At 53.7% G+C, this 140,885-nt stretch overlaps 3 protein-coding genes across 4 annotated transcripts; all 3 read left to right on the top strand.

Annotated features, from left to right (window-relative positions):
- Positions 1 to 10,100: 10,100 nt before the first annotated feature.
- On the top strand, positions 10,101 to 43,699 carry LOC306653734 (protein-arginine deiminase type-2-like; the record flags this gene model as incomplete). Its single annotated transcript, XM_079126697.1, has 10 exons — positions 10,101 to 10,292; positions 23,884 to 24,067; positions 25,103 to 25,175; positions 30,857 to 30,918; positions 34,772 to 34,889; positions 35,261 to 35,386; positions 41,011 to 41,189; positions 42,205 to 42,308; positions 42,702 to 42,813; positions 43,562 to 43,699. Exons 1-10 carry the CDS (start codon positions 10,201 to 10,203, stop codon positions 43,697 to 43,699), a joined length of 1,188 nt encoding a protein of 395 aa, XP_078982823.1. The 5' UTR covers positions 10,101 to 10,200.
- Positions 43,700 to 50,151: 6,452 nt separating this feature from the next.
- On the top strand, positions 50,152 to 94,133 carry PADI2 (peptidyl arginine deiminase 2). The gene is given in 19 exon segments (XM_079118174.1): positions 50,152 to 50,344; positions 63,880 to 64,007; positions 64,010 to 64,062; positions 65,088 to 65,160; positions 70,846 to 70,910; positions 74,765 to 74,777; positions 74,780 to 74,881; positions 75,250 to 75,324; positions 75,327 to 75,374; positions 81,000 to 81,178; positions 82,194 to 82,297; positions 82,692 to 82,803; positions 83,552 to 83,659; positions 85,995 to 86,146; positions 87,646 to 87,790; positions 88,498 to 88,591; positions 91,174 to 91,259; positions 91,943 to 92,071; positions 92,722 to 94,133. Coding segments are annotated over 19 exon segments (1,992 nt in total). The 5' UTR covers positions 50,152 to 50,252; the 3' UTR covers positions 92,956 to 94,133.
- A 13,132-nt stretch (positions 94,134 to 107,265) lies between these two features.
- On the top strand, positions 107,266 to 139,730 carry SDHB (succinate dehydrogenase complex iron sulfur subunit B). Of its 2 annotated transcripts, XM_079100655.1 has the most exons (8): positions 107,394 to 107,566; positions 116,814 to 116,941; positions 130,650 to 130,735; positions 132,971 to 133,107; positions 134,215 to 134,331; positions 135,526 to 135,627; positions 137,239 to 137,361; positions 139,512 to 139,730. In XM_079100655.1, the coding sequence occupies exons 1-8, from the start codon at positions 107,495 to 107,497 to the stop codon at positions 139,587 to 139,589; spliced, it is 843 nt and encodes a 280-aa protein (XP_078956781.1). In that variant the 5' UTR covers positions 107,394 to 107,494; the 3' UTR covers positions 139,590 to 139,730. The 2 variants fall into 2 exon arrangements, with proteins under 2 accessions (XP_078956780.1, XP_078956781.1); XM_079100654.1 differs by lacking the exons at positions 116,814 to 116,941; positions 130,650 to 130,735 and having other exon boundaries at positions 107,266 to 107,566.
- The last annotated feature ends 1,155 nt before the right edge of the window (positions 139,731 to 140,885 follow it).

Raw genomic sequence — 140,885 nt, 5'->3', positions numbered from 1 at the left:
TCTGATCGATGGGTTCCAGGAGGGGGCTGGTGACAATCACCTCCCACTGGAGGAACCACCTTTACTAAGAGAAGGGCAGTTTGGGGAAAGCCTCTCCCCTTGCCTTAGGGAAGGAAGGGGAGGCTGAGGGGGGCGTGTCAGAGAGACCGTGGTTCCCAGAGGACCCCTTCAAAACGCCCAGCGAGCCAAGACACCGTATCTGGGGATTTCACTTTTCGAGCCTTAGCCTCTTCCAGAGGCAGCCGGAGAATTCCTCAGTCACATCCCCAGTGGTGGGGGACTCACCTGGGAAGAGCTGCCCCCGGTAGCACCCCACCCACGTTGGTCCCCAGAACAGGCGTCTTCTCGGGGCCTAAGTTCACTCACCCGCCTGTTCATCTAGAGAGCAGCTGCCAGGAGCCGGGCCTTCCCTGGCACCAGGAATACAGAGACGGGCTGAACCCACGAAGACTCACAGGGCAGCTGGGGAGGACACCAGGGTCCATCACGGACACACATAAGTAAGATTGCCACGCGGCCACCAGACACCGTGACAATGTGAATTTAGATAAACTATCAATGATTTTTTAGGCCCCCATGCTGTATTTGGGACCTGGGGAAATTACTAGCCGTTATCTGAAATTCAAGTGTAACTGGATGTCTCACATTTATTTGGCTATGTAAAGTATTTTCAGCTGGTAACAATCACCTGCGGAAGATAAGCCAGGCAAGGGAGCCTGGAGGGCAGGGAGGGTCTTCTTTAGCCCCGTGGTCCCAAGACAAGACCTGCACCAGCAGGAAGACCCCACCCCCCCTCCACCTGCACCCCAGCCCACCCGTCCCCAGCTCCCTAGGCTGCATCCTGGCTTCTTAGGTGGGCCCTTGTCCCTATAAAATCCTTAGAACTGTCCCCAGAAGCCAGACAAAATCCAGGAGGGGCTGGGGCTGTGGATCAGAAGTAGAGCACCTGCCTAGCACGTGTGAGGCACTGGGTTCGATTCTCAGCACCGCATATAAATAAAATAAAGGTCCATTGACAACTGAGAAAAATATTAAAAAAAAAAAATCCAGGGAGACTCAGCTGGTTGTCATTTAAACGCCTACAACAGGGTGGCCCCAACAGGTAGGAAATCTTTGAACAGAATTCAGAAGAGAATCAAGCAGGGAATCCATCCATTGAATCCACAGAAGAGGTAAAGCGACTTGAGAGCATCTCTTCACCCCACATCTGACTTTAGAAACAGGGAATTTACAGGGCGAACCCAGGGCACCTGGGCTATGTAACCACCCCCTTTATATTCTCTCTAAGTGACAAAAAAAACGGGACTCAATTCCCGTCAAGATCTTAGCCAAGATAGGGGACCTCAAAAGTTGCTTAGGAAGGTAAATCCAAAATATGTTTGGAGTGACGTCACTGCCTTAGCAGATTCGCGGGTTTTAAGAGAATCAACACAGAGTAATCACATATCTGTGGTAAGAAATACTAGATGCAAGGGCTGGGGATGTGGTCGGCGGTAGAGAGCTGCCCAGCATGCACAAGGCCCTGGGCTCAGTCCCCAGCAACATGAAAAATAAAATAGAAAATTAAAAACTAATGAATACAGGTTTAAAATCGTAGCTATTTATAATATATTTAAAAGAATATGGTCTATGGGACCAGCAGGCCATTCTTAAGATTTTAATTTGAAGTACATAGATGAATTCTTTTTAAATTTTTTTTTTCATACATGTATGTAGGGTGATAATGTCTGTCTCATTCTACCATCCTTCGCATCCCCACCACCCCATGCCTCCGCTCACTCCCATCTGCATAATCTAAACTTCCTTTGTTCTTCCCTACCCACCCCCCACTATGGATCAGCATCCACTTATCAGAGAAAACATTCGGCCTTTGGTTTCTTGGGATTGGCTTATTTTGATTAGCATGATATTCTCTAGTTCCATTCATTTACTGCAGACACCATAATTTCATTCTTCTTTAAGGCTGAGTAATATTCCACTGTGTATACGTACCACATTTTCTTTATCCATCATAGATGGATTCTTGATTGATTTGGAATTGTGATTTTTTTTTAAATCAAAATTGCGAACCTAAAAAGAAACTCAGAACGAGTCTGGGAATAGCAGGACACCCCAACTGGCTATGCATGGTGTGAAGGATAACAGTCATATCCAAGGGGCTTCTTAAAAACAAAGAGAAAGCCAGGTAAGCTGTTTTGTAACAAAGACCAGTGGTTACAGGGTCTCTCTGCAGGAGCTGGCTTAGCTCCTCAGTGGAAGACAGCGAGAGTGGGCGGTGTCCTTGCGCAAGCATACCGGAAATGCTGTTTTCTTAAGAATTTCCTGTTGCACAAAGCAGTTGGACATGCAGAAATTTCTTGTGATCAGGTCTGTGACTGCTGGCATGCTTTTGTTAGGGTTTGACATTAGTGACTCCACTTAGGGATCGTGGCTTTTACAAAAGCTTACAAAGTTTGCCAACAAGTATTAAAGATGCTCTAAGAACTGAAGTTCCCCATATTTATAACATAAGTTATTAGAGTTCTAAAAAATATTTAGATGCCTGAGAAAGTTTTATTAAGGCGGCTGAAGCATGTTAAAAAGAAACTGAACACAGTAATTGTATATATGTATATTAAATGTATAAATGCAATTTAAAAACTTAATGTTTCATTAACTGAGATCATAAATGGAACCAAAATTCAGTTTCATAAATTTAATGATTTTTAAAAGTCATTCTTACTGTTGTTACATTCATTAAAAATTGTTCTTTTTTTCTAAGCCCAGCACAGGAGCATGCACCTGTAGCCCCAGCTTCGCAGGAGGCTGAGGCAGGAGGCTCACTTGAGCCCAGGAGTTCAAGGCCAGACTGGGCAACAGAGCCTCATCTGAAAAAGAAAGAATATTCTAAGTATTTTAAAAATTTTTGTTGTGGTAGTAAAAAACATCTAACATAGAATTTACCACCTTAACCATTTTGAAGGGTGCTGTTCCGTAGGGTTAGATACATACACTTTATTGTATAACCAACCTCCAAAACTCTTTTCATCTCACAAATTAACCCGGTGCCCGTTACACAGCTCCTGGACCCCCTCACTCTTCAGCGCACGAATCCGACTCCTCTAGGTGCCCCGTGTAAGTGGGACTGTGCTGTGTTTGTTCCTAAAAGAGGATGTTTAACCTGAACTCCATACGGGGGCCGTTGAATATGAAACTATGGTAAATTGAAAGTTGATTTTTTTGAAAGCCAGAGGAAAGCGACAATCTGTTCCCAGCACAAAAGCCTCAGGCCTCAAGGGCACCAACAATGCTCACGACATTCACGGAGCAACAGCTGTAGAAATTAAAATCCTGTCGCCCACTGCCACCACGTGGTCTGGTAGACCAGACATCAGGATCTCCATTGAGAGGGTGGAGCCTGTTTCCAGACCCTGCCCACCAATAACTAGCAAAGCCACCTTCGCCACCACATTTTACAGGTGGGGAAACTGAGGCACAGAAAGATCCACGCGCGGCTGGATGCGAGTCCAGGAATGGGATGGTCTACCTGCCCCTTCTTTCTTCTTCCAGCCCCAAGAGGGGGAGCAGGCTCCTTGGGTCGGTGGCGCCCCCTGCTGGGATCCGGGCATAGGGCGCACCCCTGAGATTTCTCAGGGAAGGACAGAAAGGAAGCGCTTCCCACCGAGACCTCCAGGACCCGCCCCAGAAAGGCCTTCAGATCTCCACTCTGCCCCTAAGGCCAGTGTCGCTGTCCCATCTGGCCCTGGAGATTCTGCTCCCAGAATCCCCCCAGAATGCAGCGCTCTCCGGCCTGACACCCAAGAGCTCCGCGCTTAGCCCCAAGCTATTTTCTTGTCCTTGCCCACCGCTGCCCCCAACATGTCCCCCCCACCCCCCACGCCGCTGCGCTTCCATAGCTGCGCTAGGCCCCCCACCCCCACCCAGCCCCGCCTGTGGAAACCCTGCCCCTCCTGCTGGGGTGCATCCAAGGTCACCTCCTCCAGGAAGCCTTCCCCCTCTGTGGCTGGAAGTCACCCTTCCTCCTCTGCACACACCCGACCCCGCCCGACCCCGGCAGCATCTGCGTGCTTTGGCTGAGGTCTTCTGTACCTGGAGGCCGCAGGCCAGGGGTGCCGGGAGCTCCCCCACCCAGGTGCAGCCCTGGCCCCGCCCTGGAAGACAAATGCCCAGCTCCCTGGCCACGGCTGGGATAATTCTGAGGGTCAGGTTCCAGTCTCCCAGAGCCCCAGAGGGACCAGGCTCCAGCGCCCGCAGCAGCAAATTGCCAGAATCGCCCCGTTTATTGGCTCCCCAGCTTCCTCCGTCCGGGCTCCGAGCTCCGAGCTCCGGTGCTGGTCCCAGGTTGCTTCACAACCGAACGGCTTGTGCCCAATTCCAGTCTCCAGAGGCCTTGGGTGATGACCTTCAAAGCCACAGGCAAGTGCATCAAGCACTTTTCATGTGCCTGGCCCTTTATGTCGTTACCTTGTTTAAACTTCACAGTGACCTAGAAGGTTAGGTCCCATTTTGCAGAAGAAAAAACTAAGACTGAAGTAAGATGGATTGTCCAAGCCAGCAAGTGGCAGGGCTGGGATGTAAATCCAGCCGGGTGAGTCCAGAGATGGAGATTTTAACCACCTCATGTGTCTGGCAGAAGTAATCACAGCACCTGCCTCCTAGGTGGGATGTAAGTACCTGAGAGGTGGTTCTTCCATGCATGCTGTTGTCCTAGGTCCCTCCTCCTGGCCAGCCCAGTGCCTGTCTGGTGCTTAGGGCGGGTTTATTAGCCACTTATTAAAACAAACCAATAAGCTCACAGGACAAAGGCACTAAGGTACCAGGACAAGCCTCACAGATGAAGCACAATGGACCAGCCCTGCTACCAAAGGGCTGTGTGACCTTGGGCAGGTCACTGCTCCTCTCTGGGCATGTTCTCAAAATCTCACCTGCCCCTCTATCCAAGCAGGAGTTCCCACTCTCAGGAACTTGCCACCAGCTCCACGTGAATAGAGTCCCCGAATCCCGACCCCGACTACTCGGGGGAAAGAGAGTTCCCAAAGCTAAACGAAGGTATCCAGTGAGAGGGGCTGGACAGTGACAGGCAGCATCTTGATTTTCCAGTCAGTCCGGCTAGGATCCAGTCTGGTGAAAAAATCGGGACTTTCTTGTTTCTAAGATGGGGGTCTGGCGCCACCTGGTGGCCACCACCGCTCCCTCTCCACGCGTTCCGTTGTGCCTTTTCTGGCCACCGGTCCCTCCAGGACCTGAGGATTCCACTTTCAGGGGGGAGTCGGGGCTCAGCCGGGAGAGCTGGACACCAGCAAAGTGGCCACGGTCCTGCCTAAAGCTTAAGGGGCCTGACCAGCGCTTCCAGAAGAAATATAATGCAAGCCAGAAACGCCCACCTCCCATAGAATTTTAGATTTCTTTTAAAAATTCAAAGATATAAGTGAAATTAACTTGAAAATGTATTTTTATTTGGCCCAATATATCCGAGACATTACCATTTCAACGTGTAGTCATATTTGTTTGATTACATTCTAGGGCCGGGGTGTGACTCAGGGGTGGAACGCTGGCCTCCATCCTCAGCATGGCACAAAATAAATAACAATGAATAAAATGACCTTTTTTCCTACTAACTCTACACCTACGGTACCTCTCGGGGCAGACTGACACATTCCAGTGCCCGGCACACCCGGGGCAGGGTTCCGTGTTGGACTCCACGGGCCCAGGCAGCCCAGGCATCACAGGGCTGTCGCCGAGTCCCCCGCTTATCCAGGGTCCACCACTCCAGCTGGCTTCACCGAACAGAGGTAGAACTCGGGGCTGCAAGTCATTTTACCCTGTAAACTACAAAATGAGGATCATAAAAAATGCTTAGCTCTGGTGGTGGCAAGGATTCAGTGGAATAACCAAGGGATAGGCTGCCTGGCCTGGACTGCACGTACCAGGATGGTTCTGGACGATCTGGACGGAGCTGAAACGTCCCCATTGCCTGGTGACATTGTGGCCATGCTGACAACCCATCGTGTGACTGCCTATGGATGCAGAGTGCTCGGCCTGGTGCCTGAAAGGATAAAAACACTCTGCAGTGGTAACCCAGGCCTTAGGCTACCGTTCGGCCCAGCAGTGGTTCATTTTATGGGTAAATTTTGCTACGGTGCCCAGTCATCTGGCTAAACACTCATCTAAATGTTGCTATGAATTTTTTAGATGTGATTAACATGTAATTAATAGACTTTGAGTCAAGCAGATTACCCTCCAAAAAGGTGGGTGGGTCTCGTCTAATTGGCTGAAGGTCTGAAGAGCAAGTTCCGAGGTCTCCCAAAGAAGGAATTCGGCCTCAAGAATCCACCACAGTAGCCCTGCCTGGGTTTCCAGCCTTTGGATTTCAGACTCCGGACTACAACATCCTCTACCCCGATTTCTAGCCAGCTGCCCACCTGCTGTACAAATTTCAGACTTGCCAATCCTACAACCTTCTGAGTCAATTGACTAAAATAAAACCCTCTCTCTCACACTCCGGAGAGAAAAATGGATAGACAGACAGAGCCCTGGGTAGAGGATGACCCTGTGGAGCACAGGACAGGCACACCAGGGTATGAGAACAGTATCACACCCGCCCTCTCCTCCCTCTAGGTGAACCGTCCTGCAGGGCAGAAGTGGGGGCCAAGTGGGATGAATGCCCCCCTCCAGAGTCTCCTCCTTCACCAGCGGGCCACGAGGGAGTGGGACCAAGGGATGGCTTTGCTGGGGGAAAGGGGTCTGTGAGGGAGCATGGAAACGGCCCAGCACGGGGTGCTGCTGATGAGGCCAGCCCTGCCGTCCCGTAGTGTACTCAGGGGCAGGGGAGGTGCCCGCAGCCTGGCCATTTCCAGAATTCCTGTTGCCGTTGGCTCTTCACAGCAACCAGAGTGACTTTTCTAAAACCCACACCATGCCACATTCCAGAGTCCTCCTGTGGCTTCTCGACCTTAAGATAAAGCCCAAAGCCTTTCACACAACTCCCAAGGCTCTGTATACCCCAGCCACCGAGAGGCCACCTCTCACGTTGCAGAGACGTTGAAGCCATTTATAAAACAACGTAGACAGTCAAAGCCCCTTTTACAAAAGTTGGAAATAATTGTCTATATGCACCGAAAATAACTCCCAGCTATTGAGACCTGGGTCTGTGCCAGACCCTGATGTGCTGAGTGGGGAACAGAGCATCCTATTATTTTCTATAATCATGGAGGCTGCGTAATGCCAGTGTCTTCTTTGCAGAGGAAGAAACAGAGGTCCAGAGAAGTCTCTAGCTAGTGAGGGGCAGAGCCAGACCTGACCCCAGGGCTTCGAAGTCCAAAGGCCTGGCTCCTCTCTACCAGGCTCCTCTGTGCAAATTGGGGGTAAGAATAGTGCCCGCCTATTATTTGGTCCTTTAGGAATAAACGACTAAGATATGGGAAAGTGTCAGAACAGCCCCGGGCACAGCCCGAGGGCTCAGAAAGCGTGGTCACTAGCGGTATCACACCATCCTCAGGCAAGAAAGATCAGACTCACAAATGCACAGTGATCTCCTCTGGAGAGAAGTCCTGAGTGATCGTGATTATTTAATTTTTCTGCAATGGCAAGGTATTGCTGGTGTATTTCTTTCTCTTTAAACTCTTGCGCATACAATGACCTTGGTGAGCTGTGTGTTTGCAGTCACCACCAACCAGGCTCTCGCAGGCCTGGCACAGAGAGACCCCCCGGAAGGGATCATAGCAGGAAATGGTGCAGGAAAGCCCCCCTCCCCGCCCAGCCAGGGCATGCGTTGGGGCAGGTAGGGGTCTGTCCGGGGCAGGAACTGGCCTGAGCTAAGTCCCCTGTACTGGCACTACCCAAAAGGCACCATGAGATGCCTGGAGGCTCTTCCGGACCCCCAGGGAGAAGTGGGAGCAGCCGTGATGCCTGAGACCTCCGGCCCTGAATCCAGTGACAGCTGTGACCACTTCAGCTATTTTAAACCTTTGGGCACCAGGAAACTCCTGACCCATCAACCAGGCACTTGAGCCAACGTAGTAAGCCAGAGCCAGGGCAGGAGACCTGCACGTGGGTGGCCAGAGGAGGCTGGATTGTTTAAGGGGAGGGGGCTCACTTCCTGAGCACTCGCCTCGTGCTGGACTCTGACCATGTTCTCTGTGTATTAGCATCTCATTTAATACCACCCCCCATCATGCTGAGAATTATTTCACAGATGGGCAAATGGGGCTCTGAATGGAAGAGCCAACGGCCAGAGTCTGCACAAGAGTCAGGCTGGGAAGAGAACCTCTGCCCTCTCCCGCCTTACGCCAGCCCCTGGCCACAAGTTCCCATCCTGCTCGGCCACTCTCAGGAGCTGAGCGACTCAGCGGAATTCTTCACCTTCTTTGCATCTTTCTTCCAGCAAAGTGCCGGATTGCCAGGGGGTCTGATGTGCTATCCTAAGGCGTGCCGGGAACAGCACGGCCCCCAGAAAGGACGCAACAAGCACCCACTGTCATTTCTGCCCTGCTGGTCATCACGGCCTCTTGCTGATGTGATCGCCCCTGTTCTGTTCTGACCTGTCTGGGCCTCACTCAGTGGGGACCTGCAATGTCCTCCTCCAAGCCTGGGCCTCAGTTTCCCGGTGGGCTCGATGACAGAGGTGTTTGGTATCTGCCACACACAGGAAGGGCTCAAAGGAGACTCCCTGCAGAGGGGCGCCCAGACCCGAGGTCACCTTGGCAGGGCCTGGAAGTCAGCTTTTTTCCGGCTAGGCAGGTGCCACGCACAACCTGCCTCCTAATTGGAGGATGTACTCAGGGCCACAAGGGGCCAATCAGAAGTCCCCGGCATCTCCCTAGGGCTGCTGCTATGCCTTAGGGGGTGAAGGACCCCTGGCCAGGACTTAAGGCCTCCCTTCCCACCCACATTCCTCCCAAATCCGGGCTACGGGGCAGTTGGATTCTTCACCGCTGCTGATGTGGGCCTCCTTGGGGGGAAGGTTGGAATCAAAGGACTGGGCATAGCTCCCCTGGGGGCCTTCTGAGCCTCACCCTCCGTCCAGGCACACCCCTTCCTGGGACTCCGCGCCCATCAGCCCAGCTCCCTCCCAAACACACACCCCCTCCACACCCCCACACCCTCTCTCCCGCCCCATCCAGTCCCTGCCCTGGCCCCAGGAAAGACCCCTCCTCACACACTGCGGACCTATTTGAACAGCCCCAGGCTTGGGTCAGAGGGAAAGTGCCTGGGATGGGGTAGGGCGGTTTCAGTCCCCCACTGGATGTCACCCTGCACCTCGGCGGCCAAGGACACAGACTGACCTCTACAATAACATCCCTTCACTCAGGACAGAGCCGGAGCCCTAATCCTTGCCCCCTCCCTGTCTCTCAACTGGCACATCCTCTCAGTCACCAGGTGCCATCCAAATCTCAGTCCATAAACACTGGTCAGATCAATCCCCTCTTCTCCGGCCCTCTCACGCTCCCCCAGTCAGGGTCTTCATCCCCCCTCCGCAGCTCGGCCTCCTCGCCAGGGCTGCCGGGCGCAGCCAGGGGCAGCTGAGTGACCGAATGACCCATTGCACTCCTCGCGGAGGAAGCTGTTCCAAGCTCTCGCCCACCGATGCCCCGGCTTGGCATTCCGGTCCCGGTCAGCTGCCGGGTCTCCACGCCCACCCAGCTCCCTATAGCAACGTCGATCTGGCGGGGCGGGGGAGGTGCTGTCGGCTGCACGCGGCTCCCTCTCCTCCCCTGGAGTTTGCACACGACTCCTTCAGAGGGCTCAGACACCCCGTCCTCGGAGACGGCCCGGCTACCAGGCCAGGTTAGGGCACGCGCCCAGTGCCCGCTCCAGCTCCTGCCCCCGTCCCTTGGCAGCTCCACGCGTGCATTTTCTGCCCCGCTGGGGTGCGGGGCGGGGTGCTGGAGGGAAGACCGGGCTTGAAGATGAAAGAATGCCCAAACCAAACTTGGAAAGAAAGAAATTGGCGACTTGGGCCGGGGCGGGGGCGGGGCGAGCCGGGGAGGGCGGGGCCACGCTTGACCAACGGGCGCTCGGTCCACTGCGAGAGGCGCCCGGCAGGCCGCCCCGCCCACGCCCCGCCCACCGGCCGCAGAATAAGGTGGCTGGCTGGCCCGCGGCGGACGCAGGCGGCTGCGGCGGGCTCACCTGCGACAGGTGCTCACCTGCGACGGTACCACGCGCGCCGGCACGAGGCTGGACGCCGCGGGCGGGAAGATGCTGCGCGAGCGGACGGTGCGGCTGCAGTACGGGAGCCGCGTGGAGGCGGTGTACGTGCTGGGCACGCAGCTCTGGACCGACGTCTACAGGTGAGCCGGGTCCTGCGCCCGCCGGACCCCTCCGAGCGTCGCGGAGACCCTCCCGGACTCCGGGAGGCGGCAGGCCGACTCCCACCCCAGTTGCCCCTCAACATGGAGCCCCCAGGCACCCTAAGAACCTCACCCAGAAACCTGCCCACCACCGAACCTGGCGTCCACCACGCTGCAGTCCTGAGCGAGGCCCTCCCAGGCACCCTGCACCTGCCTCTGCTCCTCCCCGTCATGCCGGTCTCCCCACTGCCTGGCCCTCCCCAGCCCCTCTCCCCGCGACCTCAGCACCCTGAGCTTCGCCACCACCCACTCCCCTTTCACTTCCGCTCAGCCTCTCCTGACGCACAGCCCACCCCAGCCCAGCCTCTCCCCTGCTTCCCACCCGCAACTCAGCAGAACCTCCCTGGTGTTTGCTGGGGCTGGGAAGGACCAGAGGGGAGCTCTCTTGGCGAGGAATATGGCCCTGGGGGTTGTTCCGGCTCCGATTTCACCCTGTGGGGGCTGCGCCTGGTTGCCTGTGTCCAAGTACTGGCCACGATCTCCATGTCCCCAAGTGCCTTCCCTGATTTCACCTTGGGTTCAGGGAGAGACCACAGTCCACCTGCTGAATGCCTGGGACGCAGGGTGCAGAGGTGGGGTCTGCAGAAAGCACCCCAGATTCGGGATCCTGTTTCCTCCCCATCTCTCCGTCCACAAACTTGGTGAAGGATTTCTGAGACAGCAGGATGTGTGATAGAACCCCACCACTACCCACAGTTCCAAGAAAATGGTGAAGGGTGATGCTTCCCGTCCCCTAGTGTGCAGGATGGGGACTTGGCAATGTGGGGCAAGCCCCTTGCAGGATCACGCTGAGGTTTCATCTGCAACCCTCTATTCCAAGAATCTGAAATATTCACTGTGGCAGGCAGGGTCGGCACGCGGGACCTGGAGGTGGACCCTGTGCTGATGAGCTGGCTGGGTCCCCTACTCCCTGTTGTCATATTGCTTCCAAATCATTCAGATACCTGAAGCACCCCGCTTCTCCAAGGCAAAAGCCACCTCTCCAGGGGCAGTGGCACATGCCTATAATCCCAGGGGCTCCAGAGGCTGAGGCAGGAAAATCACAAGTTTGAAGCCAGCCTCAGCAACTTAGCAAGGCCCTAAGCAACTTAGCAAGACCCTGTCTCTAAATAAAATAAAAAAGCCAGGGATGTGGCTCAGTGGTTAAGCACCCCTGTTTTCAATCCTTGGTACAAAAAAAAAAAAAAAACACCCCAGCTGTGTGTCTCCCCACACACACTCCTCCCTGGCCCATTCTTCAGTTCCTATGGCCCTAGGAGCCCTGCCCACCTGCTCGGCCAGTCTCCTGCCATCTCCTCAGCACGCACTGGCCATACCAATGCCATCGAGCCCCACGGCTCCTCTCCACTCCTCCTCCCCTGGCCTCCTTCTGCCCTGCCTGGGCCTGGGCCTCCGTTGTCCCTTGTGTAAATCTCAGAGGTGGCCTGGGCTCTCTGAGGGTCATAGCACAGAGTGGAGTGTGGTCCAGGCAGCAGGGGCCGGGGCCTTCTCCACCCCCAGCTCAGCCCCAGGCACCGCCAGGGAGTGGGCTGGGAGCCAGGGCACTCAGGTCCCTAAGCCTCAGCTGTCACCATACTCGCCTGTTTGTTTGCTGGGGCACTTGGGTGCTGCCTGGAAGGCGGGCATGGTGCTTCCAGTGGGGGCTGGGGAGCAAAGCAGGGCCCCCTGCCCTCGCCCTGTCCTGGCAGAGAGAGACCCGGCCTGGTGGAGGCCAGGAATGGAGCAGGTGCCAACTCTGGCAGGGGACAGAGGTGGAACAAATACTCTGTCCTTCCTCAAGACACCAACCACACCCACAAAGACCCACACCCCCGGCTGCGCTGGGGTTTCCCCCGCCACCAAGAGAGGCTGTGTCCTCTAGACCAGCACCATCCAAAAGAAATGGAACGCGGGCCAGTTGTCGCTATAAATGTGCTAGGAGTCTACATTTTTTTAAAGTTCAAATAAGCAGGTGCAATTAATTCTCATAATGTATTTTATTTAATCCAATATAACCAAATATTGTCATTTCGATGTGTCACCGATATAAAGGTCACTGGTGAGATAGTTTACGTGTTTCTTGTGCTGGTTTTGAAGTGCAGCGTGGATGTTAGCTGACCGCACTTGTCAGTGTGGACCTGTCGTGTGGCAAGCGCTGGGCAGCCACGTATGCTGGTGGCCCTGGACAGCACCACTCTGGAGCAGCCCTGATGCCTCTGGGGCTGAATGATTCTGTCCAGGGGACTGTCCTGCACGGTGTAGGATATTTAGTGACATCCCTGGCCTCGACTTGCCAGATGCCAATAGCAGTCTCCTAACGGTGATACCCAAAGGTGTCTCCAGCCAATGCCAGCAGCCCCCTGGCCAGGGGCAGAATGACCACCAACTGCAAGTCACAGGTCTTGTGAAGGGAGCCCCCTGCCCAGCCTGGGCTGGACTGCTACACAGCTCTGGTGTCTCACAGCTGCAGCGACTGGGCTTCTGTGCTTAGGAACCCACGGTGGGTCTCGGAGGTGCTTCTTTGATGTCCCATTTTGTAGGTGAGGAAAGTGAGGCTCAGAGAGAAGTCACTTGCCCGGTGACACGTAGGACTCAGGTCCATGTCTGTCTGACTCAATGCATGCTCTGATCCTGCAGGCCATCCTGTGTGACGCTGTTACCAGCTAGCGGAACTGGATGACCCTGTCAGCCTGTGTCCCTTCCACCTCACCCTGGCCACAAGCCCCCCGACCCAAGGACTTTGCCCACCCACACCGGGCCCTCCACTTCCCACCAAGTCCTCCCCAGCCAGACATGGGTGCTGGCCCAAGACCCCCCAGGGATGTCCCAGGGCCTCCAGGTAGACCCCAAGGAGCAAGGCCTGGTGGACCCCAGGAGCAGCTTCCAGACCAGGCCTCCACAGCCCTTTCCCATGGGCTCTGGACTCCCTTTTGGGCCTCGTAGAAGCAGCCTCTTCCCTCCCTTTCCTCAAGGGCCCTGTGGTCCCGGTGGAACGGTCCAACCAGTCAGCGTTAGCCCTCCCTCCTCCCCCGGTGCAGGTGGTGCAGAGCGGAGGCTGCCCTTGGAGACCCAGAAGCTGGCAGGGCAGTGGAAAGAGGCAGGACTAGGTTCCTGTCCATGGGTGGCATGACCTTGAGCAAATTGCATTAGCTTTCTGAGCTTCCATTGAGCCAGTCGAGTGTCAACGAGAGAACACAAGGAAGGACTTTTTCCCAGTAGAGGCAGTAAACATGGTCATGGCCACTTTGCCCATACAGGCCACCACGGGAAGGCATGCTCTGGGCCACCTCTCTTCTCCCTGCAGGAATACTTACCTTGACCCAGCCACTTTGATTGATTGTTTAGTACTGGGAATTGAACCCAGGGGTTCTCTACAACTGAGCTACATCTCCAACACTTTTATTTTTATTTTGAGACAGGGTCTCATTAAGTTGCTGAGGCTGGCCTCAAACTTGCAATCCTCCTGCCTCAGCCTCCTGTGTCTGGGATTATAGGCACCATGCCTAGCCCCAGGCACATTCTGACTGCTAATCTCAAGCAAGTTACCAGTAGAGGCACACACACACAAAAAAAGTAAGACTTCTTTTCTAGAGAATGTACCTTGGGGCCGGTAAAGATACTCGCTGTTTCCTTCTGCTGTTGCCAATGTACTCATTGTAGTTGGAGGACAAATACACCTTGCCCAGCCTCCCCGCCATGGTCCCTGTACCTGGCAGCCAGCACTTCAGTGGGACTGGCTGGGGTTCCATCTGATTGGGACTTGAAGTCGAGCGGGGCACAGAGTGTGGTGTTCCCAGCCACGTCTGTGAGCACTGGAGACATGGACGCCAGGAGTCAGGAAGGCGGCCTTGGAGGACCGTAGCAGGGTGGCCATGCTCTGTAGTCCTCCCACTGACCCACAGACCAGGTCTTGGAGATGACTTTTCCTGTCCCTTCCTTGGTTTTTGATAGGGATTGCTGATAAAGCAGGTTTCCCTCTCTCTCTACTGGAGACATACCAGGATCCATACCTGAAGGCCAGCAGGAGCTTCGGGACAAAGATAAGCCATTGACGATTGTCCCCTGTCTCTGCAGCACAGCCTGCCTCAGGAGGAGCCTGTGAGGTGGCAGGCGGGATGGGTCCCCTCCCCTTCCCCATTTTCCCCAAGGCAGAGGCCGCCCAGCCATTGGTAGGGCTATGTGTCCATCACTGTCTGGCTGGAGACAGGAGGAGGGGCCAGGGCAGGAGCTCCCAGACAAGGCTGGGCAAGAGGGACAGATGGACGGACAGATGTGCATCCTGCCTCAGCCGTGGAACTGACTCCCTCCCCAGCCTCCCCTGTCTTGGTTAGCGTGAGTGCAGGGGGCTTGCTTGTAGACAGATCATGAGGCTGAGCGTGGTGGCCCACGCCTGTGATCCCAGTGACTCAGGAGGCTGGGGCAGGAGGATGGAAGCCTGGGCCACTTAGCAAAATCCTGTCTCAAAATAAAAACAAAGGACTGGGGATGTGGCCCAGTGCAGAGCCTTGTCTAGCACACACCAGGCCCTGGGTTCATCCCCAGCTCCAAAAAGAAAAAAAAAGGACCTTTAGGTCAAAGACAGAGGATCCGGCTTGCAGCAACAGCAGCTCGGGGTGCCATGGGCTGCCCGGCCTCACTGACCCCCCTCCCCCCATATTCCAGGCACATCCTCCATTCTGGCCACACTGGCTTTGTGGATGCTGTTAGGCCTCAGATACACCAAGCTCATTCCCACCTCAGGGCCCTTGCACCTGCTGTTCCTACTTCCTGGACACTCATGCCTGAACTTCCAGGCTAAGCTCAAGCGACTCCTCCACTCGGCATCCAGTGATACCCCCATGTCATCATGCCTCACCCTGCATCCTGGGTGCTCTTTACCTCACTGTCTTCTGCCCTCTTTGTAAATCTTATTATTTCCTTAACATGACTAACCCGTGTTTATTGAACACCTACTAGGCACCTCATAGCTTCTTCACACTGCACACTCATCTCCGTGTGTTTTAACATCCCAGCACTTAGGGTCAGTGCTGCCCGGCCACATCTTGCCCGCCATGTGCGAGGCCCGGGTTCAACCACCAGTAGTGCAAAAAATAAGAAAAAAATCTTAATTCACATGCATTTAAACTTCCACCTTCATGAGATGGGAATGATTAATGCCCCTGCTTTTGTATCTGGGGACAGTAAGCAGTGCCTGTCCAAGACGACCAGCTGGCCGTGGGCGAGGCAGGGCCCTGGCCCGGGCCCGGGCCGCTCTGCTTTCCTGGGACGCCTCCTCCTTGCCCACTCTCCTCTCCTGAGCCGTAAACGCTCTGGGTTGAGTGGATGACTGACTGGATGCGGCCCCTGGGTTACGTGGAGCCAATTGTGGGGCTGAGCTCCCCGCCCCTGTCTCCAGGGCCGGACACCATGGTGTGGGCCTGTGGAAGGTCAAGGGCATGTGGCCGAGCTTGGCTGGAGCAGCATTTTCTCCTGAGAGAATGACGGAGGGAGGAATTCAGGCCAGGTCAGGTGGCCCCATAAATCAGAACAACACCCAGAGCCCTCAACCCTAAACCAGAGGCCCTGCCAGGAGCCAGGGCTCCAGTTTCAGCCAGTGCCCGGGGTGGGAGAACCTGTCATCCTGTCTGCAAGCTACAGTCTCCTGCACCTCTCTTTGCTGACCAGAAGGCCCTGAGTTGGGATGGGATGGTGGTGGCAGGGGCCACCCCCCAGCTAGCCAGCCACACCTAAATTAAATTTATGGGGAGAACAGATTTGGGAGGCCACCCTCTCCACCCAGCCATGCCAGACCTGTGCCCAAGGCCTTTGAGGCCTGAATGTGCTTCTCAGTCGTTCACCTAAGAGCCTGAGACAGGGAGATGGCCTTGGGGTCACTGCTCTGGGGCTCTGACTCCCACCTACTTAATAAGCAGGGGCTCCAGAGGTCCCTAAGGCCTTTCCTCGTCCTCTGCTGAGCCAGGCACTACCCGCAGCCGCCTTCTGCCTGGGGCCTCTAACCTGTGGGTTCTTTGCAGGGGGAGCAGCCAGGCCTGGATTTCAGGGGGCTGCAGTGCACTGCACACTCTGCCACCACGTCCCTGGGATTGGTTTGGAGAAGGGCTTGTCCCCACGGACTTCCACATGCTCATCTGTAAAATGGGATGGCCTGGGTACAGGCCTCATGGAATTAGCCAAAGGGTGGGCCCTACCAAGGCTGAGTCCAGGGCCTGGTACGGCGCCAGGTACTCAGTGAGCAGTTATTAAGTATTAGTATTGGGCTCAGTATAATATTAAAACAAATCACGATAAGATGTGCTTCCTGCTCTCAAAGTGTTCCTAACACCCGTGGGGAAGATGCTGAACACTTGTTGGTGTCGCCTGAAGCACCAGCAAAACGGGGAGGGGTGAATCCTGGCTGATGGACTCAGGGAAGGCGTCCTGGACAAGGTGACAGCTCAGCTGGGTATGGAAAGATGGCGGGGCCAGAGTGCTCCAGGGGAGCGAAGGGCATCAGTCACTGACCCAGCGTATAAGACTAGAGCATCAATGACCTGAACCAGGGCTTCAAAGTCATTGCTCAAGTGTTGAACTTTGATCTGTAGGGAGTAGGGAGTCACTGAAGGTCTGTGAGGAAGAGAGTGACCATAGATGAGATCATTTCATCACCAAGGAGGCACCAGTGCCTAGTACGAAGGGCTGCTGAGGTCCCAGGTGGAGGAGGAGACTGACTGAGGCAGACGCCATGCTGGCCTCTGCTGATCCCTGCCCAGGGCAGCTGCCCGCCATCACCGTGCAGAGTCTTGGGTGTGAGACCTGAGTGGGGACCTTGCCTCCCTCCCTCTTTCTGTCCTCGAGGGTGCTCGCCCCAGGTTGCATGCCAGGCTGGCACCCAGGACTCCCCCTTCCAACTCCTCCAAAGACCCGAGGACAGGATGTCACACCCAGGCTGCCAGGAGCTGGGGTCACTGTGGGGAGGAGCCCCGGCTGGTGTTAACGAGGCCCAGGCCAGATGGACAAGCCGAGGGTGCCAGGTGCCAGCCAGGAGCCAGCGCGCCATGCCGTCAAGCCTGGGACCGAGGGAGCCTCCCAGCACCTCGAGGCCGAGCCAGGGACCTGCCCCCGACTGAGCCAAGACCAGAGGGGCTGGGTGGCTCCCCAGAGGCCGCAGCGCTTGAGGGGCTGGGCAGGTGTCCTTTCGTTAGGCACCAACCACCAGGCCATTTCCCTCCACGTCCATGGCCACCCTCTGGTCTCAAACCAACCTCACCACTCAGCTGGTGCCCACCGCAGTCGCCTGCCCCTGGTGAGCTTCTGCGGTGCTCAGATGGTCGGGCCTCCCAGGGACTCCCCTGGACTCCAGAGGCCTTTGCCTCTGTGCCCCAGTTTGAATCCCCAGGCCCACTTTTTGTGATGCCTGCCCCTCCAGCCCCCCAATTCCCCAATCTCTCCGCACCGTCTGGATTCTCCCTCCATGTGCCCCCACCTTGCTCCCAGATCCATCCCTGCTCACCTTGCAGTTTCTCCAACACGCCAGGCTGATGTCTGCCTTGGGCCATCGCCCAAGCCGCCCTCCTTGCCTGGGAGTCACCAGGCAGCTTAGTGCCTGGTTTTCCGGCCATTTGTCAGACCCGATGAATCAGGAAAGCAGGAGGTGGGCCCAGCAACCCGACTTTAAACAGGCCCCGCAGGTGAAGTTCATGCACATTCGAGTTCTTTAGACTATGAAGTTGAGACCCTAGCTCAAATGCCACTTCCTCAGGGACCCCTCCTTGAGCCCCAGACCGGGGCTCATGGCACCTCAATGATTGCATGATCTAAACTCTCTCATTCCCTGGAATATCAGTGCCACACATTCAGAGAACACGTTATCTTTTCCAACACGTCTACCCCCGGTGCCTAGATCTGTGCCTGGCACATAGTAAGTGTTCAATAATACACGTTTAGTGGACCAGTGGTGTGTGAGCACGCCCTCCCGCCCAGCCCTTCCTACAGCAGACATACAGACGCACCGTGTGCCTGGTCCAGCCAGGCGCTGAGACCAGATTAGAATAGGAGCCAGCTGCCCCTGGGGGAAATACACATGGGCACAATGGATCAAGCTGGGTCTCCAAGGAGAGATGGACATTTGCCAGGCACAGAGGTCAGGGGAGGGCATGTGGGGTAGAAGGAACAGCACTTGCAAAAATGCTTGATGAGACGGACTGAGGACGGGAATGGGCAGGTCACAGAATGAGAGTCCAATTGAGGCGGGGGGGGGGGGGCCTGGGTGCCACCTGATGAGCACCAGGCTGCAGGGTGTGGGTGGGCCCCGCAGCCCCCAAGTCCAAGCCAGTGGACACTGTTTAAACAGCCCCCTGGCCAGCCAAGAAGGGCAGGTTCCTTCATTCATTTTCTCCCAAAGCACGTGCTAAGCACAGCCGTCCCGGGTGCTGGGACTCGGGCAGGCCGGGTTCCAGGCCCTGGCAGCCTGTCCTTCCACCCTCGCTCTTAGGTCTCGTTGCGATGAGCAAAAGAGACGTCGTTATAACCACTCCCAGCCCTCCCCTTTCCCTGCAGCCTCGGGGGACCCTCCAGCTGCCCGAAGCCCCCGCTCCCTGGCTCTCGAGTTTCTGCAGGGGATTCTAAGAGGATCTTCCTGGAGAGGGAAGCGGCCAACAGGATCCACGGGGGACAAAGGTGCCTTTGTCCCTTCTGCCAGGGCCGCTCCAAGAATAGCTGTTTGCTCAGCTCCCAGCATGGCTGGTGCTGAGTCCAGGGAGGGTGTGGGGCTCTGGGGCTCTGATGTGGGCTGGGTGTTAACCCTCTGGACCCTCTGGGGCCTCCTCCAGTTTCTCACTGGCCCAGAGGGATGAAAGCGGCAGGAAGCATCATTAAAGTAGCTAAGGCAGGCTCCCGAGAGACCATCCCCTCCTCCGTCTGAGTAGAACTGTATGCAGATGAAATAACAGTGGCTCTGGGTAAAGGTGGGCGGGAATTCAGCACAAGCCCTCCCGCCACACCCCTTTGCCCCTCTGGCTCTGGTTGCATCCTCCCATTTAACACTCAGTGACATAGAGAGGGAAAGCCACTTGCGCTAGGCCACCCAGCAAGCTGATGTGCAAAGCTGGGATCTGCAGTGGAGGGAGGTGTCCCAGACCCACGCCTTTTTGCCAAAACCATCTTCCATCTGTGGCACCGTTAGCTCATTATTTTCTTTAAACTGCTCACCCTTTTCGTAATAGCTTTATTTTAAATGGAGGTCTCGTAGCAGCCCGTAATGGCGGGGCTTTATCAGGTGCCATAGAAAGAGACTTCAATAAACACACCAGTGGTCCTTCAGGCCCTCGTCCATTCCTCTACCGCCTCGGCGTCCACGCCCCGCAAAGGCTCGCCCTTAGCCTTCTCAGTCCTGCCCTCTCGGCTGCGTACCAGTGACATGCCCAGCTGTGCTGGGCTTCGAAGGATGAGGCTGGAGGAGGCTGGACCCTGCCGCAGGGAGGTGGCCCAGAGGAGGGCAGGTACCGCGGAGGGGCACCACGTGGCAACACCGTGAGGGAAAGGTGTCACCTGCCCTGCAGAGGACGGGCAGGAGGCCAGGCAGTCACCCGTGTCTTAGGGGCTGGCTGTAGGCCCTCAGAAGGGGAGGGGACACACTCCGGACCCCTCAGCAAGTCCGCGGCAGATCTAGACTCAAACACAGATCTTCCGCAGAGGTCCAGGGCCCTTGCCCGGACTCTGCCTCTCCTGACGATGGTGCAGATGGAGGGCGGCCACCGGTCAGTCCAGCATCCCCTGCTAGGCAGGGGACTCTAGAGGAAGCAGAGACGAGACAGAACGGAGTGCCCTCGAGCTCCTCTGCCAACACTGGGAACAGGCTGCCCAGCCTCGCCCACCGTCTCCTCAGTGCCCACGCCCAGTGGTCTCTGCCAGGCGCCCCTGCGGACGGTGGCCTGGTTCCGTCCTTCCAGGGGGTTTGTTCGGTGGGTCGTTTGGTTTCTGCTTTGCTGTGGACCGAGCCCGGGCCTTGTGGGCCACGGCAGCCCCGAACCGTGGCCTGGGTCAGAGGGACGCTGCCTGGCCGCCTCCACGGGCTCACGCTCATGGCCGTGACCCCAGGGCTCTAACCACTGGGCAGCAGGGCTGAGTGTCCAGATCCGCGCTTCCCGCGCCATCCCTGGACCAGCAGCACCAGTGGACCCTGGAAGCAGGCGGGAACACACACCCTCAGGCGCATCCCGATCTCCAGATCCGAACGTCTGGCGTGGGCCGAGGCCTCGGGGTGGCTGCGCTGGGCTCCGAGAGGCCCCTGCCTGAGCCTCTTGTTCCAGCCCGGCCCCTGCCAGCTGCCTCCACCTCACCCAGGGATGCCAGCCAGACTCTCCAGGGACGGGATCGGCACGTCCGCAGTGTCAAGAGGGGAAAATGCCCGAAGATCAGACCACGCTCCCCATGTTCTGATGCCCAGCCAGGGTTGCGACCCCAGAACCCGAGCACCGGTCCCCAAAGGGCAGACGCACCGCGCCCTCCTGCTTACATCTCGGTCTCAAGCCCCAGGCGAATCCCACCCAGAGCCCCCTGAGCCTTTCGGAATCTTCAGAGCAAGCGCGGGGCTTAGCAAAACCGCCGGCCGGGCGCCTGTCCTCCCCGTTACCTCCCCTAAGCCAGAGTCTTATCAGCTCGGGCGGCCATGACCCCCCCGGAGCGGAGAGCAGGAGTGTGAAGTCAGGGCGCCGGCCGGCTGTGACATGCAGAGGGCCCTCTGCCTTGCTCACCGGCCACCTTGTGACCTTGCCCTGGTGTGGCCTTCCTGTTGGGTGGGGGGACGTCGGTCCACAGCAGCCAGACCAAACCAGTTGGTTCTGCCTGAAGTCTTGATGCCTTTTCAAGAATTCCAAAAGCCACCCCCAAACTCAAGGAATGACTATCAGCAGGAGGAGAATTCCAGATCAAGGGATCTGTCAACTGGGCCTCCCCATCCTGCCCATTTAGAACCCGGATTCTGGGCTCCCTCCCTATGAGAACTCAGTGACAGACAGGGAGACAGAGTCCTAGGCCCAAGTCTGTCCTTGGAGCAAATTCCTCCCTCTGTCTGGATCTCATCACCTACCATGTGCTCCCAAGCACAGCACAGCTGGGAGTCTTCCTTAAGAATTCAGGTCCTGCTGGCTGTGGTGGTACACGCCTGTGAGCCCATCAACTGGGAGGCCCAGGAAGGAGGATGCAAGTTCAAGGCCAGCCTCAGCAACTTAGCGAGGTCCTGAGCAACTTTGTGAGACCCTGTCTCAAGATAAAAAATGACATCAGCTTAGAATCAGACTTCCTTACAAGACTCCTAAAGCGCCAGAAGTAAAATTAAGAATCAATAAATGGGATGGATTCAAACTCAAAGGCTTTTTCTCAGCAACAGAAATAATCAACGACGTGAAGAGAGAGCCTACAGAGTGGGAGAAAATCTTTACCACACACACTTCAGATAGAGCACTAATCTCCAGAATTTATAAAGGACTCAAAAAACTCAACACCGGAAATACAAATAACCCTATCAATAAATGGGCTAAGGAGCTGAACAGACACTTTGTAAGGAATCCCACGAAAACCACGGCGGACACGGGAAATCACATTAGGGAGTTTATTAAGCAAACAGTATCTCCCTGCAGGGTAAGAGAGAAAATGAGAGGGAAAGAAAGGGAAAGAGAAAGGGCGTGCGCAAGAAAGTGTGAAAGCCAGGAGAGAGAAAGTGAGTAGGAGAGAGAGAAAAATGAGAAAGATGGTGGGGTAGCTACATTAAAGCAGTTGAATCCCGCCGGGCTAACGGGACCGATATCGGAGGACACTTGCAAGCTGACTGATGAACCAACCAATAGCTAGCTAGGATGTTCACAGATTGACAAGTGGTTGGGAGGCGGGGAAAATGACCACACCTGATGGGCGGGGGAGCAGCTTTATACATTACATTCCCCCGTTTCTGTTTTTATAAGAAAATCTTTTGCTCTCCAGTTCTCTCCTTCCTGCCTAAGTGACTGGGGCTGGTTCTGCAGGTGAGATGTAAAAAGTCCATTCTCCAGGGGCAGTGTTCATCTTCCAGACTTCCAGAGGCAGATGGCGTTCATGGACTTCACACTTCACAGAAGTTCCACAAATGATCAACAGATATATGAAAAAATATTCAACATCTCTAGTAATAGAGAAATGCAAATCAAAACCACCCTAAGATTTTTTTCTAACCCCAATTAGAATGGCAATGATCAAGAACACGAGCAACAATAGGTGTTGGCGAGGATGTGGGGAAAAGGCACACTCAGACATTGTTGGTGGGACTGCAAATCGGTACAGCCACTCTGGAAAGCAGTGTGGAGAGTCCTTAGAAAACTTGGAATGGACCCACCAATTTGACCCAGCTATCCCACTCCTTGGCCTATACCCAAAGGACTTAAAATCAGCACACTCCAGTGACGCAGCCACATCAGTGTTTATAACAGCTCAATTCACAATAGCTAGATTGTGGAACCTGTTAGGCGTTAAAGGCACAGTTATGGTTCGTCACTAGCTCCCAGAAACGTTCCACAGATACAGGTCTCACACAAGGAACCTTTATTTTGCGCAGATGATTCACGTCTGCACAGGGGAAGGGGAAGAAAGAAAAGAGAAACATGGCGCAAAGTTTCTCTCAGACATAGGAATTTTGCGGGCTGAGAGGAACCAATCGCAGAGGAGAATTCTTACAGACTGACTGATGGACCAATCACATATTAGAACATAATGAGGGAGGCAGGAAGATTAGAGCAACGTAAGCCGAAAATTCCTGTAACATGAGAGGCAGGCAAACGCAGATTGACAGGTGGTGGGGGAAGCCAGATTCCTTACTGAACCAACCTAGATGCCCCTCAATAGATGAATAGATAAACTGTGATATAGATACACAATGGAATATTACTCAGTCATAAAGAAGAATAAAATTTTGGCATTTGCAGTTAAATGGATGGAGTTGGAGAATATCATGCTAAGTGAAATAAGCCAATCCCAACAAACCAAAGACCAAATGTTTTCTCTGATAAATGCTTATATATAATGGAGGGGCGGGAGTGTAAGGAAAGAATGGAGGAAAATTAGATTGTGTAGAGGGAAATGAGGGGTGGAGGGGCAGGGGGAAGGAAAGATGGTGGAATGAGACAAACATCATTACTCTATGTACATGTATGATCACACAAACGCTGTGACTCTACTACTTCATGTACAACCAGAGAAATGAAAAGCTGTTGTCCCATCTGTGTACAATGAATCCAAAAAAAATTCAAAAAGAGATAAAAAAAATGGAAAAGGGTTGGGATGTAGCTCAGTGGTTAAGCACCCCTGGGTTCAATCCCTGTACCAAAAAAAAAAAAAAAAAAGTCCAGGTCTCCAGGCCCCTACCTGCTAATCTGAATATTAGCAGGCTCCCCTTATGACTGAGTAACTGCCCTGTGACTGGGTCCTCTGAGTCCCCAGGCCAGACCAGGGAGAGACCTGGCAGCCCTACCCTCCAGGAGTCTGTTCCCGAAGCCCCTGTCGCACCTGCCCCAGGCGCCCCCTGACCCTCTGTCCTCTCTCCCTACAGTGCGGCCCCAGCCGGGGCCCAAACTTTCAGCCTGAAGCACTCGGAGGACGTGTGGGTGGAGGTGGTCCGTGATGGGGAGGCTGAGGAGGTGGCCACCAACGGCAAGCAGCGCTGGGCCCTCTCGCCCAGCACCACACTGCGGCTCACCATGAGCAAGGCCAGCACCGAGGCCAGCAACGACAAGGTATGCGCAGAGCGGGCAGGCAGGCGGGCAGGCAGGCTGGACGAGTCCATCCCAGAGACACAGAATGCCAGCCACCCGCGTCCTTGCCGGCCCGGGAGGCCACATCCAAAAGGCAGAAAGAAGGAGTGAACATGTTCAGAATAGACTTTGCTTAAGCCCACATGCCAAAATATCACTTCGAAGCCGGGCGTGGTGGCGCACACCTGTGATCCCAGCGCTTCAGGAGGCTGAGGCAGGAGGATCACAAGTTCAAAGCCAGCCTCAGCGAAAGCGAGGCGCTAAGCAACTCAGTGAGACCCTGTCTCTAAGTAGAATGTAACATAGGGCTGGGGTGTGGCTCAGTGGTCGAGTGCCCCTGAGTTCAATTCCCAGTCCCCCCCACAAAAGTCTCTTGACAGGTCATGAATATAAAAAATCAACAAGATGACATATTCTTTTCCCACAACAAACCTGCACCCACAGCGCACCTGAGTTCACACGAGTCACATTCCAGTGCTTGGCAGCCATGCAGCTGGTGGCCGTTGTATGGGGCAGCGCCCTGTTAGACCCTGGAACGACGTTGCCACAGAGGGTGGAGCGTGGGCTGCTGGGTGACAGGCCTCTCCGACGCTCAGAACCACAGAACCTCAGGGAGAAGCGACAGCACAGCCCCCTGGATCTCAGCCCGTGAAACGGGGTGCTGAGCGCTCGGGGAGTCTGCTCTCTGGATTCCCCCATTTCCAGCTTTACCAGATGCCGTGATGGCCGTCTCAGGCCTGTTCCCTCCCCACCCAGGAGCTTAGTGGGAGCTGCAGGCACAACATGGCAGATGTGGGGACCCCGCAGGTAGCAGGGTGTACAGGTGGGCAGGTGGCATCCTGGCTGCACTCTGAGCAGAGTCCCGGTCTAGTGCAGTCACCTGGGAGAGGCGGCTGAACAACCCCGGAGCGCCTCCTGGAGGAGGGTGCTGGGAGAGGGCGGGCGGTACCTCCAGCTTTCTCGCTTGTGACCTGTGGTCTCTGTCCTCCTCTCTACCCCCGTGCCCCTCCCTTCAAGGTCACCGTCAACTACTACGATGAGGAGGGCAACGCCCCCATCGACCAGGCTGGGCTCTTCCTCACGGCCATCGGTGAGTCAGCGGGGCTGGGGTCTCGGGCTGCTGCCCCCAGGGCCTGCCCGCTGCCCTGCCCCCCCTGCCCTGCCCCGCCGCATCGCGCTCTTATCAGCCCTGGCAGCTGCAGCCTCCTCTGAATAATGCAGAGCTGGGAGGGCGCGGCACCTGCCCTCCCCTGCTGCCCTGCCACCAGGGGCGCCTGCAGGAGGAGGCGTGCCCTGGTCTGCCAGGGACTCACCCAGCGTCGGGCCTCTTCCTAGGCTCTGTGGCTACACAGGAGAAAGGAAGGTCCCTCCCGCCCCTGGCTCTCTCCTGCAGCCTGGAAAAGAGCTCCCCACTGTCCTTGTCCTCTGCAAACCCAGTCCTGGGGCACAGAGCTACAGCCTTGGGTCCTCAGCTCACCTAGTCCAAGTCCTTCATTTGATGCACGGGATGCTGAGGCCCAGAGAGGTTGAAAACTCATTCAAAGTCACACAGCAACCAGGTGGTAGGTCGATTCTGGGATCAGGATGACTCCCCCACCCCAGGTTCTTTTCAGTGCACTACACTGCCCTGCCCTGGGTGCCAGGCCCACACGCCAGGGAGGGCAGCCAGCTATGTGCTGGGTGTGTTATAAAACAGTAGCGAAGGCTCCCGCCTGCGCACACCGACGCCGAGCCTAGGACTGTGCGGGTGCCTTTAGAAGCGGGAGCTCTGGGGCCAGTCGGGCTCCGAGCGGACTAGATATTTTAGCGCCGTGATTGTGATCGATTCTCTCTCCTCTCTTCCTTTTCGCGGGCCTGGGGATCAAATCCACAATCTTGTGCATGTTGGGCAGGTGCGCTGCTCCACCCCGAGCTGCACACGGCCCTTCCGTCTAGCCTTACGGTTGCAGGGACAGGCATGTTTCTTGTCCCTGTTTTACAGATGAGAAAATCAAGGCTCTGGAAAGGAAAAACTAACAAGAGGTTGCCGGGGGCTACAGATCTACACCTAGAAAGTGACTGGTGTGACTTAAGTCACCTGGGTTATGTCACATCCTTGGGGGTTGTGGAATCTCCCCTGCACCCCCGCCAGCCTCCTCTGTGCCCTCAGCCACAGAAACAGGCTCAGCGGCAGCGCCTTCCCGCTCCTCAGCCGACTCCGGAGTGGGCTTGGTTGCTGGTCAGACTGTCCCTCTTTCTGCATCTGAGGGGTGCCCAGCCCGGGCATGGGGACTTCGCTCGGGATGACCTCAGGGGGCCTTGGGAGATGAAACTAAAGACTCCCTGGTGTGCTGAGCCTGGCACGTGAGCACACCCTGCATGCACAGCCCCCAGGCCGTCTCGGATGACTGTCCCCAGGAAACCGAATCCCACAGAGACAGGGACACCTGAGGACAACGGCAGGAAAGGCAGGGGCCAGAGACCTGGCAGATGAAGGTGATCCTGGGGCTGCCTGTGCCGTTAAGACGTCCGCCAACGCGGGCAAACGGGAGGCAGCCAGCGCCAAGGAGGCAGGACGCGGCTGTCTTCACCAGAGACAAGCTGGTTCTCAGGGGACCTGCCCAGAGGGCACTCAGCTGCCCACGCCAGCCACGCCAAGGCTCTGAGCCTCTGTGCTCCCCCGACATTTGGGTATTTAACTGCCGTATCTTCCAGATTCCTAGGTTCCATGGGTCAGTAAAATGGCCCCCTTTGTGCCCCTAAGAAATTGAGAAACTTGACAACTTTGATGCATGACCAAAAAAATAGGGACAAAATATGACAATTGGCCATCGGCTCCCACTGACAACACCTGACAGGTGGGCAGATGTCCTCTCAGAAGAAAAGGCCGCATTGTGAAGATCGGCTTCGTGAAAACCTGCCCCTCTGAACGCGGGCTTCCTGATCCACCATGAAGTCTCTGGACACCGGACTGGCTTCCCGCGGAGGCGCCCATCCATCTGCTCCCCGCCCGGGCCTTCTCGCCCTCGGCCTCTACCCAGGAGCCTTGAGCCCCACATCCCAAGCAATCCATCGGGCCAATGCCTGGGAGGCAGGCCCACCCCGGACCACACTGCCCCTCAGGCCAGCTCCATCGCCATCCCAAGCCTCAGTTTCCTCCTGTGCCAGACGGCATGTGCGGGCTGTTCTTGCGCAGTGCTTCCAGGGAGTGCTTCACGGAGTGAGTGGCCCATGCGAAGGGCCCTTGCCAAGGCCCAGAGCAGGTGCTCAGCTGGTGCCCTCTGAGCCCCCTCCCTCCGGTGGCCACACTGACTCTGCCTGGGTAAAGATGAAACTCACTGTCCCGCAGTCTTTGCCCTGAAGACAAATACATGGTGCCCTTGGCCAAATCAGGCCCGAGTTCATCCCAGTCCTGCAAGGACTTGCTGTGTGACCTTGACGAGTAGCCCAGCTCCTCTGGGCTTCACTTTTCCAAGCTGTAGAGTGGAAATTAACCCCTGAGGACCTCACGACTCTCTCTGAGCTGATTTGCAAAGACTTCCTATTGGGGGAAAGCTGGAGGGGAGGGGTGTGGGGCAGGGGCTCCTGCCAGGTCCTGGCAGGCCGGGAACTGGTAGCCACCATCCCAGGTGCCCATCAGGCCCCCTGACCAGGGCCCTCTTGGCTGCGGGGGAGGGAGTCCTCGCTCCCCCTGTATCCCAAGTGGTCCCTAGGCACGAAGGCCAGCACCCGCCACTGTCCAGCAGGCGGCCAAAACACGGCTGAGGCCTCGTGTCTTGATTCTCAGGGCAGACTGCCTTGAACCCAATCCTAGTGACATTTCCCGTTAATCTGCCCCACACCCAGGCGCCACCTGACCCCATGGAGCTATTCAGAGGAGCTGAGGTAGGAGCCCGAGCCTCTGGGAAATGTCTGGAGCCCAGAGTCCCCAAAACAGGTGTCCTCGCCCTCCTCCCGCTGGGGAAGGCAGAGCCATCCCAGGAGGGCGGCGATCGGGGCAGGTCACGCCAGCCCGGTTGGCTGTCCCCGCAGGCTTCGGCCCTCTGGACTGGGTCGAATCGGACCTGGGGAGCCCGGCAGGGGAGCAGACCCAGGGGATGGCTTGCGACGTGGGGGACCTCGGGGAGGGCGGAGGGCAGAGAGGGCCACTGCAGTTGGCCGTAGGATCAGGGCGCGGGTCCCGAGAGAGAAATCCCAAAGCCCAGTGGGGGTGGGAGGAGGTGATAAGGGCCCAATTATGAAAGGCCTGAATTTCATAACAGGAAGGCAGCAAAGCTGTCTCAATTTAATAAAGCAAGAAATAGCAAGAAGCATTTTATTTTGTACTGGGAAGATGAGAAAAGGAACTAGGCAGGAAACTGATGTTTTTCCTCAGAAACTATTTAGTACAGTTTTGGGTTTTTGTTTGTTTGTTTGCACATGGTACAAATATTACATTGGAAGTTTTTTGTTTGTTTGTTTTTGTTTTTTGTTTGTTTGTTTTTGTTTTTTGGTGCAGGAGATCGAATCCAGGCACGGAGCCGCATCCTCACTCCTCTTGTTTTTCAGTCGCGGGCGGACACAATGCCTTTATTTTTTTGGTTTATTTTTACGTGGTGCTGAGGATCAAACCCAGTGCCTCACGCGTGGCAGGCTAGCGCTCCGCCACTGAGCCCAGCCCAGGCCTCCTCCCTTTTTGGTTTGTTTTGAGACAGGGTCTCGCTGCGTTGCTGAGGGCCTTACTAAGTCGCTGAGGCTGGACTCAGACTTGTAATCCTCCTGCCTCAGTCTCCCAAGTTGCTGGGATCACAGGCGGGCACCACTGTGCCTGACTAAATTGATAGAATTTTAAAAGTTAAGAAATTCAGACTGCAATAAAGCAACATAAACACCTCAGAATCCCTCTCCTACGAGCCGATGGACATCGCAAAGGGCTTCCATTTTACCTTGCCCTTGGAGACAAAGGCCACAGGGATGCCGGGTGGGGGACGTGCCTCTTTCCCTGGCCGTGACCTTCAGGGGAGTGAGTTGGGTCTTTGAAGGTGGACTTGGCTTTCGGAAACAGCCTGGGTCAGCCGGCGGTCAGTCAGAGGTCAGCCTAGATCAGTGGTGAGAACAGAACAGCACAGAATAGAGATCTGGAGGCAGAGGCCTGGGAGAGAACCTGGCTCTGACTCTGGGATCTTCAGGGGTCCCGTCCGTGCTGGGGGGCCTCGGTTTCCTCCTCTGTGAGGAAGTAGGGTGGGGACACCTCCCCAGGAGTGACCCGGAGGACAGCGTGCCGCGGAAAGAGTGTGCAGCTGGGTGGGAGAGGAGCGTGGCGGGCAGGAGCCAGGAGCAGCCCCCTTCCCACACCTGAGCCCCAGCCTCTTCAGGAGCAGCTGGCGCCCCCTGCCCTCTGCCCCCTGGCATCCTTATCCGGCACTAGCCTCCAGGATTGTCAGGCCAGCTTCTTGGCCTTGCTCTCCTGTGAAATGGGTCCAGTGACACTTCCCTCCCGGGACCGGAGGCTCCCTCAGAGCGAATCTGTGCCCAGTCGCCAGCGCCTGGCCCGGTGCCCAGTGCCCTGCACTCGTCCACGGTGGCCGGAGTGGAGAAGCAGCTCCCGCAGACTCCCAGGAGGCAGGACACGGCAGCCTCTTCCAGGGACCTCCCTGCCCCACCTTCTCGCCTGTTTCTACCCCAGGACAACCACGTTCAGGGTCAGGAGGCCGTGGGCACAGTGAGGACTAGGTGTGATCCATGGGCCCAGTTGGGCTGAGCCACCAAGGACATCTGCGCTCCTCCCACGCCAGGACCCTCCTCACACCCCCACCCAGGGAGAGGGCGTGCCTGCCCGGGGACTGACCAGGAGTGCGTCCGTCCCCCAGCCCTCCGACCAGTCAGGCGCGGCGTGCCCAGGCCCCCTCGGGCCACTGTGGAAGCAGCACCGCTCTTCCTGGGTGACGCCCTCGAAGCCGCCCCAGCAGCACCCACACCATTGGACAACATCTGCAGGCATTTTTGACTGCCACACTTAGGGAAGTTGTTGGCATCTAGCAGGTAGAAGGCAGGCTGCTTCCCGCACCCTACCATGCACAGGAAAGTCCCCACAGCAATTCTCTGGCTCAAATGACAGTAGTGCCTGCCATTGCAATTAGTGCAACCACTGTAACAGGAAAGGGCTCCCTGTTATAAGTGAGGAAATTGGAGCTCAGAGAGGTTGTCTAATCTGCCCAAAGTCACACAGCTCATAAGCAGAGAACCAGGGGTCTAAACCAACACTGTCTAATGCTAAACCTTCTCACTGCCCCACAGTCTCCACAAAGCCTGTGTCCATGGCAGGTCCAGGGAAGCTAAAGTTCCTTCCCCCAAGAGATGGGTGAAGCAGGGACCCTGTCCTGGGTCATCTAGCAGGAGCCCCGATCACAGGCACCCTCAGATCAAGGGGGCTTGAAGACATGGTTCCTCACCCAGAGGAAAACCCTCCATCCTTGGAGGTGAGATCTAGACTTCTGGGAGTTCTTGGAGAGGAGGACGTGTGTACAGATGCACACGCGCACACACAGATACACACCCAGATGGACTGGGAAAGACAGGGCCCCTGACCTGCAGCACCCCGAGGCTGTAAGCTGCCCGGTCCACAGTGTCTGCTGAGGTTCCCTGGTGGTGGTGGACATTAGCCAAGGGCTCAGAGAAGATGAGCTCGGCAAGGCCCCCCATCTCCAGCGCCCGAGCGCCTGGGAGAGTGGCGCCCTGGTCCCACAGGTCTCCCTCATGTCTGTGCCACCCTGCCTGGTGGACTCAGCAACTCACCATGTCTCTCCTCCCCAGAGATCTCCCTGGATGTGGATGCCGACCGGGATGGCGAGGTGGAGAAGAACAACCCAAAGAAGGTACCTAGCCGACCGTCAGGGTCGACAAGGCCCGACAAGGCCCGACCTGGGGCAGCTCGAGGGCAGAGCCCCAGACCAGACCCTGCAGGCAGCCACAAGACTCCCACCAGGCGCCCGACTCCCCGCAGAGCAGGAGACAGACGACAGGCTCCCAGACACACAGGCACCAGGGACAGCCCAGCCCACAGCAGAGCCCAGGTTCCCCATAGGATCCGCTGCAGAGCAGCCTCCTTCCCGAGCCTGGTTCCCCGGCCAGTTCACGGAGCCATGGGAGAGAATAACGTGCCTGAAACAGCACACACGGGGCATCTGCTGTTCTTCGGCCCATTCGTTATTTTAAAATCGAGGGGCAGGTGAGGCCCTCGCGATCCTAGGGCGGCACTGATCACGCTCTGTCCAAGGGGCGCCTGCTTCTACTCACGCGTCCCGTCTCCGTTTGTCCGCCAGTGGCTGGCTTACTTTCTTGCCTCCTGCTTCCTCCATTCCCCTTCTGCTTCCCACGGAGGACCATGTTCACGGGTGAGCGTGTGCCTCTTTCTGTCCTCGCGATTCCTGGGAAACGTGTGGCGTGCTTGGTGGGCCCGTGTTTGAACTTGGCCGACAGCAAGGTGTTCTTGCCCTGATTCCGTTTTGTGCTTCATCCTCAGCCCCGTCTTTAAGCTCCTTTGGTTTTCCATGGGTACGGCTAGGAGTTGCTTTTAACTAGTTTTCATCTGATGTCTCCTTTATCCTTTAGACTTTTGCCGTGGGCGCAATCTGACTTTTTCGGAGGCAGGGGTAGTGGGGATTGAACCCAGGGATGCTCACCACTGAGCCACACCCCCCAGTCATTTTTATTTTATTTATTTTTATGTTGAGAAAGGGTCTTGTTCAGTTGCCCGGGTGGACTCAAACCTGCAATCCTCCCAAGTCATTGGTGAAAGCAAAAATAGCAAAAACAGGACCTTCCTGGACGGCTCAACCACGCCTTTTAATAAGCGGTGGAGTTAAGCAGCACGGGCACATTTTCAGGCGAGAAAATGGCAACTGGTCACAACAGGGGCTTGATTTTTATAGGGTTTAGTGAGACTTGAATCCTAGTAGGAAGTGCCGGTTGGGCAGAGGGGGTGGGGCTTGTGAAAGGCCAGAGCCCACTGTTACTGCCTCCTTTCTCCCTGGGGGTTGCTATTGTCCACATCCTTCAATTGTGACTATGGGCATGCACCACCTGCCCAGCCAGCCACATGTGACTTTTATCCAAACCATCGGAAGTCTGGTTTAATCATAAATAGATGAAATCGATAATACTTATTCTTCAGGGGATTAAACTCAGGCTAAGCCCCTGCTCTGCCACTGAAGGACACCCATAGCTGGATGAGTACTTTAAAAAGTAAAATAAGCCGGCACACACCTGTAATCCCCGCTTCTTGGGAGGCCTAGGCAGGAGGATTACAAGTTCAAGGCCAGCCGCAGCAACCTAGTGAGATGCCGTCTCAAAATAAGAAAATTAAAAGGGGTGGGGATGTGGCTCAGTGGTAGAATGGCCCTGAGTTCAATTCCCAATACTGAAAATAGAAGGTAGCCCAGTGAGAAGTCTGGGGCCTAGCCTCTCTCCCCAGGCGCTCTGCAGATCGGGCAGGGAGCTCTGGCCTGTGGGAGCCCCTTCTTCCTTGTTCTTGGCTGGGCTCCTCAGCCCAGGTCGGCTCTGCACGAGCATTCTGTATCTGCAGCCGAGCCCTTGACGGCAAGCTCCACACAGGGCTGAGGCTCAGCAACACCAGGGAGAAAGACGCCCTCAGCCTCTCCCCGGGGGCTGAGCAGTCTTGGCAAAGTCACACAATCCCTTGGGCCTAAACCGGGCCAGCATTTCTACTCCTGGGTCAGCGAAGTTTCTACCTTTTCTTTGCTCATCCTGATACCGCCGTTGACCGGTGACGAGTTCTGCTCCTTCTAATGTTGAACACTAGAGAAGCAGCCAAGGCAAGCATAGTAAGCAGGTTCTATTTAAAGGTAATAATACAGACTTCTCCCGGCAGGAAGAAGGGGCCATGGCTGATGTTCTAAAGTCCCAATGGCACCCTACATCTTTTATAGGTTAAATTCTCTTTTGTTCTCCAGTTCCCTCCCCCCTTATCTCGCTCTCCTTCCTGCCTGCGTGACTAGGCCTGGTTTTGCATTAAGTGAGAAGCCATGGGCAAGGGGAGGGCCAAGGTGATTCAGGCAGGTAAGGGCCCAGGGGGCACCAATTAGCAGCTCCTTGCTTGCAGTCCTTGATAAAGGCAGGTAAATTTGGTGATCAATGGGCTCCGGAGAGCCTTGACATTCCATTCTTCCAGGGGCAGCTCCAACTTCCAGAGGCAGATGGCTTCATGGCTTCATTTCCTCGAATGGACCGATTCCCTATTTCTACACTAACTACCTGTCCTTCATACTGGCCTCAATCCCATAAACGTTGGTCGAGCATCTTTTATGTTCCAGGACTGGGTCAGACTCAGGGAATGCTCAAAGAACAAGAGAAACCCAGGGAAGACCTGCGTCCCATCAAGAACGACGTACACAACTGGGTCATAACAACCATCCTAAGTGCATGCCAAAGGCCGTGTGCGGGGTCATGTGTGTTAGCACAAAAAGACCAGGCAGGACGCAAACCTCACGGGTCACCTCAGCTGTTTATTGGGGGGGTGCAGGGATGAGATGGTGCCCATGAACCCACTTTCCTGGTGGAAAATGAGCCACCGAATTGAGCACGGGACTGGGTTTATACGGGTCATTTTGAGGGGTGGTCTAGGGAGCATATCAGTTCCCTTGGATACTCAGGAATTTGAGCTTTGGGGACAAGGTCTGTGGGCAGTGGCTGAAGAGGATTGACCTTGGAGGAGATGATCGCCTCCTAGAGACTTGAGGATGCCTGCAACCAGCATCTGGAAAACATTTGTCTTGGGAGATGAAATCCTCAATGCCCGGCCTTCATTTTTCAATTTCTCACTCTCCATAGCCATTAATATGTAAATCCAGGGAAGCTGCTCTGGTCTGGGGACCAGCCAGGCTTCCTGGAAGAAGGGCCAGCTGTGCTGAGACTAGAAGGGTGAATAGAGCTGACTGTCCAAAAAGGAGGGAAAGGAGGGCGTGGGTCCAGGCAGAGGACCAGGCGGGCAGAGGCCAGGAGCTGGGCACTTGGGGAGCAGAAGGGCAGCCAGTGGGTAGAACAGAGTGAGGGGGGACGAGGTGGGCGAGGGGCTGGAGGGCAGGCAGGTCCCCTGGGCCTCACAGGCCACAGCAGGGAACCAGCTTAACCCTGTGTCCACAGGGAGGGCTGAACATAGGAAAGTGCCCTGATGGGTCAGCTTTCCTTGTAGTCCTCTGGCTGGAGCGTGGAAAATGAGCAGCAGGAAGAAGCCAGGCGAGGAGGCGTAGGCCTGTGACCCCAGCACCTCAGCAAGCTAGGGCGGGAGTATCACGAGTTCCAGACTGGCCTGGGCAACTTAGTGAGACCCTGTCCTAACTGATACAAAAGGTCCAGGGATGTAGGTCAGTGGTAGCGTGTCCCTGGGTTCAATCGCAGTACCGAGGAAAAGAGGGTGAAGCACCCTGGGCTGGAGCCCTCAGGCCCCCTCCTCAGAACGTCTGCTCATTGCTCTGGCCTCCCCGGCTCCTCGCCACCAGGCACAGCCACCTGTCCCACATGTCTTGGATGCGCACGTGGGTCCTCTCAGGGCATCAGACTTGGAATCCACCTTTTCCAGGTGGCAGCTGACCCCCCTCTAGGTGGGGGCTGCTCTTTAGCCACGCCCTGGGCTTCTCTCAGGTGTCCCTCAGGGTCTGCACTGGGATAGAGAAGAGGAGGCTGACCTGCCTCCCTATCGCTTGCTTCCAGGCATCCTGGACCTGGGGCCCCGAAGGCCAGGGGGCCATACTGCTGGTGAACTGTGACCGAGACACACCCTGGCTGCCCAAGGAGGACAGCAACGACGAGAAGGTCTACAGCAAGGAAGGTGCCGGCAGGCCACCCTGGGGCCAGGGAGGCAGGGAAGCCCTCACGACCATCCGGGGCAGAGCCGCGGGCCGGAGGGCTGGACCTGGGCCTCCCGGGGATGAAGGACCCAAATGTCCACTTGTGCCTAAAGCAAAAGACAAAACAGTAAATACAGTTCACCTGGAACCATGTTTTTAAAAATTACACACAGGGGTGGGAAAAGGACCGACAGGAAATCCCCAAATGGTTCATGGGAGGTCACCTCTGGTGCTGAGGTGGCGACCAGCGTCTTCCTCTCCTTTCCGTGGTTCCCAGGATGCACAGCCGTGGTGAGCCGGCCCTTCTGCAGCTGGTCTCCTCACACTAACCTCCTGTGCCTCTGCCCCTCAGACCTTAAGGACATGTCCCAGATGATCCTGCGGACCAAGGGTCCCGACCGCCTGCCAGCTGGATACGAAATAGTCCTCTACATCTCCGTGTCGGACTCGGATAAAGTGGGCGTGTTCTACGTGGAGAGTGAGTGAGCCCGGCCCCGCCCTCTGAGGCCACCCCCCCCACACACCCGTGGCCCCTGCAGGTGCAGGTGACAGAGCATACACCTGGCCTCAGTACTTGGGGCCCGGAAGCACTATTGTCCATGGACTTGGGAGGCTCCCCTGACATACACCTGTCCCCCCACAGGAGGCTGTGGTGACCTGGGTCTATGTCCTTCTTCCTGATGGCCAGGGGAGACAGGGCTTTTAAGGTCTCCCTTCTCTGGAGTTCTGTCACCTTCAAGATGCCTGAGGCAAGGCGGGTGCCCCCTTCAGGTGGAATCTGGCATCTCCGCCTTTCTTCTTTTGCTACTGGTTATTGAACCCAGGGGTGCTTAACCACTGAGCCCACATCCCAGCCCTTTTTTTTTTTTTTTTTTTTTTAGGTGCTGGGGATTGAACCCAGGGCCTTGTGCTTGTGAGGCAGGCACTCTACCAACTGAGCTACCTCCCCAGCCCCCCCAGCCCTTTTTATTTTTTTATTTTGAGACAGGGTCTCACTAAGTTGCTGAGGCTGGCCTTGAACTTGTGATCCTCCTGCCTCAGCCTCCTGAGTCACTGGGGGCCATACTGCTGGTGAACTGTGCAGTGTTCACTGCATCCAGCCATCTCCAACTTGTAAAGCCCCCCTAAAGATGCTGTGGGCACCCTCCAGGAATTGACCCCTTGTTCTTCTCAATGGCGACAGAGTGTCCTGGGCCTCTGCTGTGCAGGGACGTGCTCTGCCCTGGAGCCAGTCCTTGGAGCCGCCTGCACTGTCTCACTTTCTATGAACATGCGTTGAGTCACCTCGGTGCCAGCGCCTGTCTCAGAGCCGAGATCCCTGCAATAAACACGACAGTCACACCCTGCCCTTGGAAAGCTGCCCGCCTAGCCAGGGGGACATAATAAATAGCACGGTTGGAAGAAATGAAATAGACGGAGTCCCAGAGCGTGGCGGGGCACAGGCCCCGCTGGCTGGGTGGTCTGGGGAGGCGGTGTTTGAGCTGAGGCTCAAATGAACAGCGAGGAGGCCACAGCCCTCTGAGAGGGGCCGGCTCTGCAGAGCTCCGAGAAGGGGGCCATTCTGAGCCTGGGAGGAGCAGAAAACCAGGCTGGGGGTGCAGGGATTCAAGTTGGGCAAGCTGGGCCAGGGACCAGGGGCCAGGGCGTGCAACAGGGCTTGGGTTTTGTCTGAGTGCAGTGGGAAGCCATTAGAGGGCTTAAGCAAGGGACAGTCAAGGTCTGATTTATGTATTTATAAGCCTCACAACAAAACAGCTTTGCAGTTGACCATGGCTTGGGAGCTGGCTAGGGGACTGGACCTTGGGCTAGCCCTGGGGCTAAGTCTAACGGGATCATTAGAAAGGCTGTTACCCTGGGGAGGGGGCTCCCCTCTGGGAGTGATTTAGCCAGGACGCCAGTAGACACTGGCCACCCCATGCCAGCCCCCTTCTGATCCACGCTGGGCCCTGGGCAGTGACCTCCAGCAGGTTGGAATGTCCCTGGAGTCAGGCTGGCTCCACTGCCCAGGGGGCCGGAGATGTTGATGTTTACGTGGTCCAGGCCAGAGTTGCCACGGCAGGAGGGGTACGGGCAGCACTGCAGTCTTGCCTTGACGAAGACCTGCGGCCGAGACAGGCAATGTCTGGGAATGGCCATCGAGGTCTCTGCCCTTGCCGAGGGGACGGACTGGACTCAGGTCTGGCTCCACATTCGCCTCCCCTCCCCCTCGCTTGCCATCCGAGATGGGTCCTGAGCAGGCAAGAAAAAAGAGGACAATGTTCCCGGAGACTGTGCCATCTGGGCTGCCCATCCCCAGGGAGGGCCACTAACTGAGACAGTGGCCACCCTCCCCGTCAGATGCCCATAAAACGTGGCCTCCAGATGAATACTTTGAGCCGAGAGGAAGAGAAATAGCTCATCCAGGGCCCCGTTTCCTTTTTCTTCCACGGGAACCTTTTCTGGATTTTGTCAAAATCTGCACCCAAGCCGGGCGTGGGGGTGCACACCCATAAAACTGGAGGGGCCGAGGCAGGAGGACAGCAAGTTCAAGACCAGACTAGGCGATTGAGTAAGACCCTGTCCCAAAATCAAAAATAAAAACAGGCTGGGGATCTAGCTCAGTGGTAAAGCACGCCCCCGTTCAAATCCCAGTACGGCAAAAGAAAAGAGAATATCTGAATGTGCCTGTGGTTTGAGAATGTGTGTGTTACACAGAGGTCACGTGGTCACCTGGGACCTGGCCGAGTATGTCCCATTCTCCTGAAGAGCAAGGAGCTGGGCTCAAGGGGGTCCTGGGAGGGAAATGCGGGGCCAGGGAGATCTGTTCACAAGCTGCACCCCGGGGTCCTCCTCTGCAGGGGAGCCCCTGCTGCCCCAAATGGCAGGGGGATAGAATGAGGACAATCAAGGTAGACCCTCTGCAGGAAATGGCTACAGAAGGCTCTCTGTAACAGCAGCTGTGCTTTTCTTGGAAATATATGATTTTTTTTTTTTTTTTTTTTTTTTTGTAGTGATTGGGTTGAGCTGAAGTCTTCAGTGCTCCTAGGAAGATTAGTGACTCAGGTTCTGCCCAAACCCCAAGAATTGGGGGCCGCACCTCTCCTACAGGGACACTTGACTGATTTGTTCCCCATTTTCCTAGGACTTCCCTTTTAGCACTGCAAGTCCCTCACTCAGGAAACTCCATGGGCCCTGGCAAACAACAGTTGCACCCTCTCAAGGAGTTGCCTGGGGGTGGCATCATTCCAAAGTGACTGGCAGGGTCACGCCAAACCATACCAACGTGGTGGCCAGCTGGGCCAATGCCTGTGGCCGAGGAGAGGTCAGGGTGGCCGGGGGGCCAGCCCAAGGTGCGAGGGGCTGCTCAGATGAGAGGCATTGTTGGTGCCTGCAGGGAGAGCACGCCATGCCAGGGTGGGGAGATCTGCACGTGCACGGGGAACGGGGGGACAGGCTCCTAGGGACAATGGCCGGGTTGTTCCATCAAGGAATCAATCTTCCTGGCACTGGCTTAGACTGCCAGAATGAGGCCCAGTTTAGAGACACATTGTGAGTCACAGGGCACAAGCCACATGGGACGGAGAAGCTGCCAGAGTTGTACCAGAATGTGCCCTCCCCGCAGACCCCTCCCCTGGCCAGATCCCTCTCTGTCCAAGGACCCTGGTGGAGACTTCGCTATCTGAGCCCCGGGACCACTTGGTACCTGCGACTCCTGCAAACAGGGCCTGGCTTCCAGGCCCCAGTCTCCTGAGCCTCAGCTCAAGTGTAGCCTGAGGCACGTGGGTCGGGGAGAGGCGGGAGGGAGGAGCGCAGTGTGCAGATCAATCGTGGGGACCCACTGGGGGAGGAAGCCCCGGGAGCACACTGCCGGTTCTGGGTCAGATGGACCTCTCCCTTCTGTGTGAGCTGTAGCGAGGTCCTTGGGACGGTCCTGGGTCTGTCTCCCCGTCACTTCTTGGACCTTCCCAAGGGGAGCGCAGGCGAGATGCTGCTTCTTTGGCCGGGGTGGGCTGCCTCGGCTGCCTCTCCAGTGCAGCGCCCGCAGGCCCCTGCCCGGCACCATGGTTACCTGGTTACCGAGGTGACTGAAGTGGCTGATGCTGTGCCATTTGCAATGACCCCCATGGCACGCGTGCTGTTGTTCCTGACAAGAGGACTCCCAGAGGTTTCCCTAACCCGTAGAGTCTGGGTGGCATCTGAACCAGGGCCCTCTCTGATTTTGGAATTTACGACTACTAGGGTAAACTACCCACCCCTGGTGACCTATGGCGGAGGCCTGGCTGGGCACTCTGTCCCACAGGGAGGAGCCTGGGCTGCGTGGTTCCTCCCTTCCGCTCACAGGTTCTGATCCTGACACATCTGTACCAGGCATGTTCTGGTTGCCCGTCCAACCCCTGGGTGACGGGTCATTACCGTTATCACTGTTGTTGTTGAAAGTACTAAGCTGAGCCTGACTCTGCCCCTCCAGCTCTGCAGGGCACAAAGAACCTCCTTCAAGAACTGTGTAGGGTCCTGCCTCCTTGGCTTTGCCCACGCAAGTATCTCCCCACACACCACAACTAACCCTGCCGCCCACAAGGGCGTCTCCAAAGCTGCCTTCCTCTGCTCAAATGCCCCCCACCCTGCTTCCCTCCCGCCCACCCAAGTAACCAGACCATCTCTCACCGCCTAGCTGCCGTGGCGACGCTTCCCACGTGCGCGGTCTGATCATGGGCTGAGCACTGCTTCTAGGCACAGATGCTGCGTGGTGACCATCCGCCTCCCCAAAGGTCCCAGCCCATGCCAGTCACAGAGTAGTAATGCAATTCCTGAGGACTGGGTGTGGCTCAGTGGTAGAGGGCTCGCCTAGCATGCAGGAGGCCCTGGGGGGCACCCCCAGCACTGGAATAAAAGAGCGGGGAGAGATGGCGCACACCTGTCATCCCAGCAGCTCGGGAGGCTGAGGCAGGAGAAGTGCAAGTTCAAAGCCAGCCGCAGCCACAGCAAGGTGCTAAGCAACTCAGTGAAACCCTGTCTCTAAAAAATACAAAATAGGGGCTGGGGTTGCGGCTCAGCGATAGAGTGTTTGCCTAGCACGTGTGAGGCACTGGGTTCGATTCTCGGCACCACATATAAATAAATGAAATAAAGGTCTATTAACACTAAAACAAATTTTAAAAAAATACAAAATAGGGCTGGGGATGTGACTCAGTGGTCGAGTGCCCCTGAGTTCAATCCCCACTACCCCATCCCCTGCAAAAAAAAAAAGATATCAATTCACGTGCCTGAATCACCTGAAAGTTCCCTCTTGGCCTCTCCTGTGGGGAGGGGTCTGGAAGCCCCTGGTTCATCCAGTAGACACTGATGAAGCACGAGCCAGGCGGAGTGGGCCCGGCAGTGCTGGCTGCCCCATACGATCGTGTACATCTAGAAAGACGGTAAAGGGCATCCGCCTTGGCAGCTGTGAACAGAGCCCCAGCTTGCGCTCTGGGGACCTGGGCGGGATTCCCACACGGGACACAAACCAAGACCTGCAGGAAGGAGGAACAAGTCCATTCCACTTAGAGCCACAGGACATGACGGCTGGCAGTCTCAGCGGGGCAGGAGCATTGGCCCAGCCTGCTTCCCTCCCAACCATGAAAATCCATGGCCAGAGACCAGGCACTGTGCCTCTTCACTCTAGCGTGGCTTCCGTGACACAGGGGAATGGTTGGTACGAACAGGCACATTGGTGTTTTCACAAAGGGGTTGGGGCTCAGGATTTAGTATTAGACGAGAATCGGAGTCCCAGCTGTCACCTACGAGAAGGCCTTGGACAAGCCACTTCTCTTTTTGAGACTTGGTCTCCTCATCTGTGAAATGGGAAACGGCATCCTTCACCCCACCCCAGCTGTGCGATCACCATCTGCTCTCATTTCACGCACACCATCCATGAGAGAACCACTCATCTGACAGATGAGGAGGCCGGAGGCCCGCCAGGGCATAGCAGTGCTGAGACGGTGACAGACCCTGTGGTCACGCTGGTGGCATCTGCTGCTGTGCTTTCTTCTGTGTCTGGAGGACAAGTCCCTGGTCCCTGTCCCCTTCAGTGACTCCGCCTCCTGCTGGCGGAGCTGGGGCCTGATGTCGGTCCTTCCCCTGCAGACCCGTTCTTCGGCCAGCGTTACATCCACATCCTGGGCCGGCGGAAGCTCTTCCACGTGGTCAAGTACACGGGCGGCTCCGCGGAGCTGCTGTTCTTCGTCGAAGGCCTCCGGTTCCCGGACGAGAGCTTCTCAGGCCTGGTGTCCATCCACGTCAGCCTGCTGGAGTACATGGCTGAGGTGAGGGCTCCAGGACCCCCAGAGGGGCTGCCCTGGGGCCAGAGGGTCACTCCCAGGAGCCCAGCCACGTTCCTCTGCCCTGGTCCAGGCCTAGAGCCACATATCCACAGGGTCCTGTGCGTGCTCTGGGCTCCTCGTCCTTGGTGCAATCCCAGGAATCCCCAGGGGGGGATTGCTGACCCTCCCCAGCCTGTGCCCTGGCCGCCCTGCTCCCCAGCAGTGTGGCCTGGTCCTGAGGCAGAGCCCCGCGGGCAGCCCGGGCTCTAACCAGGCCACACCTGTGAGTTCTGCCCACCTCCGACTGCAGGCCCTGTTCTGCCTGTGTTATGCCGGCTCCGACCATAGGCTCGACCTCAGATCCGGCCTCAGGTGGGGCCCTGCCCTGTGGTTAGCGTCTCGGGTATTTGCTTTGGTTTGCGGAAGCTGCAGGAGGAGGAGTGTGCCCGTCCCCTAGAGAAGCCCCTGGCCGAGGGCGCGGCCTGGGGACCAGAGCCTCAGCACAAGGACCTTTTACCCCAGCCCTCGCTCGGGAAAGGGGAGGCATCGGCTGCTCTGGCAGACACAGGAGCCCGTCCCTGTTTTACCCCTGCATCCCTCTGGGGCAGGACAGAAGGGATCCGCAGACAGCTGGGTCTGGCTGGGATATCAGAGGACACACTGGAGTCTGACTGCCCAGGTTTGAATCCTGGCTCAGCCACCTGAGACCCTGGGCAGGTGAACTAACCTCCTGTTCCTGAGTTTCCCCATCTGAAAAGTGAGAACTCCAGTAGCATCCACCCCTGCAGCTCTTGTAAGACAGAAATAAATTGTGCATGGGCACGGGGGCTGGCATACAGTAAGTGCTCAATAAATGTACCATCACTTTCAGTCTCACCCCTCTGGAAGGCTGGAGTGGAGAGACGCTGGGTTCAACCTTTGTGGTGCTGGGGCTCCACAAAGCACAGGGCCTCAACCTGCCAGCACACTCTCCCACTGAGCCCCATCCCAGCCCCCAGTGAGACTTCTCTCCCACCAGGGGATCCCCCTGACACCCATCTTCACGGACACCGTGACATTCCGGATTGCACCGTGGATCATGACCCCCAACATCCTGCCTCCCGTGTCGGTGTTTGTATGCTGGTAAGGGGCAGCCGCGGCCCAGCGCTGACCTTCAGGGTCAGGCAGGCCTGAGTGCGGGTCCTGGCTCTGCCGTCCCAGCTGCGTAACCTGGAGCCAGTCCCGGCCTCCGTGCCAGGCACAGCTCTCTTCTCAAGTCTGGGGAATCCGAGATGTAGGACTTGGGGCCGGGCGGGGGGGGGGGGGGGGGAGTCCCTTCCTCATTCTCTGTCCATGACCTTGAAGTTGATGGGTTGGCATGACCCTTGATGCTAGCCGCCTTTGTGAAGGTGACCATGAACCCAGATGTGGCCTCATCTGCCCAGCTCAGACCACAGGTCGGCTCTCGCCTGTCCACAGAGGGTGACCCTGTCCCCCTCACCCTTCCTCCGGCCTCCTCTTCCCCTCACCCCACAGCATGAAGGACAACTACCTATTCCTGAAGGAGGTGAAGAATCTGGTGGAGAAAACCAACTGCGAACTGAAGGTCTGCTTCCAGTACATGAACCGCGGCGACCGCTGGATTCAGGCAAGGAGCCCAGCTCGGGCTGGGAGGGACGTGCCCCAGGGTCGGGCCAGAGGAGCTGGCTGAGTGTCGAGCGGTGACCTGCATACGTGCACAGACATGCATGGATACGTCAGCTGGCTGCAGTGTGGCTTCTTGTGTAGCAGAGGGCCGTGACCCCACCTAGGTGTCCCTCCATGGGGCCTGGGCGACAGCATGCAGTGAAATCTAGGTGACACTAAAAAGAATGAGGCCAGTGGGTGACTATGGATACAGAACACACTTCACCCTGACCTGAAGGATGTAGCCATTTTGGGGTTGAAGCTGTGTGCACTGACGCACCCCTGTAATCCCAGTGACTCGGGAGGCTGAGGCAGGAGGATCGCGAGTTCAGAGCCAGCCTCAACAACTTAGCAAAGCCCTAAGCAACTCAGCGAGACCCTGTCTCAAAGTATAACAAAGAGGGCTGAGGCTGTGGCTCAGTGGACAAGCGCCCTGGGTCCAATCCCCAGTACCAGGAAAAAAGAAAAAGTAGGTCGACAGCAGTAAGAAATCTCTGTGCTATGCAGAGGCAGTCTGTGCAAAGAGGCGACCCCAGTTCACTTGTGGGGAGGAGACTGGGGACAGGGAGGCGGGGTTGAGGGAGTCACACTGCTGGCTCTGTGGCCCTCTGTTTTCTGAGATGGGCCCACGTGTGCAAATGCCGCATTCCCTGGCCAACTGATGTGCATCTCCTGGGCTTCACTGACTGCTCTCCTTGATGTCCCCACAGGACGAAATTGAGTTTGGCTATATCGAGGCCCCCCACAAAGGCTTCCTGTGGTGTCTTCTTCCAGCCCCAAGAGGGGGAGCAGGCTCCTTGGGTCGGTGGCGCCCCCTGCTGGGATCCGGGCATAGGGCGCACCCCTGAGATTTCTCAGGGAAGGACAGAAAGGAAGCGCTTCCCACCGAGACCTCCAGGACCCGCCCCAGAAAGGCCTTCAGATCTCCACTCTGCCCCTAAGGCCAGTGTCGCTGTCCCATCTGGCCCTGGAGATTCTGCTCCCAGAATCCCCCCAGAATGCAGCGCTCTCCGGCCTGACACCCAAGAGCTCCGCGCTTAGCCCCAAGCTATTTTCTTGTCCTTGCCCACCGCTGCCCCCAACATGTCCCCCCCCCCCCCCACGCCGCTGCGCTTCCATAGCTGCGCTAGGCCCCCCACCCCCACCCAGCCCCGCCTGTGGAAACCCTGCCCCTCCTGCTGGGGTGCATCCAAGGTCACCTCCTCCAGGAAGCCTTCCCCCTCTGTGGCTGGAAGTCACCCTTCCTCCTCTGCACACACCCGACCCCCGCCCGACCCCGGCAGCATCTGCGTGCTTTGGCTGAGGTCTTCTGTACCTGGAGGCCGCAGGCCAGGGGTGCCGGGAGCTCCCCCACCCAGGTGCAGCCCTGGCCCCGCCCTGGAAGACAAATGCCCAGCTCCTGGCCACGGCTGGGATAATTCTGAGGGTCAGGTTCCAGTCTCCCAGAGCCCCAGAGGGACCAGGCTCCAGCGCCCGCAGCAGCAAATTGCCAGAATCGCCCCGTTTATTGGCTCCCCAGCTTCCTCCGTCCGGGCTCCGAGCTCCGAGCTCCGGTGCTGGTCCCAGGTTGCTTCACAACCGAACGGCTTGTGCCCAATTCCAGTCTCCAGAGGCCTTGGGTGATGACCTTCAAAGCCACAGGCAAGTGCATCAAGCACTTTTCATGTGCCTGGCCCTTTATGTCGTTACCTTGTTTAAACTTCACAGTGACCTAGAAGGTTAGGTCCCATTTTGCAGAAGAAAAAACTAAGACTGAAGTAAGATGGATTGTCCAAGCCAGCAAGTGGCAGGGCTGGGATGTAAATCCAGCCGGGTGAGTCCAGAGATGGAGATTTTAACCACCTCATGTGTCTGGCAGAAGTAATCACAGCACCTGCCTCCTAGGTGGGATGTAAGTACCTGAGAGGTGGTTCTTCCATGCATGCTGTTGTCCTAGGTCCCTCCTCCTGGCCAGCCCAGTGCCTGTCTGGTGCTTAGGGCGGTTTATTAGCCACTTATTAAAACAAACCAATAAGCTCACAGGACAAAGGCACTAAGGTACCAGGACAAGCCTCACAGATGAAGCACAATGGACCAGCCCTGCTACCAAAGGGCTGTGTGACCTTGGGCAGGTCACTGCTCCTCTCTGGGCATGTTCTCAAAATCTCACCTGCCCCTCTATCCAAGCAGGAGTTCCCACTCTCAGGAACTTGCCACCAGCTCCACGTGAATAGAGTCCCCGAATCCCGACCCCGACTACTCGGGGGAAAGAGAGTTCCCAAAGCTAAACGAAGGTATCCAGTGAGAGGGGCTGGACAGTGACAGGCAGCATCTTGATTTTCCAGTCAGTCCGGCTAGGATCCAGTCTGGTGAAAAAATCGGGACTTTCTTGTTTCTAAGATGGGGGTCTGGCGCCACCTGGTGGCCACCACCGCTCCCTCTCCACGCGTTCCGTTGTGCCTTTTCTGGCCACCGGTCCCTCCAGGACCTGAGGATTCCACTTTCAGGGGGGAGTCGGGGCTCAGCCGGGAGAGCTGGACACCAGCAAAGTGGCCACGGTCCTGCCTAAAGCTTAAGGGGCCTGACCAGCGCTTCCAGAAGAAATATAATGCAAGCCAGAAACGCCCACCTCCCATAGAATTTTAGATTTCTTTTAAAAATTCAAAGATATAAGTGAAATTAACTTGAAAATGTATTTTTATTTGGCCCATATCCGAGACATTACCATTTCAACGTGTAGTCATATTTGTTTGATTACATTAGGGCCGGGTGTGACTCAGGGGTGGAACGCTGGCCTCCATCCTCAGCATGGCACAAAATAAATAACAATGAATAAAATGACCTTTTTTCCTACTAACTCTACACCTACGGTACCTCTCGGGGCAGACTGACACATTCCAGTGCCCGGCACACCGGGCGCAGGGTTCCGTGTTGGACTCCACGGGCCCAGGCAGCCCAGGCATCACAGGGCTGTCGCCGAGTCCCCCTTATCCAGGGTCCACCACTCCAGCTGGCTTCACCGAACAGAGGTAGAACTCGGGGCTGCAAGTCATTTTACCCTGTAAACTACAAAATGAGATCATAAAAAATGCTTAGCTCTGGTGGTGGCAAGGATTCAGTGGAATAACCAAGGGATAGGCTGCCTGGCCTGGACTGCACGTACCAGGATGGTTCTGGACGATCTGGACGGAGCTGAAACGTCCCCATTGCCTGGTGACATTGTGGCCATGCTGACAACCCATCGTGTGACTGCCTATGGATGCAGAGTGCTCGGCCTGGTGCCTGAAAGGATAAAAAACTCTGCAGTGGTAACCCAGGCCTTAGGCTACCGTTCGGCCCAGCAGTGGTTCATTTTATGGGTAAATTTTGCTACGGTGCCCAGTCATCTGGCTAAACACTCATCTAAATGTTGCTATGAATTTTTTAGATGTGATTAACATGTAATTAATAGACTTTGAGTCAAGCAGATTACCCTCCAAAAGGTGGTGGGTCTCGTCTAATTGGCTGAAGGTCTGAAGAGCAAGTTCCGAGGTCTCCCAAAGAAGGAATTCGGCCTCAAGAATCCACCACAGTAGCCCTGCCTGGGTTTCCAGCCTTTGGATTTCAGACTCCGGACTAACATCCTCTACCCCGATTTCTAGCCAGCTGCCCACCTGCTGTACAAATTTCAGACTTGCCAATCCTACAACCTTCTGAGTCAATTGACTAAAATAAAACCCTCTCTCTCACACTCCGGAGAGAAAAATGGATAGACAGACAGAGCCCTGGGTAGAGGATGACCCTGTGGAGCACACAGGCACACCAGGGTATGAGAACAGTATCACACCCGCCCTCTCCTCCCTCTAGGTGAACCGTCCTGCAGGGCAGAAGTGGGGGCCAAGTGGGATGAATGCCCCCCTCCAGAGTCTCCTCCTTCACCAGCGGGCCACGAGGGAGTGGGACCAAGGGATGGCTTTGCTGGGGGAAAGGGGTCTGTGAGGGAGCATGGAAACGGCCCAGCACGGGGTGCTGATGAGGCCAGCCCTGCCGTCCCGTAGTGTACTCAGGGCAGGGGAGGTGCCCGCAGCCTGGCCATTTCCAGAATTCCTGTTGCCGTTGGCTCTTCACAGCAACCAGAGTGACTTTTCTAAAACCCACACCATGCCACATTCCAGAGTCCTCCTGTGGCTTCTCGACCTTAAGATAAAGCCCAAAGCCTTTCACACAACTCCCAAGGCTCTGTATACCCCAGCCACCGAGAGGCCACCTCTCACGTTGCAGAGACGTTGAAGCCATTTATAAAACAACGTAGACAGTCAAAGCCCCTTTTACAAAAGTTGGAAATAATTGTCTATATGCACCGAAAATAACTCCCAGCTATTGAGACCTGGGTCTGTGCCAGACCCTGATGTGCTGAGTGGGGAACAGAGCATCCTATTATTTTCTATAATCATGGAGGCTGCGTAATGCCAGTGTCTTCTTTGCAGAGGAAGAAACAGAGGTCCAGAGAAGTCTCTAGCTAGTGAGGGGCAGAGCCAGACCTGACCCCAGGGCTTCGAAGTCCAAAGGCCTGGCTCCTCTCTACCAGGCTCCTCTGTGCAAATTGGGGGTAAGAATAGTGCCCGCCTATTATTTGGTCCTTTAGGAATAAACGACTAAGATATGGGAAAGTGTCAGAACAGCCCCGGGCACAGCCCGAGGGCTCAGAAAGCGTGGTCACTAGCGGTATCACACCATCCTCAGGCAAGAAAGATCAGACTCACAAATGCACAGTGATCTCCTCTGGAGAGAAGTCCTGAGTGATCGTGATTATTTAATTTTTCTGCAATGGCAAGGTATTGCTGGTGTATTTCTTTCTCTTTAAACTCTTGCGCATACAATGACCTTGGTGAGCTGTGTGTTTGCAGTCACCACCAACCAGGCTCTCGCAGGCCTGGCACAGAGAGACCCCCCGGAAGGGATCATAGCAGGAAATGGTGCAGGAAAGCCCCCCTCCCCGCCCAGCCAGGGCATGCGTTGGGGCAGGTAGGGGTCTGTCCGGGGCAGGAACTGGCCTGAGCTAAGTCCCCTGTACTGGCACTACCCAAAAGGCACCATGAGATGCCTGGAGGCTCTTCCGGACCCCCAGGGAGAAGTGGGAGCAGCCGTGATGCCTGAGACCTCCGGCCCTGAATCCAGTGACAGCTGTGACCACTTCAGCTATTTTAAACCTTTGGGCACCAGGAAACTCCTGACCCATCAACCAGGCACTTGAGCCAACGTAGTAAGCCAGAGCCAGGGCAGGAGACCTGCACGTGGGTGGCCAGAGGAGGCTGGATTGTTTAAGGGGAGGGGGCTCACTTCCTGAGCACTCGCCTCGTGCTGGACTCTGACCATGTTCTCTGTGTATTAGCATCTCATTTAATACCACCCCCCATCATGCTGAGAATTATTTCACAGATGGGCAAATGGGGCTCTGAATGGAAGAGCCAACGGCCAGAGTCTGCACAAGAGTCAGGCTGGGAAGAGAACCTCTGCCCTCTCCCGCCTTACGCCAGCCCCTGGCCACAAGTTCCCATCCTGCTCGGCCACTCTCAGGAGCTGAGCGACTCAGCGGAATTCTTCACCTTCTTTGCATCTTTCTTCCAGCAAAGTGCCGGATTGCCAGGGGGTCTGATGTGCTATCCTAAGGCGTGCCGGGAACAGCACGGCCCCCAGAAAGGACGCAACAAGCACCCACTGTCATTTCTGCCCTGCTGGTCATCACGGCCTCTTGCTGATGTGATCGCCCCTGTTCTGTTCTGACCTGTCTGGGCCTCACTCAGTGGGGACCTGCAATGTCCTCCTCCAAGCCTGGGCCTCAGTTTCCCGGTGGGCTCGATGACAGAGGTGTTTGGTATCTGCCACACACAGGAAGGGCTCAAAGGAGACTCCCTGCAGAGGGGCGCCCAGACCCGAGGTCACCTTGGCAGGGCCTGGAAGTCAGCTTTTTTCCGGCTAGGCAGGTGCCACGCACAACCTGCCTCCTAATTGGAGGATGTACTCAGGGCCACAAGGGGCCAATCAGAAGTCCCCGGCATCTCCCTAGGGCTGCTGCTATGCCTTAGGGGGTGAAGGACCCCTGGCCAGGACTTAAGGCCTCCCTTCCCACCCACATTCCTCCCAAATCCGGGCTACGGGGCAGTTGGATTCTTCACCGCTGCTGATGTGGGCCTCCTTGGGGGGAAGGTTGGAATCAAAGGACTGGGCATAGCTCCCCTGGGGGCCTTCTGAGCCTCACCCTCCGTCCAGGCACACCCCTTCCTGGGACTCCGCGCCCATCAGCCCAGCTCCCTCCCAAACACACACCCCCTCCACACCCCCACACCCTCTCTCCCGCCCCATCCAGTCCCTGCCCTGGCCCCAGGAAAGACCCCTCCTCACACACTGCGGACCTATTTGAACAGCCCCAGGCTTGGGTCAGAGGGAAAGTGCCTGGGATGGGGTAGGGCGGTTTCAGTCCCCCACTGGATGTCACCCTGCACCTCGGCGGCCAAGGACACAGACTGACCTCTACAATAACATCCCTTCACTCAGGACAGAGCCGGAGCCCTAATCCTTGCCCCCTCCCTGTCTCTCAACTGGCACATCCTCTCAGTCACCAGGTGCCATCCAAATCTCAGTCCATAAACACTGGTCAGATCAATCCCCTCTTCTCCGGCCCTCTCACGCTCCCCCAGTCAGGGTCTTCATCCCCCCTCCGCAGCTCGGCCTCCTCGCCAGGGCTGCCGGGCGCAGCCAGGGGCAGCTGAGTGACCGAATGACCCATTGCACTCCTCGCGGAGGAAGCTGTTCCAAGCTCTCGCCCACCGATGCCCCGGCTTGGCATTCCGGTCCCGTCAGCTGCCGGGTCTCCACGCCCACCCAGCTCCCTATAGCAACGTCGATCTGGCGGGGCGGGGGAGGTGCTGTCGGCTGCACGCGGCTCCCTCTCCCTCCCTGGAGTTTGCACACGACTCCTTCAGAGGGCTCAGACACCCCGTCCTCGGAGACGGCCCGGCTACCAGGCCAGGTTAGGGCACGCGCCCAGTGCCCGCTCCAGCTCCTGCCCCCGTCCCTTGGCAGCTCCACGCGTGCATTTTCTGCCCCGCTGGGGTGCGGGGCGGGGTGCTGGAGGGAAGACCGGGCTTGAAGATGAAAGAATGCCCAAACCAAACTTGGAAAGAAAGAAATTGGCGACTTGGGCCGGGGCGGGGCGGGGCGAGCCGGGGAGGGCGGGGCCACGCTTGACCAACGGGCGCTCGGTCCACTGCGAGAGGCGCCCGGCAGGCCGCCCCGCCCACGCCCCGCCCACCGGCCGCAGAATAAGGTGGCTGGCTGGCCCGCGGCGGACGCAGGCGGCTGCGGCGGGCTCACCTGCGACAGGTGCTCACCTGCGACGGTACCACGCGCGCCGGCACGAGGCTGGACGCCGCGGGCGGGAAGATGCTGCGCGAGCGGACGGTGCGGCTGCAGTACGGGAGCCGCGTGGAGGCGGTGTACGTGCTGGGCACGCAGCTCTGGACCGACGTCTACAGGTGAGCCGGGTCCTGCGCCCGCCGGACCCCTCCGAGCGTCGCGGAGACCCTCCCGGACTCCGGGAGGCGGCAGGCCGACTCCCACCCCAGTTGCCCCTCAACATGGAGCCCCCAGGCACCCTAAGAACCTCACCCAGAAACCTGCCCACCACCGAACCTGGCGTCCACCACGCTGCAGTCCTGAGCGAGGCCCTCCCAGGCACCCTGCACCTGCCTCTGCTCCTCCCCGTCATGCCGGTCTCCCCACTGCCTGGCCCTCCCCAGCCCCTCTCCCCGCGACCTCAGCACCCTGAGCTTCGCCACCACCCACTCCCCTTTCACTTCCGCTCAGCCTCTCCTGACGCACAGCCCACCCCAGCCCAGCCTCTCCCCTGCTTCCCACCCGCAACTCAGCAGAACCTCCCTGGTGTTTGCTGGGGCTGGGAAGGACCAGAGGGGAGCTCTCTTGGCGAGGAATATGGCCCTGGGGGTTGTTCCGGCTCCGATTTCACCCTGTGGGGGCTGCGCCTGGTTGCCTGTGTCCAAGTACTGGCCACGATCTCCATGTCCCCAAGTGCCTTCCCTGATTTCACCTTGGGTTCAGGGAGAGACCACAGTCCACCTGCTGAATGCCTGGGACGCAGGGTGCAGAGGTGGGGTCTGCAGAAAGCACCCCAGATTCGGGATCCTGTTTCCTCCCCATCTCTCCGTCCACAAACTTGGTGAAGGATTTCTGAGACAGCAGGATGTGTGATAGAACCCCACCACTACCCACAGTTCCAAGAAAATGGTGAAGGGTGATGCTTCCCGTCCCCTAGTGTGCAGGATGGGGACTTGGCAATGTGGGGCAAGCCCCTTGCAGGATCACGCTGAGGTTTCATCTGCAACCCTCTATTCCAAGAATCTGAAATATTCACTGTGGCAGGCAGGGTCGGCACGCGGGACCTGGAGGTGGACCCTGTGCTGATGAGCTGGCTGGGTCCCCTACTCCCTGTTGTCATATTGCTTCCAAATCATTCAGATACCTGAAGCACCCCGCTTCTCCAAGGCAAAAGCCACCTCTCCAGGGGCAGTGGCACATGCCTATAATCCCAGGGGCTCCAGAGGCTGAGGCAGGAAAATCACAAGTTTGAAGCCAGCCTCAGCAACTTAGCAAGGCCCTAAGCAACTTAGCAAGACCCTGTCTCTAAATAAAATAAAAAAGCCAGGGATGTGGCTCAGTTAAGCACCCCTGTTTTCAATCCTTGGTACAAAAAAAAAAAAAAAAACACCCCAGCTGTGTGTCTCCCCACACACACTCCTCCCTGGCCCATTCTTCAGTTCCTATGGCCCTAGGAGCCCTGCCCACCTGCTCGGCCAGTCTCCTGCCATCTCCTCAGCACGCACTGGCCATACCAATGCCATCGAGCCCCACGGCTCCTCTCCACTCCTCCTCCCCTGGCCTCCTTCTGCCCTGCCTGGGCCTGGGCCTCCGTTGTCCCTTGTGTAAATCTCAGAGGTGGCCTGGGCTCTCTGAGGGTCATAGCACAGAGTGGAGTGTGGTCCAGGCAGCAGGGGCCGGGGCCTTCTCCACCCCCAGCTCAGCCCCAGGCACCGCCAGGGAGTGGGCTGGGAGCCAGGGCACTCAGGTCCCTAAGCCTCAGCTGTCACCATACTCGCCTGTTTGTTTGCTGGGGCACTTGGGTGCTGCCTGGAAGGCGGGCATGGTGCTTCCAGTGGGGGCTGGGGAGCAAAGCAGGGCCCCCTGCCCTCGCCCTGTCCTGGCAGAGAGACCCGGCCTGGTGGAGGCCAGGAATGGAGCAGGTGCCAACTCTGGCAGGGGACAGAGGTGGAACAAATACTCTGTCCTTCCTCAAGACACCAACCACACCCACAAAGACCCACACCCCCGGCTGCGCTGGGGTTTCCCCCGCCACCAAGAGAGGCTGTGTCCTCTAGACCAGCACCATCCAAAAGAAATGGAACGCGGGCCAGTTGTCGCTATAAATGTGCTAGGAGTCTACATTTTTTTAAAGTTCAAATAAGCAGGTGCAATTTCTCATAATGTATTTTATTTAATCCAATATAACCAAATATTGTCATTTCGATGTGTCGATATAAAGGTCACTGGTGAGATAGTTTACGTGTTTCTTGTGCTGGTTTTGAAGTGCAGCGTGGATGTTAGCTGACCGCACTTGTCAGTGTGGACCTGTCGTGTGGCAAGCGCTGGGCAGCCACGTATGCTGGTGGCCCTGGACAGCACCACTCTGGAGCAGCCCTGATGCCTCTGGGGCTGAATGATTCTGTCCAGGGGACTGTCCTGCACGGTGTAGGATATTTAGTGACATCCCTGGCCTCGACTTGCCAGATGCCAATAGCAGTCTCCTAACGGTGATACCCAAAGGTGTCTCCAGCCAATGCCAGCAGCCCCCTGGCCAGGGGCAGAATGACCACCAACTGCAAGTCACAGGTCTTGTGAAGGGAGCCCCCTGCCCAGCCTGGGCTGGACTGCTACACAGCTCTGGTGTCTCACAGCTGCAGCGACTGGGCTTCTGTGCTTAGGAACCCACGGTGGGTCTCGGAGGTGCTTCTTTGATGTCCCATTTTGTAGGTGAGGAAAGTGAGGCTCAGAGAGAAGTCACTTGCCCGGTGACACGTAGGACTCAGGTCCATGTCTGTCTGACTCAATGCATGCTCTGATCCTGCAGGCCATCCTGTGTGACGCTGTTACCAGCTAGCGGAATGGATGACCCTGTCAGCCTGTGTCCCTTCCACCTCACCCTGGCCACAAGCCCCCCGACCCAAGGACTTTGCCCACCCACACCGGGCCCTCCACTTCCCACCAAGTCCTCCCCAGCCAGACATGGGTGCTGGCCCAAGACCCCCCAGGGATGTCCCAGGGCCTCCAGGTAGACCCCAAGGAGCAAGGCCTGGTGGACCCCAGGAGCAGCTTCCAGACCAGGCCTCCACAGCCCTTTCCCATGGGCTCTGGACTCCCTTTTGGGCCTCGTAGAAGCAGCCTCTTCCCTCCCTTTCCTCAAGGGCCCTGTGGTCCCGGTGGAACGGTCCAACCAGTCAGCGTTAGCCCTCCCTCCCCCGGTGCAGGTGGTGCAGAGCGGAGGCTGCCCTTGGAGACCCAGAAGCTGGCAGGGCAGTGGAAAGAGGCAGGACTAGGTTCCTGTCCATGGGTGGCATGACCTTGAGCAAATTGCATTAGCTTTCTGAGCTTCCATTGAGCCAGTCGAGTGTCAACGAGAGAACACAAGGAAGGACTTTTTCCCAGTAGAGGCAGTAAACATGGTCATGGCCACTTTGCCCATACAGGCCACCACGGGAAGGCATGCTCTGGGCCACCTCTCTTCTCCCTGCAGGAATACTTACCTTGACCCAGCCACTTTGATTGATTGTTTAGTACTGGGAATTGAACCCAGGGGTTCTCTACAACTGAGCTACATCTCCAACACTTTTATTTTTATTTTGAGACAGGGTCTCATTAAGTTGCTGAGGCTGGCCTCAAACTTGCAATCCTCCTGCCTCAGCCTCCTGTGTCTGGGATTATAGGCACCATGCCTAGCCCCAGGCACATTCTGACTGCTAATCTCAAGCAAGTTACCAGTAGAGGCACACACACACAAAAAAGTAAGACTTCTTTTCTAGAGAATGTACCTTGGGGCCGGTAAAGATACTCGCTGTTTCCTTCTGCTGTTGCCAATGTACTCATTGTAGTTGGAGGACAAATACACCTTGCCCAGCCTCCCCGCCATGGTCCCTGTACCTGGCAGCCAGCACTTCAGTGGGACTGGCTGGGGTTCCATCTGATTGGGACTTGAAGTCGAGCGGGGCACAGAGTGTGGTGTTCCCAGCCACGTCTGTGAGCACTGGAGACATGGACGCCAGGAGTCAGGAAGGCGGCCTTGGAGGACCGTAGCAGGGTGGCCATGCTCTGTAGTCCTCCCACTGACCCACAGACCAGGTCTTGGAGATGACTTTTCCTGTCCCTTCCTTGGTTTTTGATAGGGATTGCTGATAAAGCAGGTTTCTCTCTCTCTACTGGAGACATACCAGGATCCATACCTGAAGGCCAGCAGGAGCTTCGGGACAAAGATAAGCCATTGACGATTGTCCCCTGTCTCTGCAGCACAGCCTGCCTCAGGAGGAGCCTGTGAGGTGGCAGGCGGGATGGGTCCCCTCCCCTTCCCCATTTTCCCCAAGGCAGAGGCCGCCCAGCCATTGGTAGGGCTATGTGTCCATCACTGTCTGGGGAGACAGGAGGAGGGGCCAGGGCAGGAGCTCCCAGACAAGGCTGGGCAAGAGGGACAGATGGACGGACAGAGATGTGCATCCTGCCTCAGCCGTGGAACTGACTCCCTCCCCAGCCTCCCCTGTCTTGGTTAGCGTGAGTGCAGGGGGCTTGCTTGTAGACAGATCATGAGGCTGAGCGTGGTGGCCCACGCCTGTGATCCCAGTGACTCAGGAGGCTGGGGCAGGAGGATGGAAGCCTGGGCCACTTAGCAAAATCCTGTCTCAAAATAAAAACAAAGGACTGGGGATGTGGCCCAGTGCAGAGCCTTGTCTAGCACCAGGCCCTGGGTTCATCCCCAGCTCCAAAAAGAAAAAAAAAGGACCTTTAGGTCAAAGACAGAGGATCCGGCTTGCAGCAACAGCAGCTCGGGGTGCCATGGGCTGCCCGGCCTCACTGACCCCCCTCCCCCATATTCCAGGCACATCCTCCATTCTGGCCACACTGGCTTTGTGGATGCTGTTAGGCCTCAGATACACCAAGCTCATTCCCACCTCAGGGCCCTTGCACCTGCTGTTCCTACTTCCTGGACACTCATGCCTGAACTTCCAGGCTAAGCTCAAGCGACTCCTCCATCGGCATCCAGTGATACCCCCATGTCATCATGCCTCACCCTGCATCCTGGGTGCTCTTTACCTCACTGTCTTCTGCCCTCTTTGTAAATCTTATTATTTCCTTAACATGACTAACCCGTGTTTATTGAACACCTACTAGGCACCTCATAGCTTCACACTGCACACTCATCTCCGTGTGTTTTAACATCCCAGCACTTAGGGTCAGTGCTGCCCGGCCACATCTTGCCCGCCATGTGCGAGGCCCGGGTTCAACCACCAGTAGTGCAAAAAATAAGAAAAAAATCTTAATTCACATGCATTTAAACTTCCACCTTCATGAGATGGGAATGATTAATGCCCCTGCTTTTGTATCTGGGGACAGTAAGCAGTGCCTGTCCAAGACGACCAGCTGGCCGTGGGCGAGGCAGGGCCCTGGCCCGGGCCCGGGCCGCTCTGCTTTCCTGGGACGCCTCCTCCTTGCCCACTCTCCTCTCCTGAGCCGTAAACGCTCTGGGTTGAGTGGATGACTGACTGGTGCGGCCCCTGGGTTACGTGGAGCCAATTGTGGGGCTGAGCTCCCCGCCCCTGTCTCCAGGGCCGGACACCATGGTGTGGGCCTGTGGAAGGTCAAGGGCATGTGGCCGAGCTTGGCTGGAGCAGCATTTTCTCCTGAGAGAATGACGGAGGGAGGAATTCAGGCCAGGTCAGGTGGCCCCATAAATCAGAACAACACCCAGAGCCCTCAACCCTAAACCAGAGGCCCTGCCAGGAGCCAGGGCTCCAGTTTCAGCCAGTGCCCGGGGTGGGAGAACCTGTCATCCTGTCTGCAAGCTACAGTCTCCTGCACCTCTCTTTGCTGACCAGAAGGCCCTGAGTTGGGATGGGATGGTGGTGGCAGGGGCCACCCCCCAGCTAGCCAGCCACACCTAAATTAAATTTATGGGGAGAACAGATTTGGGAGGCCACCCTCTCCACCCAGCCATGCCAGACCTGTGCCCAAGGCCTTTGAGGCCTGAATGTGCTTCTCAGTCGTTCACCTAAGAGCCTGAGACAGGGAGATGGCCTTGGGGTCACTGCTCTGGGGCTCTGACTCCCACCTACTTAATAAGCAGGGGCTCCAGAGGTCCCTAAGGCCTTTCCTCGTCCTCTGCTGAGCCAGGCACTACCCGCAGCCGCCTTCTGCCTGGGGCCTCTAACCTGTGGGTTCTTTGCAGGGGGAGCAGCCAGGCCTGGATTTCAGGGGGCTGCAGTGCACTGCACACTCTGCCACCACGTCCCTGGGATTGGTTTGGAGAAGGGCTTGTCCCCACGGACTTCCACATGCTCATCTGTAAAATGGGATGGCCTGGGTACAGGCCTCATGGAATTAGCCAAAGGGTGGGCCCTACCAAGGCTGAGTCCAGGGCCTGGTACGGCGCCAGGTACTCAGTGAGCAGTTATTAAGTATTAGTATTGGGCTCAGTATAATATTAAAACAAATCACGATAAGATGTGCTTCCTGCTCTCAAAGTGTTCCTAACACCCGTGGGGAAGATGCTGAACACTTGTTGGTGTCGCCTGAAGCACCAGCAAAACGGGGAGGGGTGAATCCTGGCTGATGGACTCAGGGAAGGCGTCCTGGACAAGGTGACAGCTCAGCTGGGTATGGAAAGATGGCGGGGCCAGAGTGCTCCAGGGGAGCGAAGGGCATCAGTCACTGACCCAGCGTATAAGACTAGAGCATCAATGACCTGAACCAGGGCTTCAAAGTCATTGCTCAAGTGTTGAACTTTGATCTGTAGGGAGTAGGGAGTCACTGAAGGTCTGTGAGGAAGAGAGTGACCATAGATGAGATCATTTCATCACCAAGGAGGCACCAGTGCCTAGTACGAAGGGCTGCTGAGGTCCCAGGTGGAGGAGGAGACTGACTGAGGCAGACGCCATGCTGGCCTCTGCTGATCCCTGCCCAGGGCAGCCCGCCATCACCGTGCAGAGTCTTGGGTGTGAGACCTGAGTGGGGACCTTGCCTCCCTCCCTCTTTCTGTCCTCGAGGGTGCTCGCCCCAGGTTGCATGCCAGGCTGGCACCCAGGACTCCCCCTTCCAACTCCTCCAAAGACCCGAGGACAGGATGTCACACCCAGGCTGCCAGGAGCTGGGGTCACTGTGGGGAGGAGCCCCGGCTGGTGTTAACGAGGCCCAGGCCAGATGGACAAGCCGAGGGTGCCAGGTGCCAGCCAGGAGCCAGCGCGCCATGCCGTCAAGCCTGGGACCGAGGGAGCCTCCCAGCACCTCGAGGCCGAGCCAGGGACCTGCCCCCGACTGAGCCAAGACCAGAGGGGCTGGGTGGCTCCCCAGAGGCCGCAGCGCTTGAGGGGCTGGGCAGGTGTCCTTTCGTTAGGCACCAACCACCAGGCCATTTCCCTCCACGTCCATGGCCACCCTCTGGTCTCAAACCAACCTCACCACTCAGCTGGTGCCCACCGCAGTCGCCTGCCCCTGGTGAGCTTCTGCGGTGCTCAGATGGTCGGGCCTCCCAGGGACTCCCCTGGACTCCAGAGGCCTTTGCCTCTGTGCCCCAGTTTGAATCCCCAGGCCCACTTTTTGTGATGCCTGCCCCTCCAGCCCCCCAATTCCCCAATCTCTCCGCACCGTCTGGATTCTCCCTCCATGTGCCCCCACCTTGCTCCCAGATCCATCCCTGCTCACCTTGCAGTTTCTCCAACACGCCAGGCTGATGTCTGCCTTGGGCCATCGCCCAAGCCGCCCTCCTTGCCTGGGAGTCACCAGGCAGCTTAGTGCCTGGTTTTCCGGCCATTTGTCAGACCCGATGAATCAGGAAAGCAGGAGGTGGGCCCAGCAACCCGACTTTAAACAGGCCCCGCAGGTGAAGTTCATGCACATTCGAGTTCTTTAGACTATGAAGTTGAGACCCTAGCTCAAATGCCACTTCCTCAGGGACCCCTCCTTGAGCCCCAGACCGGGGCTCATGGCACCTCAATGATTGCATGATCTAAACTCTCTCATTCCCTGGAATATCAGTGCCACACATTCAGAGAACACGTTATCTTTTCCAACACGTCTACCCCCGGTGCCTAGATCTGTGCCTGGCACATAGTAAGTGTTCAATAAATACACGTTTAGTGGACCAGTGGTGTGTGAGCACGCCCTCCCGCCCAGCCCTTCCTACAGCAGACATACAGACGCACCGTGTGCCTGGTCCAGCCAGGCGCTGAGACCAGATTAGAATAGGAGCCAGCTGCCCCTGGGGGAAATACACATGGGCACAATGGATCAAGCTGGGTCTCCAAGGAGAGATGGACATTTGCCAGGCACAGAGGTCAGGGGAGGGCATGTGGGGTAGAAGGAACAGCACTTGCAAAAATGCTTGATGAGACGGACTGAGGACGGGAATGGGCAGGTCACAGAATGAGAGTCCAATTGAGGCGGGGGCGGGGGGCCTGGGTGCCACCTGATGAGCACCAGGCTGCAGGGTGTGGGTGGGCCCCGCAGCCCCCAAGTCCAAGCCAGTGGACACTGTTTAAACAGCCCCCTGGCCAGCCAAGAAGGGCAGGTTCCTTCATTCATTTTCTCCCAAAGCACGTGCTAAGCACAGCCGTCCCGGGTGCTGGGACTCGGGCAGGCCGGGTTCCAGGCCCTGGCAGCCTGTCCTTCCACCCTCGCTCTTAGGTCTCGTTGCGATGAGCAAAAGAGACGTCGTTATAACCACTCCCAGCCCTCCCCTTTCCCTGCAGCCTCGGGGGACCCTCCAGCTGCCCGAAGCCCCCGCTCCCTGGCTCTCGAGTTTCTGCAGGGGATTCTAAGAGGATCTTCCTGGAGAGGGAAGCGGCCAACAGGATCCACGGGGGACAAAGGTGCCTTTGTCCCTTCTGCCAGGGCCGCTCCAAGAATAGCTGTTTGCTCAGCTCCCAGCATGGCTGGTGCTGAGTCCAGGGAGGGTGTGGGGCTCTGGGGCTCTGATGTGGGCTGGGTGTTAACCCTCTGGACCCTCTGGGGCCTCCTCCAGTTTCTCACTGGCCCAGAGGGATGAAAGCGGCAGGAAGCATCATTAAAGTAGCTAAGGCAGGCTCCCGAGAGACCATCCCCTCCTCCGTCTGAGTAGAACTGTATGCAGATGAAATAACAGTGGCTCTGGGTAAAGGTGGGCGGGAATTCAGCACAAGCCCTCCCGCCACACCCCTTTGCCCCTCTGGCTCTGGTTGCATCCTCCCATTTAACACTCAGTGACATAGAGAGGGAAAGCCACTTGCGCTAGGCCACCCAGCAAGCTGATGTGCAAAGCTGGGATCTGCAGTGGAGGGAGGTGTCCCAGACCCACGCCTTTTTGCCAAAACCATCTTCCATCTGTGACACCGTTAGCTCATTATTTTCTTTAAACTGCTCACCCTTTTCGTAATAGCTTTATTTTAAATGGAGGTCTCGTAGCAGCCCGTAATGGCGGGGCTTTATCAGGTGCCATAGAAAGAGACTTCAATAAACACACCAGTGGTCCTTCAGGCCCTCGTCCATTCCTCTACCGCCTCGTCGGCGTCCACGCCCCCCAAAGGCTCGCCCTTAGCCTTCTCAGTCCTGCCCTCTCGGCTGCGTACCAGTGACATGCCCAGCTGTGCTGGGCTTCGAAGGATGAGGCTGGAGGAGGCTGGACCCTGCCGCAGGGAGGTGGCCCAGAGGAGGGCAGGTACCGTGGAGGGGCACCACGTGGCAACACCGTGAGGGAAAGGTGTCACCTGCCCTGCAGAGGACGGGCAGGAGGCCAGGCGGTCACCCGTGTCTTAGGGGCTGGCTGTAGGCCCTCAGAAGGGGAGGGGACACACTCCGGACCCTCAGCAAGTCCGCGGCAGATCTGACTCAAACACAGATCTTCCGCAGAGGTCCAGGGCCCTTGCTCGGACTCTGCCTCTCCTGACGATGGTGCAGATGGAGGGCGGCCACCGGTCAGTCCAGCCCCTGCTAGGCGGGGACTCTAGAGGAAGCAGAGACGAGACAGAACGGAGTGCCCTCGAGCTCCTCTGCCAACACTGGGAACTGCCCAGCCTCGCCCACCGTCTCCTCAGTGCCCACGCCCAGTGGTCTCTGCCAGGCGCCCCTGCGGACGGTGGCCTGGTTCCGTCCTTCCAGGGGGTTTGTTCGGTGGGTCGTTTGGTTTCTGCTTGCTGTGGACCGAGCCCGGGCCTTGTGGGCCACGGCAGCCCCGAACCGTGGCCTGGGTCAGAGGGACGCTGCCTGGCCGCCTCCACGGGCTCATGCTCATGGCCGTGACCCCAGGGCTCTAACCACTGGGCAGCAGGGCTGAGTGTCCAGATCCGCGCTTCCCGCGCCATCCCTGGACCAGCAGCACCAGTGGACCCTGGAAGCAGGCGGGAACACACACCCTCAGGCGCATCCCGATCTCCAGATCCGAACGTCTGGCGTGGGCCGAGGCCTCGGGGTGGCTGCGCTGGGCTCCGAGAGGCCCCTGCCTGAGCCTCTTTCCAGTCCGGCCCCTGCCAGCTGCCTCCACCTCACCCAGGGATGCCAGCCAGACTCTCCAGGGACGGGATCGGCACGTCCGCAGTGTCAAGAGGGGAAAATGCCCGAAGATCAGACCATGCTCCCCATGTTCTGATGCCCAGCCAGGGTTGCGACCCCAGAACCCGAGCACCGGTCCCCAAAGGGCAGACGCACCGCGCCCTCCTGCTTACATCTCGGTCTCAAGCCCCAGGCGAATCCCACCCAGAGCCCCCTGAGCCTTTCGGAATCTTCAGAGCAAGCGCGGGGCTTAGCAAAACCGCCGGCCGGGCGCCTGTCCTCCCCGTTACCTCCCCTAAGCCAGAGTCTTATCAGCTCGGGCGGCCATGACCCCCCCGGAGCGGAGAGCAGGAGTGTGAAGTCAGGGCGCCGGCCGGCTGTGACATGCAGAGGGCCCTCTGCCTTGCTCACCGGCCACCTTGTGACCTTGCCCTGGTGTGGCCTTCCTGTTGGGTGGGGGGACGTCGGTCCACACAGCCAGACCAAACAAGTTGGTTCTGCCTGAAGTCTTGATGCCTTTTCAAGAATTCCAAAAGCCACCCCCAAACTCAAGGAATGACTATCAGCAGGAGGAGAATTCCAGATCAAGGGATCTGTCAACTGGGCCTCCCCATCCTGCCCATTTAGAACCCGGATTCTGGGCTCCCTCCCTATGAGAACTCAGTGACAGACAGGGAGACAGAGTCCTAGGCCCAAGTCTGTCCTTGGAGCAAATTCCTCCCTCTGTCTGGATCTCATCACCTACCATGTGCTCCCAAGCACAGCACAGCTGGGAGTCTTCCTTAAGAATTCAGGTCCTGCTGGCTGTGGTGGTACACGCCTGTGAGCCCATCAACTGGGAGGCCCAGGAAGGAGGATGCAAGTTCAAGGCCAGCCTCAGCAACTTAGCGAGGTCCTGAGCAACTTTGTGAGACCCTGTCTCAAGATAAAAAAATGACATCAGCTTAGAATCAGACTTCCTTACAAGACTCCTAAAGCGCCAGAAGTAAAATTAAGAATCAATAAATGGGATGGATTCAAACTCAAAGGCTTTTTCTCAGCAACAGAAATAATCAACGACGTGAAGAGAGAGCCTACAGAGTGGGAGAAAATCTTTACCACACACACTTCAGATAGAGCACTAATCTCCAGAATTTATAAAGGACTCAAAAAACTCAACACCGGAAATACAAATAACCCTATCAATAAATGGGCTAAGGAGCTGAACAGACACTTTGTAAGGAATCCCACGAAAACCACGGCGGACACGGGAAATCACATTAGGGAGTTTATTAAGCAAACAGTATCTCCCTGCAGGGTAAGAGAGAAAATGAGAGGGAAAGAAAGGGAAAGAGAAAGGGCGTGCGCAAGAAAGTGTGAAAGCAGGAGAGAGAAAGTGAGTAGGAGAGAGAAAAATGAGAAAGATGGTGGGGTAGCTACATTAAAGCAGTTGAATCCCGCCGGGCTAACGGGACCGATATCGGAGGACACTTGCAAGCTGACTGATGAACCAACCAATAGCTAGCTAGGATGTTCACAGATTGACAAGTGGTTGGGAGGCGGGGAAAATGACCACACCTGACGGGCGGGGGAGCAGCTTTATACATTACATTCCCCCGTTTCTGTTTTTATAAGAAAATCTTTTGCTCTCCAGTTCTCTCCTTCCTGCCTAAGTGACTGGGGCTGGTTCTGCAGGTGAGATGTAAAAAGTCCATTCTCCAGGGGCAGTGTTCATTTTCCAGACTTCCAGAGGCAGATGGCGTTCATGGACTTCACACTTCACAGAAGTTCCACAAATGATCAACAGATATATGAAAAAATATTCAACATCTCTAGTAATAGAGAAATGCGAATCAAAACCACCCTAAGATTTTTTTCTAACCCCAATAAGAATGGCAATGATCAAGAACACGAGCAACAATAGGTGTTGGCGAGGATGTGGGGAAAAGGCACACTCAGACATTGTTGGTGGGACTGCAAATCGGTACAGCCACTCTGGAAAGCAGTGTGGAGAGTCCTTAGAAAACTTGGAATGGACCCACCAATTTGACCCAGCTATCCCACTCCTTGGCCTATACCCAAAGGACTTAAAATCAGCACACTCCAGTGACGCAGCCACATCAGTGTTTATAACAGCTCAATTCACAATAGCTAGATTGTGGAACCTGTTAGGCGTTAAAGGCACAGTTATGGTTCGTCACTAGCTCCCAGAAACGTCCACAGATACAGGTCTCACACAAGGAACCTTTATTTTGCGCAGATGATTCACGTCTGCACAGGGGAAGGGGAAGAAAGAAAAGAGAAACATGGCGCAAAGTTTCTCTCAGACATAGGAATTTTGCGGGCTGAGAGGAACCAATCGCAGAGGAGAATTCTTACAGACTGACTGATGGACCAATGACATATTAGAACATAATGGGAGGCAGGAAGATTAGAGCAACGTAAGCCGAAAATTCCTGTAACATGAGAGGCAGGCAAACGCAGATTGACAGGTGGTGGGGGAAGCCAGATTCCTTACTGAACCAACCTAGATGCCCCTCAATAGATGAATAGATAAACTGTGATAGATATACACAATGGAATATTACTCAGTCATAAAGAAGAATAAAATTTTGGCATTTGCAGTTAAATGGATGGAGTTGGAGAATATCATGCTAAGTGAAATAAGCCAATCCCAACAAACCAAAGACCAAATGTTTTCTCTATAAATGCTTATATATAATGGAGGGGCGGGAGTGTAAGGAAAGAATGGAGGAAAATTAGATTGTGTAGAGGGAAATGAGGGGTGGAGGGGCAGGGGGAAGGAAAGATGGTGGAATGAGACAAACATCATTACTCTATGTACATGTATGATCACACAAACGCTGTGACTCTACTACTTCATGTACAACCAGAGAAATGAAAAGCTGTTGTCCCATCTGTGTACAATGAATCCAAAAAAATTCAAAAAGATAAAAAATGGAAAGGGTTGGGATGTAGCTCAGTGGTTAAGCACCCCTGGGTTCAATCCCTGTACAAAAAAAAAAAAAAAAAGTCCAGGTCTCCAGGCCCCTACCTGCTAATCTGAATATTAGCAGGCTCCCCTTATGACTGAGTAACTGCCCTGTGACTGGGTCCTCTGAGTCCCCAGGCCAGACCAGGGAGAGACCTGGCAGCCCTACCCTCCAGGAGTCTGCTCCCGAAGCCCCGTCGCACCTGCCCCAGGCGCCCCCTGACCCTCTGTCCTCTCTCCCTACAGTGCGGCCCCAGCCGGGGCCCAAACTTTCAGCCTGAAGCACTCGGAGGACGTGTGGGTGGAGGTGGTCCGTGACGGGGAGGCTGAGGAGGTGGCCACCAACGGCAAGCAGCGCTGGGCCCTCTCGCCCAGCCCACACTGCGGCTCACCATGAGCAAGGCCAGCACCGAGGCCAGCAACGACAAGGTATGCGCAGGGCGGGCAGGCAGGCGGGCAGGCAGGCTGGACGAGTCCATCCCAGAGTCACAGAATGCCAGCCACCCGCGTCCTTGCCGGCCCGGAGGCCACATCCAAAAGGCAGAAAGAAGGAGTGAACATGTTCAGAATAGACTTTGCTTAAGCCCACATGCCAAAATATCACTTCGAAGCCGGGCGTGGTGGCGCACACCTGTGATCCCAGCGCTTCAGGAGCTGAGGCAGGAGGATCGCAAGTTCAAAGCCAGCCTCAGCGAAAGCGAGGCGCTAAGCAACTCAGTGAGACCCTGTCTCTAAGTAGAATGTAACATAGGGCTGGGGTGTGGCTCAGAGGTCGAGTGCCCCTGAGTTCAATTCCCAGTCCCCCCCACAAAAGTCTCTTGACAGGTCATGAATATAAAAAATCAACAAGATGACATATTCTTTTCCACAACAAACCTGCACCCACAGCGCACCTGAGTTCACACGTCACATTCCAGTGCTTGGCAGCCATGCAGCTGGTGGCCGTTGTATGGGGCAGCACCCTGTTAGACCCTGGAACGACGTTGCCACAGAGGGTGGAGCGTGGGCTGCTGGGTGACAGGCCTCTCCGACGCTCAGAACCACAGAACCTCAGGGAGAAGCGACAGCACAGCCCCTGGATCTCAGCCCGTGAAACGGGGTGCTGAGCGCTCGGGGAGTCTGCTCTCTGGATTCCCCCATTTCCAGCTTTACCAGATGCCGTGATGGCCGTCTCAGGCCTGTCCCTCCCCCCAGGAGCTTAGTGGGAGCTGCAGGCACAACATGGATGTGGGGACCCCGCAGGTAGCAGGGTGTACAGGTGGGCAGGTGGCATCCTGGCTGCACTCTGAGCAGAGTCCCGGTCTAGTGCAGTCACCTGGGAGAGGCGGCTGAACAACCCCGGAGCGCCTCCTGGAGGAGGGTGCTGGGAGAGGGCGGGCGGTACCTCCAGCTTTCTCGCTTGTGACCTGTGGTCTCTGTCCTCCTCTCTACTACCCCGTGCCCCTCCCTTCAAGGTCACCGTCAACTACTACGATGAGGAGGGCAACGCCCCCATCGACCAGGCTGGGCTCTTCCTCACGGCCATCGGTGAGTCAGCGGGGCTGGGGTCTCGGGCTGCTGCCCCCAGGGCCTGCCCGCTGCCCTGCCCCCCCTGCCCTGCCCCGCCGCATCGCGCTCTTATCAGCCCTGGCAGCTGCAGCCTCCTCTGAATAATGCAGAGCTGGGAGGGCGCGGCACCTGCCCTCCCCTGCTGCCCTGCCACCAGGGGCGCCTGCAGGAGGAGGCGTGCCCTGGTCTGCCAGGGACTCACCCAGCGTCGGGCCTCTTCCTAGGCTCTGTGGCTACACAGGAGAAAGGAAGGTCCCTCCCGCCCCTGGCTCTCTCCTGCAGCCTGGAAAAGAGCTCCCCACTGTCCTTGTCCTCTGCAAACCCAGTCCTGGGGCACAGAGCTACAGCCTTGGGTCCTCAGCTCACCTAGTCCAAGTCCTTCATTTGATGCACGGGATGCTGAGGCCCAGAGAGGTTGAAAACTCATTCAAAGTCACACAGCAACCAGGTGGTAGGTCGATTCTGGGATCAGGATGACTCCCCCACCCCAGGTTCTTTTCAGTGCACTACACTGCCCTGCCCTGGGTGCCAGGCCCACACGCCAGGGAGGGCAGCCAGCTATGTGCTGGGTGTGTTATAAAACAGTAGCGAAGGCTCCCGCCTGCGCACACCGACGCCGAAGCCTAGGACTGTGCGGGTGCCTTTAGAAGCGGGAGCTCTGGGGCCAGTCGGGCTCCGAGCGGACTAGATATTTTAGCGCCGTGATTGTGATCGATTCTCTCTCCTCTCTTCCTTTTCGCGGGCCTGGGGATCAAATCCACAATCTTGTGCATGTTGGGCAGGTGCGCTGCTCCACCCCGAGCTGCACACGGCCCTTCCGTCTAGCCTTACGGTTGCAGGGACAGGCATGTTTCTTGTCCCTGTTTTACAGATGAGAAAATCAAGGCTCTGGAAAGGAAAAACTAACAAGAGGTTGCCGGGGGCTACAGATCTACACCTAGAAAGTGACTGGTGTGACTTAAGTCACCTGGGTTATGTCACATCCTTGGGGGTTGTGGAATCTCCCCTGCACCCCCGCCAGCCTCCTCTGTGCCCTCAGCCACAGAAACAGGCTCAGCGGCAGCGCCTTCCCGCTCCTCAGCCGACTCCGGAGTGGGCTTGGTTGCTGGTCAGACTGTCCCTCTTTCTGCATCTGAGGGGTGCCCAGCCCGGGCATGGGGACTTCGCTCGGGATGACCTCAGGGGGCCTTGGGAGATGAAACTAAAGACTCCCTGGTGTGCTGAGCCTGGCACGTGAGCACACCCTGCATGCACAGCCCCCAGGCCGTCTCGGATGACTGTCCCCAGGAAACCGAATCCCACAGAGACAGGGACACCTGAGGACAACGGCAGGAAAGGCAGGGGCCAGAGACCTGGCAGATGAAGGTGATCCTGGGGCTGCCTGTGCCGTTAAGACGTCCGCCAACGCGGGCAAACGGGAGGCAGCCAGCGCCAAGGAGGCAGGACGCGGCTGTCTTCACCAGAGACAAGCTGGTTCTCAGGGGACCTGCCCAGAGGGCACTCAGCTGCCCACGCCAGCCACGCCAAGGCTCTGAGCCTCTGTGCTCCCCCGACATTTGGGTATTTAACTGCCGTATCTTCCAGATTCCTAGGTTCCATGGGTCAGTAAAATGGCCCCCTTTGTGCCCCTAAGAAATTTGAGAAACTTGACAACTTTGATGCATGACCAAAAAAATAGGGACAAAATATGACAATTGGCCATCGGCTCCCACTGACAACACCTGACAGGTGGGCAGATGTCCTCTCAGAAGAAAAGGCCGCATTGTGAAGATCGGCTTCGTGAAAACCTGCCCCTCTGAACGCGGGCTTCCTGATCCACCATGAAGTCTCTGGACACCGGACTGGCTTCCCGCGGAGGCGCCCATCCATCTGCTCCCCGCCCGGGCCTTCTCGCCCTCGGCCTCTACCCAGGAGCCTTGAGCCCCACATCCCAAGCAATCCATCGGGCCAATGCCTGGGAGGCAGGCCCACCCCGGACCACACTGCCCCTCAGGCCAGCTCCATCGCCATCCCAAGCCTCAGTTTCCTCCTGTGCCAGACGGCATGTGCGGGCTGTTCTTGCGCAGTGCTTCCAGGGAGTGCTTCACGGAGTGAGTGGCCCATGCGAAGGGCCCTTGCCAAGGCCCAGAGCAGGTGCTCAGCTGGTGCCCTCTGAGCCCCCTCCCTCGGTGGCCACACTGACTCTGCCTGGGTAAAGATGAAACTCACTGTCCCGCAGTCTTTGCCCTGAAGACAAATACATGGTGCCCTTGGCCAAATCAGGCCCGAGTTCATCCCAGTCCTGCAAGGACTTGCTGTGTGACCTTGACGAGTAGCCCAGCTCCTCTGGGCTTCACTTTTTCCAAGCTGTAGAGTGGAAATTAACCCCTGAGGACCTCACGACTCTCTCTGAGCTGATTTGCAAAGACTTCCTATTGGGGGAAAGCTGGAGGGGAGGGGTGTGGGGCAGGGGCTCCTGCCAGGTCCTGGCAGGCCGGGAACTGGTAGCCACCATCCCAGGTGCCCATCAGGCCCCCTGACCAGGGCCCTCTTGGCTGCGGGGGAGGGAGTCCTCGCTCCCCCTGTATCCCAAGTGGTCCCTAGGCACGAAGGCCAGCACCCGCCACTGTCCAGCAGGCGGCCAAAACACGGCTGAGGCCTCGTGTCTTGATTCTCAGGGCAGACTGCCTTGAACCCAATCCTAGTGACATTTCCCGTTAATCTGCCCCACACCCAGGCGCCACCTGACCCCATGGAGCTATTCAGAGGAGCTGAGGTAGGAGCCCGAGCCTCTGGGAAATGTCTGGAGCCCAGAGTCCCCAAAACAGGTGTCCTCGCCCTCCTCCCGCTGGGGAAGGCAGAGCCATCCCAGGAGGGCGGCGATCGGGGCAGGTCACGCCAGCCCGGTTGGCTGTCCCCGCAGGCTTCGGCCCTCTGGACTGGGTCGAATCGGACCTGGGGAGCCCGGCAGGGGAGCAGACCCAGGGGATGGCTTGCGACGTGGGGGACCTCGGGGAGGGCGGAGGGCAGAGAGGGCCACTGCAGTTGGCCGTAGGATCAGGGCGCGGGTCCCGAGAGAAATCCCAAAGCCCAGTGGGGGTGGGAGGAGGTGATAAGGGCCCAATTATGAAAGGCCTGAATTTCATAACAGGAAGGCAGCAAAGCTGTCTCAATTTAATAAAGCAAGAAATAGCAAGAAGCATTTTATTTTGTACTGGGAAGATGAGAAAAGGAAACTAGGCAGGAAACTGATGTTTTTCCTCAGAAACTATTTAGTACAGTTTTGGGTTTTTGTTTGTTTGTTTGCACATGGTACAAATATTACATTGGAAGGTTTTTGTTTGTTTGTTTTTTGTTTTTTGTTTGTTTTGTTTTTGTTTTTTGGTGCAGGAGGATCGAATCCAGGCACGGAGCCGCATCCTCACTTCCTCTTGTTTTTCAGTCGCGGGCGGACACAATGCCTTATTTTTTTGGTTATTTTTACGTGGTGCTGAGGATCAAACCCAGTGCCTCACGGTGGCAGGCTAGCGCTCCGCCACTGAGCCCAGCCCAGGCCTCCTCCCTTTTTGGTTTGTTTTGAGACAGGGTCTCGCTGCGTTGCTGAGGGCCTTACTAAGTCGCTGAGGCTGGACTCAGACTTGTAATCCTCCTGCCTCAGTCCTCCCAAGTTGCTGGGATCACAGGCGGGCACCACTGTGCCTGACTAAATTGATAGAATTTTAAAAGTTAAGAAATTCAGACTGCAATAAAGCAACATAAACACCTCAGAATCCCTCTCCTACGAGCCGATGGACATCGCAAAGGGCTTCCATTTTACCTTGCCCTTGGAGACAAAGGCCACAGGGATGCCGGGGTGGGGGACGTGCCTCTTTCCCTGGCCGTGACCTTCAGGGGCAGTGAGTTGGGTCTTTGAAGGTGGACTTGGCTTTCGGAAACAGCCTGGGTCAGCCGGCGGTCAGTCAGAGGTCCGCCTAGATCAGTGGCTGAGAACAGAACAGCACAGAATAGAGATCTGGAGGCAGAGGCCTGGGAGAGAACCTGGCTCTGACTCTGGGATCTTCAGGGGTCCCGTCCGTGCTGGGGGCCTCGGTTTCCTCCTCTGTGAGGAAGTAGGGTGGGGGACACCTCCCCAGGAGTGACCCGGAGGACAGCGTGCCGCGGAAGAGTGTGCAGCTGGGGTGGAGAGAGGAGCGTGGCTGGGGCAGGAGGCCAGGAGCAGCCCCCTTCCCACCACTGAGCCCCAGCCTCTTCAGGAGCAGCTGGCGCCCCCTGCCCTCTGCCCCCTGGCTCCTTATCGGCACTAGCCTCCAGGATTGTCAGCCAGCTTCTTGGCCTTGCTCTCCTGTGAAGTGGTCCAGTGACACTTCCCTCCCGGGACCGGAGGCTCCCTCAGAGCGAATCTGTGCCCAGTCGCCAGCGCCTGGCCCGGTGCCCAGTGCCCTGCACTCGTCCACGGTGGCGGAGTGGAGAAAGCAGCTCCCGCAGACTCCCAGGAGGCAGGACACGGCAGCCTCTTCCAGGGACCTCCCTGCCCCACCTTCTCGCCTGTTCTACCCCAGGGACCACCACGTTCAGGGTCAGGAGGCGTGGGCACAGTGAGGACTAGGTGTGATCCATGGGCCCAGTTGGGCTGAGCACCAAGGACATCTGCGCTCCTCCCACGCCAGGACCCTCCTCACACCCCCACCCAGGGAGGAGGGCGTGCCTGCCCGGGGACTGACCAGGAGTGCGTCCGTCCCCCAGCCCTCCGACCAGTCAGGCGCGGCGTGCCCAGGCCCCCTCGGGCCACTGTGGAAGCAGCACCGCTCTTCCTGGGTGACGGCCCTCGAAGCCGCCCCAGCAGCACCCACACCATGGACAACACTGCAGGCATTTTTGACTGCCACACTTAGGGAAGTTGTTGGCATCTAGCAGTAGAAGGCAGGCTGCTTCCCGACCCTTACCATGCACAGGAAAGTCCCCACAGCAATTATCTGGCTCAAATGACAGTAGCCTGCCTGCCATTGCAATTAGTGCAACCACTGTCACAGGAAAGGGCTCCCTTTATAAGTGAGGAAATTGGAGCTCAGAGAGGTTGTCTAATTCTGCCAAAGTCACACAGCTCATAAGCAGAACCAGGGGTCTAAACCAACACTGTCTAATGCTAAACCTTCTCACTGCCCCCACAGTCTCCACAAAGCCTGTGTCCATGGCAGGTCCAGGGAAGCTAAGTTCCTTCCCCCAAGAGATGGGTGAAGCAGGGACCCTGTCCTGGTCATCTAGCAGGAGCCCCGATCACAGGCACCCTCAGATCAAGGGGGGCTTGAAGACATGGTTCCCTCACCCAGAGGAAAAACCTCCATCCTTGGAGGTGAGATCTAGACTTCTGGGAGTTCTTGGAGAGGAGGACGTGTGTACAGATGCACAGCGCACACACAGATACACACCCAGAGGACTGGGAAAGACAGGGCCCCTGACCTGCAGCACCCCGAGGCTGTAAGCTGCCCGGTCCACAGTGTCTGCTGAGGTTCCCTGGTGGTGTGGACATTAGCCAAGGGCTTCAGAGAAGATTGGAGCTCGGCAAGGCCCCCCATCTCCAGCGCCCGAGCGCCCTGGGAGAGTGGCGCCCTGGTCCCACAGGTCTCCCTCATGTCTGTGCCACCCTGCCTGGTGGACTCAGCAACTCACCATGTCTCTCCTCCCCAGAGATCTCCCTGGATGTGGATGCCGACCGGGATGGCGAGGGTGGAGAAAGAACAAACCCAAAGAAGGTACCTAGCCGACCGTCAGGGTCGACAAGGCCCGACAAGGCCCGACCTGGGGCAGCTCGAGGGCAGAGCCCCAGACCAGACCCTGCAGGCCGCCACAAGACTCCCACCAGGCGCCCGACTCCCCGCAGAGCAGGAGACAGACGACAGGCTCCCAGACACACAGGCACCAGGGACAGCCCAGCCCACAGCAGAGCCCAGGTTCCCCATAGGATCCGCTGCAGAGCAGCCTCCTTCCCGAAGCCTGGTTCCCCGGCCAGTTCACGGAGCCATGGGAGAGAATAACGTGCCTTGAAACAGCACACACGGGGCATCTGCTGTTCTTCGGCCCATTCGTTATTTTAAAATCGAGGGGCAGGTGAGGCCCTCGCGATCCTAGGGCGGCACTGATCACGCTCTGTCCAAGGGGCGCCTGCTTCTACTCACGCGTCCCGTCTCCGTTTGTCCGCCAGTGGCTGGCTTACTTTCTTGCCTCCTGCTTCCTCCATTCCCCTTCTGCTTCCCACGGAGGACCATGTTCACGGGTGAGCGTGTGCCTCTTTCTGTCCTCGCGATTCCTGGGAAACGTGTGGCGTGCTTGGTGGGCCCGTGTTTGAACTTGGCCGACAGCAAGGTGTTCTTGCCCTGATTCCGTTTTGTGCTTCATCCTCAGCCCCGTCTTTAAGCTCCTTTGGTTTTCCATGGGTACGGCTAGGAGTTGCTTTTAACTAGTTTTCATCTGATGTCTCCTTTATCCTTTAGACTTTTGCCGTGGGCGCAATCTGACTTTTTCGGAGGCAGGGGTAGTGGGATTGAACCCAGGGATGCTCACCACTGAGCCACACCCCCCAGTCATTTTATTTTATTTATTTTTATGTTGAGAAAGGGTCTTGTTCAGTTGCCCGGGTGGACTCAAACCTGCAATCCTCCCAAGTCATTGGTGGAAAGCAAAAATAGCAAAAAACAGGACCTTCCGGGACGGCTCAACCACGCCTTTTAATAAGCGGTGGAGTTAAGCAGCCACGGGCACATTTCAGGCGAGAAAATGGCAACTGGTCACAACAGGGGCTTGATTTTTATAGGGTTTAGTGAGGACTTGAATCCTAGTAGGAAGTGCCGGTTGGGCAGAGGGGTGTGGCTTGTGAAAGGCCAGAGCCCACTGTTACTTGCCTCCTTTCTCCCTGGGGGTTGCTATTGTCCACATCCTTCAATTGTGACTATGGGCATGCACCACCTGCCCAGCCAGCCACATGGGACTTTTATTCCAAACCACGGAAGTCTGGTTTAATCTAATAGATGAAATCGATAATACTTATTCTTTCAGGGGATTAAACTCAGGCTAAGCCCCTGCTCTGCCACTGAAGGACACCCATAGCTGGATGAGTACTTTAAAAAGTAAAATTAAGCCGGCACACACCTGTAATCCCCGCTTCTTGGGAGGCCTAGGCAGGAGGATTACAAGTTCAAGGCCAGCCGCAGCAACCTAGTGAGATGCCGTCTCAAAATAAGAAAATTAAAAGGGGTGGGGATGTGGCTCAGTGGTAGAATGGCCCTGAGTTCAATTCCCAATACTGAAAATAGAGGTAGCCAGTGAGAAGTCTGGGCCTAGCCTCTCTCCCCAGGCGCTCTGCAGATCGGGCAGGGAGCTCTGGCCTGTGGGAGCCCCTTCTTCCTTGTTCTTGGCTGGGCTCCTCAGCCCAGGTCGGCTCTGCACGAGCATTCTGTATCTGCAGCCGAGCCCTTGACGGCAAGCTCCACACAGGGCTGAGGCTCAGCAACACCAGGGAGAAAGACGCCCTCAGCCTCTCCCCGGGGGCTGAGCAGTCTTGGCAAAGGTCACACAATCCCTTGGGCCTAAACCGGGCCAGCATTCTACTCCTGGGTCAGCGAAGTTTCTACCTTTTCTTTGCTCATCCTGATACCGCCGTTGACCGGTGACGAGTTCTGCTCCTTCTAATGTTGAACACTAGAGAAGCAGCCAAGGCAAGCATAGTAAGCAGGTTCTATTTAAAGGTATAATACAGACTTCTCCCGGCAGGAAGAAGGGGCCATGGCTGATGTTCTAAAGTCCCAATGGCACCCTACATCTTTTTATAGGTTTAAATTCTCTTTTGCTTCTCCAGTTCCCTCCCCCCTTATCTCGCTCTCCTTCCTGCCTGCGTGACTAGGCCTGGTTTTGCATTAAGTGAGAAGCCATGGGCAAGGGGAGGGCCAAGGTGATTCAGGCAGGTAAGGGCCCAGGGGGCACCAATTAGCAGCTCCTTGCTTGCAGTCCTTGATAAAGGCAGGTAATTTGGTGATCAATGGGCTCCGGAGAGCCTTGACATTCCATTCTTCCAGGGGCAGCTCCAACTTCCAGAGGCAGATGGCTTCATGGCTTCATTTCCTCGAATGGACCGATTCCCTATTTCTACACTAACTACCTGTCCTTCATACTGGCCTCAATCCCATAAACGTTGGTCGAGCATCTTTTATGTTCCAGGACTGGGTCAGACTCAGGGAATGCTCAAAGAACAAGAGAAACCCAGGGAAGACCTGCGTCCCATCAAGAACGACGTACACAACTGGGTCATAACAACCATCCTAGTGCATGCCAAAGGCCGTGTGCGGGGTATGTGTGTTAGCACAAAAAGGACCAGGCAGGACGCAAACCTCACGGGTCACCTCAGCTGTTTATTGGGGGGGTGCAGGGATGAGATGGCTGCCCATGAACCCACTTTCCTTGGGGAAAATGAGCCACCGAATTGAGCACGGACTGGTTTATACGGGTCATTTTGAGGGGTGGTCTAGGGAGCATATCAGTTCCCTTGGATACTCAGGAATTTGGAGCTTTGGGGACAAGGGTCTGTGGCATGGCTGAAGAGGATTGACCTTGGAGGAGATGATCGCCTCCTAGAGACTTGAGGATGCCTGCAACCAGCATCTGGAAAACATTTGTCTTGGGAGATGAAATCCTCAATGCCCGGCCTTCATTTTTCAATTTCTCACTCTCCATAGCCATTAATATGTAAATCCAGGGAAGCTGCTCTGGTCTGGGGACCAGCCAGGCTTCCTGGAAGAAGTGCCAGCTGTGCTGAGACTAGAAGGGTGAATAGAGCTGACTGTCAAAAAGGAGGGAAAGAGGGCGTGGGTCCAGGCAGAGGACCAGGCGGGCAGAGGCCAGGAGCTGGGCACTTGGGGAGCAGAAGGGCAGCCAGTGGGGTAGAACAGAGTGAGGGGGGACGAGGTGGGCGAGGGGCTGGAGGGGCAGGCAGGTCCCCTGGGCCTCACCAGGCCACAGCAGGAAACCAGCTTAACCCTGTGTCCACAGGGAGGGCTGAACATAGGAAAGTGCCCTGATGGGTCAGCTTTCCTTGTAGTCCTCTGGCTGGAGCGTGGAAAATGAGCAGCAGGAAGAAGCCAGGCGAGGAGGCGTAGGCCTGTGACCCCAGCACCTCAGCAAGCTAGGGCGGGAGTATCACGAGTTCCAGACTGGCCTGGGCAACTTAGTGAGACCCTGTCCTAACTGATACAAAAGGTCCAGGGATGTAGGTCAGTGGTAGCGTGTCCCTGGGTTCAATCGCAGTACCGAGGAAAAGAGGGTGAAGCACCCTGGGCTGGAGCCCTCAGGCCCCCTCCTCAGAACGTCTGCTCATTGCTCTGGCCTCCCCGGCTCCTCGCCACCAGGCACAGCCACCTGTCCCACATGTCTTGGATGCGCACGTGGGTCCTCTCAGGGCATCAGACTTGGAATCCACCTTTTCCAGGTGGCAGCTGACCCCCCCTCTAGGTGGGGGCTGCTCTTAGCCACGCCCTGGGCTTCTCTCAGGTGTCCCTCAGGGTCCTGCACTGGGATAGAGAAGAGGAGGCTGACCTGCCTCCCTATCGCTTGCTTCCAGGCATCCTGGACCTGGGCCCCGAAGGCCAGGGGGCCATACTGCTGGTGAACTGTGACCGAGACACACCCTGGCTGCCCAAGGAGGACAGCAACGACGAGAAGGTCTACAGCAAGGAAGGTGCCGGCAGGCCACCCTGGGGCAGGGAGGCAGGGAAGCCCTCACGACCATCCGGGGCAGAGCCGCGGGCCGGAGGGCTGGACCTGGCCTCCCGGGGATGAAGGACCCAAATGTCCACTTGTGCCTAAAGCAAAAGACAAAACAGTAATACAGTTCACCTGGAACCATGTTTTTAAAAATTACACACAGGGGTGGGAAAAGGACCGACAGGAAATCCCCAAATGGTTCATGGGAGGTCACCTCTGGTGCTGAGGTGGCGACCAGCGTCTTCCTCTCCTTTCCGTGGTTCCCAGGATGCACAGCCGTGGTGAGCCGGCCCTTCTGCAGCTGGTCTCCTCACACTAACCTCCTGTGCCTCTGCCCCTCAGACCTTAAGGACATGTCCCAGATGATCCTGCGGACCAAGGGTCCCGACCGCCTGCCAGCTGGATACGAAATAGTCCTCACATCTCCGTGTCGGACTCGGATAAAGTGGGCGTGTTCTACGTGGAGAGTGAGTGAGCCCGGCCCCGCCCTCTGAGGCCACCCCCCCCACACACCCGTGGCCCCTGCAGGTGCAGGTGACAGAGCATACACCTGGCCTCAGTACTTGGGGCCCGGAAGCACTATTGTCCATGGACTTGGGAGGCTCCCCTGACATACACCTGTCCCCCCACAGGAGGCTGTGGTGACCTGGGTCTATGTCCTTCTTCCTGATGGCCAGGGGAGACAGGGCTTTTAAGGTCTCCCTTCTCTGGAGTTCTGTCACCTTCAAGATGCCTGAGGCAAGGCGGGTGCCCCCTTCAGGTGGAATCTGGCATCTCCGCCTTTCTTCTTTTGCTACTGGTTATTGAACCCAGGGGTGCTTAACCACTGAGCCACATCCCCAGCCCTTTTTTTTTTTTTTTTTTTTTTAGGTGCTGGGGATTGAACCCAGGGCCTTGTGCTTGTGAGGCAGGCACTCTACCAACTGAGCTACCTCCCCAGCCCCCCCAGCCCTTTTTATTTTTTTATTTTGAGACAGGGTCTCACTAAGTTGCTGAGGCTGGCCTTGAACTTGTGATCCTCCTGCCTCAGCCTCCTGAGTCACTGGGGGCCATACTGCTGGTGAACTGTGCAGTGTTCACTGCATCCAGCCATCTCCAACTTGTAAAGCCCCCCTAAAGATGCTGTGGGCACCCTCCAGGAATTGACCCCTTGTTCTTCTCAATGGCGACAGAGTGTCCTGGGCCTCTGCTGTGCAGGGACGTGCTCTGCCCTGGAGCCAGTCCTTGGAGCCGCCTGCACTGTCTCACTTTCTATGAACATGCGTTGAGTCACCTCGGTGCCAGCGCCTGTCTCAGAGCCGAGATCCCTGCAATAAACACGACAGTCACACCCTGCCCTTGGAAAGCTGCCCGCCTAGCCAGGGGGACATAATAAATAGCACGGTTGGAAGAAATGAAATAGACGGAGTCCCAGAGCGTGGCGGGGCACAGGCCCCGCTGGCTGGGTGGTCTGGGGAGGCGGTGTTTGAGCTGAGGCTCAAATGAACAGCGAGGAGGCCACAGCCCTCTGAGAGGGGCCGGCTCTGCAGAGCTCCGAGAAGGGGGCCATTCTGAGCCTGGGAGGAGCAGAAAACCAGGCTGGGGGTGCAGGGATTCAAGTTGGGCAAGCTGGGCCAGGGACCAGGGCCAGGGCGTGCAACAGGGCTTGGGTTTTGTTCTGAGTGCAGTGGGAAGCCATTAGAGGGCTTAAGCAAGGGACAGTCAAGGTCTGATTTATGTATTTATAAGCCTCACAACAAAACAGCTTTGCAGTTGACCATGGCTTGGGAGCTGGCTAGGGGACTGGACCTTGGGCTAGCCCTGGGGCTAAGTCTAACGGGATCATTAGAAAGGCTGTTACCCTGGGGAGGGGGCTCCCCTCTGGGAGTGATTTAGCCAGGACGCCAGTAGACACTGGCCACCCCATGCCAGCCCCCTTCTGATCCACGCTGGGCCCTGGGCAGTGACCTCCAGCAGGTTGGAATGTCCCTGGAGTCAGGCTGGCTCCACTGCCCCAGGGGGCCGGAGATGTTGATGTTTACGTGGTCCAGGCCAGAGTTGCCACGGCAGGAGGGGTACGGGCAGCACTGCAGTCTTGGCCTTGACGAAGACCTGCGGCCGAGACAGGCAATGTCTGGGAATGGCCTCGAGGTCTCTGCCCTTGCCGAGGGGGACGGACTGGACTCAGGTCTGGCTCCACATTCGCCTCCCTCCCCCTCGCTTGCCATCCGAGATGGGTCCTGAGCAGGCAAGAAAAAAGAGGACAATGTTCCCGGAGACTGTGCCATCTGGGCTGCCCATCCCCAGGGAGGGCCACTAACTGAGACAGTGGCCACCCTCCCCGTCAGATGCCCATAAAACGTGGCCTCCAGATGAATACTTTGAGCCGAGAGGAAGAGAAATAGCTCATCCAGGGCCCCGTTTCCTTTTTCTTCCACGGGAACCTTTTCTGGATTTTGTCAAAATCTGCACCCAAGCCGGGCGTGGGGGTGCACACCCATAAAACTGGAGGGGCCGAGGCAGGAGGACAGCAAGTTCAAGACCAGACTAGGCGATTGAGTAAGACCCTGTCCCAAATCAAAAATAAAAACAGGCTGGGGATCTAGCTCAGTGGTAAAGCACGCCCCCGTTCAAATCCCAGTACGGCAAAAGAAAAGAGAATATCTGAATGTGCCTGTGGTTGAGAATGTGTGTGTTACACAGAGGTCACGTGGTCACCTGGGACCTGGCCGAGTATGTCCCATTCTCCTGAAGAGCAAGGAGCTGGGCTCAAGGGGTCCTGGGAGGGAACTGCGGGGCCAGGGAGATCTGTTCACAGCTGCACCCCGGGGTCCTCCTCTGCAGGGGAGCCCCTGCTGCCCCAAATGGCAGGGGGATAGAATGAGGAACAAGTCAGACCCTCTGCAGGAAATGGCTACAGAAGGCTCTCTGTAAACAGCAGCTGTGCTTTTCTTGGAAATATTATGATTTTTTTTTTTTTTTTTTTTTTTTTTGTAGTGATTGGGTTGAGCTGAAGTCTTCAGTGCTCCTAGGAAGATTAGTGACTCAGGTTCTGCCCAAACCCCAAGAATTGGGGGCCGCACCTCTTCCTACAGGGACACTGTGACTGATTTGTCCCCATTTTCCTAGGACTTCCCTTTTAGCACTGCAAGTCCCTCAACTCAGGAAACTCCATGGGCCCTGGCAAAACAACAGTTGTCACCCTCTCAAGGAGTTGCCTGGGGGTGGCATCATTCCAAAGTGACTGGCAGGGTCACGCCAAACCATACCACGTGGTGGCCAGCTGGGCCAATGCCTGTGGCCGAGGAGAGGTCAGGGTGGCCGGGGGGCCAGCCCAAGGTGCGAGGGCTGCTCAGATGAGAGGCATTGTTGGTGCCTGCAGGGAGAGCCAGCCATGCCAGGGTGGGGAGATCTGCACCGTGCACGGGGAACGGGGGACAGGCTCCTAGGGACAATGGCCGGGTTGTTCCCATCAAGGAATCAATCTTCCTGGCACTGGCTTAGACTGCCAGAATGAGGCCCAGTTTAGAGACACATTGTGAGTCACAGGGCACAAGCCACATGGGACGGAGAAGCTGCCAGAGTTGTACCAGAATGTGCCCTCCCCGCAGACCCCTCCCCTGGCCAGATCACTCTCTGTCCAAGACCCTGGTGGAGCCTTCGCTATCTGAGCCCCGGGACACTTGGTACCTGCGACTCCTGCAAACAGGGCCTGGCTTCCAGGCCCCAGTCTCCTGAGCCTCAGCTCAAGTGTAGCCTGAGGCACGTGGGTCGGGGAGAGGCGGAGGGAGGAGCGCAGTGTGCAGATCAATCGTGGGGACCCACTGGGGGAGGAGCCCCGGGAGCACACTGCCGGTTCTGGGTCAGATGGACCTCTCCTTCTGTGTTGAGCTGTAGCGAGGTCCTTGGGACGTCCTGGGTCTGTCTCCCCGTCACTTCTTGGACCTTCCCAAGGGAGCGCAGGCGAGATGCTGCTTCTTTGGCCGGGGTGGGCTGCCTCGGCTGCCTCTCCAGTGCAGCGCCCGCAGGCCCCTGCCCGGCACCCATGGTTACCTGGTTACCGAGGTGACTGAAGTGGCTGATGCTGTGCCATTTGCAATGACCCCATGGCACGCGTGCTGTTGTTCCCTGACAAGAGGACTCCCAGAGGTTTCCTAACCCGTAGAGTCTGGGTGGCATCTGAACCAGGGCCTCTCTGATTTTGGAATTTACGACTACTAGGGTAACTACCCACCCCTGGTGACCTATGGCGGAGGCCTGGCTGGGCACTCTGTCCCACAGGGAGGAGCCTGGGCTGCGTGGTTCCTCCCTTCCGCTCACAGGTTCTGATCCTGACACATCTGTACCAGGCATGTTCTGGTTGCCCGTCCCAACCCCTGGGTGACGGGTCATTAACCGTTATCACTGTTGTTGTTGAAAGTACTAAGCTGAGCCTGACTCTGCCCCTCCAGCTCTGCAGGGCACAAAGAACCTCCTTCAAGAACTGTGTAGGGTCCTGCCTCCTTGGCTTTGCCCACGCAAGTATCTCCCCACACACCCCACAACTAACCCTGCCGCCCACAAGGGCGTCTCCAAAGCTGCCTTCCTCTGCTCAAATGCCCCCCACCCTGCTTCCCTCCCGCCCACCCAAGTAACCAGACCATCTCTCACCGCCTAGCTGCCGTGGCGACGCTTCCCACGTGCGCGGTCTGATCATGGGCTGAGCACTGCTTCTAGGCACAGATGCTGCGTGGTGACCATCCGCCTCCCCAAAGGTCCCAGCCCATGCCAGTCACAGAGTAGTAATGCAATTCCTGAGGACTGGGTGTGGCTCAGTGGTAGAGGGCTCGCCTAGCATGCAGGAGGCCCTGGGGGGCACCCCCAGCACTGGAATAAAAGAGCGGGGAGAGATGGCGCACACCTGTCATCCCAGCAGCTCGGGAGGCTGAGGCAGGAGAAGTGCAAGTTCAAAGCCAGCCGCAGCCACAGCAAGGTGCTAAGCAACTCAGTGAAACCCTGTCTCTAAATAAAATACAAAATAGGGGCTGGGGTTGCGGCTCAGCGATAGAGTGTTTGCCTAGCACGTGTGAGGCACTGGGTTCGATTCTCGGCACCACATATAAATAAATGAAATAAAGGTCTATTAACACTAAAACAAATTTTAAAAAAATACAAAATAGGGCTGGGGATGTGACTCAGTGGTCGAGTGCCCCTGAGTTCAATCCCCACTACCCCATCCCCTGCGAAAAAAAAAAAGATATCAATTCACGTGCCTGAATCAACCTGAAAGTTCCCTCTTGGCCTCTCCTGTGGGGAGGGGTCTGGAAGCCCCTGGTTCATCCAGTAGACACTGATGAAGCACGAGCCAGGCGGAGTGGGCCCGGCAGTGCTGGCTGCCCCATACGATCGTGTACATCTAGAAAGACGGTAAAGGGCATCCGCCTTGGCAGCTGTGAACAGAGCCCCAGCTTGCGCTCTGGGGACCTGGGCGGGATTCCCACACGGGACACAAACCAAGACCTGCAGGAAGGAGGAACAAGTCCATTCCACTTAGAGCCACAGGACATGACGGCTGGCAGTCTCAGCGGGGCAGGAGCATTGGCCCAGCCTGCTTCCCTCCCAACCATGAAAATCCATGGCCAGAGACCAGGCACTGTGCCTCTTCACTCTAGCGTGGCTTCCGTGACACAGGGGAATGGTTGGTACGAACAGGCACATTGGTGTTTTCACAAAGGGGTTGGGGCTCAGGATTTAGTATTAGACGAGAATCGGAGTCCCAGCTGTCACCTACGAGAAGGCCTTGGACAAGCCACTTCTCTTTTTTGAGACTTGGTCTCCTCATCTGTGAAATGGGAAACGGCATCCTTCACCCCACCCCAGCTGTGCGATCACCATCTGCTCTCATTTCACGCACACCATCCATGAGAGAACCACTCATCTGACAGATGAGGAGGCCGGAGGCCCGCCAGGGCATAGCAGTGCTGAGACGGTGACAGACCCTGTGGTCACGCTGGTGGCATCTGCTGCTGTGCTTTCTTCTGTGTCTGGAGGACAAGTCCCTGGTCCCTGTCCCCTTCAGTGACTCCGCCTCCTGCTGGCGGAGCTGGGGCCTGATGTCGGTCCTTCCCCTGCAGACCCGTTCTTCGGCCAGCGTTACATCCACATCCTGGGCCGGCGGAAGCTCTTCCACGTGGTCAAGTACACGGGCGGCTCCGCGGAGCTGCTGTTCTTCGTCGAAGGCCTCCGGTTCCCGGACGAGAGCTTCTCAGGCCTGGTGTCCATCCACGTCAGCCTGCTGGAGTACATGGCTGAGGTGAGGGCTCCAGGACCCCCAGAGGGGCTGCCCTGGGGCCAGAGGGTCACTCCCAGGAGCCCAGCCACGTTCCTCTGCCCTGGTCCAGGCCTAGAGCCACATATCCACAGGGTCCTGTGCGTGCTCTGGGCTCCTCGTCCTTGGTGCAATCCCAGGAATCCCCAGGGGGGGATTGCTGACCCTCCCCAGCCTGTGCCCTGGCCGCCCTGCTCCCCAGCAGTGTGGCCTGGTCCTGAGGCAGAGCCCCGCGGGCAGCCCGGGCTCTAACCAGGCCACACCTGTGAGTTCTGCCCACCTCCGACTGCAGGCCCTGTTCTGCCTGTGTTATGCCGGCTCCGACCATAGGCTCGACCTCAGATCCGGCCTCAGGTGGGGCCCTGCCCTGTGGTTAGCGTCTCGGGTATTTGCTTTGGTTTGCGGAAGCTGCAGGAGGAGGAGTGTGCCCGTCCCCTAGAGAAGCCCCTGGCCGAGGGCGCGGCCTGGGGACCAGAGCCTCAGCACAAGGACCTTTTACCCCAGCCCTCGCTCGGGAAAGGGGAGGCATCGGCTGCTCTGGCAGACACAGGAGCCCGTCCCTGTTTTACCCCTGCATCCCTCTGGGGCAGGACAGAAGGGATCCGCAGACAGCTGGGTCTGGCTGGGATATCAGAGGACACACTGGAGTCTGACTGCCCAGGTTTGAATCCTGGCTCAGCCACCTGAGACCCTGGGCAGGTGAACTAACCTCCTGTTCCTGAGTTTCCCCATCTGAAAAGTGAGAACTCCAGTAGCATCCACCCCTGCAGCTCTTGTAAGACAGAAATAAATTGTGCATGGGCACGGGGGCTGGCATACAGTAAGTGCTCAATAAATGTACCATCACTTTCAGTCTCACCCCTCTGGAAGGCTGGAGTGGAGAGACGCTGGGTTCAACCTTTGTGGTGCTGGGGCTCCACAAAGCACAGGGCCTCAACCTGCCAGCACACTCTCCCACTGAGCCCCATCCCAGCCCCCAGTGAGACTTCTCTCCCACCAGGGGATCCCCCTGACACCCATCTTCACGGACACCGTGACATTCCGGATTGCACCGTGGATCATGACCCCCAACATCCTGCCTCCCGTGTCGGTGTTTGTATGCTGGTAAGGGGCAGCCGCGGCCCAGCGCTGACCTTCAGGGTCAGGCAGGCCTGAGTGCGGGTCCTGGCTCTGCCGTCCCAGCTGCGTAACCTGGAGCCAGTCCCGGCCTCCGTGCCAGGCACAGCTCTCTTCTCAAGTCTGGGGAATCCGAGATGTAGGACTTGGGGCCGGGCGGGGGCGGGGGGGGGGGGAGTCCCTTCCTCATTCTCTGTCCATGACCTTGAAGTTGATGGGTTGGCATGACCCTTGATGCTAGCCGCCTTTGTGAAGGTGACCATGAACCCAGATGTGGCCTCATCTGCCCAGCTCAGACCACAGGTCGGCTCTCGCCTGTCCACAGAGGGTGACCCTGTCCCCCTCACCCTTCCTCCGGCCTCCTCTTCCCCTCACCCCACAGCATGAAGGACAACTACCTATTCCTGAAGGAGGTGAAGAATCTGGTGGAGAAAACCAACTGCGAACTGAAGGTCTGCTTCCAGTACATGAACCGCGGCGACCGCTGGATTCAGGCAAGGAGCCCAGCTCGGGCTGGGAGGGACGTGCCCCAGGGTCGGGCCAGAGGAGCTGGCTGAGTGTCGAGCGGTGACCTGCATACGTGCACAGACATGCATGGATACGTCAGCTGGCTGCAGTGTGGCTTCTTGTGTAGCAGAGGGCCGTGACCCCACCTAGGTGTCCCTCCATGGGGCCTGGGCGACAGCATGCAGTGAAATCTAGGTGACACTAAAAAGAATGAGGCCAGTGGGTGACTATGGATACAGAACACACTTCACCCTGACCTGAAGGATGTAGCCATTTTGGGGTTGAAGCTGTGTGCACTGACGCACCCCTGTAATCCCAGTGACTCGGGAGGCTGAGGCAGGAGGATCGCGAGTTCAGAGCCAGCCTCAACAACTTAGCAAAGCCCTAAGCAACTCAGCGAGACCCTGTCTCAAAGTATAACAAAGAGGGCTGAGGCTGTGGCTCAGTGGACAAGCGCCCTGGGTCCAATCCCCAGTACCAGGAAAAAAGAAAAAGTAGGTCGACAGCAGTAAGAAATCTCTGTGCTATGCAGAGGCAGTCTGTGCAAAGAGGCGACCCCAGTTCACTTGTGGGGAGGAGACTGGGGACAGGGAGGCGGGGTTGAGGGAGTCACACTGCTGGCTCTGTGGCCCTCTGTTTTCTGAGATGGGCCCACGTGTGCAAATGCCGCATTCCCTGGCCAACTGATGTGCATCTCCTGGGCTTCACTGACTGCTCTCCTTGATGTCCCCACAGGACGAAATTGAGTTTGGCTATATCGAGGCCCCCCACAAAGGCTTCCCTGTGGTGCTGGACTCCCCCCGGGACGGGAACCTGAAGGACTTCCCAGTGAAGCAGCTCCTGGTGAGAGGTGGACGGCCCCCTGGGGGCTGCTGCTAGGGACCCTCAGGAAACAGCGATCAGTAGAGCCGGGCGCCCTGACTCACTGGTCTGCAGCCTGGGACCTGTCTTCTCACCTGCAGCAGGGGTCAGCTGGGAGAGTGGCCACTGTCACTGAAGTGTTCTCCAAACAGGGCCCACTTCCTGCAGGAAATGGGAACGGTGGGAGACAGGGGAGACCCAGTTCAGAGGCCCTGGCCTCTGCGGCTGCCTCACCTCAACTTAGAGCATATTAAGTTTCACAGAAGAAAAATACAGTTACGCAGTTGTCAGAAAGCATGGCTCTGACTCCAGAGCTCAGCAGGGCCTCGAGGCTTGGTCTTCAGCACAGGTGGGTTTTATTTAACACAGTCTGACTCCTCCGAGACCATTTTCACGCCCCTTTTCTGCCCTCGGCCACCACCATGGTGTGAGGGCAGAGAGAACTGAAGTCAGTCTCCCTGCCAGATGTCAGGCAGCTCAGAGACGACCCTGTGCCGGACTCCTACCCGCTCCCTGAGAACACCCACCCCTGGAGTCCCCGAGAGGGGAGAGGACAGAGCCAAGGGTGTGAGCCCAGCTCTTGATGCCCGAGTACCCTGGCCTTGCGCAGCGGTCCCTTAGCAAAGTGAGACCTTGGACAAGCAACTTAACCTCCAGGAGCCTCAGTTTACTCCTCTGTAAAAGGGGGAGAGAATTGGTGTTGGTCTCACAGGACTGTTGTGACAATCAAAGACATGCACAAGGCATCAGTACGTCCCCAACACAATGACCATCCTTAGCCATTGCTACGGTTTTTATCCCGTAGCCCTGGACACTGCCCATGTCCCCCAGCACTGCGGGGCGTAAAGTCAGATGACCACCAGCAGGGTGGCCACAGCATGGGAGGCTTGACCTGCCCCGGCTCTGCCCTGGTCTCCAGCTGCCTCCAGTGTTCCCAAGGCCCCGGGCTGCACTGTCCTGGAGGCCAGCCAGGCCTGGCTTTGTGCTGCGAGCTGACCCACCTGCAGGTGCTTTGAAGCTCCGCCTGCAGCCTCCAGCAACCCCAGCCAGCACCGCCGCCAGCTGGGGCAACTGCAGCCACCCGCCCCTGTGGCAGGCTGTCTCAGCTGGGCCAGCACAAGCCTCCCATTCCAACTTGTTTTTAAGGGGATTTTTGTCAGACGAGCTTAGTCCCAACCCCAGTGCCAGTTCCCAAACAAGATCCCTACATTATTACCCAAAAAAATCATGAAAGGAACCTTAAAATTCAAGGCATCAGTGGAGTTATATTTTGTGTCCCAACCCCTGTTTATTGGCACTCCATGCTAGGAAGGATTCTGAGGCTACTCTGGGCCCAGTGGTCAAGCATGATTGTGGGGGACGGGTTGGGATGGTGTGTATGTTACATTCCTGCCAATTCTGCATGTATCGGTCAGCTTTTACTAGCTAAGGTGCAGTAACAAGCAACCCCCAAATCTTAGTGGCTGACAGCAGAGGTTTGCTTCTTACTCGCACTCCATGTTGATGGCTAGTGGGTCGTCTGTGGCTCCTTCCTCATCCTACAGCCTCAGTCCACCTCATTCTAGATCATTCTAGAGTCTTGGCCCACCTCATTCTGGAGCATTCTAGAACCTCTTCTTGCTTCATTCTGGGGCGCTCTAGAGCCTCGGCCTGCTTCATTCTAGAGCATTCTAGAGCCTCGGCCTGCATCATCTAGTGTCTCAGCCCTCCACATTCTAGAGCATTCTAGAACCTCAGTCTGTTTCGTTCTAGAATCCAGAGTCACAGCCTTAGTCCGAGAAATGCCATTCTGCCAGCACATGAAGAAGAAGGTGGACAGACACGCACAGAGACTCTTGTGGCTTCTGCTCACAGTTGACATGCATCCCTTCTGCTTGTATTTTATTAGCTAAAGCAAGTCACGTGACCCTGACCCTAGCCAGGATGCAAGATTCTCTTACTGGGAAGGGGACAGAGAATCCCTGGGAATAATGATTCAGTCTCCCTGCTGCCTCAGGCCACCTACCTCTACCCCTTCTATAGATGGGGAAACTGAGGGTCTGGAAGGCCTAATCCCAGGACACCTCCGCGCATCTGTTGGAAAGAGGCACAGAGACCCAGATGCGCACCCTCCTCTCCCACGTGTGCACATCAGCATGCTCGCCCGCTCAGCCTCCCCTGCTCTTTGGTGGAAGTAGGATGTCGCTGGGCGGCCCTGCTGGAAGCCACGGGCCACAGCACCGGACCCTGGGTGGTGAGGGAGCCGTTGACAGAGGGAGGCTGCTGGGGCTGAGGCCCGCCTGCGGGAGGCTTACGGCAGGTGTCACCCTCTACCCAGGGCCCAGATTTCGGCTACGTGACCCGGGAGCCCCTCTTCGAGCCTGTCACCAGTCTGGATTCCTTTGGGAACCTGGAGGTCAGCCCCCCAGTGACTGTGAACGGCAAGTCATACCCCCTCGGACGGATCCTCATCGGCAGCAGCTTTCCTCTGTAAGAGAAACCAGGGGGAGCTGGGGCGGCGGCCGTGGGGGCGCCCGATCCCGCTTTGGGGCGGCCTGGTGGCTCCTGCTTGGTGTCAGTGCCTGGGAGAGTCCCCTGCTGTGCTCTGTTAGTGTGCAGTCACGCCCGGAAAGAAGACAAGCTAGCCTCCACGCCTCAGTGTGAATTAGGACCTACTGCACACAATGGCTCTCTTCCCCAAAGGTGAGGGTGCGTGACGAGGTTGTCACCCAGATGGGGAAGGAGTGGAGGAGGCCAGTGAAGAGACACTGATGGAGGTTGAATAGGAACACGTCGGTCAATCCTCAGGGCTCCCCATGCACGAGAGACATGAGAAGACAGCCCTGACCCCAGAAGCATGAGTCACTGGCTCCTTGGCCAGTGCCCGCTGCCCCACTCCCTGCCCCGCCTCCAGCAACGGAAAGGCAAGCTCTTGATCAGGACGGTGGCCAGGGAGAGAGAACTTGGGTTCTCACGTCACAAAAGGGCTGCCAGGAATCCGCATGTGTGGGACCAGCCACGATCTGGACACCAAGTCCCTCTGAGCTACATGGGATGCTGTGGCTCCTGCGGGACAGGCAGTGACCGTGTGCCCACCCTCCTCCTCTTGCCCCTCCATTCAGTGGTCACTTGTCCATTCAGCAACTGTTTTCTGAGCACCAGCCAAGTGCCAAGCCCTATCCCTGCCCTCAAGGAGACAGACAAGGTCACAGACATGCAAATAGGAATAGTGAGAGGAGGAGGGGAAGGGAAATGGGGCCCAAGGAGGACCCCTAAGTCCCCGGGATCTTTGAGGGGGGCTCCTTAAACACACAGCCAACGGGGTGCCAGGCACTGTCCCAGGCTCTTATAAAAATCAAATAGAGTGGGATGTTAAGGGGTTCCAGCACAGGCGAGGGGGAGCAGGCGTGGAGCTGAGGAGGAGGCAGCCAGGGAAGATTGCGGTGGAGGAAGCAGATGGCCAACGATCCAGGAGGGCCCGGCAGGAGCCAGGTCAGACCCACCCTAAGGACCGAGGGTCATAGTCTAAGGGTGTGGGGAGATTGAAGACCTCGGGGAGTCTAGAAGTCAGGAAGGGCTTCCTGGAGGAGGTGTCTCTTGAAGCAATTAAAGAGAAAGTGAACAGAAGTTAGTTTCCCTCAGAAGCAGTGGGCTAGGACAGATTCGGAAGCCATCCCACCTCCCAGTCCCCTCCAGCAGCCCAGGCCGGACTCCCGAGCACAGAAGCTGGCCTTCCCCTGCTCACTGGCCCCTCGGGGGCTGAAGGCCCAGTTCCGCCCTCACCCAGGTGGCAGCTGAGGCTAATATGCCCCTCCTTCGCCCTGGGCTCAGACGCTTGTCTGCCTGCACCAGGGTCTCAGCCCTGTGGCTCAGGCTCCTGCCTGACACCTCATGACACCACGCTGGGTCCAGCGGGGTCCCAGAGGCCCTCTGCAGTGGAAGACAAGGGGCAGCCTTCTGAGGGGTGCCTCCTCTCAACCCTACCCCAGGTCCGGCGGGCGGCGGATGACCAAGGTGGTGCGCGACTTCCTGCAGGCCCAGCAGGTGCAGGCGCCCGTTGAACTCTACTCAGACTGGCTGACTGTGGGCCATGTGGATGAGTTCATGACCTTCATCCCCATCCCAGGCACGAAGGTGAGCCAATTCCCCAAGACTGAATAGGAAAGGAGAGTAGAGGACCCTAGTACTACTGGCCCTTGCTGGCAGAGGGCAGGGTCTAAAGGAAACAGCATGGAGGAAGAAGGAAGTAGGCTGAAATTGGTTGGTATGTTGTAGCTGTGGCAGGTAAATTTTAACCCAAGGAACCCAAAATATTGGCATTTCAACATGTAATCAATACAAAAATTATTAATTCATCATTTTCCATTCTTTGTTCATATTGTCTTCATAATCTGGTATTTTATTCATATACCACATCTCAAGTCAAGATTAGCCACAGTTCCAGTGTTTAATATCAGGACACTAGGTGGCTACTGTATCGGCCATACCATGCTAGAGAGCCACGCAGTGTGGGTCTGTGGTCTGGGTAAAGGTTCTTCCATTTCATGAAGTGAAAGGAATGGCCGCCACTTCATGCCCAGGACATTCTGTGCAGATGGTATGGCCCTGTGGCAGCTTGTAGAAGTTCTTCCACTCTGTCCAAGGCCATCTTGGACTCTGACCTTTGACCCGATGATATTGTCAAAATGGACGAAGGGTACAAAGCCCACCTGAGCAGCCAGGGCAGCCCAGCGTCGGGGTGGGAGGGGATGTGCAGAGGGGGCTCTGGGTCCTCGGGCCAGGACTCCTCCTGCTCCTTGGCCACCTTCCCTGCTGACACTGTGCCACGCAATGTCGTGCAGGAGTTCCGGTTGCTCATGGCCAGCACCTCAGCCTGCTACAAGCTCTTCCGGGAGAAGCAGAAGGAGGGCCACGGGGAGGCCATCATGTTCAAAGGTGAGTGGCCATGGGGTCTGGCAAACACTGGGAAAAGGGAGCCCCAGAGAGACCCTCAGGGAATGGACCCGTACACACGCTGTCCCTGTGTGCCCAGCTCCGCTTCCCTGGGCAGATGGCCCACCCAGGGTGTAGGAGGCACCATGGTGGGGACAGCCCTGGCCTCTCGTCTCCCTTGCTGTGACCAGGCGGACGTGGAGCCATCCACTGCCGCTTACTGTCATCAAGAGCCCAGAGTGTCCCTTCAGCACCCTGCGTATGCTTTACATGGTCAAGACCAGCGGAGAGTTAAGGGCCCCAAAGCCAGCTCGCTCTGTGCACTCGGAGAGCTGGTGCTTTAGAAAGAGTGAGAGGAAGACAGACCCCATGCCTCAGTCCAGGAAGTCAAAGGGCTTTGGCAGACAGACGCGCGGTCAGGCATCGTCCCCGCGGGCGCGGGTGAGAAATGGTCTGCTGAATGTAGGCAGCCACGTAACTGGGACAGTCGTAGACAGGGATGAGGTTTGCATTTAAATTAATCATGGAAAAAGTCGGAAAGCTGATCAGGTGCAGACGACCAGCCAGGTTAGAGAGGACAGGACAAGTTCTATTGCTTTTTTGTTGTTGTTTTTATTGTGGCAAAATGCACACTACCTATTTATCATTTTAGCAATTTCTAAGTACACAAGTCAGAGACATTAATACATTTAGAGCTGGGCTCAGTAAGACACACCTGTAACCCCAACTTCTTGGGAAGCTGAGGCAAGAGGATGGTAAATTCAAGGCCGGCCTCCACAATTTGGTGAGACCCTGTCTCACATTAAAGACCAGGATGCCGCTCAGTGGCAGAGTGCTTGCCTCGCATGTGCAAAGCCTTGGGTTCAATCCTCAGTACTGCAAAAAAAAAAGGAAATCAAAGTAAAAGATGAAAAGGGCCGGAATGTGGCTCAGTGGGAGAACACCCCTGGCTCACCCCCAGTGCCATAAAAATAACAATAGCGGTCACAATGTGGAATGACCATCACCACCGCCCACATCCACTGTTTCTGAAGTTACTTTTTGCCCCATTCAGTCCTGATATCCCTTACACCCAAAGGTCTGTCCCCAAGGCTGGTCAGCAGTTATACCACCGTCCTCCACATCCAAAGACAGTGGCCCTGCCCTGCCTTGCCTTTGAGAACAGACAGGACCAGTCTGAGACGCTGCCTTTTTGTGATTCCCGCCAATGGGAAGTTTCTTCTTGGATTGGCATATGTGAGTCTCGACTTTCTGGAGACTTCCGTTCTATATTAAACGTGCCCCAAAGCTACCCATAGATACAAACCCACTACTATTTTTATGCTAATAAGGGTGAGCAGTGGGTGGAAGCAGCTCAGGCACAGGGTCCGACAGCCCCGTCTCTTTATTTCTGGGGGGTTGCTGGGAACAGAACCAGGCCCACACACAGAGCGCTCTGCCACTGAGCTGCACCTTGGGGACCTCCCTACCACGTCCCGTGTGGAAGAGAAAAGGGTTAACTGCCAGAGGAGGATGTTGGCAGTTTTTCTGTTACCCAAAAAACTTATCTACTCAATAAACACACGAGAGCCAATGTTTTTTTAAGGGAGAGGGGGCGTGACGGATCTGGCCACACCAGCTCTGGCCTCTTACAACAACTCGCCCAACTCTCCTTTATTTATAATATAAGGTAAAGGGGGACAAGGACCAGGAGGAGCTGCTTCTGTGACGGACAGGATAGGGTGGAGTTAGGGGCGCCATCTTCTTAGGGGGAAAATTCCAGAAGGAGACAGGGAACCACTCCCACGCAGCGCCACTTGCTTCCCGGCAGTTCCTAGAAGCCAGGCCTCTGCTTCCTATAGCTCGGCCTAGTCTGATTCTGCTACATAAGGACGGCTTCCCCCACTGAACCCTGGCCCAGCCGCGATCTCTTTGCTGCCGTCAAGCTACAAGTCTGGGAAGTGCCAGGGACCAGCCAGCTCTTGCTAGACCAGGCAAAGGTGAAATACAATAGGTGCAGAGCACAGGCTCTGGAATCAGACTGCCCGACGTAGCTCAGCCGCTCACTGCAGCAAGACCTTGGGTATGTCACGTAGCCTCCCTGTGCCTCAGTCTCCTCGCTTCCACGGTAGCAGCGACGAGTGAGTCAGTCCACACAGAACTTTCAGAAGATGGCCTGCCACACCACAGGTGCTCCGTCAGTGTAGGTCATGGTCAATCGGCTAAAGCCACAGGGCCGTCCTGTGGAGCAGGAGGAGAGGTAGGCCTCTCCAGGGCAGGCGGCGAGCATAAGGCGGGCCTGAACAGGGGGAGAGTGGTTTCTGCATCTGCCACACTCAACCTGGTGCTGCCGGCCCCTAGGAGCACCCCACCCCCGGCCAGACAGAGAGCAGGGCTGCCGCTTCTCTCCTGGCTCAGGTGACAAGACCGACCCAGGAGAAAGGAGTGCGCCCCGTTCTCCCCAGGCAGAGGGGCCTGACTTCCCTGGCATTGCCCGCCTGGCCCCCAGCCTGGCCCTGCCCCCTTCCTCCATTCCAGTCCAGCAGTTAGCTAGACAGAGCCCCCGCCTGGGCGTCTGAGGCCTGACTGCCCCCCGTCGCCCACAGGCTTGGGTGGTATGAGCAGCAAGCGGATCACCATCAACAAGATCCTGTCCAATGAGAGTCTGGTGCAGGAGAACCTGTACTTCCAGGTGAGGGCGGGCAGGGCCCCGGGGAGGATCTGGACGTCCACCCTCACACCTCAGGGCTTCTGCAGAGGACGCCAAGGACTCAGGTCCCAGACCCCAAGCGCTTCAGCACCAGAAGGGCCTCAGGGGAGCAGGGGTGAGGTGGACACGGGGAAACCATAGAAGGCCTCCCTGGCTGTTTGAAAGTTGCCTTGGTTCTAATTTCCCCTCTGTGACCGTTTCTTGGTATCAGTGGTCAATCTGTGGCCACTGCTTTTGGCAGTAGGATCCTGGGCAATTCGCTAAGGACTCTCTGCCTTTGGTTCCCTCGTGTCTGCCTCCTGGGTTGGAGCTAAAGTAGCTGGCCTCTGGCAAGTGCTTGGGACTGTTACCCCTAGTGTCCACTCTTACCTCCTGAGGTGGCCTGAGGGGGCCCCAGAGTTACTGTGTGGGGAGCGCTTAGGCTGGGGCCTGGCTCACAGTAGGTGCTCATAAGTGAGAGTTGCTGGTATTATTTCTGGAACCTTCCTCTGAGTTGCTACATCCTCACCACTGTCGCTGAGCCCTGGTGGAGGGGCAGTGGGAGATGTGGTGCGGTGTCAACTAAGTGCAGGAAGCCCCTCTGCAGTGCCAAGGCCCTTGGCCCGATGCTGCAGACAAGGTGACAGGTGTGTCCCTTGCCTGCATGTCCTGCTGTCCCCACCCAGCGCTGCCTAGACTGGAATCGTGACATCCTCAAGAAGGAGCTGGGACTGACGGAGCAGGACATCATCGACCTGCCTGCTCTGTTCAAGATGGATGAGGACCGCCAGGCCAGAGCCTTCTTCCCAAATATGGTGAGACCCCAGACCCTAACCCTCACCCCACGCCCAGTGGGAGGCAGCCAGACCCGGAAGGAGCCCTGACAGAAGCTATTTAATCAGGAGGCCCAGATCAGTCCCGGGTGAGCTGCTGTGTGACCTCACCCAAGGCACTTGCCCTCTCTGAGGTCCTCGGTTCCCTCCTGGGGGTGATGTGCTTGTCCTAGCTGCCTCACTGGGGTACCGAGCGTCCTATACCTCGTCAGATAGGAAAGTGCTTTCCTAATGTAAAAAGTCCTCTATGTACAGGAGGGAGTCTTGTTACCATAGAGGGGAGTTTCTGTGAGGTAGAAAGCAATTTGATCAACACACACACACGAATGCACGGATAAGCCCACGAGTGTAGTATCCATGTTTGTTCTGATGTGTGTGTTGCATGTACACCCATGTGAACACACATGAACACACACACGTGCACACTTTTGCACACACATACATACACAGCAGGTTGTCTGGTTTTCCACTTCAGCCCTGCCATTTATGAGTTGCTTGGCCCCCTCTGTGCCTCAGTTTCCCCATCTGTAAAGAGGGGTTCGTTCTAGTACCTTCTTCATCGGATTGGGGAAGGAGGCTTAGCTCAGGGCAGAGATGTAGCCGGTGCCCACTAAGTGACTAACCCTGGGCAGGTGAACATGATCGTGCTGGACAAGGACCTGGGCATCCCCAAGCCGTTCGGGCCCCAGGTGGAGGAGGAGTGCTGCCTGGAGACGCACGTGCGCGCCCTGCTGGAGCCCCTGGGCCTCACCTGCACCTTCATCGACGACATCTCCGCCTACCACAAGTTCCTGGGCGAGGTCCACTGCGGCACCAACGTCCGCAGGAAGCCCTTCGCCTTCAAGTGGTGGCACATGGTGCCCTGACCCGAGGGGGCCCCAGAGCGTCCCTCCTCCCGGAGTCCTCCAGGCCGCTCGCACCCCGCAGGCCCTTCCCCTGCCTGACCTGACTGGGTGGCCCCCCTGGGAGACCCACGGGGAGCAGGGTGGGATTTGGGGTACCTGTGCCTTGCCCTCCCTGGGAAGGGCCTCGGTGTCCACTGAAGTCACCCCCAGTGGCTTCACCTTGGTCCCACCTGAAAGTAGCTGGGCATTTGACCACGCTCTCTGGAGGCCTGGCGTGAGAAACAGAACACCCCCAAAAAAACCATCCCCAAGAATTCTTAGTCTCGGTTTCAAATTGGAAGGAGAGTCTGGGCTCACGGGCTCTTCCAGCAGCCAAGCCCCGAAGTTCAAGGTGGAGCACATGGAAGGGCACCCCAGGCCCCAGATCAACCTGGGACCGCACCCTTATTTCAAATTCACCTCCCTCGGGGTCTCCAGGTGGCCACCTCCCGTCCATTCCTTACCACCTCTCGGCCCTCTTGGCTTTCTCTCTGCAATGCAGACGCCAGAGCCCTCCCTGCTCCCTGAGGGCCCAGGAATGTAGCCCAGAACCTTCCCTGGACACCGATCTTATCATAGCTGGTTTCTCCACTTGCTCCTCTTGCTCCCCAGGGGACTGGGCTCCCTCTTCCCAGACCAGCATCCCTGAGCCTGAGTTCGGCGTCTGAAGGTGCCCAGTCAACTCTCCCCACCTTCTCCTGCCTGGTCCTCGAGTCTCTTCAGTCTCCAACCTCCCTCCCCCCACCAACCTACTACTGTCAACTAGATGCCGGCTTCTTTACCACCAGCCAGATTCAGACCTTCCCTAGGGCGTGAGAAACAATTCACCCCTCCTCCTAGACCCCAGACCCAACACAGAAGGACCCTGGCCTCACCTCCAGCACAAACAGCCCATTCTAGGTCAGCCGCTGGCCTTCAAAGTGGATAGATTATCTCTCTGAAATTCACCCGTGTGTTTGCCAAAGACTCACCCAGTGAGATAAATCCCAATAAATTCCCTGCCTCCAATGAAAAGAGTTAACTTCAGCTTTAAAAAAGCTCCTTTAGAACCAGGAGCATAAGTAAATTATAATTTCATTTTGAAGGTTTAAAAAAAAAAAAAAGAACTATTTTGTAATCAATGAACATGTTGTTCATAAATCTGTGTTCTTGGGGAACAGGATTTTCACTTGGGATTATTTCATTCAACCACTCACTAAGCACTGGTTGCATGGTCACTGAGCTCAGGCACAGTGCCAGGCTCTGAGAACAGCAAAGTGGGCATGGAACCAGTCAGGCCCCAAGGCAAAGAACCTAGGTTGCAATGCCCAGGCTCGGGCTGGGGATGTAACTCGGCGTAGAGCACCAGCCCAGCACGTGCAAGACTCGGTTCCATCCCCAGCACTGCCCGAAGTAAAAATTGTAAAAATTAAAAATAAATTAAAAAATAATGAATGGCCAGCCTTTAACCCTTCCGGTGATGTGCTCTTTAGAGATGCCCCTTTATTCAGGAAATGCTCAGGGCACAAATCTTCCTCAAAGTCACTGACTCCATGAAATTGAGGTGGGGGGTCATCTTCAAACAGGTCCCTTTCCAATCCAGCTGGGCCAGTACCACCTCTCAGAACAGACCCTAGAGCCTCAGAAGCTGTTGTCCCCACTCTGGGGACAGTGGCTCCTGCTGGATCTTCTCTCCAACACCAAAACCGAAAACACAAGTGCCTATCGGAGGGTTGCGTCTGGAGACTTGGTCATGTGTGTGCGTTTGGTTAATGTGGGTTTGTGGGCTTTCTTTTATTTTTATCTAGTCTACATTAAGGGGAAGTGAGCACCTACCACGTGCAGCCTGTGTGTCTTTGTAGATTGTCCTAAAGCTCCCCCCATCCTAAGTCAGTGACCTCTGAAGTTTCTGGAACCCCCAGCACTCAGACACTGTCCTGTCCCAGCTCACTTGCCCACCCAGTGTGGCTACCCTCGACTGGACATACCCCGTGACCTCAGCCCTCTTCCCCACCCCCACCTCCTATAAATGTCGGCCTAGAACACACTTCTGTGTTGCACAACCCAGCCAAGTTCCTGTTTCGATCTGGATTTTGAAATATGCTGTGTAAGATGGCAAGGGGGTGTCATGAAGACGGCCAGGGCTGGGCACAAGTTCAACTTTCTAGAAGAGGCCACGAGGGAGATGGAAAGGTGTTTGCAGAAGAGTGTGACTAAGAGCGATAAATAAACGGTCCGAGGGGAAATCCTGAGGCTCTGCGCGTGCGGTTCTTTGCGGCTTCCTAGACGTGGCCCTGAGTGATGCAGACTTCGTGGGCCCATCTGGCCCTGAAGCTCCTGCTGTTCTGCACACAAGGTCCAGGCTCCCTGCAAGGGTGTCCCAAGCATCTGGAATCCCATGTATACTCAGTGTCTGCATGTCACATGGCCACGTCCCAGGGTCAAGACCAACCCATAGCAAGGTCACTGTGCATTTCCAGAGGGGTTTTCCAGAAGCAGACTCTGAGATGAGCATTTGGGAAGAAGTGGTTTATTTAAGAACGTGTCCCCAGGAGAAGCCAGTAAGGAAATTGGGCGAGTAGGACGGGGAAGGAGAAGCAGAACAATGGGTGACTTCAGGTGCTGCCTCAGCCTGATCCCTGAAGAGCTGGAGCAGACAAGGCACCCGGAGGCCAAGTTCAGCACATCTGCACCAGGCAGTCTGGGCCCTGGGGCCTCTGGCTCTCTGAAGGGGCGTGGCCACCATAGCCCACAGGGAACCATCTAGAGAAGATCGTGTCTGCAGATAGGAACTAGTCACTGCGGCTGGAGATGGACTCACAGAAGCAAAACTGGTGTGGGCAGGGCACAAACCATGTCCACTACTCGGGGTTACTCCATGTTCTTACACAGGAATCATTAAATGCAGGTTTTGTGATTTGACCCATCATATGGTGATCCAGACAACACAGCCGCCATCTACCAGGGTCTCGGTGAACAAATCCCTGAGACCCTACCGTAGAGCCACCAGTTGGCTGCTGGGCCTCCTAAGCTCCTTGGGATACACCTGGGCCCCTCTCACTCCTCGGGCCTATCTTGGGTTTCTGGACTGATGTGTTTAAGGGGCCAACACCAAAAGGAAATCACTGGTTCTTTTACTTTCAGGGTTAACCCAGGGTTCAGCCCTACGAGATCATTCTCCCCTCCCTGCTTCTATTTAAATTAATACATAATAATGGCGCATATTTACAGTACAGAATGATATGTATATACAACGTATAATGATCAAATCAAGGTAATTAGTATTTCCATCTCCTTAAACATCAATCATCTCTTTGTATCAGAAGTCTTCAAACTTCTCTCTTTTCGTTCTTTATAAAATGCATGACCCTGTACGGTGGCGTGCACCTCTAATCCCAGCGACTCCAGAGGTTGAAGCAGGAAGATCACAAGTTTGAGGCCAGCCTCAGCAACTTAGCAAGACCCTATCTCAAAATAGAAACAAGAAGGGTTGGGGATGTAGCTTAGTGGTAAAGTGCCCCTAGGGTCAATCCCCAGTACCAAAATTAATAAAAAATAAAATATGTGATACATTTTTATAAACTATAGCCATCCTACTGTACTGCAGAACACTAGAATTTATTCCCTTATCACGACATAGTCTGGTATTCATTTTACAGCTTCTATCTCCACCCCGCCCCACACCAACCCCTGCCTTTTTATACCCAATAAGGTGGTTCAAGGCACAGCAAGCCTGATGGTCTTTAATAGTTTCCTGATCCTCCCATTTCTGAAACTCCTCAAGGGATGTTGGTGTGTTCAACAAGTTTATCCTGGTACTATTTTCACATCTTGGCCACTCCCTTACCTCAAGATTGCTGAAGATCACTCTAAGACAAAGAATAGCACTTTCCAATAAAATATAATGCAAGCCACATATGTAACTTTAAATTCCCTAATAGGCACATTAAAAAAAAAAAGTTCAAATCAAATAAACTTAATTTTGTTAATATATTTTCTTAAACCCAATATATCCAAATTATCATTTTGACATTAAAAGTTTTAAATTTTTAATGAGGCTTTCGCATTCTCTTTTTTTTTTGTAATAAATCCTTGAAAACTGATGTATGTGCTATACTTATATCAATCTCTCTGAACTAGTCACATTTTAAATGCTCAATAACCACAAGTATCTACTGTATTGGAAGGCATAGTTCTAGAAACTTCTCTGCCAGACTGAACCCCAATGATGGAAACAGGCACCTTCCTTCAATCCCCAGAGTCCAGCTAGTCTGGCTGCAAGGATTGATAAAATTTTATTATTATAATACTAAAACAAAGAAGATAAAATAGATACCAACCCCTGCTGGCCCTTGCATGCATAAGGTTCCCCTTCCAAAAAGTCCTCTTGCCTAAGTGAAGGTGCCACCACCATGTTACCAGGGTCAGCCTCTCTCCCAGCAAAGGGAGTACCTTTGGGCAGGCCCCGCCCCTGCCACTGTCAATATGCGAACGCCCACAGAAAGGGAAAACATAAGTCCCTCACGTCTGCCCTCTCTCCCCTCTCTGGTCCCCTGGGTTCATCCTGATTCTGCACCTTAAAGCCTAAGGTGGTCTTGCCATCCCAGGTACGAGGAGCCAAGGACCTCTGCTCTCAACTTCTTCATTCCAGGGGGGATCCGGGCCACACCTGGTTTTGGCATAGCCAAAAACCTGTGAAAGTGCCCCCTGGCAAAAAGCAGCCAGGCTGGTTCTGCCTCCCCAGCAGGGCGCCTCCCCAGCAGAGCTCCCGCAGGCTTCGAGCCCAAGGGCCGAGGGCAGAGTTACTGGTAACTAAATATAGTGAGGCACCCAACGGAGGCAGATGGGATTTCTCCCCAGCTGGGAGGCTAGGACCCAGCCATGCCAGTCAGAAGCGCCACTCCGTGCACGTCTCCAGCCTGGCTGAGGTGAGCAATTTGCGTTCTCACCTGGGCTTCACCCCAGATCTTCCCACTGCAGTCAGGGGGCTCCTGTCAGCCCCGTTTGCTTTTGTGAGAGGGGTCCTCACTGTGCCACCCAGGCTGGCCTCGAACGTCATTGTCCTGCCTCAGCCTCCTGAGCAGCTGGGGCTCTCTGCACACACCACCGCATGCAGCTCAGCCCTGATCTTTGAGAAACGAGGGTCTCCCCTGGAAACAAACTGCCAGATTGGGTCAAGCTGGCTTCTGCCTCGGTTCGCACCCTCCGCAAGCTCAGGCCCACCCCATCACAGTCCTGGTTACCCACACCCCCCGAGATGGCTCTGCAGTGACTTCGGCCAGCATGCCCTATGGGCTCCCCTGCTACCCAAGTGTTGAAGGGACACGTCCACCTCTCCAAGGAGTGTTTTGTTTTCCTCCTGCTGGCAATTCCTGGCACATGGCCAGGGCCCAGCAAATATGTTGAGTGACAGAATTAAATATCTGTTCACCCAGCGAATGGAAACAGAAAACTCAGTCCACCCATTGTGCCTTCCTGATTTTTTTTTTTTTTTCCTTTTCAATACTGGGGCTCAAACCCAGGGCCTTGTGCACCTGGGCAAGGTGCTACCACTGAGCTACACCCAGCCCCAACCATTCCCTAAACACTGCACACCTGCCAGGTTGAACCAGATGGAGAGCCACTGGAGAGGTCAAAAGAGTCCAACAGAGGAGATTTCATATGGTTGGACCCAGTATTTAACATTCACTATCTCTTCTAATTCATGAGACAAAGCTGTGGGGTTATGGCCCGGTTTTATAGACGGGGAAAATGGGATTCTGGGGGAGGAGGGCACACAGCCCAAAATAATGGAACCAGGACTCAATTAGGGTTTGGCTCCAGAGCCCACTGCCTGAGCTCTGCCCACAATCAACAAGTGCTCATTCTTCCATTCACAAATGTTGCCCGCAGCACCAGCCAGCCCTTTTTTGGCATGCTGGGTATCCCAGTAGAACCTCACCAGTAAGAAAACCCTGTTACCTGTAAGCAAAATGTCTGGAGATGGTAGGATTCCTACAGACCCTTGGAGAGCCCAGAACAAAGCAGCCTCATCTCGCCAGCAGGTGCCAACTCTGGTTTTCCACTCAGAGCAAGATGTCATCTCTGGGTCATGAAAAGCACACAACATATATCTACCCACCAAACCATTTCTGTTAACATCTGCTAAGCAGCCTGTGGCAGGCTCACCTGGGTCCCCTAAGCTTGTCTTGCTTCCCTCCCCACCTGCAATGGGAGGTTTTCTGCCAAGTCCCCTCATCTGCCTAAAGTCCCACCACGTAAAGAAGACGCAGTGGCTTCTGGCCCGCTCCCTGGGCTTTCAGCAACTACACTCATGTCACAGGAAGACTGAAGTCTGTCAATACACTTGGACAGACTGGGCTCACACCACATCCCCTATTTCAGTCCGCAAAGAATCATTCACAAACCACTCCATCCTGGGGGCCGGTGGACTTTGTCCCGAGCCATTTGTGTGTGTTCTCCAAACCCATTGAATTCCCCTAAAATTCATTCGCTATCCCCCTAAAAATTACCTGCACTCCCCAGTCTCCCCTCCCCTATGGAAAAGGGATGCATAAACTTCCAGATCCTGTTGGGCTGTTGGGTAATTACACTGGGTGATGGCCTCTTCGCACATGATAAATTTGTGCCTTTTCTCCAACCAATCTGTCTTTGTCAGTCCATTTCAGGGGACTTTCAGAGGGGGAAAGGGAAGTCTGCCTTTCCTCTGACAATAGATAGCAGTCACACTGAGAGCACTAGGATCTAGCACAGGGAGTCCCCCGGAGGTTGGGGTAGCTGCAGTCACATGATCCGAGCTGCATTTTAGAAAGCAAGCAGTGACACCTATTTCTTTATCGTGATTAAGCTTACAGAAAAAAAAAAAAAAAAAAAAAAAACCCTTTTAAGAAACTGCTGAGGAATGATCAAACCACGGCACCTCCTTCTATTTAAATATTTTGTAGCACATAACGTGAAATAGTCTGCGGGCATTGACATCAGAAGACCTCCGCCACACAGCACTGGATGGAAAAGTGACAGGTAGCCATTTGTACGGGGTAAAGAACAGCATGCAAAGCCATGGCTTTCTATAGACACATACATATGTATGTACATGCAGCAAAGGAAAAGTTCTGGAAGCTTTAGGAGGCAGAGAGGTGGAGTGAGCCCACAAAACTGACAATAGCAATCACCTCTGGGAAGGAAGGGTGACGGAGGGCATTTAAACTTTATCTCTGTTGCTTGAATGTTTTACATAGTGAGAATTTAATTACATAGGTATTTTTGAACAAATTTTAAGCTGCCTGAAATCCTTGACATCTTATTTATGCTGAAGTCTTCCCACCCTGATTAGCATAATCCATCCCCCAGTGATGCAGGGTTCTCTTTGACCTCCTTTGGGTTTCCCACGGCTGGGTTTCCCACCACCAGTTTAAGATGGGTGGCTCCTCACAGGCACTAATTCATTTAATCCTCCTCCCCACAAGCAGACTGATTCCCCTACCCTGTTTTACACAACAGGAAAACTAATGCATAGAGAGGTTAAGTAACTTACTCAAGGTCACAGAGTAAATGGCTGATAGAACAGGATTTGAACCCCAAAGACCTGCACACTTAACCACTCCACCTCTCTGCCTCCTCAAAGGTGGAGTAGCCGTTAATATTCTGCATCTCTGTTTTTCTCAGCCAGCTGACATCCAGCCACCACAAATGAATATTCACCTCAATCCTTTTCTGCATTTCATTTGCATGATTGTCTCTGATTAAAAAAAAAAAAGAAAACGAGGTTCAAAATACAGCTGGAAAGGGAGTCTTATAGTGCGCGATATACTGTTTACGAAATGCATACCCACACAGACCCACAGGACCAAAATTAACTGCTAATTTGACAGTATGCCGGGGCTGTAGCAGGTGGGCAAGAGACGAAGGTTGGCAGGCAGTGATCTCTGAGTGTGAGTGTGTGTGTGTGTGTGTGTGTGTGTGTGTGTGTGTGTGTGTGGCTTCAGGGCTCAGCAGCAGAACAGTCCCCAGAAGGCTCTGGGCCACTTGCTAAGTCCCAGCAGCTGAGATGACTTCAGCTGTGTGAAATGCAGCCCCAGCTGGAGTGGGGGTGGCTGGTGACTTTTCGCTGTGGGAGTTCCATAGAGACTGCTCATGAAATCGGAGAAGATGTAGCATATGATTGCCTCCATCCCCCTCAAAGAGAATATTTTGAGAACTCTAATTATATGGTGAGGTTTGCATGGGATGAAGAAAGAGGGTTTAGATAAGTCCTTTCTGGGAGCAGGTTGGAAGGGCCGCTAGGGATCCCTGGGCCGTGCCATGGGGCAGGGGCACCCCCTGCAGGTGGACTGCAGTGTCTGCAACACTGTGTTCCCTCCAGTTGGTGCATGTCCACAGCCCAGCCCCCAACCCAGAGAAGATGTTGACCTACTAGCTGTGTGACCTGGGGTGATGTGTCGACCCTCTCTGAGGCTCAGTTGTCGTTACCATAAATGAAGAGCGCTAATCCCTACCTCCTGGGTTACTGTAACCATTAGAGACACCACAGACACGCATAGGATTCTGTGTAGGGTCTGATACACAGTAAGCCCTCCAAATGTGGCTGCCATCATAGCTGGGGCCACAGCCCGTCTTCTCCATTACCAGCATCAGGAACAGCAGTAAAAGATGTCGCCCCAAGACCTGGAAGGGAGAGGGCTTCTCTGAGAACGAGGTCAGGCTGGGTTGGGGTGGGGCAAGAGATCTGGGCCAGGTGACATTCGATTCACCAACTCCAATTCTGGGAGACAGTTTTTGCCTCTGCTCTCCAGAGCCCTCACGCCACCTGGTCACACTGCACCCTAGAAGGAAAATGTCCCAGAGAGCTGGGATGGACGTGGAAGAGCCCAGGTGTTTGCGAATCTTCCTGCAGGACCAGGCCTGCTGACCCCCTGCAGGTCAGAGGACCAGGCCTGAAGGAGGCCTGGGCTGGGGGAGGGAGGTGATCGATCACCCCGTCCCCCGCTCTATCCTCCATCCCTGTTCACCAGGTTCCCTCCCTTCTTCTGCTCTGGTGCCCAAAAATGCACCCGACTCCCCTGATGTACCTGGAAAGAACTTTCATGCTGATACCTTCAGGGAAACAAAGAGGAGTTGGTAAGACTAAGGATAAGGGAAGCGGTTCAGAAAATAGTCACAGTAAGAGTAGTCTGCGGTCTGCACCCCAGAGAAAAGCCACTCCCAATCTGGCTGACTCAGCCCTCCTGCTTTTCTTGGAGAATACCGTTGTCTTGTTTTGTTTTGTACAGTACTGGAGACTGAACCCCGGGCACTTTACCACTGAGCTACAGCCCCAGCCTTATGTTGTTGTGGTTTAAATATTTTTTAGATGTTGATAGGCATCTATCATTTTATTTTATTCTATCGTTTATTTTATTCATTTATTTATGTGTGGTGCTGAGGATCCAACCCAGTGCCTCACACATGCTAGGCAAGCGTTCTACCCCTGAGCCACAACCCCAGCCCATCCCAGCCCCTTTGACCTTTTTATTTTGAGACAGGGTTTTGCTAAGTTGCTAAGCTGACCTTGAACTTGTGATCCTCCTGCCTCTGCCTGCTGAATCCTGAATACCTAAAATTACAGGTGTGCACCACCATGCCCAGCTAAGAACACCGTCTTTACTTAAAATGTTGCTATTGGAGTGGTCATGAATTTTTTTGCCTTTTTAAAAAAAAAAATATTGTATTAAAATATTATTTGTCTTGATTGCCAAGTTTTGGGGGCCTCTTCAGTTTGATGCGCCTGGTGAATGCCTCCCTCGCCTCACCCATGTCTCACCCTGAGAATGGGAGCTGTCTGAGTCTTCACTCCTCTGCTCGCCCCCACCTGCCCCAGTCTCCTCCTACAAGAAACAGGCTTAGCTCGTTCTCTGTTTTACTCCTTCATTCAACCACCCAACATTGACTGCGTATCTACTGGGTGCCAGGTCCCAACGCAGGCATTTTGGAAATAAGAATGAATTGTTCATGCATCAAATCTTTATTGGCCACCTGCTATGTGCCAACCACTGAGTCGGCCTCTAGGGCATAGTAGTGAACAAGACAGACAACAGTTTTGCCCTGGCATGGGAGATGCTAACAATAAATATATTCATAAAAAATTCAGAATAAGCTGGCATGGTGGCGCACACCTGTAATTCCAGGTATACTTGGGAGGCTGAGGCAGGAGGATTGAAAGCTCAAGACCAGCCTGAGCAACTTAGCAAGACCCTGCCTCAAAATAAGAATAAAGAATTTGGGGTATAACTTGGTAGTAGAGCACCTGCTGAGCATGTGCAAGGCCCTGGATTCAAATCCCAGTACCAGGGGGGAAAAAAATCAGCAGGAAGTGGTGGCCTACACCTGGGATTCCAGCAACTCCGGTGGCTGAGGCAGGAGGATCCTAAGTTCAAAGCCAGCCTCAGCAACTTAGCGAGGCCCTAAGCAACTTAGGGAGACCCTGCCTCAAAGTAAAAACAAACAAACAAACAAAAAAAAGTGCCTCTGGGTTCAATCCCCTGTACAAATTTAAAAAAAAAAAATCCAAAGAGACTTGCAGATGGCAATAAATTCAGCAAATAAAATAGTGTGACTGGGCCAAGTCCTCCGACTGCCCCCAGTGGGGAAAAAGACACACATGAGCAGGTAATTGTTAAACCAGGTACGAACTGCATCAATGGCCTCTACAGAGCTATTTTATTAGGGGTGGTCAAGGAGTGATTTTCTAAGGGAGAAAACTGGAGCTCAGTCTTCAAAGATGACAAAGTGGTCATGTGAAGGTGGGGCACAGGACACCCCTGAGGCCAGACACTGGAGTGGGCAAGGGCATGGGGGTGAGGGACGAGGAAGGGAGCAGAGCGGGTGTCACCACAGCACAGATCCCCACAGGGGCCCCTGGGTGCCTGGAGGCCTCGGAGGACATGGTGGCAGTTGGTGGTTGGCGGGATGTGGAGGGAGATAGGAATCAAGATGACACGGGGCTCTGAGCTCGAGAGTGGGTGGTGGCAGCCCTGAGGAGCACAGAATTGTAAACTGCTCAGGTGGTGTGCACGCTCGGGACAGGCGGAGTGTGAAGGGCCACAGGACACCCAGAGAGAGATGGCCAGGGACTGCCGGAAAAAGGACAGGATCCGCCTGAGAGATGCAAGAGAGCAGTGGCTGGTGATTAAAGGCAAATGACACCTTAAATTACTGATGAGAAGGCTCCAGAATCCCACCTCAAGGAGTGATTGGATTTGGAGCGAAAGGGGTTTGTCTAGGAGGAAAATAAATCTCCCAGGCAATAAAATCATCGGGCCTTTCCCCCTAAATCTAACTCCCCTTAACCCTCTGGCTGGAGGAAAATCCTTTAGGTTGTCCTAAATCACAACACACTCGAATAGAGTTGATTGTGTAAGAGATATGGATACAACATAATGCTTTTTGGTTTTAATTTTTAATTCTGGACTTGAGGGGCTGAGGGTATAGCTCAGTTGGTAGAGTGCCTGCCTCGCAAGCACAAGGCCCTGGGCTCAATCCCCAGCACCCCCCAAAAGAAATTCTGGACTTGATTTCCAGCCCTGGGGGAAGAAAGAGCTCCTAAAGCTTAATTCTCACCCCAGATCTCTCAGCCTTCCTCCTGTAAGAGTCTGTAAACCGGGCACAATGGCTCAGGCCTGTAATTCCAGCAGCTCAGGAGGCTGAGGCAGGAGGATCGAAAGTTCAAGGCCAGACTCAGCAATTTAGAGAGGCCCTAAGCAACTCAGTGAGATCCTGTCTCTAGATAAAATATTAAAAAGGGTTGCAGATGTAGCTCAATGGTTAAGTGCCCCTGGGTTCAAACCCCAGTGCAAAAAAAAAAAAGAGTCTGTAAAACAGAGATACTTATTCCAAGCAAAGACAGTAGTTATGAGAACCAGATGAGACAGCCCATGTCAACATATTTGTAGGAAATGAGGTTCAGTGTTACATAAAGCATCTAGGTGTCTAGTGAAATGCAGTAAGTCACTCATTTTTTTTTTTTTTTTTTTTGCCTTTCAATCTGCTTTTAATACCCCATTAAATATTGTCATTCTTTTTTTTTATAATTTATTTTTTTATTTTTACAGACTGTGTTTTGATTTCATTGTACACAAGTGGGACACAACTTTTCATCTCTATGGTTGTGCATGATATAGATTCATACCATTCGTGTAATCATACGTGTACAGAGGGTAATGATGTCTGTCTCATTCCACCATGTTTCCTTCCCTGGCCTCCTCCTCCCTCTCATTTCTCTCTATGTAATTCTAAAGTTCCTCCATTCTTTCCTATCTCCCACCCCCACTATTATGTATCATCATCCACTTATCAGGGAAAACATTTGGCCTTTGGTTTTTTGGGTTTGGCTTATTTTGCTTAGCATGGTATTCTCCAACTCCATCCATTTATCTGCATATGCCATAATATAGTAAGTCTCTTTTTTTTTTTTTTTTTTTTTTTTGGTGCTGGGGATTGAACCCAGGGCCTTGTGTTTGCAAGGCAAGCACTCTACCGACTGAGCTATGTCCCCAGCCCAGTAAGTCACTCTTGAGAGGAATGGAAACAAACCAAAAAACCTGGGGTCGCATCCCAAGGACACCTTGAGAAGATAAGTCAGGAGCAGACTATGAAAACCTCTGAGTCTTTCGGCAGCTGGGCCTTTCTGGAATTCCAAAGTTCAGGACGGAGGTACAGCCGCCCAGGAATTTATTAGTCCTCCATAACTTTAAGCTCCCCAAATCCCCATGAAGCTGAGGAATGATGTGACCGCAGGGCTCGTGGGCCCATTGGCACGGAGAGTCCCTCCATAAATCAAGGTCTCACTTCTGCTGGCCCGGAACGTTTTTCCAAGGTGACCTGCACAAAGCAAAAGGGCAGTTCATCTAGGAGTGGCCTCTGCCTTTAGATGAGAAAGATCTGAAAATGCCAAGAGAACCAAACCTCCACAAACTTATCCCACTTCGGCTCCGGAGGAGCAGGGGGAGGTGACCGTCTTCCCAGCATTCAGTCAATCTGGATGGCCAGTGCAGCCCCATGGGGCGAACTGGAGAAGCCTGTTCCAGTGCTGGGTCTGTCCTGCAGAAAGCTCAGGGTGACCTCTACCTCATCACCAGTTACCCCAAAGCAGCCATCCAAATCACAGAATTCTAAATCACATGGCCCAAGACCCTAAAGATTCAGGTAAGGAGAGATGGGGAGGGACTTGTCCAAGGTCACAAAGCATTTTTTTTTTTTTTTTTTGGCGGTACTAGGGATTGAACCCAGGGCCTTGTGTTTGTGAGGCAAGCACTCTACCAGCTGAGCTATCTCCCCAGCCCACAAAGCCTTAAGGGAAGACTCAGGGTGAGACCCAGGGGTCCATGGCCCACAGCACACCCCCTTTAACGAAACCACATGGGCAGAATAGCCTGGTTTCAGCCCTGGACTCCAAAAATTTAGTCATATGCACCAATTCTTCTGGCCATCTTAATTTTTCCAGTAGCATTTAAATGATCTGTGAGCATGGAAACCAAAGACCCTTAAGGGGGTGCCCTCTCTTTACTAAACAAAGTGGACAGAGAGGGAAAGACACCACTCCTGGGAAACACCAGGACCTGGAAAGGCACCAACCCACACAGATGTCTGGGGTACCTGGTGACACCAAGTGGCCCGGAACACTGAGGCCACGCCCGCCCCAGGGAATCAAGTCCCGAGTAAGGCCGGCTCTGAGAAGATGCAGGGAGGACGCTGGAAGAAGCAGCTCCCGAGGCTAAATGGAAATTTTAAAAACAAAACGAAAAACCTCCATCACAGGATTGTTGTGGGGACTGAGAGGATGGATCACGTTTGATGCAAGACAGAAATGGTTCTGGCCACCAAGGACAGGGTGCCCTCCCCCGAGCTCGCCCCTCCTTTAGAGAGCAGAGCGCAGTGTACTGTAACTGTCCTGTCACTTGTCCATCTCCGCCATTAGAGAGGGAATTGAGTAAGTGGCTTGCTCACTCACTGCAGCATCCCAGAGCGCCTGGCGCTGGCCACAAAGCAGGTGCGTCATACAGATTTACAAATGAATGAATGACACCTTTGCCAGTCACCTTTGTAGTCATTCATTAACTGTCCCCATTTGCCCAGGACTGAGGGGTTCTCTAGCCTCGGTGCTAAAATCCGGTCAGAAGTGAATGGCAAGTCTAACAAATTTTCAGGAAGAAAGGATTTTAATCAAGGCCAGATTCCAAATTGGATGGCCCCGCCCCTTCTGGGCCTAAGCCCCACCCCTTTCAGGCCGCCCTCCCTCTGACTCCTCCCCCGTGCTCTGGGAAGGTCACCTTAGGCGCCGGGGGCCAAATGAGCATGCGCCGTGCTGGCCGCTACGACGCACGCTCGCTTTGCTTTGCTCCGCCTTCCCTCCTCCCGCCGGGAACCGAAGCCGCCTCCCACTCGGTGGCTCCCGCGCGGCTAGCGGGTCCACGGGGGCGGTACGCCGGCTCCGCGCCGCGGTGTTCGACGGGACTTCGGCGGAGAGCGACCTCGGGGTTAAGGGGTGGGGCTGACGTCAGGAGCCAAGATGGCGGCGGTGGTCGCGGTCTCCTTGAGGCGCCGGTTCCCGGCCACAGCCCTCGGCGGAGCGTGCCTGCAGGTGAGCCCCGGCCCCGCGGGAGTGGGGAGGCAGGAAAGCTGCCGAGGCTGCCGGGAGTCGAGGGGGCGGCGGGGGCGTGGAGGCGGCCAGGGCCAGGCCCAGGGCGGGCTAGGACCTCCGCCCACCTGCGCGGGCTTTGATTTTGGCTGGGCGCATCCCTGTCCGCTATCCTGCGCCTCCCGACGGCGGAGACAGGGCGGAGTCGACTTTTTAGAGCTGAGGAAGAAAAAAAAGTTCAAAGAAGGGACTTGGATCGCTCAAGGTCACATGGCAAGCGAGCAACTGTTGGAGCCCGAATTCAGATTCAAGTATTTGGACTCCAAGCCCTTTTTCTGCCACCGAACTACAGTCTCGGTAGAGACCTGCAGAGTGTCAGGGATGGGAACTGGGAAGCGAGTTCAGGGTAGAAGTTTTCTGGCCTTCAGGGCACAAGGGTGCAAGGTTGAGGACTCGGTAGAGAGACCAGACCGGGATTGGTAGGGAAAGGCCGGGTGAATGGTGGAGGGAATGCACGCGCCTGCCGGGGGAGGCAGAGCCTGGGTTCCCTCCCCGTTCATGAACCGAGTGCCTTAAGGCAGTGTCACCAGGTATTTATTCTCCTGCAAAGGGCGCATAGTAGTACCGACCTCGTAGAGTTGGCCTGAGATAACGGTAGGTGGAGAGCTTGGTGATGTTCTCGTTTATGTGTGCAGGGATAGGTTTTCCCACACCCCTTGTATCGTCATGGAACTGCACACTTCTGATCTGCATTCTAAATGGGAACTTGGGGACGGTTGGAAGGGGAAGGGAAATCGCCACTACATATCACATAGGGAACTAAGGATTCACAAATCCCTTCCAAGTCTGCATCCTCTTCTGGGCTCCTCAGCACCTCATTACCACCTTTACAGTCTTTAAGGTGAGGTATGGTGGCACACGTGTAATCCCAGCAACCCAGGAGGCTGAGGCTAGAGGATTTCAGGTTCCAGGCCAGCCTGGGCAACTTAGACCCTGTCTCAAAATAAAAATAAAAAGGGCTGGAGATGTAGCTCACTGGCAAAGCACCCCTGGGTCCAATCCCTAGTACTACCAAAAAAAAAAAGGTTGTGCAACAAGAGCTCTTAATTCCTCTTTAAAGATTTGAAAACCGAGGCCCGTTTTATTTGCTGGAAATATGACAGGCGAGAACTGGTAAATCCAGGCCAGTTGGTTAACATAATATCTGAAAAACTCCTTAGTGTAGATTATAGCTCATAGTGTACAAGAAATAATAGTTCCTTTTCCCCTCTTGCATGTGTGGGAGACTCTCAAGTACCTGCTGTGGCTGCGGAAGGTAGTTCATATTGCCTTGCAGTGTGAACTTGGGCAAGTCATTCGCTCGTCACTTCTCTTTCTGAAAAGAAGAGTTATGAAAAGAGAATAGAATGCCTACCAGAGCCTCAGGCCTATGTCTTTGAGCCTTAAATTGATGATTGACAATGACCTTGCTTACTGTGTTCCTTTTATAGTTGCTGAGGAGGCAATTAAGTTTTGAGGGCCCTGCCGATGAGAGTGAGTTCTAAAGCTCAGGCTCCTTTTCCACCCAGAAACTGTAGAAAAGGCTGGTTTCATAGGTCAGCATTGTGGTTCAGTTGTCACCCTTGCACTGCCTCCTGAAGCAACAAAAATAGAATAGGTCGCTCCCCTTGTAGAAATGCACATTTACACCTACAAAAGTCGCCTCAAGAGAATCCATTAATGAGCTTGATATGTTTCTGTGGGTCATAGGTTTAGGTCTGAATCTCATTTATACATAGTCCGTACCGCTGAACCACAGCTCTGCCTGTGTTTAACTGTAATATATTAACTATTGTTTGTGTTGCCTTATTTCTTCATCTAGACTATGAACTTCTGTAGGGCAAGAACCACCAATGCATCTCATTGCTCCTAGGACAGGCAAGGCGAAGGATACTTATCTGCCAGTCAGAATAATATAAGACTGAAAATGTCAATATTGTAAAGCAGACATTATTTTCTAGGCTGTGCTGGGAGCTCGACCCTCCACTTATTTTATGGGCTAGATATTAATACCACCCTCCTCTTTACAAGGGAGGAGGTAGAATCAGAGAGGCTAATGTGCTGAAGAACACACAGCTAGCAGGTGGTAGAGCTTAGATTTGAGCCAATGCCACTCACATTTCAGAAACAAACCTGCACCTGTGTTTTTCACAAGCTGATCTTCATTCAGACCTCCTTGCCTTCCTCCTCCCCATTTCCCAGCCTTGCTCTTCTGCTTCCACATCACCATTTGTCTGTCCGCCTCTCCAGGCCTGCTCCCTGAGGAAGCTCTCCTAGAAGAACAGCACCCAGCCTTCAGTACGCTCCAGAGTTGATCCTTCTCCACAGTTCACTTCAGTCCAGTTGTTGATTACCTTGCTTAAATTGTAAACTGTGAAGTTAATCTCACCCAGATTCCCTAGAAATGTACTTTCTGCCTTAAATAGTCACTGGTCTTGCAGGTGAAGGTAGAAATGGTTTCAGAGTCCTCTCCCATCGTGGATTTGTAGTGTGAATTGCTGTAAAGGTAACAGCCTCACACTCTGGCCCACTTCCCTGCCTCTGGCCACATACTCCCTTTTCTTCCTGTCCTTGTTAGAGAACTTGCAGCACTCCTCTGGCCAGCCCTTCACACCTGCCGGGATCCGTCCTTTCTCATTTATTAAGAGGTCCCCCTCCAGGTATTCTCCCCACTCCTCCATGTGGTTGGTACCTGTCAGAACATCAGCCTCAGCACCAAAGCATGCTGTGATTTTTCCGTGTGTGTGTATGAATCTCCAGCTACCAGCCTGGAGCAACTGTTGGAACCAGAATTCAAATTCAACTATGTGGATTCCAGGCCCTTTTTCTACCACCAAACTGTAGCCTCTGTGGAAAAGAGAGGCCTGCAGAGAATTTCACAAAAGAGATGTTTAGACTAACTGTCCAAGATTCATCTTCTCCTGTTTTTTCTCAAATCAGTAGTAGCATGGCCTCACTGAAATTCCTGTGTCTGGGTCACCAGTGCCTCTCCCCACGCAAATCCAGCAGTCAGCTCTCGGGTCTCATGCTTTACCTGAAGCATTTGTCACTGTCCTTCCCACCTCCTCAAGACAATTTGCACCTGGCTCCCAGTCTCTGGGTTTTCTTCTTTGTATGTTGTCTGTTCTTTCTTTCCTTTGGCATTGGGGATAGAACCTAGGGCCACTGAGAAAACTCCCTCTCCCCTTCTTTTGGATACTGGGTCTCACTAAATCGCTGAGGCTGGCCTCAAACTTGTTGTCCTCCTGCTTCATCCTACCAAGTAGCTAGGGTCACAGGCTGTACCACCATGCCCAGCGTGGCTGTTCTGTCTCCTTTCGGTGATTTCTCTTCATCACCCAACCTCTGAACATAGAGCTCAGCCCTCAGGCCTCTTCTGTATAGATCCTTTCTTGGGCTTTATAGATACAACCTGCCTGTGTTTACCGATAACTCCCAAATTTAGTCTCCAGCCCAGACCTGGCCCCAGATCTCCAGTTCCAGATGGCCACCTGGTAATGCTCTTGACTCTCCCCATGTATATCTAATAGTACGTCTTAAACTTCACTTGCCCCGAATCAAAATCCTGACACTTTCCTTCCCTCTTCCTACACACACAACTGCTTTCTCCTCACACCTCAGCTGATGGCAGCGCCATTCTGCTGCTTAAGGCCAAGACTGTTTCTCACCCCACTCTGAACAAATGGTCAGCTCTGTCTTAAACCAGTCACTCCTCACCACCCTCCAGCTGCCAGCCTGGTCCAGACCACCGTCATCTCTAGCTGTTTTGCAACTCCTGTCTCATCTTTCTTCCATCTTTGCTCCTCTATGTTTAATTCTTAAAATAGTAGACAAAATGATCCTTCTAGAATTTAGGTCTGATAGTCACTCCTCTGCTCAGAGCCTTCTAATAGTTTCTCATCTTACTCAGGATACAGGCCGACATCCCTACAGACCCCCGTTAACCGCCTGATCTCATCTGTCTCTGCCCCGTCACTCACCCCATTCTCCCTACACTGGTCTGGTGCTCCTCCAATCTGACCCACCTTGGGCTCTTTGTGCTCAATGTCCCCTGATTGTGCCTGATTTGCTCATCCCCTAGAGGCGTCTCTGATTTGCCTCTTCATCTTCCTTCAGGTCTTCACTAAACTGTCACCTTTTGGGGTACATCTTTTGGGTGAGGTCTTTCCTGGCCACCGTATTTAGAGTTGTAGCATTATAGCCAGGACCCCGTGCCCCTTCCTGTTTTCTGCCTCTGTTGCTCTTGTCACTACCTGCTGTACTATAGGTTTTATTTGTGTATCCCTTCCCTATTTGCTGTGTAAACTGTGAAGCTGAACTGTGTGTCTGTTTTGTACTTGATCCCCAAGAACCAGAATAGTCCCTGGAACGTAGTAGACACCTCATAATTACATAATGAAGAAACAAATGGGTAAAAGCATGCCGAGCCAACTACTGCTCAGCAGGCTGCTGACTGACGTCCTGACGTGGGAGGCCCCAGGTTCATCCCTGGTAGGGGATTTCGTGGTACTGAGGATCAAATCAGGGCCTCCTACACATTAGGCAAGTGCTCTACTGAGCCACATCCCAGTGCTTTAAAAATGCGTGTGTGTGTATTTATTTATTTATGGTACCAGGGATTGAATCCAGGGGTGCTTAGTCACTGAGCCCCATTCCCAGCCCTTTTTATCTTTTATTTTGAGACAGGGTCTCCCTAAGTTAAGTTATCTAGGGCCTCACTAAGTTGCTGAGGCTGACCTTTTTTTTTTTTTTTTTTTTTTTTTACTTAAACATTTAATGACATAGAAGTTACTGGTAATTTGGGGGGGGTTATAGATTTGTAATTATGTTTTAAAGAGCCATTATCCTGGAGCGATACATCTGAAATATACACAGAGAAAATAACCTGATGCCTGAGATCTGCTTCAAAGTAACACAGGAGGGGGCAGGACGGTTGCGGGTCATTGGTGGCCGGAGCTTTGTACTGGGGACGGGCATTCCTTACACTATTCTGTGTACTATTCCAAATGTTCTAAATTCTGCGTAATTCAAAAGCATAAAAAGAGACATGGCCAAGTCTTGACTACCACGCCCCGAATTCCATCCCACCCAAACTACTTCCCCTAAGCCAACCCCACGATTTGAGGAGCATTTACACCCGAGTTTTCTGTGCTCCCCAGCTCCCCACAAGGGTGCAAGGTGAAGTCTGAGGCAAGGGAAATGCCTTGAACGGGGGTCCTGCCAGCAGCATCACGCTCCTCAGTGGCTCAGAGGCCTGTGGCCCTGAGCATCGAGGAAGGATGACCTAGTGCTCAGGCGCTGGATCCAGCCGTGCTTGTGCTTGCTTTTGATGTTGCTGGGCCAACACTCGCTTCCGCACACCTTGCCTCAGGCCTGCTGCAAGACAGGGAGGCCCCAGGAGTCTGGGGACCCTAACCAAGTCCTGGGTTGTAACCAACTGCCACCCAGCTGTGCTGCCAACTTGCAGCAGGGCCCAGTAGGGATCCTTGGGAGAAAGCCATGTCCAGATGCAGGGTCACACTGTCCCAGCCGCAGGGATCCTGAGGCTGACTTTGAACTTGTGATCCTCCTGCCTCATCCTCCTGTGTCACTGGGATTACAGGTGTGCATCACCACACCCTGCAATTTGGTAGTTATATTACTTTGTCAAAACCCATTAAATTATATACTCAAAATTGATGAATTTTATAGGAATGAATTATGCCTTAATAAATCTAAAGAAAGCAAAAAGCTAGGGGCAATTAGTGAATCAGAGTTGGCTGGGTGGTTTGGGATGCAGCCCAGGAAAGTGGCCTTGCCTAGCATATGTGAGGTCCTGGTTCAGTCCTCAATACCACAAGGTGAAAAAAAGTTGGCTGGAGCTAGTATTTTCAGTTCTTTCCTCTTTTTACTTCCTCTTAAATGCCACAAGGTGGCATTAGTCAAACATTCGTATCTTATTAAATGGGATTCCTAGTAAAAAAGGTCTCTTTCTAGAAACAACTTTCCTTTTGTTAATGAGGTAACTAGTTTGGTGATAAGGTGAAACCTTGCTTTCATCTTCACTTTTCTTCATACTTTTTCTTCTTTCATACTGAAAGCTAAAAGTCATGTTCTCAAATTAACTTTAGTTAATTGGAGGCACTTTTTACCAGCAAATAGCAAATATCATTTTGTTTTTTTTTTGTGGTAAGTTAACCTTTGGAATTTCTACTTTATAAAAGAATTAGCTGGCCTGAAGTATAGTCTGCATTTTTTATAGACAAATTGAGGACTCGGTTTATAATTGCTCAGGATTGACCAGATCCTCCCCTCCCCATCCCATAGCAGAAACTCAACAAAACATAATGTGGCCTCTGCTTTGGTTTACCTGCTTAACTGGGAGAGCTTCAAGGGCTGTAGACTGGGGGCAGCTTAGCCGCTCAGCTGCCTTCCGCAGGAGAGGCTGTGTTCTCTCATTTGCCAGCTATATTCAGGTTGCATTTTTCAGCAGCCTGTGCATTTAAATAAGATACATTTACATTACCCACATTTTTTGACTATCTAATGCTTAGCTTTTGCTCTTTCCTTCAGTCTTCCTAACCATGGATTGAAGTGCTGTGTGCAAAGACCTAGATAAGGTATGATGGGTATGATGAGAGATGTAAAACGTAAGTGGTTTCATTCCCTTAAGGAGTTTAGGACATAAAGAGAGGACAGTGCCAAGAAGAGGATTCCTTTTCTTCAGTAAACAGGGTAGTGCAGTGTGTGGAAACACGGCCTCTAGAGTCACGCTCCTCGCTCACCAGCTCTATCATTGGGTCCCATCACTTGATCACTTCATTTGCTTCATCTTTAAAATGAAGATTCAAGCGGGGATGATGGCACCCACCTGTAGTCCCAGCAATTCAGGAGGCTGAGGTAGGAGGATCACAAATTCAAGGCCAGCCTCAGCAACTTAGCAAGTAACCTGAGTAACTTAGTGAAATCCTGACTCAGGATAAAATGGGGTGGGGATTGGCTCAGCGGTAAAGCACTTCTGAGCTCAATCCCCAGTACAAGAGAGAGAGAGAGAGAGAAATGAAATGAGGATTCAAAGCCAGGCATGGTGATGTGCACTTGTAATCCCAGCTACCCAGGAGATTGAGACAGGAGGATCTCAAGTTCAAGGCCAGTCTGGACAACTCAAATAAAAGAGGCTGGGGATGTAGCTCAGTGGTAGAGTGCTTATTTAGCATGCCCAAGGCCCTGGGTTCGTTGCCCAGTACCGAAGGGAAACAAAGGATTGGACTAGGTGTGGTGGTGCACCTGCACACCCAGCTTCTTAGACAGGTAGGAGGGTCTCAGGTCCAGGTCAGCCTGGGCAACATAGGGAAGCCCCATCACAAAAGAAAGAAAAAGTTTTCAGTAGAATAATTTATATAAATGATCGAGTGCACCGTCTACAATAATAATTAGTGGCTTTTAACACGAGGATGAATTTAAGTATAAAACCTTTTGTTTTATTTTGCAGTGCTGGGGATGGAACCCGGGGCCTTGTATACACTAGGCAAGGCTCTGCCACTGAGCTCTACACTCCCAGCCCAACAGCACCCTTTTTGTTTTTTGGTTTTGGAGGAGCTTTTGTTGTTTTGGTTTTGGTTTCGGTTTTGGTTTCTGTTTTAGCTTTTGGCTTTTTTGGCTTATAAACAGCAGAAATTTATTGGTCATAGTTCCAGAGGCTAGGAAGTCTGAGGTCAAGGCGCTGCAGGTTCCTGTCTGGTGAAGGCCAGCTCCCTGGTTCATGGAAGGTGCCTTCTTCCTGTGTCCTCAGTGGTGGAAGGCACCTTTTCTGCAAACCTGTTCTGCTGGAGTCGAAGGAGGGCAGGGAGTCAGAGGCCCACCCACTTAGCAGCCGCCCCTGAGGGGCTCCAGCATGCCTGACCTACTGTGTGAAAGGTTCCGGGGAGGAGTGCTAGACTCATCAGAGTGCCCTAACTTACCTTGTGTTCACCTTGCTTTCTGCCCTAGTTTTAAAACACCAGCATCTGGCCTTGATAATGACAGTAGCTTTCTCACTAGCTTCTCCAGATCTAGACTTGACAAATTCTGCTTTTGCAACCAGTAATATCTTTATTTAAAAAAAAAAAAAAAATTGACGTTTCACTGCCTTGATTAAAAAGGTTTGCTGGCTTCTTGTTGCTCTTAGGATAAAATGAAAACTCAACTTACGGCCAGGCACAGTGGTACCACCACCTGTGATCCCAGGGGCTGGGGGAGGCTAAGACAGGAGGATTGCAAGTTCAAAGTCAGCCTCAGCAACTTAGCAAGACCCTGTCTCAAAATAAAAAGGGCTGGAGATGTGGCTCAGTGGTTAGGTGCTCTGGGTTCAATCTGTGGCACCAAAAAAAAGTTTTTCTTTACTTCCTCACATCTGCCACTCCCTGTCCCTCCTCAGACCACCTGCCTTCTGCTCCTCACCTGCACCAGGCTCCCCACTGCGGGCCTTCAGGTGCTGCTCCCCTAGCCAGGGCTCCTTTCCTCCTAATCCCATCTCTGCCTGAACATCACGTGATTAGCTTTTCCGACCCGTTACCCTGGTGTGAGTCCCTGTGGTATTCAGTGCTCCCTGTACCTTCCCACCAGGATCACACTTTACACTTTACCATGAATCTTTCATTTTATATTGTTCACCCCACTTGTTTATATGTTTAGTTTTTGTTTGTTGGTTGGAAGTACTAGGAATTGAACCCAGGAGCATTCTGCCTTGGTTACATCCCCAGTCCTTTTGTTAAAAACTTTAGTTCGAGGGCTGGGGTTGTGGTTCAGTGGTAGTGCGCTTGCCTAGCATGCGCGAGGCCCTGGGTTTGACCTCAGCACCACATAAAAATAATAAAAACATAAAGGTATAAAAAAGAAATGCTTGTTATTCAGTTACCAAAAAAAATTTGTTTTATTTCCATACAGGGTCTTGCTGAGTTTCCCAGGCTGGCCTGGAACTTGTAACCCTCCTGCCTCTATCTCCCAAGTAGCTGGGATCACAGTTGTGCATCACTGCGCCCAGTGGTCTTCTCTGTTTTAATAAGTGCTCTGTCACCAGCCCCTAGTACCGTGCCTGGCACATCAGAGGTGCTCAGATGCTGGGTGACAGTGCCCTTCTCAGGAAGGCTGTGTATGATACGTGGATTTAGATGCAGTATTGTAGTTTATTATGCCAATTAAATAGAATTATCTTGCTTTCCCCCCTGCTTTTTGTGAACATTTTAAAATTGAGGCCTGCCGAGGGGCCCAGACAGCTGCAGCCGCAGCTCCTCGAATCAAGAAATTTGCCATCTACCGATGGGACCCAGACAAGACCGGAGATAAACCTCGCATGCAGACTTATGAAGTTGATCTGAATAAGTAAGTATCTCTGTGCACACTAGGTATCTGGTGAAGGAAAGGGACTGTTTTTGTTTTGGGTAGGGCTAGGGATTAAACCCAGGACCTTATATATGTGAAGTACACACTTTACCTCTGATCTGTATCCTCAGCCCAAAAGAGAGCTCTTGATTTGGTTCAGGAACATGCTTTTCATACCTTGGGGGCCTCCAGAATCTGTCATCTGAATGAGGAGGCTGCAGGTTGTGGCTCAGTGGTACAGCACTTGCCAGCATGCATGAGGCCCTAGATTTGAGTCCCAGCACTGCGAAAAAAAAAAAGTAAAAGCCAAGAATGGGGTAGGTGCCTGAGATAGCAAGAAAACTAACCTTTGCAAAATTCATTTCCTTCCCCCAAATGAAAGTGGAACAGCTTTCAGGCTGGGGATGTAGCTCAGTTGGTAGAGTGCTTGCCTTGCATGCACAAGGCCCTGGGTTCAATCCCCAGCACCACAAAAAAAAAAAGTGTGACAACTTTCTATAAATAACTGATGTTGACTTTTTACCTAGGATTAAAATTAGCACATTACCAATTTTAAAATGTTAAATGTTCTGGTTATAATTCATATATCTGGGCTTGTGTACTCTGTATTAACAGTAAACATGAGAAAGATCTGGAATGGTGATCCATGTGGTTAGAATGTTGAAAATGAGCTGGTTTAGGCGCAGCGATGCAGGCCTGTAATCCCAGAGCTCAGGAGGCTGAGGCAAGAGAATTGCAGGTTCAAAGCCAGCCTCTGCAACTTAGCAAGGCCCTAAACAACTTAGCAAGGCTCTGTCTTAAAATAAAAAATAAAAAGAGCTTGGGATGTGGTTCGGTGATTGAATGCCCCTGGGTTCAATCCCTGGTACCCAAAAAAAACACCATCTGGACCTTTGTGTTTCTCTGTGTCTATTGGAGAAAACTACCCCAAACTCAGTGACTTTAAACACATGTGTTATCTTGTAGTTTTATAGATCAAAAGACTGGTATAGGTCTCATCAGACTAAAATCAAGGTATTAAAATTTACAGTAGTCGCATTATGGAACTAGTCTAGGTGTTCATCAGTAGATAAACAGATAAAGAAAACATGGTATATTACACAATGGAGTTTTATTCAGTCATAAAGAAGAATGAAATTGTTATTTCCAGGAAAATGGTTGGAACTCGAAAACATTATGTTAAACAAAATAAGCCAAACTCGGAAAGTCAAGGGTTGTGTGTTTCTCTCATATGTGGAAACAAGAGAAAAAAAAGAGGAAGGGGGCAGGTCTCATGAAAACAGAAAGAGACCACTAGACCAGAAGAAGGAGGGGCGGAAAAGGAAATGGACTAGAGGACACAACTGACCGATCACATGGTTCCGTTGTGTGCATTGTGAACGTGTCACCAAGACATAGAGTGAACAGGACGTAACTTTCCTCTGTTCACATATGAATACATGACCAGCATAACTCCACCTCATGTACAACACAAGAACGGACAGTTATACTCCATGTGTATGTGATATGTCAGAATGTTTTCTACCGTCATGTATAACTAAAAACAATTTCTTTTTAAAGGCCCAAAGGGGGAAAAAAAAAAAAAAAATGAGGGGCAGTTGCCGTGGCTCAGTGGTCGAGCGCTTGCCTAGCACGTGTGAGGCACCGAGTTTGACCCTCAGCACCACATAAAAATAAATAAATAAAATAAAGATATTGTGTCCGTCTACAACTAAAAAAAAAAAAAAAAAAGGTAACCAGCAAATCCCACTATTATGTAGAATTATAACACCAATTTTTGAAAGGTAACCAGGAATCCCACAAAGAATTAAAATAATGTAGCTAAAAACAAAAAACACATGATGTAATAACATGTCATAATTAGGTACTAGTAGAGGTGTGGATTTATCTTTGGGTATTTGGTTTGGTTTGGTTTGGTTTTTGGCACTTTGACTTGGACTTTGCTATCCTCCAGCCTTAGCCTCCTGTGTTACTGGGGTTACAGGTAAGGGCCACAACACCCAGCTGGTATTCTTTTTGTATGTTTAATATTCTCCGTTTATCTTGTTGTACTTATTTGGGAGATTTTTAATTTTTTTCTTTCCCTTATTTGAATAGAAATGGTATGCATGCTGATTGTACCAGTTCAATAAAATTGAAGTGTCTAAAGTAAAATTAGGTTTTCATTTCTAAAAATTAAAAAATAAAGTATTAAACGAAGGTGGGGCCCTTGAGGAACAGTGCAGCAGGAGTGGCCCCAGCCCTGCACAGCCTTCCAGGCTATTCTCCTTCTTTCTGGAAGTGGGGAAGGTGACCTCTGGGTCCCACTGTGGAGTCTGGGGCTACAGCGGACTTGAAGGAAGTGCCCTCCAAGGCCCAGGGATAGCACCAGGCAGGAGAGGGCAGAACTGAGTGTTGCAAACAGACCTGATCTGGAGAACCTTTTGGAGCCAAAAGGAAGCCACACGTGGGGCTTTCTTGTGGTTCAAAAACGCCGAGTAAGGAATGCATGTGTGTGATGCTGGGAATTTGCAGAGGTGAGCTGCCTGAGACTGAAGGATGAAGCAGGTGGACTTTCCAAGCGCTTATCACCAAGATGTCTTCCAAAGCAGCAATGGGGCAAGAAGACCAGTGGAAAATTCCATTGGAGAGAGCCATCGAAAACCTACACTTCAGAAGAGAGATGGAAGGGGGCTGGGGAGATACTCGGTCGGTAGAGTGCTTACCTTGCAAGCACAAGGCCCTGGGTTCGATTCCCAGCACCCAAAAAAAAAAAAAAAAAAAGAGAGATGGAAGGAAAATATATCCAAGGATGCCCTCAGAGAATGAAAATATTTTTATTCATGTGCATCACACGGCTCAGATACATAATCAGATGTGCCAGTGCCTGAACGTGAAACTTCTGTGAAAACACAGCTCTCACATGTGAGAGCCCCACACTGGGAGGACACCAGCACTGGTTCCCACCAGAGGACCGCAATACGAGAAGCCTTGTAAGTGCAGCAGGTGTGAGAGGACCTCTGTGCGTGTGACACTTGTGGCAAGAATTTTGCTCAGAGCTCTGTTCTCCTTGTACGCTAGTGAAGTCATGCAGAGAGAACCTGTATCAGCCGGTGCGGTGGCCACCCCTGTAGTAACAGCTTGGGAGGCTGAAGCAGGAGGATCTCAAGTTCAAAGCCAGCCTCAGCAACTTAGCGAGGCCCTAAGCAACTCAGTGAGATCCCACCTCTAAATAAAACACAAAATAGGGCTTGGGGATGTGGCTCAGTGGTCGAGTGCCCCTGAGTTCAATCCCAGTACCCCCACCCAAAAACATGGGAGAACCTGTATCTATGCAGCGAGTGTGAGACGTGCTTTAGGCTGGGTCCTGCCCTCCAAGGCACTGAAGCATCCGCACAGTGAGAAACCGCGAAGGGTCTGGACTGTGCAAGTGTAGTAAGCGGGAACGTCCCCAGCACCATTCAGCTCTCCGTGTACATAAAAGCGTTTGTACTAGGAGAAGCCCTGAGTGTGGCGCCTGTGAGAAAGGCTTTGGCCAGAGATCAGACCTTCCTGTGCCCCAGAGTCACCCCAGATGAGACGCGTGTAAATGCCTGGCATGCGTGAGGGGTGCCAGCCCCCACTCAGGCCTCTGAATGCTTCAGTATGAGAAGAGAAGCCACAGCAGGGCCTCATGTGAGAGCGGCTTCCTCCTAGTGCGGACTTTGTTACCTGACAGAAAGTGAGAACTCGAGCGACATTGTAAATACAGTACCTGTGATAAAAGCTTCTCCAGGGCGCAGCCATTGGTGAAAAATCTAGTAGCTCTAATGTGCATGAGGAGGCTCTTGAGTTCAGCCCTCCCTGCTCCAGAAGCCTCACGAGTGTCTTGACTAGTCAAGTTATAATACCATAAAAAATGTATTTACAGCTGGGCACAGTGGCACACACCTGTAATCCCAGCAACTTGGGAGGCTAAGGCAGGAGGATCACAAGTTCAAGGCTAGCCTTGGTGACTTAGTGAAACCCCATCTCAAAATAAAAAATTAAAAGGACCTGGGGATGTGGTTCAGTGATAAAGCACCTCTGGGTTCAATCCCCAGTAACCCTCCCCTGCCAAAAAAGTATCTACACATCAACAAGCTCGTTAAGATGAATAACCCTAGACAAATCTCAGGCGTTGCTCAGGCTCCGACTTCAGAGGGGAACGGAGAGCCTGCAGTAGTAGGAACCGTGAGAAACGCTTTACCCACAGAGGTGCCCGAACAGGCACTTCAGCGAGAAACCACAGAGGCCCTGGGGTTTAGAAAACCTCTGGTCTGAGCTCAGACTTGAATCACCCACAGGATTCATACGGTTGGAAACCTTGCACAGGCATTGACTATGGGAGAACTTTGTAGCAGTGCTCTGCCCTCCTGATTGCAAGGAAATTCACCCGAGGACAAGGTGTTTTAAATGCCTTCGGTGTCCACAGAGCTTCAGACAGTATATACATCTCATTGGAGCCCAGAAAACCCCCTGGGGAGGAACCCCAGCAAGCGTAAAGAAAAGCTAACAGAACGTTGACTTTCTTGCTCATCAGAGAAGCCATGTTAGTGAAAAACTGTGTGTGTGTCTTGAGTGTGGCAAAAGATTTACCACTGAGCCACATCCCCAGCCCTTTTTTTTTTTTATGGTGAATCAGGCTCTGAGTTGCTTAAGGCCTCGTTTAGTTGCTAAGGCTGGTCTCAAACTTGGGATCCTCCTGCCTCAGCTTCCCGAGTTGCTAGGATCACAGGCGTGCACCACCACACCCTGCTAAAGGATGTTTTTGACTGTGTCAGTACATTATTTATTAAGAGGTAGAATTAATTGATAGCACTCTTCTTAAGTAGACAAAATTTGTCAAATATGTAACAACTAAAAATCCTTAGCAAAATTCAGAGAAATGGAAATTGTGTAAGCCATGTTTTCTGATCATAATACAATAAGATTAAGAATTCATATTTTAAAAAATTTAACTGCTCAGAATTTAAAACATACCCTTTTAAGTAACTATTTGATTAAGGAAAAAATTTAAAATATTGCCAGATACTTTAAAAAAAAAAACATTGCAAATCAAAACTTATAGCATGTGGCTGCAACTTGGAAAAAAAAAAAAATGATCGGGTTCACTTCCAATTATAGTATAGTAGCTCTCGACACGCTCACCCCAGTAACGATTATGTACTGGACAAAATAGCAGAAACAACTGCCCAAGGTACTGGAAAGGTTCCCGCAGCGAGCAGACAGTGCCAGGGAGCTGACGGTGGGAAGCACGGAGTGGCGTTAGGTGAGGTGCATGCTTTGCCCGAGAGCAGCTCCAGCCGGCACGGCGAGTGTGAGGACTGAAACTAGAATGGAAGACGGATTCGCTGGCTTGATAACCAGAGGACACTTTACCACAACTGGAAAGGGAAGAAATCCTAGAAAGAAGAAAACCACAGAGGAGCAAAAAAGACAGTTGGAGACTTAAGGACCCAGTGTCTGTCTCCCAAAACTTCATACTGAAGCCCTGCACCCCAGCATGATGGTGTTTGGAGATGAACCCTTTGAGAGGTGCTTAGGGCGTGAGGCTGTAACGATGGGGCCCTTAGGATTGGCGCCCCATAAGAAGAGACATGAGAGAAAGATTTCCTGTCCCTCCAGGCACACTGAGGAAGGGCCATCTGCAAGGCAGGAAGAGGTCCTTGTGAGAAACTGACCAGGGCAGTACCCTGATATCAGACTTCAGCCCTGAAAACCACGAGTAATAAATTTCTGTTTCCTAAGCAACCCAGCCTAGGGACTTGGTTATGGCATGTGGAGACTAGCCATGAAGCAACCCAATTGTTAAACTTAGCAAACAAGAATTGAATAATTAGATTCAAAAATATGCTAGTAAGAAGAGGGGAAAATCTCAGCAGAGAAATGACCAAATGGAAAAATCCAGAACTAAAAAAATACAGTACCTGAAGTAGAAAATTCACCAGTTTGGCCTTAGCAGAAATTAGAAATTCAGTAGGGAGATTTACTGAACTTGCAAATAAATAAACAGAAATTGCTCAATCCTAAGAGGAAAACAGACTTGAAAAAGATAAAGCACCTCAGTGGTCTAAGAGCAGTATTAAAAAGTCCCACATGTCTAACCAGAAGAACAGAATGGCATGGTGACCAAAGAACCAATGACCAAGAACTTCCCAAGTTCGAAGAAGACTCGGTGTGTATATTAAGAAGCTTATTGGACTCCAAACAGGATAAATAGGAAGAAAACTACACCAGATACATGATAGTTGAAGTTGCTGAAGACCAAAAACTAAGAGAAGATCTTGAAAGAACCAGAGACAACAGCACATGACGGTCAGGGAAATAAGGTGGGCAGCTGCTGACTTCTCATCACCAGCTCTAGGAGCCGGCAGACAGCAACGTGGCGTTTCCGAGGTGCCAAGAGAAAACAGCCCCAAGTTTACAGTCCACACAAAGATCCTTCAAGATGAAAACAAAGTGAAGACATTTTTATTTATTTATTTATTTTTAAATTTATTTTTATTGCAAACAAATGGGATACATGTTGTTTCTGTTTGTACATGGAGTAACAGCATGCCATTTGCATATTCATAAATTTACATAGAGTAATGATGTTTGATTCATTCCATTATTTTTTTCCTCCCCCCACCCCTCCCACCTCTCTTTTCCCTCTATACAGTCCCTCTTTCCTCCATTCTTGTCCCACTCCCACCCCCCATTAAGTGTCATCATCCGCTTATCAGTGAGATCATTCCTCTTTTGGATTTTTGAGATTGGCTTATCTCACTTAACATGATATTCTCCAGTTTCATCCATTTGCCTGCAAATGCCATAATTTTATTATTCTTTATAGCTGAGTAATATTCCATTGTGTGTATATATATATATATATATATATACACCACAGTTTCTTTATCCATCAATTGAAGGGCATCTAGGTTGGTTCCATAGTCTGGCTATTGTGAATTGAGCCACTATGAACATTGATGTGGCTGTATCTCTGTAGTGTGCTGATTTTAAGTCCTTTGGGTATAGGCCAAGGAGTGGGATAGCTGGGTCAAATGGTAGGTCCATTCCAAGTTTTCTAAGGAATCTCCACACTGCTTTCCAGAGTGGCTGCACTAATTTGCAGTCCCACCAGCAATGTATAAGTGTACCTTTTCCCCCACATCCTCTCCAACACCTATTGTTGCTTGTGTTCTTGATAATCGCCATTCTAATTGGAGTGAGATGGAATCTTAGTGTAGTTTTGATTTGCATGTCTCTTATTACTAAAGATGGTGAACATTTTTTCATATATCTGTTGATTGCTTGTACATCTTCTTCTGTGAAGTGTCTGTTCATTTCCTTAGCCCATTTGTTGATTGGGTTATTTGTTTTCTTGGTGTAGAGTTTTTTGAGTTCTTTATATATTCTGGAAATTAGTGGTCTATCTGAAGTATGAGTGGCAAAGATATTCTCCCACTCTGTAGGCTCTCTCTTCGCATTGATGATAGTTTCCTTTGCTGAGAGAAAGCTATTTAGTTTGATTATTGATTCTTGCTTTTATTTCTTGTGCTATGGGAGTCCTGTTAAGGAAGTCTGATCCTAAGCCAACAAGGTGAAGATTTGGACCTACTTTTTCTTCTATAAGATCCAGGGTCTCTGGTCTGATTTCACGGTCCTTGATCCATTGTGAGTTGAGCTTTGTGCAGGGTGAGAGATAGGGGTTTAGTTTCATTCTGTTGCATATGGATTTCCAGTTTTCCCAGCACCATTTGTTGAAGAGGCTATCTTTTCTCCATTGCATATTTTTGGCACCTTTGTCTAGTATTAGAAAATTGTATTTATTTGGGTTTGTGTCCGTGTCCTCTATTCTGTACCATTGATCTACCTGTCTATTTTGGTGCCAATACCATGCTGTTTTTGTTACTATTGCTTTGTAGTATAGTTGAAGTTCTGGTATTGCGATACCCCCTGTTTCATTCTTCCTGCTAAGGATTGTTTTAGCTATTCTGGGTTTCTTATTCTTCCAGATGAATTTCATGATTGCTTGCACTATTTCTGTGAGGTACGTCATTGGGATTTTAATTGGAATTGCATTGAATCTGTATAGCACTTTTGATAGTATGGCCATTTTGACAATATTAATTCTGCCTATCCAAGAACATGGGAGATCTTTCCATCTTCTAAGTTCTTCCTTAATTTCTTTCTTCAGTGTTTTGTAGTTTTCATTGTAGAGATCTTTTACCTCTTTGGTTAGATTGATGCCCAAGTATTTTATTTTTTTTGAGGCTATTGCAAATGGAGTTGTTTTCCTCATTTCCCTTTCAGCTGTTTCATCACTTGCATATAAAAATGCTGTAGATTTATGTGTGTTGATTTTATAGCCTGCTATTTTGCTGAATTCATTGATGAGGTCTAGAAGTTTTCTGGAGGAGGTTTTTGGATCCTCTAAATATAGAATCATGTCATCAGCAAATAGGGACAGCTTAAGTTCCTCTTTTCCAATTCGTATCCCTTTAATTTCTTTAGTCTGCCTAATTGCTCTGGCTAGAGTTTCGAGGACAATGTTGAATAGAAGTGGTGAAAAAGGACATCCCTGTCTTGTTCCTGTTTTTAAAGGGAATGGTTTCAGTTTTTCTCCATTAAGAATGATGTTGGCCATGGGCTTAGCATAAATAGCCTTTACAATGTTCAGGTATTTCCTACTATCCCTATTTTTTCTAGTGTTTTCAGCATGAAGGGGTGTTGTATATTGTCAAATGCTTTTTCTGTGTCAATTGAAATAACCATATGATTCTTATCCTTAAGTCTATTGACATGATGGATTACATTTATTGATTTACGGATGTTAAACCATCCTTGCATTCCAGGAATGAACCCCACTTGATCGTGGTGCACAATTTTCTTAATATGTTTTTGGATACGGTTTGCCAATATTTTGTTAAGGATCTTAGCATCTATATTCATCAAGGATATTGGTCTAAAATTTTCTTTCCTTGATGTGTCTTTTCCTGGTTAGGGTATGAGGGTGATATTAGCTTCATAGAATGAGTTCGGTAGGGTACCCTCCTTTTCTATTTCCTGGAATACTTTGAGAAGTATTGGAATGAGTTCTTCTTTGAAGGTCTTGTAGAACTCGGCTGAGAATCCGTCTGGTCCTGGGCTTTTCTTGGATGGTTGATTTTTAATGGCTTCTTCTATTTCATTGCTTGATATTGATCTGTTTAAATCATGTATGTCCTCCTGGTTCAGTTTGGGAGGAGCATATGTCTCTAGAAATTTGTCAGTGTCTTCAGTACTTTCTATTTTGTTGGAATACAGATTTTCAAAGTAGCTTCTCATTATGTTCTGTATCTCAGTGGTGTCTGTTGTGATATTTCCTTTTGCATCATGTATTTTAGTAATTTGAGTCTTCTCTCTCCTTCTCTTTGTTAGTGTGGCTAAGGGTTTATCTATTTTGTTTACTTTCTCAAAGAACCAACTTTTTGTTATGTCAATTTTTTGAATAGTTTCTTTTCTTTCAATTTCATTGATTTCAGCTCTGATATTAATTATTTCCTGTCTTCTACTACTTTTGCTGTTATTCTGTTCTTTTTCTAGGGCTTTGAGCTGTAATGTTAGGCCATTTAATTGTTGACTTTTCATTCTTTTCTGGAATATGCTCCATGCAATGAATTTTCCTCTTAGTACCGCTTTCATAGTGTCCCAGAGATTTTGATATGTTGTATCGTCATTCTCATTGACCTCTAAGAATTGTTTTATCTCCTCCCTGATGTTTTTTGTTATCCATGTTTCATTCAATAGCATATTATTTAATCTCCAAGTGTTGCAGTAATTTCCTTTTTTTACTTTGTCATTGATTTCTACTCTCAGTCCATTATGATCTGATAGAACACAAGGCAGTATCTCTATTTTTTTGCATTTCCTAAGGGCTGCTTTGTGGCATAACATATAGTCTATTTTCGAGAAGGTTCCATGTGCTGCTGAGAAGAAAGTGTATCCGCTCGTTGATGGATGGAATATTCTATATATGTCTATTAAGTCTAGGTTATTGGTTGTGTTAATGAGTTCTATGGTTTCTTTGGTTGGATTTTGTTTGGAAGATCTATCTAGTGGTGACAGCGGTGCGTTAAAGTTGCCCAGAATTATTATGTTGTGGTCTATGTGATTCCTGAAATTGAGAAGGATTCATTTGATGTACAGGGATGCACCATTGTTTGGGGCATAAATATTTACTATCGTTATGTCTTCCTGATTTATGGTTCCCTTAAGCAGTATGAAATGACCTTCTTTATCCCTTCTGACTAACTTTGGCTTGAAGTCCACTTTATCTGATATAAGGATGGAAACCCCCGCTTTTTTACTGGGTCCATGTGCATGATAGGTTTTTTCCCATCCTTTCACCTTTAGTCTGTGGATGTGTTTTTCTATGAGATGAGTGTCTTGCAGGCAGCATATTGTTGGGTCTTTCTTTTTAATCCGTTCTGCCAGTCAATGTCTTTTGATCGATGAGATTAGGCCATTAACATTCAGGGTTATTATTGAGAAATGATTTGTATTCCCAGTCATTTGGCTTATTTTTGGTTTTTAAGTTGGCTTGGTTTCTCCTTTGAGTGGTTTTTCTCTAAGGTAGTTCCTCCCTTTGCTGACCTACATTGTTGTTTTTCATTTCCTCCTCATGGAATATTTTGTTGAGAACATTCTGTAGTACAGGCTTTCTATTTGTAAATTCTTTTAACTTTTGTTTATCCTGGAAGGATTTTATTTCATCTTCAAATCTGAAGGTTAGTTTTGCTGGGTATAGGTTCTTGGTTGGCAACCATGTTCTTTCAGAGCTTGAAATACGTTGTTCCAGGCCCTTCTAGCTTTTAGAGTCTGGGTTGAGAAGTCTGCTGCTATCCGTATTGGTCTCCCCCTATATGTAATCTGATGCTTTTCTCTCACGGCCTTCAAAATCCTATCTGTATTTTGAATGTTAGGCATTTTCATTATAATGTGCTTTGGTGTGGATTTGTTGTGATTTTGTGCATTTGGTGTTCTGTAAGCCTCTTGTATTTGATTTTCCATTTCATTCTTCAGGTTTGGGAAGTTTTCTGATATTATTTCATTGAATAGGTTGTTCATTCCTTTGGTTTGTATCTCTGTGCCTTCCTCAATCCCAATAATTCTTAAATTTGGTCTTTTCATGATGGCCCATAGTTCTTGGAGATTCTGTTCATGATTTCTTACCATCTTCTCTGTTTGGGCGACTTTATTTTCAAGATTAAATATTTTGTCTTCATTGTCTGAGGTTGTGTCTTCTAAGTGGTCTAGTCTTTTGGTGATGCTTTCCATTGAGTTTTTTATTTGGTTTATTGTCTCCTTCATTTCAATGATTTCCGTTTGGTTTTTTTTTGAGAATCTCTCTTGTGAAATGATCTTTTGCTCCCTGCAGGTGCTCTTTCAGCTTATTGGTATTATCATTCATTGCCTGCATTTGCTCTCTTATCTCATCCTTGGCTTCACAAATCATCTTAATCATGTATAATCTGAAGTCCTTTTCTGACATTTCTTCTAACACACTGTCGTTGGATTCTATTACTATAGAATCTAGATTTGTTTGGATCATTTTCTTCCCTTGTTTTTTCATGTTGTTCATGTATCTTCCCCTCTAGCAGTGCAGATCTGGGGTATTGCAGATTTCCCCCTATAGGCTTATAGTGGCCCTGTAGGTTTCCAAAACCCTTTCTTTAAGGGGAGATCAATATTGGCAGTACCCAAATCAGACACTATGCAATCTCAGACCAAATAGCCCCTATGGGGACAATAACATCATGTAAATAAGGGAGAAAGCGACTCTGAGGGAACAGGTAAACAGAAGGAAAAGAAAGCAAGAAACGTAAAGAAATAAAAACTTAAATTTTTTTTTTTTAAAGGAGAAAAAAGAAAATCCACTGTATAATAGTCATATGCTAATGAAACGTCCCAGTGTTCAGTAGCCTGATGTATGAGAGGTACCTGACAATGAGCTTCAAGCCTCCAGCAGGCGTCTCAGGATGGGATTTGCCCCACCCGAAGATCGGAGCTTCCAGGATTATCCAAGATGGCTGCTCTGGCTTCCAAATGTGTTGGCAAATGGGGAGCTGCAGCTCAGGGGTGGACGTGGTCAGCTGGAGGTCCTGGAGACAGGATGCAGTTGGTCCGGCAGTGGTCCTGGAGGTCGGTGTGTTTGGTGTGGTTGTGGGATCCAGGAGGCCGGATGCAATCAGTTGGTCTGGGTTCCCGGTGATAGGGCGCAGTCAGTTGGTCTGGGGGTCCTGCAGGTACTGTAACAGTGAACTTCCAGGCAGCAGCAGGCAGCTGGTTCTTCACTGGCAGTCTGCGGTCAATCGCTGGCAGCTGTCGGACGATCGGGAGGTGAACCTCGAGCGTTGGGTGATGGATAGGGGCAAGGCAGGCGATGGACAGGCGAGAGGCAGGCAAATGGCAGATGATAGACACCTGACAGTGAGCAATCTGCCGGAAAAGATTCTTCAAAGTGTACAAATGCTTTGAATGTTTTCAAAAAATTGATTTGCAAATATCATGGACTTTTCAAAAGGCCATCCCAAGAAAGTCTCAGAGTCGAAGACATTTTTAAATGAACAAAAAAAAAGATTTTAGAACCAGAAGACCTGCCTTCCTTAAAACATAAGAGGAGATTTATTCAAGCTGAAGAAAAATAATTCCGGTAGAAACTCACAGTATGAAGAGCACCAAATGTAATAAATATATGGATAAACATAAATCGATTTTATTAAAATTGATAGTGACTAAAAAATTCTAACACTGAATAATATATAACAGACATAATGCGTGTGACTATAGCGTAAGGGGTGGGAACAGGAAGTAAATTCAACCTGTAAAGTAGAAGCATTCTTAAGATTATATGAAGTGACACAATATTACAAATAGACTGAAAAGGAAGTATTCTTAGAGTAACTATTTTCAAACATGCAAAGAGAACTAAAAAGCCAACATGTAAATTAAAATTAATTTCTAAAAATATTTAACCTAAAAATATTTCCTTAAAAGAAGGCAGAAGAGGCTGGGGAGATAGCTCAGTCGGTAGAGTGCTTGTGTTGCAAGCACAAGTCCCTGAGTTCTATCCGCAGCACCGCAAAAAAAAAAAAAAAAAAAAAAAAAAAAGAAGAAGGCTGGGAGCAGTGGCACTTGCCTATTATCCCAGCTCCTTGGACTGCTGAAGCAGGAGGATCACAAGTTCAAGGCCAGCCTGGGCAACCTAGCAAGAACCTGTCTCAATAAACAAAAAGGGCCTGGGATATAGCTCAGTGGTAGAGCACCTGTGGATTCATTCCTGCCCCCCGCCATAAGAAAAAAAAATTTTTGTAAGAATATGAAAGATGAAATTGTAGAATAAAAATTTGGAGGGGGAGGTACCAAGGATTGATCTCAGGGGTACTCCACCACTGAGCCACATGCCCAGCCCTAATTTGTATTTTATTTAGAGACAGGGTCTCACTGAGTTGCTTAGTGTCTTGCTATTGCTGAGGCTGGCTTTGAACTTGCAATCCTCCTGCCTCAGCCTCCCGAACCCGTGGGATTACAGGCGTACGTCACCACACCTGGCTGTAGATAAATATTTTGACTGATCTGAGAAGGCCAAATGGATGATAAACATATCCAGGTATCTCAGATCATGTTATGACCAGGCAGGGAGTTTTGAACTTCATAAGTACCGCTGAGTTTTTTCTATTGTCAGGTGTGGTCCCATGGTATTGGATGCTTTAATCAAGATTAAGAATGAAATCGATTCCACCTTGACCTTCCGAAGGTCATGCAGAGAAGGTAAGCATTTAATTCCCGTTAGGCCCCAACATTTATGTTCTGGCTGTCCCAAGAGGCTTGGGTCCGCGGCATGAAGCAGTGGAGACTTCCTGGAGACCAGTGTGCCGCTCTGCCAGATGACCTTACTGCACGACCCTCCTTTGTTCATGTAGCCGTATTGAAATTCAGACCATGGTGCCATTCCAGTGCCCAAGTTCGCTTTCCTTCAAGAACATCCTGCCTCACAGTTACTGTATTGTGGTCTCTGTTAGCTGCTCACTCAGGGGCGAGGGAGGACGTGCACTGCTGAGCTTGCTGCTTAGGGAGCGGCGGGCTCCAGCTGACACCTGTGCGCACCTGGGCTTGTCTCCCAGGTGATGCGTGGCCTCTTGGCTGCCATTGTCAGGTGTGCACAGTGGGTGTGCTCCCAGCTGTTGGAGCAGCATCCCCTGTGGTACGGTGGCTTGTACTGCTGGTGTCGCCTTGTGAAGACCAGCATTTCCTACTTTAGAAAAATAGAATCACTAGTGATAGCATGACAGGCATACAAAGGTTTTTGTTTTGAATATGATTAAGTAAAACTTGAAATGACTTAAAAGAGAACTAAGAGGGTTCTCAGACGTGGCCAGAATCACAAAGCGTCGTGAAGACTGGCCCTGATGGCCATACACCGGGCTGTGAGCCTGCTGTCTGTGCACTTCAGGCGACATAAAGAGATACTGTCCCTACCCTCCACGTGTAGATGAGGAGACTGAGGCCCAAGGGGGTGAGGGGCTCCTCTAAGGATACCCAGGAGTCAGCCAAGGCCGTCAGACCCCAGGCTGCACCCAGGTGCTCCCTGGGTACGAGTCAGCTCTTCATTGCTGTAACGGAACCTTTGAGAAGATCGTCTTGAAGGGAAGGATCTCTGGCTCGTGGTTTCAGCGTTGCCATCTGGATCCACTGTTTCTGGGCCTGTGTAAGGCACAACATCACAGTGGAAGGCCGTGGTGGTGGCCAGGAAGCCGAGAGTCTGAGTCTAGAGCCCCTGTGCTCCTGCCAGTTCCCTGAAGCCCCACCCCTGAACGTTGCTTCACTGGAGACCAGATCTTCAGCATGTGAATCTTGGGGTGCCTTCCAGATCCAGACAGCAGGCTCAGAAAGCCTGGTGTGAAGCAGCTTGGTTCCCAGCACTCGCTGCCACTGTACTGCTCGTTGTGTGGACAGGAGAGGGAGAGCTGACTCTTGTAACCTGTGTCCAGGCCTCAACCTTGAGATGGCCAAGGCCAGGTTGATTCGTGTTATGTACTCCAAGGGCCTGAGGTAGCTTTCTTCCCCAAAGAGAAAAAGCCTGTATCAGTGTCACAGGCTAAGAGAATTCGCATGCCCAGGTCCTTGATCAGCATGTTATTTTGTGTGTGGCAGGGGTACTGGGAGTTGAACCCAGGGGCCCTCCATCACTGAGCTACATCCCCAGACCTTTTTATTTTTTATTTTGAGACAGGGTCTCTCTAAGTTGCCCAGGCTGGCCTTGAACTTGTCTCCTGACTCAGCCGCCCGAGTAGCTGGGATTGTAGGCGTGCACCACCTGCGTGGCTCAGCATCTTATTTTTCTTTGCTTTGCTTTGCTTCGCTTCAGCTTCACATTGGTTTGTTCTGCTTCTCCTTGAAAAGTGAGTGTTCGGTCAGTAAGTGGGGTTCAGAGCTCAGAGCCACCACTGCGCTGCTTGTGTGCACGAACGTAAGAGCTGTCTCTTGGTGATCTGTGTCAGGCCTCAGCTTTGAGGTGACCGAAACAGTGTTGATTAGCTTTGGGTACTGCATCTGATAGAATTTAAGTTCAGATAGCAGAGCCTTAAAAAAAAAGAAAAGAAGGCAGCCAGTTTTTCTCTCAGGACACCTGCCTCGGGCTGGGTTGTCACTCAGTGGTAGAGCATTTCCCTAGCATGCACAAAACCCTGGGCTTCAGAAAAAGGGGGGCGTGGCCGGCATGGAGCTGAAGTTGACATGGGACTCCATAGGGCCAGGAGCGCCCGGGCCCCTTCTGCAGAGCCATCCTTAGTGTGTGGCTTCTAACCTCAAGGTTGCCACAAAATGGTTTTTGGAACTTCAGCCATGAAGTCCACGTTGTAGGCAGGAAGGAGAGGAAAGAGAACAGGCAGCGGGCGTACCAGGTCAGTACTGCTCCCGACAGCAGAACCGTGATGGCCCAGAAGCAAGGAACTGGCCTGGGCCTGGGTCTGGGCCGGGTCAGGACACCTTGGGTCTTTCCCTCAGGTATCTGTGGCTCTTGTGCGATGAACATCAATGGAGGCAACACTCTGGCTTGCACCCGGAGGATCGACACCAATCTCAACAAAGTCTCAAAGATCTACCCTCTCCCGCACATGTATGTGATCAAGGACCTCGTTCCCGTGAGTTCCTGCGTCTCTCCTGTGTTTTGCGGGGGGGGGGGGGGGGGGGGGGGGGGGGTGCACATGTGAGTGGTAGGATTGATTGTTCAGAACAGCTGTTTTTCAGTATCCGTAGCTGCTTTCCAGTCAGTCCAGGTACAGCTAGTAGGGAGGGCTGTTGTCCTCTGTTATGGCAGGAGGGCCACGTGTCCCTAAGAGCACTGGGGAAGGGCTGGGGATATAGCTCAGTTGGTAGAGTACTTGCCTCACAAGCACAAGGCCCTGGGTTCAATCCCCAGCACCGCAAAAAAAAAAAAAAAGCATTGGGGACCCCCCCAGGTCTGACACAGTGTGGCCTGTTTGAGTTTAATTAAAGAATTTCGATGGCAGTAGATAAGATAAATACCTAGAAAATCCTCCAGCAAAAAGCAGCTCATTTGGTGAGGATTGTTTGGAAATAACAGGGCATAGATCCCAGAAATGAAGAATTTGGCCATAACTACAAAGAATTTGCAGAAAATACCAGCTGGGAAAGCAACAGTTGTTTGAATTTTACTCTTACTGTCCCCTCCCTCCATTTGATCTCTGGTCTTTTGCTGACTGTTCTCAAGGGCAGACAGGGAAGAAAGGACCTTGGCCAGTTTCCAGAAGGGCGAGGGATAGATTTTCTAACTGTGCTTACATTGCGACACTATTAGTTTGCTTTTTGTCACTGTGACCAAATACCTGAGAAAAACAATTTAAAGGTGGAAAGATTTATTTTGGCTCACTCTTTCAGTCTGGGGCCGGCCTGCTGGATAGTTTTGGACCTGATGTGGGGCGGAACCTCATTAAAAGTGCATGGTAGAGCAGAGCCGCTTGGCTTAGGGCAGTCAGGAAGCAGAGCCATTAACACTCACACCGTCTAGTCACTTCCCAGAAGCCCACATCTGAACATTGCTGGGCCGAGGGACCAAGCCTTGAGCATTTCTTTTAGGGAGGGACACTTGATAGCCAGAACATAACAGTGACCATTTCTCCTTTGGTGACCTTCGCACATGTTCATGTTCAGGAAGTGGGGCAAGTGGGAAAGTAAGAAGCAGTGGTGTCCTCTGACCCTTTTCTCCTTCCTCCCCCTCCTCACCTCAGGATCTGAGCAACTTCTATGCACAGTACAAATCCATCGAACCCTATTTGAAGAAGAAGGATGAGTCCCAGGAAGGCAAGCAGCAGTATCTGCAGTCCATAGAAGATCGTGAGAAACTGGTCATTGGTTCCTACTAATTGTCTTGATTCAGGGGGTTCATTGCAGAGATATTTGCTGCCATTGTGACTTGGGGGAGCAACAGGAGAGGATGCAGACCATTTAGCATATTCTGGAAAGGAACTTTAACAGCATCTGGCCCAAGTGTTGGAAACCCTGCTCTTAGGGCCAAATGGCCCATGCCCTACCTAGAGGGGTAGGTTGTTGCCATGTGGCCAGACATTTGTCTTTCTTCAGAAGAAACCAGTATGTTAGGTTGCTTCACACTCAGGTGAGGTGAACATCGTACCCTTCACAGTCCGCTCCACACTTCAGTTACTTCTGTTTGTGGAGTTTGGTGTGAGCGGGTTGAAGTCTGACTGCAGCTCGGCTCGAGCCTGGCCTCCCTGACCTCGTGCCTCCCAGAGCCGGGGACCAGCCTGCACTGGGCACCGTTTGAGCAGGTGTAGAGTGGTTCAGGCAGGACGTTGGTCTCCTCTCCCTCCTCTCCTGTCAGCTCTCTCTTCAGGTGTCAGTGCGTCCCTCTGGTTTTGCTGCTTTCGATCTATTTTTGTTTCCAAAATCAGCAAGTGGCTTCTTAGAATTACTGGGGCAGCTTGAGTCTGTGGCAGGTGGAGAGAGGGGATGCCAGAGACAGACCTGTTGTGCCCTGGCCCTGTGGGTGCCTGGTCACGGGCCCTGCCTGCCTCCCTGAGCCTGGGTCTCACCTGCAAAGGGGTGTCTGCAGTCCCCACCTGGGCATGCTGTGCTGTCAGCCGGGGCCCCAGGAAAGCACAGGGTGCTGTGTCAGGGTTGGCTGGAACTGAGGGTGGTGTTGGTGCTTCTGCAGACCCCTGTGGTCTCTGCTGGGCCGAGGGCAGAAGCCAGGGCACTCTTTGACCTCTGCCCTCTTAACCTCATATGGGTGGTGAGTGTCCTGGGGCCTTTCTGATTTCTTTCTTAGGTAAGTGCAGGAACGATGCGTATCAAGGGCTCAGTGCTGTGGGCTCAGGCTTGAGACCCCTGGGCTCAGCAGACCGGTGTTTTTGTTCAGTTACAGGCCTTTTGTTACAGATAAATCTCTGCAGACACTCCTTAGGTTTTGCCAGAACATTGATACAGGCGTGGGTACCTTGTGCACTGACCCCAATGGCACACTTGATGGCTGCATGCAGCGCCCCCTCCCCAGGCCCTGATCGCCCTTTCTTCCGTCGCAGGACGGGCTGTATGAGTGCATCCTCTGTGCCTGCTGCAGCACCAGCTGCCCCAGCTACTGGTGGAATGGAGACAAGTACCTGGGGCCCGCAGTCCTCATGCAGGTGAGCTGCTCCTCCCCACCGCAGGAGAGATGGGGGCTGGACTTCCGGACACCAGGAGCACAGTGGAGTGTTGCGAGACCACCATTCTGAGGGAGAGATGGTGTCCGTGGGCAGTCAGCACACGGGTGATTGGCTTCGCTGAGCCTCACGCCAACACGCCTCTGTTGCAGTGTTGAGGGCCACCAGGCGATCTGGGGCCACACCTCCTGGTGCCCAGCCTTGCAGGCTGAACCAGGTTCCCTGGGCAGCTGCTGTGCCCACACTCTGCCCTCCTACTCACAGGGCTAGTGACGTGCGCATGGTGGAGAAGCAGTTGAGCGGCTGCCCAGCTGTGAGGGCAGAAACCATGTCCAGGTCGGGCTGCTTAGAGAGAAGGTGGGGTCGTTTGTCATCACTGCCTGTTACCATACACACAGCCTTACAAAAAAAGTAGCTTTTTTTGTTCCCAAGAATTTGGTGCTTTTTAGATTTGTGGTCAGTGCTTTTCCTTTTTTTTTTTTTTTTTTTTTTTTTGCGGGGGTGGGGTGCTGGGGATCGAACCCAGGGCCTTATGCTTACAAGGCAAGCACTCTACCGACTGAGCCATCTCCCCCGCCCCAGTCAGTGCTTTTCACAGACTTCTTCCCCTCCCCGCTTTTAGTATTGGAGCCACACCCACTACCCGTTTTATGAGCATGTTGAGACACCTCTGGCCTTGAATTTGCAGTCCTCCTGCCTCAGCCTCCCGAGTCACTGGGATTACAGGTGGGCATCACTGTGCCGGGCTCACAGACTCTTATCTCCAAAGGTAACTTCATTTGCCCAGTGTGGTGGCGCATGCCTGTAATCCCAGCGGCTCCAGAGGCTGAAGACAGCCTCTGCAAATTAGCAAGGTTCTAAGCAATTTAGGGAGACCCTGTCTCAAAATAGCAAGGGGCTGGGATATAGCTCATTGGTAAAGCACCCTGGGTTAAATCCCCGGTATCATTCATAGGTAGATAAGATAGGTCAGGTTAGATGATGGATCAGTGGAGCTGGGGAGATAGCTCAGTGCTAGGCCACCCCTGGGTTCAAACCAGGGAAGCAGGGCGGGAGGACAACTTCACATTTTTTGTTTTCCCCAAAAAAGAGACAGCAGCAGCTCTGCGGAGCCTCCAGGGCTTGCGAGGGCAGGTCCTCGCACTGCAGGCGCCCAAGCTGTGTGATGTACCCCCTCTGGCAGTGCCGCCGTTTTTAGCTTGCTGATCTCAGGCTGCAGGAGTGGATATGTGAATTGAAAGAATCAATAAATGGGACAAATCTCTCTAGAAAGGCCTGTTAAATCACAGGTTTACCCAGTGACAGTGAGTCTAGCACAGTTGGTGGCTGTGAAGACAGATTAAAAGAGCGTGTGCCCCAGTCCCCACCCTCAGTAATTATAACCTGGGTGGGAAGCTGTTGAGCAACATGAAGAAATTAGGAGATGACGCCCAACAGCGTATAATCAACCAGCTACGGTGTGATGGGAGGTCAGGGAACCACTCACCCAGCCCAAGGGTGAAGGACTCGGGAGCCTTTCTGGAAGGATGGCGGGAACTAGAGAGCACAGTCGAAGCATCTGGGCCGAGCGGGCTCCTGTTCTCTGTGCCCCAGGCCTATCGCTGGATGATCGACTCCAGAGATGACTTCACGGAGGAGCGCCTGGCCAAGCTGCAGGACCCCTTCTCCCTGTACCGCTGCCACACCATCATGAACTGCACAAGGACCTGCCCCAAGGTATACGGCCGGCCTTGGCTCTCAAAAGTGGCTTTGCTCATGGGCAGGCAGTGGGCGGAGAGCACACCTGGTCACTGGGGTGGGGTGTGCCTGTCATCTCCGCGGGAGCTTAGGGGCGAGTTTGCTTCCACGGGCTCCTCAGGCACTTTAGGAGTAGCTTTACGGGGCAGGACACGAGGCCCTGGGGAGCCCGACAGTGCTGCAGGAGTCCCCACGCAGGAACTTGCCGTCAGCCTGGCCTCACAGGAGCCGGGGTGGAAGCGGTGGCCCCACCCTCCCCTCCCCTCCCCTCCTCCGGCCGCCGGCCTCCCTCCCTCTGCTCTTTGCGCTGGCCACCGCTCCTGCACACTCTGGCTGCTGCCTCGGCTTCCCCAGCCTGGGCTCCTGGACTCCACCTCACACACCTCAGCCTCAGCCTGTCCTCAGCGTTTCTGAAAGGGCATCTCGTGGCCTGACTTGGCTTCTGTGCCGCCCGCATCAGACAGCGTGGCCAGCTATGGATGAGCTGCCCTGTGGTCAGGCGCCAGCCCTGGCCCTGTCAGCTGGGAGGGCAGAGTCGTGTGGTTCTGGCACGGCTGCCCCGGGGGGAGCGGTTTCACTGACTGTCACGGAGAGGCCACAGGCAGCAGGGGACGCTCCAGGGCGGCCAGCTCGCTCTGAGAGACCTCAGCCTGCCCTGAACACGTGAGGCCAGCTGGCGATTTCCTTGTTTCTTGCCTGGAAACCACTGTGTTCCCAGCAGCCCCGCCTCTGCCTCCAGGCTTCCTGGGGAACATCAGGACACTGGGCTGCGGGTCCATCCAGGCTCTGCCCTGTGAGCCGTGACCTCTGGGCAAGTGCAGAGCAGGTGCGTCCTTCGCCTCCTTTCTTGTCACACTCAGCTGAGCTACTGGAGGTTATGTGAGCGTCTTCCTTTTCTCTTAAGAGTTCCTTTTCTCTCCTTTTTTTCTTTTCATGACATTTTAATTTCAAGCTTAGAGTTAACCTAGAACGAGAGGGCCCCCAGGCCCAGTGGCACAGCCTGCCACCCCAGCAACTCAGAAGGCTGAGGCAAGAGGGTCACAAGTTTGAGGCTAGCCTCAGCAATTTAGCAAGGCGCATCTCAAAAAATTTAAAAAGGCTGAGAGTGTAACTCAATGGTAAAACGCCCCTGGGTTTAATCCCTAGTACCAAGAAAATAAATAAAATGGGGAGGCGGGGTCGTGCCTCCTGTAGGACTCAGGGTAACAGCTTCAGGGCCACACTTCAGGCCGGACCGTAGTAGTGTTGCCGAAAGCTTGGTCCTTGTCCCCGACGCCAATCCAGTAACAACGACATGGCTTTGCCAAAAAGGAAAAAGAAGGTTTATTGCTTTGCTAGCAGAGGAGGAGCACAGGGCCTCTTGTCCCAGAGGCTGCGGTTCTGCCCACCAGCAGGAACGGGGCTGTTGAGGGCGACTCGAGGCTGCGTCCCACGTGTTCCCTGTTGTGCTGCAGTCCACCTGTCAGCCTGGGAGACGGGCATTTCTGAGATCTGGTGCCCCCCAGAGGCTGGGTACCTGGTTCCTGGTGGGCGTGTGCTCAAGACAGATAACTGCCCAGGAGCGGGAGAAAGGTGACCCTGTCCCCTGAGATTAGGGAGGGGTGAGGTCAGGGAGGCACAGGGAGAGGAGGAGAAAGAAGCACGTCCATGCTAACAAGTCGCAGTGGCCGAGCAGCCAGGGCTGTGTTCCAGGCATAAAGTGGACGCTGGTACAGTGTTGGCCAGCAGACTCAGTGGTGTGTGTGCAGGGTTAATGGTCACTTGTTCCACATACGTCATGTGCTCGCGTCTGCTGCTGCCGATTTACTAACAATGGAAATGACCTGAAGAGTTGTCTGGCTAATATTGACACTGGCCTGTGGTCTAAGGAGGGACACTGCCCTGGTGTCTTTGAGCTGTCGGTGAATGTGTGCCCTGGGCGTGTTTGCGGCAGTGAGCTGGAGTGAGCCTCCCAGGAGGACTTTAGCATGACAGGAGCAGGGGACACGGAGCAGCTTAGCCCAGAGCTCGGGCTGTTGGGACTTGGGGCTGGCCTTCATGGACACTGAGTTGGCCAGGTCTCCAGGGTCCTCCCATCACCCTCACTGACTTTGAGTACTGATTGTCTTCCCCTCGCCCTCCTTTTTCAGGGTCTGAATCCTGGCAAAGCTATTGCCGAAATCAAGAAGATGATGGCCACGTATAAGGAGAAGAGGGCCGCGGCCTAGCCCTCCTGCTGAGCTTGGCTTCTGAGCAGCTCAGAGCCGAACTGGGCTTGCATCTAATTTGAATTCCTTCAAAGGTCTTGATTTTCCATGAATACAGCATGTTTAATAAAAGTTCTAAGAAATAAATATTATTCTACTTTATTAACGAAGAGCTTGCTCATTTAGGGACCGCTGAGGCTAAAAGTGCCTTGGCCCTCGTCCTTGAAGAGAAGACCCTGGGCTCCAGACCTGAGCCCCGGGGCGGATGGAGCTTGGTGCACGCCCTTTCTGGGGTGGTGGAAACCAGGTGCAGCTGTTGCAGCTCTGCCACGCACCTTGGATGAGTTGCTCCGCCTCCTTGCTACTCTGTTTTCCCATCTGTGAGAGTGAAAGGGGAGTCCTGTGGCTCGCCTTGCCCATTGGGCCAGTTTGAGTGCAGTCAATGTGCACAGCATCCCACCTGCTGCGGCTTTCAGTATGAGGGGTCTTGAGAACCAAATCCCGGTCCGTCTCTGGCGCTGGAAGCAAGGTTTAAGATTCCTCCAGGGCAGAGCTGTGACCCACGTGAGCTGACTTGGTTAGTTCACAGGTGTGCCCACTGCAAACATCAGTTCCCCACACAGCTGTTCAGGCTCTGGCACTTACCCACAGGTCAAAAGCAGGCACTGGAAAGCAATGCAAAATAAAAGGAAAGAGAAGCCCTTCCAAGCTCCAGTCCCATCCCCTTTGACAGTTGAATGTTTTCTTCCAGGTGTTCATGTTATAACAAATTTGTGGCCGACATGAAACTCTCCCTTCCAACATAGAGTACGGGGGCCAGGCACAGTGGCGCACACCTGTAATCCCAGCAACTCGGGAGGCTGAAGCAGGATCACAAGCTCAAAGCAGGCTCAGCAACTTGGTGAGACCCTGTCTCAACAGGACTGGGGACGTAGCTCAGTGGGAGGGTGCCTGCCTAGCATGTAAGGCCCTAGGTGCAATCCCCAACATCTCAAATACTGAAAAAAAAAAAGGTCCATTTTATGCTTGAACATAGCCCCGCTTCTGTAAAGCTGACAGGTTTTGCCAGGCATGGTGGCGAACGTCTTTGATCCCAGTGGCTTGGGAGACTGAGGCAGAAAGATCTCGATTTCAAGTCCAGCCTCAGCAACTTACCAAGGCCCAAGCAACTCAGTGAGACCCTGTCTTAAGGGCTGAGGATGTGGCTTATTGGGTAAGAGCCCCTGGGTTCAATCCCTGGTACAAAAAAAAAAAAAAAAAAAACCCTGACATGTATTTTTTCTTCTCCCTGATCATCGTCTCTCCTCCCTAACCTCA

Source organism: Sciurus vulgaris (assembly GCF_902686455.1).
Source record: "Sciurus vulgaris genome assembly, chromosome: 1".
In the NCBI taxonomy this organism is placed as follows: domain Eukaryota; kingdom Metazoa; phylum Chordata; class Mammalia; order Rodentia; family Sciuridae; genus Sciurus; species Sciurus vulgaris.
This window is presented reverse-complemented; position numbering and strand designations above follow the sequence as displayed.

Bases quoted from the DNA above. Each gene is read 5' to 3' on its own strand.
- SDHB (XM_079100654.1), top strand. From the start codon at position 107,275: ATGAGCATGCGCCGTGCTGGCCGCTACGACGCACGCTCGCTTTGCTTT. The intron at 107,567-132,970 runs GTGAGCCCCGGC...TCTTTCCCTCAG, and splicing joins TCGGCGGAGCGTGCCTGCAG to GTATCTGTGGCTCTTGTGCG. The intron at 137,362-139,511 runs GTATACGGCCGG...CTCCTTTTTCAG, and splicing joins GCACAAGGACCTGCCCCAAG to GGTCTGAATCCTGGCAAAGC.